This window comes from Caloenas nicobarica, chromosome Z, assembly GCF_036013445.1.
Source record: "Caloenas nicobarica isolate bCalNic1 chromosome Z, bCalNic1.hap1, whole genome shotgun sequence".
NCBI lineage: Eukaryota > Metazoa > Chordata > Aves > Columbiformes > Columbidae > Caloenas > Caloenas nicobarica.
The window spans coordinates 92,936,821-93,080,473 of record NC_088284.1 but is presented as its reverse complement, the minus strand read 5'-3'; the positions used below and the strand labels follow the sequence as shown (position 1 = coordinate 93,080,473).

The 143,653-nt window shown below is 42.8% G+C and overlaps 2 protein-coding genes across 5 annotated transcripts; both read left to right on the top strand.

The window, feature by feature from the left end:
* Positions 1-24,450: 24,450 nt before the first annotated feature.
* On the top strand, positions 24,451-76,730 carry LRRC8D (leucine rich repeat containing 8 VRAC subunit D). The gene is made up of 3 exons (XM_065655946.1): positions 24,451-24,563; positions 35,971-36,110; positions 73,949-76,730. The coding sequence occupies exon 3, from the start codon at positions 73,951-73,953 to the stop codon at positions 76,519-76,521; it is 2,571 nt and encodes an 856-aa protein (XP_065512018.1). The 5' UTR covers positions 24,451-24,563; positions 35,971-36,110; positions 73,949-73,950; the 3' UTR covers positions 76,522-76,730.
* Positions 76,731-98,707: 21,977 nt separating this feature from the next.
* Positions 98,708-126,616, top strand: ZNF326 (zinc finger protein 326). 4 transcript variants are annotated; one of them, XM_065656539.1, is made up of 13 exons: positions 98,708-98,838; positions 99,326-99,400; positions 106,352-106,478; positions 108,642-108,954; positions 111,619-111,817; positions 113,556-113,590; positions 114,514-114,601; positions 116,243-116,357; positions 117,695-117,842; positions 118,170-118,269; positions 119,640-119,770; positions 120,754-120,849; positions 125,900-126,616. In XM_065656539.1, exons 1-13 carry the CDS (start codon positions 98,823-98,825, stop codon positions 126,095-126,097), a joined length of 1,641 nt encoding a protein of 546 aa, XP_065512611.1. In that variant the 5' UTR covers positions 98,708-98,822; the 3' UTR covers positions 126,098-126,616. The 4 variants fall into 4 exon arrangements, with proteins under 4 accessions (XP_065512611.1, XP_065512609.1, XP_065512610.1 ...); XM_065656537.1 differs by having other exon boundaries at positions 108,549-108,954; XM_065656538.1 differs by lacking the exon at positions 99,326-99,400 and having other exon boundaries at positions 108,549-108,954.
* The last annotated feature ends 17,037 nt before the right edge of the window (positions 126,617-143,653 follow it).

Genomic DNA, 143,653 nt, shown 5'->3' with positions numbered 1-143,653 from the left:
TCTGCTTGGAGAAGGAGACATTTTCAGTTAACATTGACATTCATAGAAGCCTATGAACCATTTCCCAGTGTTTTTGAACAAGGCTGCAGAGGAGGATGCAGAGAATGGTGCGGGGGACCGGGCAGGCGTGTACATTCCTGTTGACATTTAATCTCCAAGGCCTTCTGTTATATTTTAAAAATGCAGCTGAGGTCATCTGAGAGGTCCAGCCAGGCTGGTGGCCTGGCAGCGTGAGACCCAAAGGACAGAGTCCCCCTTTGCAGGCAGTAGGTGAGCGGTGGGACAGTTACCACCGTTCACTTGTCCTTCAGCAGCCCCAGGTCCCCCCAGGCAGTGTGAGGGCAGCACGGGGGCAGTTGTGCCCACCCGAGTGCTTGCTGCAGAGTACAGCTCAGGGAAAACGGGACCTGGGAGAACAAGACATGCATTTATTTATTTGCATATATATATATTTGAAATGCATACATGGCTTTGAGCCTTAGAAACAAGAAGGGGGATGAGAAGGATTTGAAGACCTGTGTTTCTACTATGTATGTGTGTTGTACACACCTTTTCCTTCCTACATACTATAAAATAAAGCTTATAAAGAATGAGGAACTTTGCACCAAAGGTGCTTGGGGCCACAGTGTTGCTTACTGTGCACCGGAGCAAGCTGTAGGACCAGCTGTGTTGGTGCAGGTTAAATCAGATAGCCACAGTGGCAGGTGTAGGGCATTGGCCCAGGGTCACTGCTGGCCTCAAATGGCTTCACTGCAGCTGGGTCCCATTTGCATGGACAGCATTGTGCTGTGCAGGGAAGAGAGCTTGGGACCCTTTGTGCCTGGTGAGTGTCCTTGTGGAGGAGGTAGCTGTGCTCTCAGGATGAGCTCTGGGTCTCCATCCTGGTCTCCATCCTGCTCTGGAGCGGGGCACCCCTGCTGCTGGCCACCCTCTTCCCTGTGCATGGAGCCTGCCTCCCATTCACAGGCTCCTTCCCACAGCCCCGCATTGCTCCCTGCATTGCTCCCTGCAGCTCCTGGGTCCTTGCCACTGGCTGACTAGAACATAAGGGCTTTGACTTTCATTTGTTTTTCTGTAGGAAGCCAGAGCAGAAAATGGAGGATACAATTATAAGCTTGTGGTGCTGTTGATGGGGAGAGTTAATGCCTTCTGGCCACTGAATGCTTTGTGTGTGTGTGTGCGCTGCTGTGCCGATAGGCACTAACTAATGGAGGTGCCTATAACTGAGCATGAGCTGTCTCAAAGATGGGCAGAGTCTCCTACTGAGGAGGTGAAGGGAGAGACTGATGTGTGTGTGGGGGGGGCTGGTTGGGTTGTTGTTGTTGTCGTTGTTTTTTAATGTGCTGTGCTCCCTTAGGATGGTCTTTTCTGCTGGTCTTCCTTCAACCCTTGGTTCCCACACTATTCAAAATTTTTCTAATGCAAATGAGCTCCTTCTCAATGTCTTCCTTGAACTGCACAATACTGGGGAAGCTCAGAGAAATGTTGATGCCCTGAGGGCAGGGAATTTTCAAAACCCCTATGTAAGTAGCTGGCAAGCGGTTTGTCTATATCCTGCTTTCTCTCATTTACCTGACATTTACCCACACTCTCTATTGGTGTTACAGCAGCTGAAAGAGGCATCTGGTCTGTGTCAGCTTTTATCTGCCTTTTTTCCTTCCTACTGTGCCTCATTAGGTATGCTCGCTAATTCAATTCAGATTTGAAAGGAAATATATGGGAAATTAACTGGCAAGACATCAGCAGCTGCAGGAACTCCATGGGAGAAGAAATCCATGAAATAGTGGAGTTAGTGGCAATGTAAAACCTAGACATGACTGCAAATTACTTCAGCACAAATGAGTCTGAAAACAGAGAGAGGATCCAAGAAACTGGAAAGAAGTTGGGAGAAAAATATCCAACTGGCGAGTGTCATTTTGCTTGCTCCTCTCAAGGCTGCAGGTAGGCTCAGAGCAGAGTGAGGCATCTTGCAGAGCAGACACCAGCAGGAAGACATAACAGTTGCAATACTTAGTAATGTGATGGCAAAGCATGTCAGACTCACACTGGCATAGGAGCTGCCACCAGGACCCAGGACATGGTGCCAGCAATGTCCTCAATCCCTGGGAGTGCCCAGGCCTGTGTCCTGGGTGCCTGCACTCCCCAGGATCACCTGCCTGTGCCATGAATCAGAGATACAGCTGCGAGGAGCTCGCCATGGCTATCCTCCACTTGGCTCCTGTGCGACTGTTGAGTCCAAGTAATTACACACTTTAAGCAGCCTTACTACAGATATAGACAGCTCCAAAAGAGCACTCTGCCTAATTGCAGATTTGGGTGGTTGATGTCAGGGTTAAAACCACAGCCGCTTCCCCTGGAAGATCTGTGAGGTGGCTGCGATGCCTCCCACGCTCTGCAGGAGTCCAGCCCAGCCCTGGGGTACATGTATTGTAGCTGAGTGTTCCCCCTGCTTTTCTTCTTTTCTCATTTTGTGGGGTTTTTCTGTTGGTTTGGTTTGGTTTTGTTGGTTTTTTGCTTTGTTGGGGTTTTTTGGTTGTTTTTTTTTTGAGACAAGTGACATAAATATTCCATAGCACTATGGAGCCACATCTGTTTTTTAAGACCAGACATCTCCTACCTAGCTGCTGAGGGCAGTTTCCTAAGAGCTATGCTTGCACAGACCTCTTGCTGGTAGCTGCTGCTGCCAGCTGGGACTCCCAGGCTGCCCTCAAACCAGGGGACAAAGTGGGGACATCCCATGGAGGGGTGCCAGGGAAGGGGATGCCAGGCACAGTACAAGTGGCAACAGCCAGCACACGGAAAGCTCACGGCTTTATCATGCTGCTCAAGGTTACAGCTTCTGTGCTGCAGCTCTGCACAAAATGGGGAGAGTGCTTCAGTCGGGAGAGATGCTGCTGTCTTCCACTGAGGTTTGTGTTTGGCCAAAATGGAAAAACCAGGTACCTGCAGGCTGTTGGGATATGGATACACTGCCCAGAAACACCATACAAAGTACTGTCAGTGTGAGGTAAAGAGACTCTTTAAATAATCTGGCTGAAAGGTAGCCCTAGATGAGCAATTCTTACAGTAGCCCTGCACTGTAATACCATCGCAGATTGTTCTTTTTTTCATGCTGATTATAAAAGCAACAGCAAAGCTTTTCTTGGTGTGTTGCGTTTTTTATAATTAGAAGAAAAAAAGACAGACTACTGCCCTGCAGGCGCTGTGGAGACAAGTGGATGTCTTTGGCCACAAAATGAAATCTCTTCTGTTTTCTTTCTGGTCCCTTTTGCCAAGGCACTTGCCCAGTTCAGCCAGCGAGGCTCAGCATGACGAGCTCCAGTACCATGTGTCAGATGTGCTAGGAGGTGAGGCTGTGAGGGCTCAGTATGGGGCAACTTCTTTCCTGAGCAAAATTCTTCTGGACTGACAAACTGAAACAGGAGTCCTGTCACAGAAACTACCATGGCATGAGGATTACTTCTTCTGGAAACCAGCCGGCCTCCAGAGCTGGGTATAAAGCCGCTAGCCCCCACGGCACCTGTGTGGTGTACATGTGGTCTAGGACAGCCCTGCAGTTCCCACCTCTCCCTACGATTCCTGGTGAGTGCCTTGGGACCATGGCAAGCATGGAGGCAGCCAGGGCTCGGCCAGGGGATGTTTTATTGACCTGAGTGTCCAGGGCAATCCCAGACTACACCAGCTGCTCTCATTCTGGAAACCATGATCTAGGGAGCTGCAGAGATTTTTAGACTTCTGTTGCCATTCTCACCCTTCCCCTTACCCCATGTGCTGGATTTGCTCATGGGACAGTGAAAGCTGCCCAGGAACCCCCTGGCCATCGCCCTGCAGTGGCTTCATGCTGCGTAGAGACAATGTGCAACTCCAAAGCAATAGGTTGGCCCTGGGCTCTGGAAGGAGCTTATGGGACTTGGGTATCCACTGGGTAAGCGAAGATAACCAGGAATGGCCTGGCTCAAGGGGCTGGACTCCTGCAGGCAGGAGTGAAATAGGTTTGGTGACAGGAGCCAGATCAAATTACTTCAGTGAGTCACTCCATTTACAGGTTTGTTCTGCTTTGTGAATGTCGAATGTGGGTTTGTGTTGCGTTTTGTTTTGTTTCGTTTTTTCCTCTGCTTTGTTGCTGTTGGACGTTGCTTCTGAGAATTACTTTGTTCTAACCTGTTGAGATGCCCAGCTGTAAGGAGAGCAAGCACAGAAAATTCTTTATAATGAAATTTTCCAGGGTACTAAAAGATAAATCTACTTTTGCTTGCAGAATATGACCAAGCAGAAACTTATTTGTATGTAAGAGGAAAGGAGAGGCTAATAGGAATTGTCTGTAAATGCCAGGGAATAAGGTCTAGTGGGGAGTGTTGTGCTTTGTAGGTTTTTTGTTTGTTTTTTTCAGGTGCGCTGCTGCAAATCCTTAGTAGACAAAGCATAGGAAAAAGCGGTTGCTAGGACTTGCCAGCACTGTGCAGTTATCTACATCTGTAAAAAAAAAAAAAAAGTCAAATGCCTTTAATGTGATTAAAGAACACAGGTTAGACCTGTTTTATAGTGACTTCAAACTATCAAGAAAGACAGACAGACTGAGTTGGATTCTAGGCATCAGTAAGAGGATACAGATAACATAGCAGGAGTAGAAGAGAGATGTCTAGGAGTCTTTAAAGAATAGGAAAAGAAGAATTTAAAACAGACTCCTTGGAATGTAGCTTGAAAAACAGGCAAGTAGAAAAAAATGAAACAGAAATGCTAATATTTCCAGGTTTCCAGTTCTTTAAAAATGATGATGGTTCAGGTGTGTGATGAGCAGCTACTTCCTCTGAAAAGTAGGCAAAATATTAAATCAAAGAAAAAGGAGAATGTATGTACATATGTATGCACTTCGAAAGCCTCCTGCTGAATTATAAAAACCTTTGAATCATAAATATAGAGCCTGTCAGTGGTTTCTATCGAAGTTTGAACATGCAGTTTTGCTTGTTCACAGCACAGCCTGTGTGTGCTATCACATTAAAACCAGAGAGACGTAAGAAAGACACAGAAATATCCTGTAGGTAAAAAAACCCCACAAACCTGACTGACAGACTGAGTAATTATTAATGGGAATCTTAGCACAGATAGGCATGTGGAGCAGACTCCTCTAGGTCCTTCCTTCCCCTGGAAATGTGTGGAGATTAAAAATGTGAAGGCTCCTCTATAATGGCCAGCAGCTGCCAGGTGCAGTACAGCTGCTGCGATGGGACACTGCTGTGGTGTTGGCAGAAGCAGCAGCTCACAAAGCTCTCCTATGGGCACTGCCAAGAGGAGGACTGCTGGAAATACCTGAAGCTGTCATGGGGTGGGGAGGGCTTGACCCTGAGGAATGACATGCTGGGGACCAGCAAAGGATCCAAAAGCTGTGGGCTTGGGAGCAGGCAGCCCTTTCAGTGCTTCCTCCATGCCACGTGCCGGGATGGGCTGTCACAGGTATGAGGGGTCCTGTGTGGAACCAGAGAGGTCTGTGGGGCTGGAAGATGTGGGCTTGGTGAGCAGGCAGGGAGCCCCAGGCGCAAGGGCGAGCAGAGCTGAGGGTGCTGTGGTGCTGGCAGGGCTGGTGGCAGGAGCAGGCTCTGTCCTCCCTGGGCAGCTGGTCCTCACTGCACGTCAGCGAACCTGGACTAGAAGGGGACAAACTTGGACAAAGACCCACTTGCAGCAGGAGCAGGCCAGGCCTGGCCCCCGCCCCCGCCAATGGAGCTGCTGGGCCATGGGCAGAGGTGCAGGTCCTGGGGAAGGTGACAGGGCAATGAGGCCTCTGGGCGCACCCACAAGAATCAGAAGGGAGGTTGTAAAGTCTTGGTTCATCATATGCAACATGTGTGAACTAACATATTGGATAGTTTTTCCCACCTGGGCACGGAGTTTGTTGGTGGCTGTTGTTACTTTAGGGATCCAGGAAAGGTGTCGAGGCTGCTGAAGACCTCCTGACATGGTGGAGGATGCAGGATGGGGGGTGGTCGCATCAGTCTCCGAAGCCTGCCCTCATGGTTACAATGATAGCCCACCTGCAGGCTGATGTCCTGGCCCAGCCCCATCCCCAAGAAGGTGTCTGATGCTCAGTGCCTTCTGGTCTGCCCTGCTCCCTGGCTGGGGTGGTGGGATGGGTCCTGCTTGCTGGATCCTGCCTTGCCACCCCAGAGAGCTCCCATTGCTCCCAGTTCCCAGGCAGCCCCTGGCCTCAGTGACCTGGAGGGCCAGGGAACCATGGGCAAGAGCATCTCATGAACTGCAGTCAGCAAAGAAAAATTTCTGAGAGATATTGTACAACTGAACCTCACGTCATGACTGCTGTCTGTAATTCAGGGAGGAAAACTGATGGGAGCTGGAGTCAGGGTGTATAGAACAGGAGAGAGGTACCACATCTGCAGACACAGCCCAAGGAGCACAGAGGTCCGCCCAGGAAGGAAGAAGAGCCACAGCAGCTCAGTGAGGGTGGAGGAGGAAGCAGCTCTGACGGAAAACGTGACCTGGACTCTCAGATCAGTGAATTGCAGGAAGACTTGGAGTCTGAGTGAATGTCCAGAGGAGCTAAAAAACAAAAAAAAGTAAAACCACGAACTGGAGCCTGATGAGAAACTGTAAGCCCTTCACCCAGCAGCAAAGCTTTCTGGGAGCAGGGAAGGATGGCACTGTCTGAGGAAACAACTTTGAGGTCAAGTTGGACAACAGTAGAGGCTTTCCAAAGCACAGGGAAAGGGATCTGGTTAAATCAGCAGGAAGTTTCTCAGCTGGACAATATACAGGAACAGGTCCAGGAGGCAAACCTCGACACATGGCCAAGGCTGCACAATGGTTGCACTGCCCTGGCAATGCAAGGGACAAAACAATTGTCTACCGACTCTGTGGACACTCCTCCTACATCACTACGGCTGTGCAGCCTCAGCAAGTGGGAACTGGGTCATTGAGAAATTATGTGTCGTTATTACATGTAATGGTATCATATGGGAATCTCTTTGATTTTCTTCGCTGCTGAAAAGGAAGTAGTGTGAGATGAAGCCATTAATACTGGGAGATACATGGATTTCTTACAGAAACATGCAAATCTGAATAGAGATCTACAAAGGAAAACCTTCCTGCTCTGGAGGACACGTATGTTCATGATGCCTGGAAAGGTGCTGAGATAAGATGTCTGAATGACTAGAAGGTCCACAGGAGATGCTCATGCTGCAGCACACCTTCAGAGCTCTACAGTTTACTGGTGCAAAGCCACTCATGGATGCACTTGTGTCAGCTAGAGACATTTCTATCTGTTTAGCTTGTTTTCATGGATGTAAAGAGTAAGTTAAACCCAGTTAATACTGTCTGGATTCAAGATGTATCAGGTACAGTCAGCTGGTTTACAGCAGTACCTTGAGGCCAGACTTCTTGTGTCTCCTGCTAGCAGGATGCACTGCTCAGAGCAAAAGCCTTTGATGTAACTGTGCTGCCACCAGCCCTCAGCAGGGTAACCTGCAAGCTGCCTCTCTTGGCACTGCCTGTGTTTCCGGCATGAGGTAACTCCTGTTACCTCCCCCTGTGCCCAGGCCATTCTGTGCTTTCACAAACGCTGCAGCCTGCCCAGCACCTGCTGTGTGTGGTGGGCACCTTCCTGCTCCATCTCCACTCAGCATGGTCCCTTGCACACTTGTCTAGGCACAGTTGATAAGCTGGCAGGAATTTTGGGAGATGTGGGGTTAGTTTCCCCAGGCTGGGTGCCTGAGCAGCAGGCAGCAGCGCTGGGGGGAGGTGGAAGGGGACACTGGTCCAGTGGAGGCTGTTTGTGTTGTTCCCTTTACAGAAATCACCTGGAGAGACTGAAGCGGAAGCCTGGTGCAACCCCAAGGAAGAAGTCCAGAAGTACTGAGTGAACCATCAGCTAGTATCAAGAGACAGATCAAAGAATCATTTCAGTTGGAAGAGACCCTTGGGATCATTGAGTCCAACCATAACCTAACTGTAGCAATAAACCATGACCCTAAGACCCTCATATATGCACCTTTTAAACACCTCCAGAAATAGTGACTCCACCACTGCCCTGTGCAGCCTGTTTCAATGCTTGACAATTGGAACACTTGGGACATAGCTGAGGTGGGTGACAGGCACAGAGTAATGCACCTGGGGAAACCTGGCCAGCAGGGGAGAGTGCCATTAATAAAACACCACAGTCAAAACCCACAGGCTGGGAGCACTTCATCATGTAATGTTCTTGCTAAGCAGGTGAGTGTTGTCTCAGATCCCTCCCGCAGCACCAGAGGGGTTAATTCTGCTCTGTTCAGTCACAGCAAACCTGCATTTGATAGCATGGAGTAGCACCCGGTTTTCACTTGTCACTTTGGAAGGCATTGGTATGGAGATGTCCTAAAGAGAGAAAACAGAGGAGCTCTGAGCTGTAGCTCCCTCAAAGAGAATCCCAGCACTTGCTCGTGCTTTTTTTTCCCTCCCCTCCCTGCTGGCTCTCTGAATTAACTGCCTCATTCTCTACTCCCATGTCTAGAACTGCAGGTCTCCAGTACATCCTTAGATGGCCTCTCTGCTCTTCAGCTGTTGCTCCTGCACAGACTGGTCTCCTGAGGCCCTGCCCTGTGTCTGACAGCTCTATGTAGTCTCAGAAACCTTGGGGTGTCTGAAGCGGTGAGTAGGCAAATTGTGCCCTGCTGATCTGCAGCCATCCTGCCAGCCCCTCCTCCATTTCCTCTGGGCCCTTCCTGTCATCTTCTTTGGCTTCCACCCAGACCTCGGTGGCACATCAACAAGTTGCAAATGCCCTCCAAACTCTCAAGCGTTTTTCTAGAGTTGCGGCTGCTGGCAGCATCCGCGTTAAAGCCATGGCTACCTCAGCAGTGAAGCAAGCGGAGAGGGCTGGTGATGCTGGATCCATGCACTGCAGAGCTTGCTGTGACACTGAGAGAGCATCTCCTCCCTCTTCTTGAAAGGAAAGCGCTGGAAAGAGAATGATCAACTAGAAAAGCGTGTTCACAAAAGGAAGAATTTTGTTTGGTTGTGGATTCAGCTGCCCAGCACAAGCAATATTCATTAGCACTGGCAGGTAAGGGCATGACACAGTGTCTCTTTGCTTCCACTGGTTACCCAGCCCCCCAGAGGTGAGTGAGGGCAGGGGTCTGAATGGGATGGGTCCAGGGGAGGATCTCCTGTAAGGGAAGAACTTGGCATGAGATGAGAAATCCTTTTAACTTCCTTCATTCCTAATTTTAGGACAAATCCATTAACTGTATGCAGGTTTGCTTCTTTTTCTCTACCTTCTCCTTTCTCTCCCTGCTAGTCTCTTTAAATACTTAAGTGTGTAATGCTTTCCTGACCACAAAAGTCAACCAGAACGAAAACAGAAGTTAACCTAACTCTGAAGTTTGTCCATGGTGTGAGTGTAAACCAGACACAGCTTTAACAACAAAGCACATTTTCTCCCGAGGCTGCCTCTCTTATCGGTAATGGAAACAAGAAAATATTGCCTTTTTTCAGCGCATTATCACAAACCCTTGGAGTAGCTTTGATGGTCCTGGAGTGCAGTGCCGGGGTGACTTTTAAAGATCCAAAGCCTCGCCAGCCGCTGATGAAAGGGGCTCGCTACTGCACTCTGACTGGGACAGAGCTCCAGGCCCCCTTCAGTGGCCGTTTCCGTGGGGTCCATCCCCACGCGTGCGCTGGTGGCCGTGGCCTCCCAGCAGCCCTGCCCGGCCAGCGCAGCCCGCTGGGCGCCGAGCCCCGTCCGCCTGCCGGGCTGGCATCGGCCCCCGGAGCCGCTCAGGCCGGGGCTGCAGCCGCGGGGGCGACACCGCCCGCCCGGCCGCGGTCCGCAGTGGCACCTGCTGTCGGCGCCGGGCAGCGCCGCCGCTCGCTGCACTCGGAGTGCGTTTGTTTGTTTTTTAAACTCTGTTTGCCGGCGGCCAGGGACAGTTTGTTTCACTCGACCCAGCAAATGTTGGTAGGATTTAGGCTGGATTGCGAACCGAAATCCTTCGTTTCAGTGTGAGGTTTTTCCTGCCTGAGAACCTGACCCATTAATTGAAAGGTCAAATGACTGCAGAAATACCTTCCCACACATGCTCAGTGGATGGCTACACAACAACTCATTGGGATGATTTGCATGGAGGCCTGACCCGTATCAGGGAGCGGTTTTAGCTTGAGAAGAATTTACTTCCAAAGCCTAATCATCTTTAAAATATATTTACAGTAATAGATAAAGTAAACATTTCTCCTTTGCAACTTGTACTTATTCCAGTTGTGCTACAAGAATGGCCTCATGAAAAAAGAATGCTAGAATAAAGCAGTCATTTAATAACAATTATTGGAAGATACCAGTCAAAGGCTGCAGTCATCTCTGATTCATTTTGGAACGCTACAGAAAGGCTGTTATCTGGAAGAACAAAGGGAACCAGTAAGTTACAAATAACTGAGATTCCCACCATGCACAGCAGGTCCTGAGCCTGCTTAGGTTCCCAGCTCCCTCTGGCAGTGCCCAGCCCCAGCCGTTGTACAGCCATGTAGCCATGGCTGGGTTGTTTGATAATTTTGCTTTTGTATTCCTTCATAGGGCTTTTAAAACCAGCAGATGGTGTCAAGAGCAGAACAAGGCCACAAATGCTAAGCGTGGTGCACTCAGAAGTAAATGAGCAAAACTGTAAGGCACTTGCTTCTTCGCGCACCCTGGGAACAGCCCACTAGCAGAGGTGATGGATGAGAGGAGGGGGCGTGCAGGGCCAGGAGCTTGCTGGGGAGCCTGGGAAGGACCCTTGGCTGGGTGAGCTCCCTGCCACTGAGTGCTGCAGGGGTGGCCTCTGTCCTTCCCAAACTCCCGTGAGGGAAGGTGGGATGCTGGATAGGGGTATAAGAGAGGGGAAAGAACATGTTAGTGGGCACCTTCCAAAGACAAATGTCATTTGCTTTGAAGATGTGTTCTCTCTTTTCTATTAAAGCATATGGAAATTGCCTGCATCGTGTCCTGAAGCCATGTGGATGTTGGCTTTTCTGATGTAACTAAGGATTCAATAGTGTGTAGCTCCCCGTCATGTGGTCTGATAGGACATCTTCAGTTTGTCACTGTAAACAAGTTTCTTTCATTGCTTTGTGACTAGTGTAATTAGAAACACATTCTAAACACAATGATGAGAAGAAAGGCCTGCACTTCCCTTCAGAGCTCCCCATGTGATCTATATGGATCATGTACCCATGCAGTTTTCTGTGGTTCTTTTGCATATAGCTACCCACTGAGCAAAGTACGAGTCTCCCTGCTTTCCTGACACAAAAGGAGCATTTCTTTCAAAACATGAGGTTTTCCAGGTTAGTAAAAAAAGTCTCATGTTTCTTAAAGGCAGATCTTCTGCAAGTGCAGTTCATAAACAACAGTGTCATAGAATGTTTTCAGAGCAACTCAAGGTCTGCTCTACTTCCACAGAGATTGTGAAATTCTAGCTGTTGACTTATATCTTACTGTTGACAATATCCTGCCTCACCTCCAGTTGTTATTCCAGCAGAAGGAGGTCTCTTGTGGTCCTATGTCACACCTGCAGGCCCTTCTGGCTGTTGTCCCATGTCCTTTGTGAAGCTGTGCCAGGCACTGATTTATCAGAGGCACAGTAAAATGGTGCATCTTACCTTTAAATTCCTAGAGACAGAAAGCAAATTCATAAGCTTTGGTCTTCAGGTGTCAACACACAAACCTGCGTGTCCTGTTGGGAGATCTCAGCTCTCTCCCTCAGCTGCATTCAGGGTTTTCAAAGTCCTGCAGCAGCATTTTTCAAGCCTGTACACGCTTGAATCAGAACAGGAAGAAACCATCCATAAAATTCAAATGAATGGACTGGGGAAAAAATCTTGACAGAGCAAAGTGGAGATCCAGCAAATGCATGCACCTGATCCATTCTGGCTTTTCCATGCACTACTGACACTGTCTTGGAGTAGTTGTAAAAATGTTTGTACCACGTTGAGCTAAGACACAGCTGTGGCATCCAGACCACGTGAGATCTGGCAGGCTGGCATCCCAGAGGTCCGTGAGACAAACTGCAAATGATAATCCAGCTGTGGACTTGCTCCTGAGAACACAAGGAACTTGTCTATGGGTGTGGTGACTTGTAGCTCTTTTCCAAATGGTGCAGCTCTGGGAAAGGAAAATGTAAGGGTCTCACACAGATGTGAGCTTGGTGATTTGGGGATTTTGCTGTACTTTATGGCTCTACTAGTTGTGTTGTGTGGAAAGACCATCTCCCCTCTGCTGCTGCTCCTCCAAGCCCAAAAGGAGGAGGTGAGGGCACAGCCCACCTCCTGTGCGAAGGCAAGTGAAAAGGAGAGAAGAGCACTCTCTCCTGCTTGTGTTTCCCAGGGCCCTGGCACCAGCAGTGTGGAAACTCACCTTGTCCTTCCTCCTCCCCAAACCCAGCAAACCAGCCAATATTTCTGAGACACATTCTGCTCACTGAGATTTAGGAACTCCACACAGGAACAGAAACCACAAAAAGAGTGCAATGGGGCTGAATTTAAGAGATCTTCAGCACTTCTCCCCTCGGTTTCTCAGGCTGGAACTTCATCCCAGATGATTACATGCTTAGCCAGGCATGGCAGAGATCAGCTCTTCCTTCCTGTTCATGCAGTCCTGGGCAAACTGGTTGGACTTAGTTGAAAAGAATAAACAGCAACTAGCATCATGGTCAGCTTGTTTCTACCATCATCACTGATCTTGAACTGTCAACTGCTTTTGCTGCATCTGATTTGTTAGCAAAGGCGCTCAAGCCAAAGGTCCTTTGGGAGATGTAAAGACAATAGAAGGAAACATTTGCCTCATGTCTGATGTTACCGCAAAGGGCTGGCCAGTGCACATAAAAATATTTGACTTATTGTATAAGATTTCATGGGAAAATTGCAGAGAGAAAACCTGCAACTCTAAGGTGCATGTTCCAGTTTTGGCTGGAACCTGCCTTTCTCAGCAAACTCCCACCCGTAAAGCTGAAAGGCTTTTGGGCTCAGGTAGGGCAGGGTACCAGTCACAGCAGCTCCCTGAGTCAGTCCCTGTTTTTTGTTTCTCATCCAATTGTGTCATCCAGATTTCCAAAAAGGGACAGCTGTTCCCATCCAGCTAGTCCTGATGAGGAATACAATTTAAACCCAAGACACCGACTATCCAATCCCAGCCCTTCCTGGAGTTCGTCCTTCGGTGCATTTTGGCTCTTCCCTCTTGCACCAGAAACACCCTCATTTACACACAAGCCATGACTGTTCTGTGCAGCTGCTGCTGGTTATCGGGTCAGATCCTTTTGTACCAGAAGAGATCTTGTCTATGCAAGAAATGAAACCTAGTTATAAAAGAAGATAAAAATGTGGATTCCCTGGGGCTGAGGAGGAGGCTGTGGGACTGTCTTAAACCCTGGGAGGTTAATTTCTGATTCTGCAAACAAGGTCTGAGTGGGAAATGTTGCCTGCTGGAGCCAGCTCCTCCCGCTGCAACTAACACTGACACTCTGTGTATGTGAAGGTTGCATCTCTGGGACATATTGTGATGTACCAGTGTCAGGGCAGGAAACCTACAAAACATTGCGTGGTCAGCAGGCATAAATTGGAAAAGTCAGACTGTCTTCAGTGGATTTACTGTAGATTTGGTAACATTACATTGGTATTTTATATATATATTCAGATTTACTGATTAGTCATCCAAGCAAAAGTGTTTGCAATGGAAGCAACTGCAGATCATCAGGAGGACAATGTATGTGAGTACCTGCAGAGCTCACATCGCTGCAGCATGAAGCATAGGGTTACGCAATTTGGAAGTGTGGGTACCTGTCTCTCACCCTCTGTTGCACTAACTTGAATTTGTTTTGCAGAGGAACACATACAGTGAGGTTCTGCATGGCTGTTTTTGAAGAGAAAAGACAGAAGGATTTGTTGATAGCGCAAGAACAAAGGCACAAACATGCTAGAAAGGGTGTGCAAGGAGAGTTGAAAGATGAGTTCAACAACACATATTGACATGTAAAGAAGAAATTCTGCAGTAAGCTCAGGTAAGACAAGCTGGTCTATATAAGGAAAATCTAAATAAAAATGGGAGTTGAGACTAACAGCACGGAAAGAGACAGGGTTTTTTTCCAGAGATTTGGAACTAACAGAAATTTGATATAGGAAAACCCAGGAATAAAGAGCTGTCAGTCTCGTCCAGGCCAGCATCACCATAAAACAACATTTGGAGACTAGACAGCTACCAGAAGGTTTCTCTTATACTAGGAATCAGGAAAGAGATGGTCAGAAAGCTAATTTCAAATGTATTCAGAATGGTGTTCAGATGGTCAGTGAGGATACAGAGCTGCAAGTCTAGAGTCCAAATACGTGGATATTTGCAAAAAGCACCTAAAAGAACACTGCAAACAGGCTTGAAAAAGGCTTGGTAATGTACTGATCTTGGCGTCCTGAGGTGTCACCATGAAATAACGAAGTGCTGTCACACTTTTGCTGACTCGAGAACACACATGCAAATTACTCTAGGCTGTATCAACAAGCACATGTGAACCTGAGACTACAGCAATGTGTAACACATGCTAAACTAGCAGCCAAATGTGGGCACAAGAGTTGCAGGAGGTGGGGAAAGACTCTGGGGCATATTAAGCTATGAGACCTTCTTGCTGTAAAAAGATGAGAAAAATTGGGAAGCTCAAGACAACTGTTAGCATTTTGCTGAGTTCTCAGATCTGAGCCTGCTAAATTAGTATTTTAAGTAAAATAACAAGATTTTATAATATGTTTCCAACTAGTCATTTGACAGCTTTCCACAGATGGTCTGAAGTATGTATGAAAATACAATAAAAGTGGAAAATTCGTTGTCCAACTTTACAGCATCCTTATGCGCTCTCTCACATGCACATGTGCAGACCTTCTGCATGTCTTGCAGCAACAGTCTAGATGTAATGATTTCAGGACCACTGGCAGGGTGGGGACGATGAGAAGAGACTGGAGAAGTGCTAGCTGAAGCCCTCTAGGCAGATGAGATGGTCTCCAGAAGATGCCCTGGGAGGCATATGTGTTCTTCACATGGGAGGAAGGGCAGGGGTGCCAGAGACTCCCAGGTGAAGAGGGCAAGGCACAGGTGGTAGCAAGGAATGATGAGCAGTGTGCCTGGCATGGGGATGGAGGGAGGACACTGGGAATCTGGTCCAAGGGGCTATGTGGAAGGGGAGAAGGTGGCAGAGAGGAAAAAATACTGAGAAAGTCAGAAGGGAATATGACTTCAAAGGGAATTTGCAGTCAGGGGCACCAAAAGCAACAAGACAGCCTGGGGGGATGGGGGTGGAGGCGCTGGTGAAAGATGATGATGCAAGCACTGGAATAAAGGTGTGGACCAGGGCTGTTAGGCTGAGGGTGGAGTTGGCTGTAGTGCTGGCTGGAATTTCCCATTCAGAGGACAAGAAAGAAGAAAGGTGGGTTAGGGTGGGATTTGGGGACAGTGAGAGATTATAACGTGCTTACCTTGGAGGGCTCGATGAAGAAGCGTGGAAGAAAGTGAAGATTTGGCAAGGTGAAGGTTGCAGTAAGGCTATTAGGATGTGGGAAGAGGTGCAGTTTCTGGGATATTTGAATAGACAAGAGCAGGGAATGAGAAATGCTGTTGACTGTATAAGAGCCAGGGAGAGTGCAGGAGAGGAGCAAGTCTGACTCCATCCCAGGATAAGCTGGTAATGCCCTGCATGGGGGTGGCAGGAAGAGAAGGACTGTGTGGAGGAGCAGCCTGAGGTGGTGGGCAGGGGATCTAAGGGGAGGAAAACAGGAGGAGGACTGAGAGAGAGGGTGGAGTGAGAGGTGCTAGGGAAAGGCACAAAAGATGTGAGCAGTAGGGAGCCAAAGAGGAAGGAAAGGGTACAGCAGTGCAACAAGGCTTTGTGTGGCTGAAGAATGCAAGAGAAAAGGGGATGGGAGTCAGAGAGCAGAGCTAGTGTGAAGGTGGAAAGGATGGAGAGATGGAAATGTTCCCAGGTGGGAGGGAGGGGGAGAGACAAATGAATAGGCAAATTATAACTAATGCAATAATTAGCTGCTATAGCAGTAATCTGATTGTCACCCAAAAAAAGAGGCTAAGGCATGGAGTTGGTGAGTGAGGGCGAGGCATGATGGGGCTGGCAGAGCAGGCAGGCAGAGGAGCAGAGGTGGCTGAGCCTGCCTGGGTGCAGAGGCAGCGGTGGGAGCTGCAGGCAGCAGATGCTGGGGCTGCAGTTCCTATGGCAACATATGCAGGAGAATGCAACAAGTGTACAAACGTGGTGGCGTTAGCAGGAGACAGCTTGGTGTGTTTCCATGTCACGCTTTTCAGCATGGGAGCAGAGCCGTGCACTATCCCTGGGTACCAGGGCTGCGGGGTATTGTTCCTGCGGAAACTGGCACAGGTTACCAGCACTTGGTGAGGCTGAGTCCTCTCACTGCTGAGAAAATGATTTTTTGTGCTCTTTCTCCTCAATCCAAGGCATTCCAAAGCCCAGCAGAATGAGAGCTGCTGAACATCCCGTCAGCAGCGAGATGCGTGTGTGCTGCTGCATGGCAAGGAGGCAGCTCTGCAGCTCATGGCCTCTGGAGGGGGAGGCTGAGCACCCCTCCCTCTGCTTCCTCATGCCCATGCACCACAGCGCTGGGGGTTCAAATCTGCAGAGCCCCGGCTCAGCGTGGCCTGCTGCAGCTGGTGTGTTCCTCCAAGCACCTACAATGTCTTCCACTGAGGCTGTCATAGCATGAGGCCAGTCTGCTTACAGCAGACAGAAACAGCACATGTTTTTCACAGTCTGGGGCCTTATTCTTCACTCAGTAATTTTCAGCAGAATTTTCCTATTGTATGTCCTGTAATTAACCAGCACCTTGGGTGTGCAGCTACTCCGCAGTGTTATGCTAATGTCCTGCGCTAAACAGCTGGAGACAGAGCACAAAGGCCAATTTTTCTGTCCAAAACAGGCATTTCCCAACGCTCTGACGCCCACAGAAAGGGCCTCCCTGCTGGGTGCTGAGCAAGGATGCCGCTCTTTTCGCCTTTGAGAGGGTCCCTGGCAGAGGAGAGAGCTGGCAGGAGGAGGCAAACCCCGCCAGGCCATGGTGTCCAGGCTGCTCCCCAGCACCCCGGAGCAGCCTTGCTCCTGCCTGGGCTGCATCAGCCCTTCCCAAAGCCACGCTTGGGGTTCCGCTGGTTTCCAGCCGTATCGTGCAGCTGCATCCAACAGCAGAGGGAGCTCTGGGAGAGGAAGAGGAGCTGAGGCAGCCTGGCAGGAGCAGCCCTGCGGAAGGAGGGAGGCAGGCAGGGGTTTGGTAGAGGCAACTGCAGGCAGCTCTGCTGCATCAGGTAGGGAGCTCCTAAATAGCGTAAAGGGATCAGGAAAAAAGGGGCCCGGGAGGGGGAGAAGTGGTTGAAAAGCAACCACCATGGAAACGAAATGCCAGAAGAACGTTAGGTATAAAAAGACATGAAAGAGGCAAGCAAACGTAGTGTCTGCGTTCTCTTTCTCTTGTAAGATTTAAGACTTAAGCTAACGTCAGGGTGTCTGGTACTAAATAGTTCTAAGGGGTAAGAGGGTATCTTAGTTACTTGGGGAGTGTTTTCTGTGTATTTAAATGTTAAAAAGGTCAAGCTACATTTTTTTTCCTGAGGAGAATGGTCTGTGTTGAGCACTATTCTCAAGTCAAATTCATTCCAGAAAGTTTCAGTGATGTTTTGAGAAACTCTAGTGCCATGAATTCACACCAGGATCAGAGCAAAGCGGTGAATATGCTTTTCTGGCTGTGTAAATGCATCAATCGGAAGATGATGGCCATTTCTGCCACACGTGGGATGACAGCAATACCAACCAGCCACATCAGAGCAACCTACAAAGCCAAGAGCATGGCTGTGACTCTCTAGCCACAGAGATCTGAGGAGGAAAATCAATATCCTTGTCTTTCCACCCCACATTCCATGTGGTCCTGGGTGCAGCACAAGACCAGGCAAGATTTATTCTACGGTCTCTGGGCAACCCAAGGGAAAACTGCCTGCTAATTTCAGTTTCTGATGTCAGAGCGTATAATTAACGCAACAAAGCAAAAGGTTATTCTGGGTTAAGGTGTGATCAGACCTTCCTTCTTCTGCTACCTTTTTCTGTATGGTGATAAAATATAATAAGTTGGTGTTTGAGGCTGGGAGAGGTATATGTTCAGTTGTTTTGTGGTGGCAGTGAATTCACTGCTGTGTAATACATAAAAATACAGTGCTTTCTCCAATTAATACATTCAAGGTAAGCACAGAGAAGACAGAAAGATTTGGAGATTACAATAACGTGCTTCCCTGTCATTGTACATATGTGCAATACTCCTCCCTTGTATATGTCTTTGCAGTAGGAAATGAAGCAGGTTTTAAATGAATACGCTGACTGCCATGGCAGCTGTGGATAAGAATCACAGGAATACTTGTGATCCTTCTGGTATGTCATGTTAAAGTGGAGTGGATAGTGTGATGCTAAACTGACAGAGGGTATCTAATTGTAGAAGCTTTAGGAACTGAAATACTTTGGTTTATTGTCATTGTGTTTGAAAAAGTATTGGGAGGAGGATTTCAGAGGTGGAGTTACATCATGTTGTCGCTGTGTTTTCCCTTGGGTAGAGTCTCTAGAATGGAGCAATTGATTTTGTTTGATCTATAATATGTACATGTAACTAGCAGAAGCTGCTGCAGTCAAAGTGAAAAGATTAATCTAGCCATTTCAAGCAAAATCAACTTCTCTTAGGGCTGTGTTGGCAAGCTTGGGTTCCCCAGGCTCCCAGGCACAAACATAGCAGCCCTGTTGCAGTTGTTGAGGTGGGGAAAGAGCTCCAAGTACCTCTAGGTCTCTGATTAAGGATCCACATTTTAAAATAATCTTTCTCTACTCTCCTTCTACAGAGCGACTGGTGTTTTCTTTGCTCCATGGGAAAACAGGAAGACAGAGAGAAGATGCAGCATGTAAGAAACAAATTATATATTATTCCCTTACCCCTTTTTTTTCCTGCTGTTTTTGCCTGGTCTTCTTCATTTTTTTTTTTTTTTTAATGGTCCAGCTGGATGAGTCCTTAATCTTCAGCCATTTGAATGACTGGAGATCAGCCATTTGAATGACTGGAGATCAGTCATTTGCAGGCTCTGAGCAGTTTGGTCTCGCATATGTTCTTTCTTTTTCTCCTGCTGCTCAGAAAGCTCTGCCCAGCTGTGCACCTCATTATGCCCTTGTGGCTAGGCTATTTTAAGAAGACTTCTTCTGAAGGAATAACAAAATCAGAAAGCTCTAACCGTTGTAACTGTGAGATTGGGGAAGTGAAGGTTAAGTGCTAGCACAGATACAGCTAAGCACTTTGCAGATAACTGGCTTCCATTTCTTCAAAGACCACCATTTTCGTAGATGCAGGTAGGGCACTTGAGGTTCTGTGTCATGCCATTTGCACACAGAGGCACGGCCATTTCACTGAGAAAGCCAATCAAGATCTGAAGAGCGAAGAAGAGTTTTCAGGCATGATTTGAAGAAAGAAATAACAGATGAAATGTCCCGGGGGAGGCAGGGAAATTATTCCAGTGAGCTGGGCTGGACAAGCCATAACAGCTGAAAGCTGCTTTTGGTGTTACCCGGCTAATTCTGGTTATGACAGGTTTTAGATTTTAATTTCCCATTCAGCCTCCATGCTTAGCATTTAGTCTTTGTGGAAACAAGGGTGAGCAGAACAGGTAGAGATCATAGAAGTAGTGAAGTGCAAAATTAAGAAAATAGGAAGAGCCAAGTAGATGAAATGGACTAATTCAGTCACGGACTAATCGCCCCCCAGCCCTCTGGCTCTAAAGATCTGAAGGCACTCAACACCTCAGCAGTGGTACCTGGCGAGCTGCTGAGTTGGGATCTGAGTACGAAGATGCCATGTTACCAGGCACCACATTTGACTGACGCAGACTCTATCTTGGGTTGACCAAGCAACATGCAACCTTATTCCTACCTCTGCCAAATGAAAGCCCTGCTCAGGTGAGCAGCTGGGGCGAAGGGCAGGTGATGGTGTTTGTGAGCAGCACACCTTCCTGCCTTTTGCCATGTCTCCTGCCCATCTCAGATGATGCTCTGTCTTTTGTGAATTTACAGTCCTTTGTTGATAAGAACAGAATGAAACAGATTGGCCAGCTGTTGGTGCAGCCACTGGCTGAAAAGTGAAAACTCATGAAAACTAGATTGTCTGTGTATATTGGGAATAGTCAGCAGAAGTTTTGTCATTCCTGCTATCACTTGGAAAACTTTGCTGAGCTGCAGGGTGACAACATGCGCTGCTTACCATGCACAGCATCATGGCTGCTCCTCTTGTTTCAAAATACAGAGGTACTTGCTAAGAATGAGGTCTTATCCCTCAAATCTCCATTCCATTTTTAGATGGCCATATTGCACGTTGAGTGACTGACTTCGTGTTATAGCAAACAAAATAGAAGACCTGGTAAGCACATTGTGGGGTTCTGGATGTAATTAGAAGGGGAAGAAACTGCTTTTTTATCTAAAACAATGATTCTCATGTTGTAAGATAGAGGATCTTTTTTTTTCAGCAGAAGGACAATGTAAGGAGAGGTTGATGTTTTCTAACCAGGAAATTCAGAAGCTGGGAAAGAGTTGTGGCTCTGAAGCAGAACAGGCTGGCTTGCAAGGCCTCCGAAGGTCACCGTGCTTTTAACATAGAGAATGCTGTGCTAGCTGTTTGAAGACAAGCATAATAGTGAAGTGACTTCAGAAAAAGTGGTAACATGGCTCTGGATAATTTTTTAAGATGGAGTTATAAAATAGCAAAGAAAGTTGGTTGGCAGGAATTAACAGAAAAAGAAAAAAAAAGAGATTTAATTATAAAATAACCTAGCATGGCAGGGACAATGTTTTGCAATGCTTTTTATAATGGAAAAACATGCTGCTTTGGTTTTCCATGGTATCTTTGGGATTGTTGGTAAAACTGGAGCTAAAGGAGAATTGTCTGATGTGATTTAGTTAGACTTTCCAAAAGCTTTGCCACTGTGTTCTGGTCGGGGGCACACTTTGCTGCAGCAGCCACGCAGTGCAGAAGAACAACCCTCGGGCGAGGGGTTTGCTCTCCTCTCTGGAAGAGCGGAGCCCCTGAGCCCCTCGCCCGGGCTGACTGTCCCTGCAGCAGCCTCTCTGCAGCCAGCTGCGGGAGCCAGCACAGCAGGGCCTCGCCAGCATCCTCTGACTGCAGGGCAACGAAACAGCTGCCAAGACATGGCCTGACTGCCTGGAAAGTCAGCCTCACCGCCGCTGCGGGAGGTGCGGGCCGCAGAGGTGGCTCCGATGGCTGGGTGGGTGGCAAGTGCCAGCGCGGGGCTGATGAGTGTGACTGCATCCCAACCCCATCTTCCTGCCCATGTGTCCTGGATGAGCACCAGGGGCTGAGCTCTTCAGCACTTAAAAACCCCTTTTCTCAGGAATGGGTGGCCAGTATCCAAGTGAAATGACTCATATGCGTCCTCCTCCTCATTTAAACTGGAGCCTTCTCCTTCAAGCTTTGCCCATTCTTTGATGCCAAACTGGTGTGTTTCTGGAGAAAGGAAAGCCAGTTCCCTGCCCGTATCACTCTTCTATGTTGCTATCTGCACTTCTTCCCAAGTAACTACCTCATCTACCTCTTAATATTGCCCTTCGTCTTGAATTTCCTTGAGAGAAGAATTTGTCAGCCCACTCAAAGTCAGGACTGAACTATTTCCCAGTATAGATTTTCCTTACTGTTTTCTGAGGAACCACTTGCACTCGCTATTTTTGGCAACTTCTCTTCCTTATGTTCACCTTCTGCTGGTGTCTCTCCTGCACCTGGCTCCCTTGGACTGAGCTTGGACACCCACTGGACAATGGCAAGTGGAATATCTGACACACAGGATGGCCTTTAGAGTGAAACAGGGCAAGAACTGGAAAACATCTCGGAATAAATAGTCAGCTTTCAACCTGGCCAAAACTGTAACTCTATTGGATGACTGAGATTTTCTTAAAAATTTTTAATTATACGAGTATGGGGATAACACTAAGGCAGAAAAATCAGACATCTTTTGGCTGGTCAAGTATAGGGAATTTGAAAAAATTAAACTAAAATGCAGTTATAAAAACAAACAGGATTGATTTATCGTGTGAGGCATATGGCTGCATCTGTGTTGCTTGTTAATGTAATCACTAATTCAGTCCTCTGAGCCACAGATCGAAACAACAATATTATTTTAATTGTAAAGGGTCAATGTCAAAACTGTGCAAGTGGAAAGAAGCCATTTTCCCCCACTGTCTCTGTTTTTCTACCATCTCTTTTATCACACGGAGTAACTGGGAACTGGCTGACTTGTACTTCTGCTGAAACAACCCTGTGGACTGTAGCAGGATAACAGGACAGCTGGGATGTTTATCTGCCCAAAACAAACTTTCTCAGGTTTTTAACTCCCCATCTTTCCCTTCTGTCCCACAACAGCACGTCCCAGGTGGCAAGAGCCAGAAACAGCGATCTAGAGAGAGCTGCCCAAAAGCACTGAGACTTGAGCCCAGAGAAAACCAAACCTGGGACAGTGGGAGAGGTCTCTGCTAGAGAAGCTTGAAAGGAAGGAACATAAAGAGATTAAAATTAAAGACAATTTGAGTTACCTTTAAACACATATCACAATGGGGCAGGGGGGCGGGAAATGAAACCAAGCAACGCAGCATATGTTCTGTAGGAGGTAAGTCTTTCACACTCGCGTTTGCCCCATCAGAAGGGGATCTGACTGGATCTGGAAATACCCATTTCTAGGTGTCTTCTGCCTCTGGTCCCCAGAGCTATTTGGGTTTTTTTGCTGGTGTGCCTTAGTTTGGCAAGGTGTCTTGATTGCCAAATGAATGTGGATTCTGCTAGATCTGACCAGCTCTGGCATTTGAAAAAAATCCTTTTTCTTCCGCTCGAATTTCTCTGCCAGCTGCCTGCGAGTCACGATTTCCCAGCCAGCAGCTCTTGTTATTATCTGTTTTTACTTGCCTTGATGTTTACCAGATTGGACTGCTTTTATCTATATTAACCCTCAATTCCTGTGGAGCCCCAGTATTACGCAGCCTGTGTTACTTGGGCACTGGGTCAGAGCAAAAATAAAGAAATAGATAATAAATTCACCTTATTGAGGAAACAGTGAGGTATAAAATGCTGGCCAAAAATAACGCAAGCGTTGATGATCTCAAGGAAGAAAATAACTAAAAGGCCAAATGAAGGTATTAAAAATTAAAGCTTAAAATAAATGACAGCTCATTGACTAAATCTGAACTCCGCTAAAATTCTCCACCAGATGAAAATGCTGGTATGAAAATAGTGCTGAACAGCTGAGAGCAGGACAAGCTGGCCTGATTTTTTCTGATCTCAGAAGCCGTATTGCTGCTAAGAACTGCTTTCATTTGTAACCTGAGATACATCTTACAGTCATTTAGATGAGAAGGTCTGATTAAAAATGCATCTAAAAATATAAAGGGGAGATTCTCAATCTTTAAAGGGCCATAAAGCTATTTGGAACAAGCACCTAAGGATCGTTTCCCATCTCCTTCAGTTCCTAGAAATCATAAGGATGAAGAAAAATCTGGAACATGAGCCAGTATTTTTTTAAAAAATTCCGTTCTAGATCAAGTTGAATATAGTTTCAAAAGTAACAGGTCACACTCAGTTATAGCGAAAAAAACACAAGTCTAGTCACTTGTCAGGTCAGTGTCAAACAAAGACTTCAGGATATTGGCGCCCTTTCAGTTTAAGGAGGAAAACAATGTTGTAACGGAGGCTCAGGTTCAGTTCAGCTCCTTTCTCATCGCGCTGCGTTCAGCCCGGAGCCGCTGCTGCCCCCGCCCCGGCTGCTGCCGCCTCGGGCTTTCTGGTTCCCTCGAGGGCTCAAGACGGATGCAAAGCAACTGACGTTCTCCCCAGATATTTTAATGCTTAAAACACATAATTTGATCTTGTCGCTATTTTATTTACCTCACGCAGCACATCTCGCTTATCCGCACAACGAGAACAAGCCACGGGCTTTGCTACCGGACGCTTCACTTCTACCCCTGCCGCCCAAACGAGCGCCCTGCGGGCACCGCTGGGCGCCCCGGCACAGCCCCGCACGGGCAGCGCTTCTGGCTTCGCTCGCGTTACGCTTAACGGCCTCCCCGCCCCGGTCGTGCCGCTGCCCCCCAAAGCCGAGCCCCGCAGCAGCCGGCGGCCGCGGGCCCGGTGCGCGGCGCCCCGCGGGCACCTGAGCGCGGCGGCTGCGCGGGGGGCGAGCGGGCGGGGCCGACCCTGCCCTCACATGCGCGGCGCCGCGGGAGCCATTGGCCGCCGCTGGGCCGGCCCTCGCCGCCGGCGCTGTCCGTGTGCCGAGCCATGCGGGTGCGCGCCGCATGCGGAGAGCGCGCTGCAGGGCGCTGCTAGGAGCCGAGCCCGCCCGGCCCGGCCTCCCCCTCCCCGCCCGCCGCCGCCCGCATGGCAGCGTCGCGGGAGTGACCGCCCCGCAGAAGGTCTGCGTCCCCGCGGCACGCACGGTGCGGCCGGGCGGCTCTCGGGGCCCCCCAGCCCGCGGGGCCGTCCCTGAGGTGAGGCGGGCGCGGGGCTGGCGGGCGGGCGGGCGGTGGAGGGGCCGCGGGGGAAGGGGCGGCTTCGGCACCGGCACCCCCCGCCTCTCCTTCCCTGCGCTTGCTGTCGCGCTTGCCTCCTTTTTTTTTTTTTTTTTCCTTTTTTCTGCCCTCAAACCGGCCCGGAGCGGTTTGCTTTATTGCTGCCAGCGCCGGTGTGCCGCGGGGGCGCCCCAAAGCCTTGGCACAGCCGCCGGTGGGACCCCGCGGAGCCGCCGGGCCCCGCCGCGCTGTTTTGGCCGGGGGTGCGCGCCCACGCGGGACGCGCCCGCCGGTGCGGGGGGCGAGCGGCGCCCCGTGCGCTGCCGCGGCGGCGACAGCGGGGCCGGCCCCGGCGGCGGGTCTGGGAGCGCGGCCGGGAGAAAAGCGAGCCCCTTCCGAGAATGGTGGTTGGTGTTAAATCTGTGCGGGGACCGCCAGCCACGTCTCTTTTGTATGGGGTCAACTGTTCTCGGTGTTGCACCACATGCAGGTTAAAGGGGCCTAAACGGGTCTGTAAAACACATCTTCAGGACGAAAATGGCCCTCGTCAGAGAATAATCTGTGGTTTTTCGAGGTCCGTCTCCTCCCTTCCCCCTGCTCCCCAGTACGCGGTGATACCGATTCCTGCTCCTTGAGGATCCCTGAGCTTGGCACAGCAGCTCCTCTGTCTTGCAACCTCCATTTCCCCCCCGTCCCCGTTACAAGTGCTGCCACTGCTGTTAAAAAAACCACGAATCCAGGCACAGAAAGCTTGTGACTTGCCCAGCATCCTTCAGGGCAGCTGGTCTGCGGTCAGCGGGGGGATGCAGGCTGTGCATTTACAGCACGCCAGCAGCCTGTGGCGGTTTCTCCTCTGGATGCTCCCAGTGTGTAAGAGCCATGAGGTAGGTTTCTCAGACTTGAAAATGGAGGACGGTAGTGGTAACCAGCCTGTTGTTTGGTGGAATAAGTCTCAGCAGTACTTCCTGTAATGGTGGTGCTGAAAGTGGTGTTTTACTTGACTTAGCTGCTGGTGCAGAGTGTGAAACATCTTCAGTACTGGCTTTGGGGTACCTGCTACTCATAAGCATTGTCAGTTGAAGCTTTTTGTTTTAAGTATAGGGAAGTATTTTGGATTTTATTTCAGTATTATGTCTGTCAGCTGTGATAGGAAAGGATCATCTTTTCTGCCTCTAAAACAGAAGGTGAGGAATAGCTATCCCCCTTGTTTGGGAAAGAGTGCTTTAGGATGTGAGAAATTTGCAGAGACAGCACTGAGATTTTGATCCTGAAGCTCTGAGCTATCAAAAAAGCACTCTCATTCCGGATGGGGTAGCTAAGTCCCTTTCTCTGTGTTTTCCCCCGCCCCCCCGTTATTTTCCACCTCCCTATTCCTGGTGACAAAGGAAACCCTCTTTCTTCAAACTTAGGTTAAGGAATGGTAGTATAGAAGGTTAGGTTATTTGCTCTTGATTGCATCTTAAATCAATTGACCAAACCTTGCTGGGAGGCCAGGATCCTATTCGTTCTTTGTGATTTACAAAACCCCTATAAACCTTTTATTGTTAGTTGAAACTGATTTATGAGGTTCTGACCTAGGAATATGCTACTGTGGCTATATTTTCTGTGCTGTACACCATTTTCTCCTATGTTTCTGAGCGAGCGTTGCCTTTATAGTAAACTCATTTGGTGCTTTGCCTGTATCTTGCTTAGTGTGAAAAAACATTTCTCTGTTATGTCTGCTATATCTGTTTTCTTGAACATAATGAGCAAGGAATATTTAAATATATACTGTTATTTGCAATTGAGACTACTGTGATAAAGATCCAAAGTTTACAAAGGCTACATGAGGTAATGTGGGGAAGGGAGCAGCATTAAGCACTGATTTATGTGGAGGATCCAGATATGCACAATAGATATCTGTACCAGTCCTGGCATCCTTGGGGGAACAGTAATCTCTCCAGCGTGTTCAGACCTGGAGGAGGGATTCTAAAGCAGCAGCACCAGCAACGGAGAAAGTCTGCATGCTGCCCTCATAGCAAGGTAATTATTAATAGGCACAAACCTGTATAATAACAGTGCAAAGAGAGTGAAAGCACTTAAGTGCTTGCTGTGGAAAGATTAACTAGTGTACCTTGCACTAACACATAGCTGCACATGTGAAATATAGTTCTTGTATTCCAGTTCTTTCTTACCCCTGTGTTCCTGTCACCTCAGACAAGCCTTTTTCTCTTCTGTGGCAATAGGCAGGTGGTGGTATGGAGATGCAGCACCTGTGCATCCCATGCATGGACAGCTTTCTTGACTGCATGCCTGGAGAGTGAGAAAAAAGCTAATGCTGTTGGTGATATGCTTCCGATAGGTCCTGCCAGTGACAGGAGGATAAGAAAACAAAGGCTAGTGGAGAAAAGGGTGCGTACATCCATGTGGTCAAAGCGCTTGCAACCATGTGTGTTGTGGCTTGGTGCAGTTTTATAAGAAGTGACTGTACTGAAATTTCCTGCCTTGAAGTCAGTTCTTTTAATTTCTCCGGGTCTTCCAATTTATTCTGTGCGTTGAGGTCCCGTTCAAAGTCTGTTGAAGCCAGTGGGAGTAAGTGGATTTTGAACCGGGTCCTGTACCGCTGGCTGAGTTTCTTTCCCCCCTTGTGTTCTCCGATGGCACCGGCTGCTGTGCTGGTTTCTCCTTTTGCTGGATTCGGGTGTGCTGGCGTGGGCTGGCTTGCCGGCAGAGCGCTGACTGCAGAGTGCTGACTCAGCGCCTCGGCGCAGGGTCTCCCTTTGCCATCTCCTGCACCTCTAAGAGCCAGAGGGGAGTTTTGATACAGGTACAGGGACACTGTAGTGTCCTGAATTAGTGCCCTGGGGCTTAAAGCATTTAGTCAGCGCGGGGCTGGTGGTGGCTGTTTGAGTCACAAAGGATGTCGTGAGAGAACCCAATAAATTGGTTTCTCAACTTGATGCAAACAAAAGAGAGTTCCAGAGTTAGTGTTTTACCAAATAATGAGCTCTGAAGGGTTTTAATTTCCTTTTGAAAGAACAATCTGTATATTCCAATTAATTTATACAGTTGCTGTAGAACCCTAAATACTCGTAAAACACAATTAGTAGTATTTACCTTATACTCAAATGTTACTGTATAAAGTGGCAAAACCAAAATGTTATTTCAGTTTCTCCTGTTTAAATTTCTCCATTTTTTGCTACCATTGAAACTAGACTACACAGTTTTCCTTTTTTCCTTCCTTTCTGTTTTATTTGTTTATTGTCTCTCGGCAGTGGTAAGATTATCTCCTAGCAAAACCCAAGCTATTTATGTATTAAGAAAAATCGAGATAATTTTCTCCAGAAACCTTATATTTAGGTAAAGATGTGTCTGTGCTTTTGCATAACTGACATTTTAAACATTTTTTTTATAGAAGCAGTGAAAAGTCTGTGGACTTCACCATGCGAAGGCTTGTGCACATGACTGATTTTGCACGCATGTATAGTCTCGTGAACATGCACGCGTGCGTAAGGCCCTCTGGGGTCATGGTGTTTATTCTGGGCTGTGAAGCTGAGGTGCTGTGGGCCTGCACTTGTAAGTATCTGCCAGACAAGGGCTGAAATACGCAAAGGATGTTTGTGAAATACAGTTTTCTAGCAGCTACCAGCATAATATGTGTAAGAGCAGTTGTAATTAGTGTTTCAAAGCTGTTCTGTCCCTCTTACCTTGAGAACACTTTAAGCTGTGTTTTTTCAAAGTTTGGCTTGCTTGCGTTGGGATTGGGTTTGGCTCAAGATTTTCTGTTCTACGCAAACTGAGTGCAATTTTGTTTTAACCACGTAACAAAGAATAGGTACTGATTGCTTGCCAAACAATTTTTCCCTTCAGAGATTCCAAACAAATTTAGGAAAGAACAAAGCCAGTATTTCTAGTGTTTAACTTCTTGAGAATCATCTTGGTTTTTGGCATGTTGAAAAGGAAAGTGCGTCACAAGTCAAGTTGGCGCTTTCTAATACCATCAGTAATACTCATTTCCATGTCATTAACTGTAATTGACACTGCTTCAATCTTTTTCTCGCCACAGATTTCTTTAATTAAAAGAACTGAAGCTCTTTTCACTTATTTCTTCATTCTCTTCAGCTGTATTCTTCCAGTCCTGCAAGAACAGGTTCCTGTCCCCCATCAGGAAAAAGATAGGAAGAGAAGCTTAAAGACCTTCATGTAGCAGCTGCCAGAGTGTTCAGGGAGATGTCCTTGGAAGGCGAAAGCTTTTTTTGTTGGAATCAAACCAGCAAAATGCCACTTTCGCCCAACACTTGGAGGCAAGCAATAGTATGGGAAGAGAGTATGGCTGCACCAAGGACCCATTTATTGGTACTGTTTTAAAAGAAATACCTTCCCGTTTCTCCTTTCTCCACGTATAAATCAGGATATGAAAACACGTTGTTCATGTAGTCTCAAAGCTGCTGCTACCTATAATTTTCCTTCTTTCCACTTGAGCTCTTTCATCCAAAGTGATTTGTTCTAAGACTTAAGTAGTTGTGATATTCAAGACTTGAGAAGCAGTCATGGTGTAAAATACAGCCACAGAGGAGGAGGAAAGTTATTTGTTGTTCAGTTTTTTTTCTTTTTGGAGACCCTTTTCTTTGACGAAAGTAACTCTGATGAAGAAGCAGAAAACATAACCAGGCTGAAAGCATGTGGCAGCCAGCAGTGGATGAGGACAGCAGTCACCTTTGTTCACCATGGTCCTACATTTTGTGTTGTGTGATCAATAGAAAAGGAAATGGTCCGAGTTTTGTGACCTGCATTGTTCCCTGTTAGTGGTAAAAAAAGAACCCTCTCTGTATGTGTGTGTATATATATATATACACACTTTTTTTTTTTTTTTTTTTTTTTTTGGTTAGAAGTCAAGAGTCTCAGGTATTCTGTCTTATGAAGGTCTCCTTTAAAGACCAGGAAAATGCGGTGGAAGAATTCTCAGACCCAAGGGGTGGGCATAACTGATAATTAAATGCTGTTACTACCTTTTCCTGTCAAACATCTCTTCAAACTGCTTGCTGTGCATTTAAATTTGAAAAAGTTGCACAATTCCCAAACAGGAGTTTTAAAATCCCTCTTTATTCTCTTGCTCAGGAAGTTTCTGTCTGAGTCATGTCTCCTGATGATTTCCTCTGTATGTCAAGACCATGGGTGGGGCCACCTAAATACAGGTGTTTGTTGCTGTTTTAGATGTCTTATCTGTGACACTCACATGGAGCTGGTAAATATGATGAGACCTCCAGCAAACAATGTTTGGAGCATCTGCTGGAGACCAGTGATGCTCTGGATGGACCCCTTCCCTAGATTCATTGGGTAAAGATACACACAGAAAGGAAAAAACCAAACATGAAGGCTCTTTGTAGCCCTTGCAGTGAAGCAGCGAGGCAGGCTCCTACCCGCCTCACACAGCCTAATGGCTACAAAGCCACAGCCAAGATGCAGATTCTTTTTTTTCTTTTTCCTTCCTTGGACTTCATTCCTTGCAAGTCAGCACCAAGATAAGTTTCTCTATAAAAGATGTTCCTCATTGCCCTTGGGTTCTACAGAAGCCAGGGCTGCCGCACCTCTAGTTTTTTCAAGTCTGGCCAATGCCACAGATACCAACATGCCTGTTAAAAGCAGTTTTGTTTTTTTGAGTGGACTTTGAAGCACTTTATTCTTGCTGCAGTGATTTTTTTTTTAAATTTTAATTTTTTTTTCCCCTCCAACTTGGGATTATAGCTCTAAGGAGAAAATGAGTGCATAGGACGTGTATCTGAATATGGCGTCTGACTGTCACTCTGTTCTTCAGCCATCACAGAGTAGGAAGGAAAGGAAACGTGCACACCTTCACCTGGTGTGAGAACTTGTATAAAGAACAGCCATGCCTGGAGTAACCCTAGTGCAGGCTTGCTGAAGCTGCATGCGCTAGAGATTGAGGCAGTTCTACAATCTTGTAGTACCTTGACATCAAAAGAAAAGCTGGTAACCTTAGGGGGGAATCTTTTATATACCTGGATGTGTGCACATGCAAAGTTGATTTGTCATATTTTGTCAACAAAAAGTATCGTTTGTTGTCTATCTCAAATACACGGGTTAAAAAGCCAAGCTTATACAACACTGGTTTGCTAATAATTGAAAATAACCTTTCGCTTCAAAAGCTTCTTCTGTGAATATTAATATTTTATACAGAAGTATTATGTAATGGACATTTTGTTGCCTTTGCAGTCCTGCACAGAGGAACACATTGTTAAGCTGACGTCATTTGGATTGTTCAGGACAAATTTGTCCGCTAAACCAATGCAAATGTCAATGAATGATTTTTAAAAAGTCCGTATTGCATATTGGTACATACTGCTTTGTGTACAGATTGTGGAAAGAAAGGATAGGAATTATTTTGGTCTGACAGTCTCTGCATTAAAACTTGAGAGAGAAGTGTGAAAGGTAGTGCTCTAACTTGCTTCATTTTCAAGCACCACTATGGTTACAAACACTTCCACATGCATTAGCAATTACCTTCATCAAGGATGCATGGAGGAACCAGACTTCACGCTTAATCCGACTGGTGTTTAAAAATACAAACTGAGAAGTCTGCATACAGGGTTCCTCTCAATGGCTGCCATCCAGAAACTTTCATGCACTGGCTTTCTGTCTAATTAAATTAAGAAATAAGGCCTAGACTACCTAGCTTAGAAGAGGAACTGACAAAAGGGAAATGAAACTTCATGCACTTAGTTTTTTAAAGTAACATTTGCTGTTTCATAACCCGTACTAAATTTCTTCACCGTCTTACCTCGTTGGCATTGTTAGCAGAGAGTAAGAGAAGACTGGCTTCATAGTTTTACTCCTCTCCTTTCCTCTCCCTCTGACAGCAGATCTGTTGGCTCTTGTAACAAGGAAGTAGAGGAATGCAGATACACAAATGCTTGTCGGTGCTGCAGAAATGGATATTTTGGTCAGTGCTGGTGCCCCAATGGAAAGTGGGTAGGAAAGTGTCTAGCAGGAGAGTAACGAGAGAAGAGTGGTTCTTGGAAAAAAGAGTGGACTGAGAATGAGACAGAATTGTACTACTAATAAATCAGGAAAATGAAAAATGCAGTGGTTTGGACAAGACTCTATTTTCAGTGGTTAAAACTTGTGGTTACGCTTTGCTTATTTTTAGTGTAATTTGATTTAGGATGTACCTAGATTGAAAGGTGAATTTAGGAGTGTCCTTATTAGCATCCATCAGCTTAGCCGAAACAGATTTTAAAGATAGAAACTGCTGGGGCCAGAGTAACAGGAGAACAAAAATAGTAAAACATAGTAAAGCCAGAAAATAAAACCATGAGAGGCGTGCAAAAATACAAAAGAAAATAGTAACAGTGTGGCAAAGGAAAGGAGATAATGAAATTATTGAGGTAAGTGTGAGTAAATATAAAAGAATATCTTAAAGCATGAAGTTGTATGTGCTGTTCTGCACGTGGAAAGTGTATGAATTCTGTTTGTTTGCCTGAGGGAGTCTCACCTCCAGAAGCAGGCCTTTCATGCTCTCAGCTGAACGGGCAAGTTCTCTCTCACTTTATCATCAGCTTGAAAGCGTGCTGCAAAGTAACGTGGACCCCTGTGTGGACATCTGTATTCATTACAGCAAATTTAATGGGCACCTATAAATTGGTGCAAGCCTGGCTTTGGGCGAATAGTTCTGCAGCTGCGTGATTTGCGTTGTAAAATCAGTCTGTCCACGTGCACAGCAGCACAGAGCAGCCGGTCGCAACCAGCGCGCAGCTGGTCTGTGCAAGAAACGCAGAGTGCTGCTCCTCTGCTCGCTGGCTCGCGAATGAAGAGAGGATGACGGCCCTCTGCACTCCGATAGCCATGTTAAGGCTTCTTCAGTGTGTGGTTATTTACCTGCTTGCTGTCTGAACTTGTAAGATCTTAGGTCTGGCTTGCTAGCTGCTAAAGAACATAATATCAGCTACCAGCAGCAGCCCCGTCTCTTATTGCCTGTGGATCAGACAACAGGTTACCCATAGCACTGGGAAATGTTGGCTGCTTGCTCGGCAAGGTTTGATTTGTTAATGTCTTGGTTATATTCCTGCCTTCTGTGACAGGGAAGAGGAAGCAGGGAGAAGTTTTCGCGCAGCCTCTGGCTCATGGAGAAGGGAAGAAGAGCTGGCCACAAGGAGAAAGAATTACAGGGAGCTCCTGAAATAAAGGGGGTGTTGGGCAGCCTGTGAAAAGCTGCCGGGAGGCCCTGGTGGGACAATGATCTCTGCAGGGAGCAGCAGTGGGATCCTGTGGGCTCCCACAGAGTAGGAGCAGTGCCTAAGGTGCTTTCCAAAGGGAATGTGGTTTCAAGAGCAGCTGGAGCAAATTTGGGCTCGCTCTGCTGTTGAAAGGGGAAGCCCTGCCTGCCCCCCTGCCGCTGCCTCGCCGGGCACACACCAGGGGCGAGGGGGGAGCTGCTCTCCTCAGCAGCAGGGTAGCCACAAATCGGCTTAGGCTGATCGCAAAACCTCGCTCGGAGATAGCAACAAAATCTGGTATTTATCTGGCCAGGTTACATGCTGCTTTTGACAATACTTCTACAGTAGGTTACTGTGCTCGTTTGGGGTTTTTCTTCTATTGATGGCGTGACATTTTTCCTGTGTGGTGATTTGTTGTTTTTCTTATACAGCAACAAGGGAGAAACATAGCATTTTAACCAAAGTGATTTGTCAAATGTCTGCTGGTGTCTGGGTACTTGGAGATACATGTGGAACTGAGAATTATTCAGTTGTGCCAAAATTAAATGTCTAATGACTGGAACTGCTTCATTTACTTTACTAGCTGCTTTTTTTGATCTCTACTTCTTCCCCAAAATGTTGTCATTTCCCTCCTTCTCCTTTCTTTACAGAATTCATAATAATTTGCTCTGTAAGTGCACCATCTGATTTTTGTCACTCTGTTAGTAATGATTATTTCCCTGTTAAATGCAAACTCTGTTAAATGCAACAGAAATAATGTTTCCCTTAGTGGAAAAGATGCTCGATTTAGTGACTGTACAAATGAAGGCAGCCACATGTAAGCGACAGTATATAGGACGTGGCATTTGGAGGTTGCACGTGTTATGCCTGAAGTGCCAAATGCATGGTTGTGATTCAGATAAAATTGGCACTGGGTGATCCCAACACCTCAGTATAAATGGGGTGTAAATCTTTCCCTGTGCTGAAGGAGCCTGAAAGAAAAGAGAAGGGATTAAAGGGAATGAGCGCTAGAGGGGACTAGGTTATAAGAGAAGTGGTACATGTGCTCCTTACTTAATCTCCTTTGTACCCACTGTCCCACATATCGACTCTGTTACAGAGTGGGTATGTAGTCTCAGAGCAGATGTTTCTGTAAGTAAGGCGTTGCTTTGTTTTAATAAATTGAAGTTGTCATTTAGAAATGGGAGGGAGAGCTGAGGGAAGAAGTATAAAGACAGAATTCTTCAAATGGGATTTGGAACAAAATCCAGGAGAATTTCTGTGGCAAAAAATGCAGGGAAGATTCCTTCACTGGTCTTGGCTCTGCCCAGGTGTCTACTTACGTACTAGTATGATTTATATGAGAATTTCTGCTTTAGTGTCTTCTCAACAACAACAAAAAATCTTATGAGTGTGTTTTTTCATTTGTTTCCTTCTACCTCTCTGCTAGGTATGTTCCAAGTCCTTTGCTCAGTCCGTACTGGGAAGGGGAGGGTGGTGGTGATGGACCTCAGTAGTCTTCCAGATTGTGGTGGAGCTCTTGAAGACAAGCTGTCGTGTTCTTCCATGCCTTACCAAGTGTGGTGGTGATTGGCTTCTTGGCACCTTTCCTTTAAGGCTGATGCATTTTCAAAAAATGCAGCCCTCCTACTTTGGAGATGGGAACTGCCTTTGCCTTCTGTTTTCAAAAACTGTTTGCCTTTGGGGTGGCTGCTGAGGAGGGGTTGGAGGGCATGGCGAGCTCTGCTTAGGTCCTTCTTACGTAGGTCTCTGACCTCATGAAAAAAGGTTGCAGAAACAGCCAAGGTGATCAGCCCTGTGGCTATGAGAGTGTTTTCTGTCAGAGCTCACATACAATCCAAAGGTCTATTCTGAAACCTGCTTGCAACAGACCTTTGTCAGAGCATTTTTTTCTTCCATGTATTTAAAAAACATCTGTCCCTGAAATCTCCAATTCTGGTGATGTATGTTGCGAAGGATTTAGCTCTCCCGAGACCACCTGACCATCCCAAACCCTTTGAAGGAGGAAATTCTTTAAGATGCCTACTTTATTTTTGCATATTTGGCAGCGTGTTCCCCATCACCTTATCCTGGGTCTCTACCGCTAAGAAGAAATCTGGAACAGCAGGTTCATGCTGACCTTTAAAATGCTGTCAGTGGAAAGCATGACACAGGGCGTGTTCCTGTGGCCTTCTGAGTGCCAGTGGGTGCCCAACCTGAGAAGACTTCAGAAAATACATGAATAGGGAAGTGTGTATGTGGTTTGCGCCCCGGCAGCAGCGCGTGGTGGTCGGCAGGGCTTGGGCACGCAGCAGGGCTGCTTGGGGGCAGGAGAAGGGCAGCACGGCCGGCCTGCGGCACACACAGCCCCGTGGAGTCATGCCTGTTGCTGGGGGACTTGGTTAGGAAGCAGCATTGGTCTTACATAGCGGCTTTCTCGGTGTTTGTTGATTGGAGCCAATTACTGTAAAATACTTGATTTATAATGAGGCATACTTAATAAGCACCAAACTAAAATAAATACTTGTGAATTACCTGCTGGAGTCTGGCTGCTCATTTTGCTGAGTTATTGCTTTGCATCTGTGGGCTCTGCTCTGCCCTGAAGCCTCTGAGTTGCTGGAGGCAAAGGCAGCTGTGCTGGGGTCTTGGCTGGTGGAAGTGTGGGGCTAAAGAAAAAAGAGGGGAAATCCTGTTTCTTCTCCATTTTGTTCATCCTGGGGATAGAGCTGTTTTCCAGGCATGTCATTGACTCAAGGTAGGCTGCTTGCCTGGCATACTTCTGTAACGCAGCGGTTCAGGTGCGATCGAGGTGGTCATGTGGAGCACAGGCGGTGTTTTCAGCTGCCTTGTCATTGGGCTCGAGCCTGACTTTCGCTGTGGTGTGGGAAAGCAGCAGCGCAGGAACAGCGGCATGCTTGCTTAAGTTGCAGTGAGCTAATATAATTAAGAAAATGTGGAAAAAGGCACATCACTAGTTTGAGGGGTGTCTGCCTTTCAGGAATAGGACAGCTCATTTAGAGTATTTAAAAAATTATTAAAATAAGGGTGTGCTCAACCTTCCTCAGAGATCAGGTGCTGGTGGCAAAAGGACAACTAACATTCCGCTTGTGTGTCGCAGAGTGGCATTTCTCTGACACCCCGCTAACATCAACACTTTATTTGGCCACTTTGATTCACAGCAGTTTGTTTTTACACAGGAAGTGTCCGTCGTGCTTGTCAAAATGAGAAAGTGACCGTCAGAGCCTGGCTTGGTGTCATTGTCACCGGAGCCTCCTGGAACCAGCGCTCAGCCCAGCTGCAGCCGGAGGAGGAGAGAGGAGAAGCACAGCCTGATCAGGTACCGAGCTGGGAATGGGAAGAGTTGTCTGATGCCGAGTTGAAGTGAAGCTGTGGATGATCTTTAGTTATAAAAATAGAGTTCTGTTCATTAAAAAGTCTTGCTAACATGTGTGATATGATGATGGCCCGCTAACGACAACCACATCATCTGTGTGCCTGGCATGGGTGCATGTTATATGCTTGTGTTTTGTACTACATCCGAGGTAAACATAAACAAATGCGACTTTGTGTTTTCTGGGTATTTGATTTACACGTCTAATTTGCAGTACAGCTTAGTATGTGTTTGCCAATACCTGTATCCAGGCTCCATGTAAGTTGGAAAGAATGGACGAGGAATACTCCTAGTGAATGTTTGAATGTTGGAGAGTAATTTGATGTCTTGAAGGACAGTTTTTCCTCAGTTTTGTTCTTTGTTCTAATAGGGATATAAGTGCCAGCTTTCGAGGAGCAGAATGTTATGCAGCAGCATAGAGCACAGAAAGGTAGCAGACTGATGGGTTTTGAGATAAAACCAACTGTCAGCTTGCTAGCTGTGTTTTTATTTGCTGAGATTCCCATAACTGTTCCTGGAAACTAGTATTTAGTCTTGCGTTCACATCTTTCAAACTGTCATATTTAGGAAGACTTAGTTCGTCTCGTTGTATGAAGAGTCAGAGAAGTTCAAGATTTTGCTTTACTGCATTCAATTTTTTTTTCTTACATAACTAATTTTCAGCTTATGTGGAACTCCTGCTCCAAGGACTATGTTCTGAAAAGACTTTGCATATTTTTATGCACCTTAGAGATTCCTTAAGAGCCAGGCTAATACTTGATATGTGCTCGTGCAATGCTTGGGGTGGCAGTGGCTTGCAATTCACTTTCAGAGGGAAGCGTTCTTTGAAGAGGCACAGTGTTTTTCACCTCAAGGGATGCTTTCTCTCCAGAAATACCAGCATCTGTCCCTTAGACTGTCTCAATTTATTAGTTACATTTTGATGTTATTTTGAATTTATTGACCCACACGGAAACAGTGAGGTTTTGTTTAGATGGTCTATTAAGGAAATTATTCCTAATGTTCTAGGGGTAATTTCCAGCTCTGTCTGATTATATCTTTCCTTGTGTGGTTAAATAAAAGGAAGTCCTTTTCTAGCAGGCATTGGGAATTCTTCACTTTTTTTGTCTTGGGAAATAAGAATCAGCATTTATTTGATTCAATAACCAGCTTCCTGCTTCCCAAGGAAGAGATTGTGGCTCAGTGGCCAGCGAACATCCCTCCTGTGGAGATTTGTTCTTAGGGGGTTAGAGGAAAGCTAGCAGCTACTAGTAAAATAGCTGCATAGCAGGATGAAGAGGGATTATTGAAGCATTACTAGGAAATTCATGGCTGTGTGCAAGACCTTATGTACTCCACAGACAAGCTGACCTAAATTCTGCCGCCAGGCCTTACTGGTTTCTGCGTTGATGTGATGTGGCAGGCTGGATAACATGCAGCAGATCTGGGTTTAAAAAAAGGGGGACAGCGAAGATTTATATTTGAGCAGAAACAGACAAAGCAGTCTTTGTACTGAATCTGTCTTAACTTTTTTTGTTGTTTTCTAACCCACACTTCTCTACTCTTAATAGTCAGGACTTCTCATGTAATCAGGATAAGTCTGCATTATAAGGATGCGCATTAGGAAGAGTGGAGAGGTTGTTTACTCCTGGATGGAGAATTACCTGGAAGATTTTACCCGTAAGAGGCTTTTACACTTGGTTTGGAGTTGTGAGGTAGGTTTTGGCAAAGAAATGGTGGTCTGTATTTTAGTTGTGAAACAGTTAACCCAACTGACACTTAATCATCTCTTGGGGGACAAATAGGGTTAGTATCTACCTGACATAAATTGAATTGCTTGCACTTACGTTTTCAGGCAGCCTGTTTGTGAAGATTATACATTATACAGAAAACATGACACAAAAGTCCAAATAGAAAACAAAATGCCATGTCTGTCAAAGCAAAGTTGGTCAGTCTGACCTGTGTGCAGAATTTTACTGCTGTTACTTCTTGTAGTAGGATTATGACTTTGCAGTTTAGTTTCTGCTGGCACAAACCCGGTGTGATGGCAGTTACTGTTTCCTCCCTTTTTCTGCAGACCTAAGCTAGACTGATGCAATGCTCTCCTTTGCCTTACCCCTCCTGCCTGCACGCTTCCATTAGCTGGCCTCGCCGCGTCCTCCCGACCTGCCCCTATGGCTACCAAAGGAATTTTTCTGCTGGTGCTGCTTAAACCAGGTCCTATGAAAGGAACAGTTTATGCAGGGAGAAAAATTTTGCAGCTACCAGAAGGGCTTCTGCAGTAAGGGTTTTGCTGGCATAGTTGGGAAGCAAGGAAAAAAAGTATCTCAGCTGATACAGCTAAATCAGCAAAATGTTCAGGTGTGGCTAGGGGCTTTTCTGTGCTAGTGTTCTGGTCTGGTTACTGTGATGGAGTGTGTGTGTGTGTGTATATATATATATATATAAAAAATACATTTGTGTCTGGAAACCTCTTTTGTGGAAGCTTTAAGCTGTTTTGAATTTTTTTCAGAGAAATTTCTGCAGCTGCAGAATCCTGAAGTGCCAGGGGAAACAGTGAAATCCTCAAACATAGCTGGTTTATTTTGGATCACGTTTCACTGGTGTGCTTTTGATTTGTTTTAAGAACAACTTGTCTGTATAACCTATTTGTTTACTATATGCACATAATAAGTGGCAGTGCTGACCTTCTGGAAGTAGGAATGAAGGGACCCAAGGAAGGGTGTTTTGCCTGGTTAATTTCTTTCATTTCATGTGTCCTGCTTTACCAGCATTTTGGAGTGTAACTCCTCTGTGCGGTGTAAGACAGCATTCATGCTCCAGAGCTAGGCAAATCTGAACAGATGTATTTGCTACGCATCAGCTCCCTCCGTGAGTTAATTACAAAAATGTATTGATAACAAACTTAATGTTTGGAGGTAACCTGAGTCAGCTTGCTCTGGTCTGCTCATGGAGTGAGTGCCAGGTGTAGCTTGTAACGATTGTCACTTGCATTTCGTGTTTTTGAGCTGTGTGAGCCCGTTGCAGAGGGTGAGAGCGTGAGTAGTTTGCTTATGAAACTAAAATCAATTTTGGACAAAATAAAAATCGCTTTTTGGCAACGGTTACCAAAGGGCGGACAAAAGACAGATGTCCTGAGGAGCTGCGTGTTTCGAAGTGTCCCTCAGCTCTCTGTGGGAGAGCGTGCTGGTCCCACACATATTGCAAATGGCAGATTATCCTGGATGTTTTCCTGCAGATCAACTTCTAACTAAATACTGAGTTAGGCTCCCGCCATGTCGTAGGGGCTCCCTGCGGGTCTGCCCTCTCACATGCGGAGTTACCTGGATGCTGGTAGCGGCCCTGCCTGGCATGGTGCTGGCAGCGAGGGCCTGGGGGGAGGACAGGGCCACCCTGTGCCGGTCATGGCCGGTTCCAGCTGGCCCCAGCCGACACGAAGGACTGGCTATGTGCCCGGCGGCGGCCGGGACACCCTGCAGGGACCCTGACTGCCCGGGCGGCACCGCGGGCCGGGACCAGGTACGGCCAGGGGGCTGGAGGACAAGGGCTGTTTCCCCCACCTGTGTATGTGTTTCAATACCAGAAGCAGTAACTATAAGTTTCTTAATTGACAAATGAAGTAAATTGATTTCAATTCCTCCCTAAACCGATCAACTGGATTTTGCTTGCAACAGTATTATTGCCAAGGCTGCCTCAAGGCAGAAGTAAATGTTTTCCTAGCTATAGATGTCATTTTGATGACGTCTTTGCAATGAAACGGACTTCTGTGTAACTGACTCCCATGTTACAATTTTCATGTCAGGTTATCTTTTCTTTCTTCCTGTCCTCCCAGCAGGATTTTCAGCGTTAACGTTAGATACAGAAGCTGGAAAACAGCCGTACTTCCCCCCCGCCCCCTGTTTTTTCCCCCACGTTTCTTTGCCTGGGTGCGGGCTGTCGCTGTCTCTGTCTCTGAGAGCAGAAGCCGGTCCCCGCAGCCACGTCTGTGAGCGGAGCTGCTCGGAGCCCGGCGGGTGGCCGTACCAGCCGCAGCGCCGGGTAGAAGGAGACAGGGCTCAGGTGTTTGTCAGCACACCTGCTGTAACAGAGAAAAACCTGAGCTGGGTCAAAACACAGCACTGCTCTCTTCGGTGAAGTAATGTCATGTTGCGTGTTTTCGTGTGGGTAGACCTGTTTCCTACTGGTTGTGTACCAAACTCAGTAGGTTGCAGTAATCTTAGCTATTTGTTTTGGTACAGTGTGGTGGTGTTTTGAAATTTTTACCTGTTCTCCATTCTTGACTGGAATCTCAGGAGGTGTGTTTTGGATAGATCAGAAGAGATTCTCAACAGGTAGTCACTCCCTCAGGTTTCATCCCTGTCTTCAGTAAGTGGTGCCCTTTTGAGTAAGGGAACACCATCACAGTGTGCTTGTTCCCTTGGAGGCTGGCTGTGAACACTGGAGCAGGAAATCAGAATGGGGACGTTCAGCATCAAAGGGTAAGGTATGTCCATCCTTGTCCGTACCTGATTTAGTTTCACAGGGAGGTGAAACACTTTTGACAACTGAGAAACCACAGAAGGGATTGGGCTAGGATGGGAAAAAGTTAGCCTTTCCAGGACCTGGTTTACCTTGCATAGATGGGCCTAACATGTTGTCTAGTAATGCTATATTTGCACCTCTTAGGGTATGTTCTTTTTCACCATCAAGAAGTTGATGACATTATTGCCTGGTGCCACTGACAGTAAAGATGGAGGGGTAGAGAAAGATTTGCAAGGGAAGACTGAACAAACAGCTCTTTGTTGCTCCATTATTTTAGTGCTGCTGTGGTTTAGCTGTAATATTGTGTTACTCTGTCCACAGATTTTTACAGGCCTCTTTTAGAAAAAAAAATAAATAAATAATGCAATTCTCTAGTTTTTATTATTTCAAGTGCTAGAGATTGCTTGCAATTATAACATTCCGCTGCCTCTGGTGACTGAGTATATAAAATCCTGGATTTTGTTGCTGAGCAATAAACTCCCAAACTTTTCACTTATCTGACTTTGCATTTAATGAAATAGCTCTTGCTCAGTGTATTGGAAGCTGTGGAAAAGTTTTCTATGCATAATTAGAGTTGATTGAATGAATAAAGCATCAATCTCTTTCCCATTCCCTTAACTCTTATGTTCTGCAGGAGCTGGGAGAAAAAAATGTGATATTTTTTCTGCTCATAAACTGAGTCTGCTACATTTTGAAATAAAATGTTTTTCCAAGCAGTCTGCAAAACCATTTTTATAGGCAGTTCAAAGAATTACGTAAGGAACTTAATGGTTGTTAACATTACTGTTGTTTGAAACATTAGGGGAAAAAATAAAATTCCATGAAAAGAAATTGTGTGAAAAAGGAAAAACCCAGACAGTCCCCCCTCCGTCGCCTTGTTTTGCTTTGAAGTCCTGCAGTAGTTAAGGAGAACACTGCCCAGGTTTGTTTTGTGGGGGTTTTTTTGTGGTTTTTTGGTGTGTTTGGGGGGGCGGGGAGCGTGGAAGGTGTGGTGTGTGTGTTGCTTTTTTTTTTTTCAATCTTTTCTATGGAGGAAGCACTGTGGTTTGGGGCTTTAGAGCTCAACCATCACCACCACCTCCTCCCCCCCAGAAAAAAAACCCAGATTGTTGCTTGCACAGGCACTACGGTCTGGGATCTGTCTGCAGTTTGCAGCTGGACCTGGCAGTCCCTATGCCTTGCCTTTTGGGCAGGTTGTGCTGTGTGGTGACCCCGACTCGCTGCCGCCCGTGACACTGGGGTGGGATGTTGGTGGTGCTGCTGGGGCAGTGGACATTCCTGTGGTATGGGGAGGGCAGTGGAAATAGGGATGTTGCATGATACCAAGCTGGGTGGAAGGGTTGACACACCAGAATGCTGTGCTGCCATTCAGTGAGACCTGGACAGGCTGCATGACTGGGCAGACAAGAACCTGATGAAGTTCAACAAGGACAAGTGTAGGGTCCTGCACCTGAGGAGGAGTAACCCCAGGCACCAGTGCAGGTTAGGGATGGACCTGCTGGAAAGTGTTGCAGAGAAGGACCTGGGAGTTCTGGTCAACAACAGGTTGACTATGAGTCAACAATGTGCCCTTTTGGCCAAGAAGGCCAATGGTATCCTGGTGTGCATTAAGAAGAGTGTGACCAGCAGGTCGAGGGAGGTTCTCTTCCCCCTCTGCCCTGCTGAGGCCACATCTGGAGTACTGTGTCCAGTTCTGGGCTCCCCAGTTTAAAAAGTATAAGGAATTACTGGAGGGAGTCCAGTGGTGGGCTACGAAAATGATTAGGGGCCTAGAGCACCTTTCTTGTGAGGAGAGACTGAGAGAGATGGGTCTGTTCAGCCTGGAGAGAAGACGACTGAGAGGTGATCTCAGTGTTTGTAAATATCTCAAGGATGGGTGTCAAGAGGATGGGACCAGACTCTTTTCAGTGGTGCACAATGATAGGATGAGGGGCAATGGGCATCGACTGAAACACAGGAGATTCTGTCTAAACATGAGGAGAAACTCCTTTACTTTGAGGGTGCCAGAGCACTGGAACAGGCTGCCCAGAGAGGTTGTGGAATCTCCTTCTCCGGAGACATTCAAAACCCACCTGGACACATTCCTGTGCAATCTACTCTAGGTGAACCTGCTTCAGCAGATGTGTTGGACTAGATGATCTCCAGAGGTCCCTTCCAACCGCAACCATTCTGTGATTTTCTTTAGATGCAAGAGGCAATGGCCTGTGATAGAGCTAAACAACCCCATGTCAAGTTACCACCTTTTGGTTGATGAGTAATGCCTGTTTTTTCCCAAGTCTGTGAACTCGCTAGTCCCTGGACAGCAGCGGATTAGTGGTAACCTGCTGTCAAGATCCACAGCAATGCCAGTATTTCCTTTTCAGCTGAGGGAATGGTATGGAAAGCTGCGGGGAAGCTCTGCAGGATGGGGATGAGTGTTTGGGAAGGCAGAAGTGGGTGGTGGTGGAGCAGGGGAGCATCAGAAGGGACAGCAGCACAGAGCAAAAAGCATGGGTAATGGTATGGGAATGTATCAGTCTGCTTGTCCTCTGGATTGTGCCATCCTGGTATGTGTATTTAGACTGAGACCATCTGGGATAACTGGCTATCAGCTTGGTAAAATAATCAGTTTACCATGAACTCCATCATCTTGTTAAGCATAATTTCAGACTTATGGCATATTTGTCCATCTTTAATGCAACTAATTTAAGATATGCAAATGTGGTTTTTAGCACTCCGTCTGTAGTTTCTCTCCCTACAGCTCATGCAAATTTTTTTGTTTGTTTTGGTTTTGCACTCTTGCTCTGTCTCCACCAGGGTTCAGTCTGAAGATAACAACTGAGAAACTTTCTTTCACTAAAAAGGTATGTCTAGGTTGTAGCGGGTGGGAAGATGAGAATTGGAGCTCTCATCCATAAACATTTACCAAAGCTTATTTCAACAGCCACTTCTGTCTTTGTTATAATAGCTGGAGCTATGCCAACCTAAAAAGCCCAAAACCTGCTTTGCTTTGACATTTAGCTAGATCCTTATACGTAAGCTCCTAATGAGGGATAGAGTTACTTCTATTTTCCTTGTATGTTGGATAGCACTTATAAACATTGTTGGTAGAACTAAGGTTGGTATTTTGCAGTGTCACTGAGTTTCTTCTGCTTGTGTGGGTTGCTCACATAGCTGTATTAGTGGGAAGACAAACACTTGAAATAGAAAAATATGATAAGGCAAGGGCTGTTGAGTATTATGTATATATTCTGTACCTTGCATGCTGAGGCCCTGGCCTGCTTGAGGCCTCTAGGTACTTCTGCAGTGTATGCGTTTAGCAATGCTAAACTGCAATGTCTGGCAGAGGGATCCAATGTGCAAGAGCAACACCTGAAAAAACAACCTCTAATCCGTTCCCTGAAATGAGCCTGTTTCAAGGTTTATGTTGTTTTGGGAGGGGTTGGACAGGGTCCTTCCATTCAGTGTATGCTGGCATGATATTCAGTGGCCACCACCTTGTTTTAATACGTCAGCAAAGTAATGTTGATAGAGCTGACTTATTTGACCTACTTTTTTATCTTGCATGTGTGCTGCAGTAGTTCTTTGAGTATATCTGTTTTCTTTCAGAAATAGTCAATATACCAGGAAAATCCCTAGTCACCAATAAGATCTGAAAACAACAAAAAAGAGAGGACCAGGAAGCCCCCAGATAGTCCTAAACAACAAAATGAGCTGTAATGTGGTCAAGGAGGGAGCTGCTTGCAGTCAAGGGCACTTGCTAAGCAAGGGACAGGTTATCAAAACCCAACAGCTATCTTTGATTTTTGAATGAGGACAAATGTAGTTGTGTTCTCCAAATAAATGCTTAGAGTAGCCGTGTTACTTAGTGTTACTTGTAATATTAAATGGCTGTTTCACAGCTTGTCACACAAGGCCTTGGAGCTTATTCATGGTTTTCTGGATAGTCTGATCACAGATGATAGAACTAGGCAGGTTAAAGGGTCATGGCATTTTAGAAAGAGATTATCTTAAAAATAACTCTGTGACCTTTTAGAGTTGGAGGTATCCCCAAGATAAGCTGTTTCTGATTGATCTGAGGCCAGGGATATGAGTGTTTCTTGCTTATTAAATGCACCAAACGTGGACAGATGTGTATAGGGTTAAAAGGCTATGTGGATCAGCGCTGGTTGAAAGTGTTTTCTGAAGTGTGAATGGTTTAAGCAGTCTCACTGATGTTTCTTGACACCTTTTTTGGAATATCATCTACCATATTAAGAGTGTGTTTAGGGGATGAACTTGTTTTCATTCTGTACAACTGGAGGGCACATGAGGAATGTGCGTCTTGTTTTCAGAGCAGTCACAGACCAGTTCTCAGGAGCTGACTCACTGCTATTTTGTAAGCAGGGCTTGCCTTCCTTTCATGTGGTTCTGCATTGTTCCGTTCCCTAGTCCATGGTAATTTAATCTAAAGTCTGTTGGTGTCAGAAAGGCTGCTTCTGGGAGTGGTATCTTATCCCCATGTGCGTGGTGGGTGCTCGGCCTGATTTGTTACTAGCAAATGTAATGTTTGATTGTTTCCTTTCTTTCTAGTAGGGTCTTCATCAAATTATGGTACAGAGGCACTTTCCATGCAGCTGTTTAATATGATCATTAATAAACAATTATTTATCATTTGGCGGGGTGCTGTATTTAGTCTGTTATACTGGCTCACTTGTATGGGCTTGTTCTCAATTTTTCCTACACAATATTTCAGACTTTCCAGAGTTTCAGATTAATTGACTCGTGCTACTTGCATTTTAACAGCTTTGCTCTTGGTAGGGTGGGATTGGGAAAAGTGGGCTGCTGGAATCAGAGGAAAGGCCGTGGCTCTGTAGAACTAGAGCATTCAAGGTACAAGTTCTAGTATGTAGCACACCTTGAATTATGACACTGGATTCCACTATTGGCTTTCAAAATCACTTCAGCTTACTCTCGCACCTTAGTAACACTTTATTGACGGCAGGTCAGGTATTGCTCTGTGATTGATAGTAATCTTTTATTACTTGGATCAGTTCATTTAGGTTTGTGTGTGGTTTTTTGTTGTTACTTTTTTTTTTCCTGACAGTTTAGGAGGAGGTAAGATGCCAGAAATCTTCAGCACTGTTGTAATTTTTAATCAAAAGCTTTTTTGAAAATAGCTGTGCACCAATGTGTCAATCAAACTCTTCCAGTAGGTCTGCTACCTGTAATTAATTCTTCTATAGCTTTGCTAGGTTAAAGTTGGAAGGTCTGGTTGTTTTAACTGATGTTTTTGCAAAACTTGTGTGGCTGGAAGACCGACGAGAGTCATGTGAATTTCACGTTGCTTTGGTGTGATTAAAATCAAGGACAGCAGTGTGGGCTGCCACTAGAAATATTCCCAGGAAAACCGTAGGGGAGAGAGAACCCAGCAGAGATTTTCTTTCTGTTCCACTGTAGGTCCAAGGCTGAACGTAGTAAAAGGGAAAAATGGAAACCATTCTCGTGGAAGGGTGGAGTGATACCACTTTTCCTGATAGCAGCCAGGAGGCTGTGGAGAGGGGAGAAACAATAGGAAGCTTTTTGTTTCCCAGGTGGAGTTTCGCATTTGACACTGATAAGTGGGCGCCTGATAGAAGGCCCAGGCATGGGGCTGGTGGAGAGCAGCACCTTTCCTGGGAGCTGCTGGACTTCAGCCTGGGTGTTCCTGCAGAAAACCTCACCCTCCCCTTCTATCTCTGTCTGGTATGTTTTCCAAGCCTTGATGTGATCGTCTTGTTACTGCTGGCAAGAAGTCTCATGTGTGGGAGATATGCAAATGTGTTGTAATGTTCTGATATAATTTTAGTGCAGGAAAAGAGCAAGCTCTATATGTAGGTATCGCCAACTAAGCTCCAGTCTTGCAGCTTAGTTTATTTAATAGACCTGTTAACTCTGAAAAGAGGTTTACATGGATGTGAGGTATAGGATCAAGTTCTTAATTTTGTGAGTTTAAAAAGCAACTCCTATCAAGCTATGCTTCCATAAAACTAAATTCCTTTACAGACAGTAGAAACTGTCTGTTTGAGTGTAAGAGAATTGGATTGTTTAATGGCATGATTATTGAGGATTTCTTATGATGTGAATTCTCTCGTTGGCTTGCAGTGCATACCATCACCAGAAGAATGCTGGCTTTACTATGGATAACTGAGGTGGACTTTATCTTCTCTCATTTCTCTCAGTGTAAAAATTCTAAATATTGTTTTGCCTTACGTTTTTCATTTGGTTGGGGTTTTGGGGGGGGGGGAGGTTGGTGGTTTTTCTCAGATTCAATGAGAACATAACTTTTTTGTGGGAGAGAGGAGTGAACCTACTAAAATCCTTTCTCTTCTGCGGGGTTAAGTGTTCCACTCAGGAGTGTTGTGTTCCAGTGGCATTGCAGCCTTCTCGTAACAATTTAGACTTTGGTAAAGAAAGTGGATGAGTCATTGCAGGGGTTTGATGGCTTAAAAGATTGATTAATAATTAATTTAAAAACAATAAACCCTTTCCTTTTGGTCCCAGCTTTCAGCCATTTGAAAGATCATCAGATTCCTACACGTAGTTTAGCATTTGAGTACTATGAACATGTTTGTTTTGATGTCTTTCCCTGAATTGCAAATATTGCTTTTTCTTTGCTTACATGTTATTTATAGAGATATAAATGTCAGATTTGGTTGGAGTCTTTTGAGGAGGTTACAGCACCTTGAAGGAGCCAAATGTTCTCATTATTTTGGTGTGTTAGGGTTAATTATACTTGCTTCATAACCTTTTTGAGTTGCACTGGTACACTAGGTGCTTCATGGGTAAACGTATGCCAGTTTTCTAGTGTTTGTATGCTCTTGCATACAGGTGCATTTGCTTTTCCTCAGTAGGCGTTTGTCAATCATTATATTTCTATGGCTTTGTGTTTGAGCTGGGTGTCTAGTAGGCAACTGTAGGGCCGTGGCGCCTTTTTGCCTTTATGCTGGCGTAGCGGTAAAAGTGGAGAATGCTGCAGACTGTAGTGTGACCCTGAAGGGATAACTCAAAACTGGCCCTTGAATTCAGTTAAATTAGCATAAATAATCTCTATTTGAGAAGGTTTTTCAACTGCAGAAGGCCAGAGACAGGGGGTCAATCAAAACCAATTCATGAAAGGCATGGAAGCTTCAGCAACCTTTCAAAATCCTCTAAGATATAAATTGATACCCTCCGAGTGCTCCTGTCCAAGGCAGATCTTTTATACAAGGTAGGTCTTGTGGCTCTGATCCTAGAAGAAGTAATAAATTAAGGGTTGGCTTTTTATTGATTAAAACCATGCGATGTGCAGCCCTGTGCATTTTTTGGTACTGAATCTTGAATGTTTACTGTTTGGTGAATATAGGTCAAGGCGTTTGTTTGCTGGCAGTGTACAAAAAGCCACTCTCCAACCTTACTTTCGTTTTTATTTATTTATAAGCATGAAGGGTGAATGAAAATTTGTAATAATTTTAACCTGGGCTGTCGCTATCATTCATAACTTAAACCTGAAATGCTTCAGATTTTTAGTTCAATGGTCCCCATAGTCATTAAATCCTGAATAACGGCTAGTTTATAGTATTCTATTCAGGCTTCTCCTAAAAGGAGATGGCTGTCAGATATTTGGTACTGAGATGTAGCTACAACGTTCTGGTGTTGGTGTTTGTGACGTTGCATTTTGTCAGATGTGTAGGGTGCAGCAGCTGAACCTTGTACTTCTCAAGGCCTGAGTCTGTGAGGAGTTGTCTAAATTTTCCAGCTTGCAGATAATGATACACTTTGGCCTACTTTAACCGTGAACTTTCAGAAGTTAAGATTTAGTTGCACTGCTGCATAAATTCTTTATAATGTTTATCGTGTGGTGCAGAGTTACCGTGAGTAGTGGTTTTAGAGTGGAAAATGAGAGCGTGCAGGATGGCTTTGCAAGGATAGCATTGAAGTTAGACTCCAGATAGTTTTGTAAAAAGGGGTTGTTTGACCTTTGTAATAAAACAACTATTTGCTTTGGCATAAAATGTTGAAGGGGAAGGCTTTTTTTTCCCTTTAGTTGGTGTTAAAAAGATTGAAAATGGGAAATGTGGGGTTGATGAAGAAATTTTAGCTGCAGGGAAGGATATGCAATTTTATTTGTAGAACCAGACCCCCTTGAATGCTTGTTTTGCTTCTGTAAAACCTCCTTGGGTGTCACGTGCGGGGTTGAGTGGGTGTTCACCTGCTGGGCTGCAGGGAGAGGAGGACAGGGAAACAGTTCACTCTTGAGGGGTGCAGGGGAGAAGTGGATGAGGTCGTGGCTTCAAGGAGATAAACCTGGTTTGGTGGCCATATGGGCAGTGGAATTTGACAGGAAGTGGTGGGGGAGAAGGACACATGTGACTAGGGGGATACTTTGCATCATGGAAGGAAGCAGCAGGGTCTGGAATTTGTGGTCTGACATTTTTGAATGTGTGAAGTAAGCCAAAGGAAGCTCGTGGGTGTTGGGACATGACCGATTTGCTCCAGTTTGTAGAGTAGGTGTGGACAGAAGGACAGCAAGAAATTGCTGGGCTCTGTTTTAACCTAAGAGGCAAAAAATTGTGCAACTGCCTGGGTCAGAAGGAAATGTCTCAAGGCACCCTGGCCTGCTCTAGGTCCTGGTATTTTGAGCCTGGCAGTGCAACTGTGTTCAGTTCACAACCCCAGTGCTGCTTCGCTTTGGATTCCTGCCATTGGAAACCTCCTAATGCAGAGAAGACCCTAAACAGAAGTAGTTGAAGCTACATTTGCTTTTCCTGTGGGATCACTGCAGAACCCGTGGATGGATGAGATAGGGGTCAGAGGTGACCTGTGTTTCCTCCAGACCTTCGTTCTTCCAGCTTGCAGACATGCCTGCGGAGAGAGATCTGTGGGATGAGCAACGGTGCCGTACGGGGATTCCGTGGCAGAGTGGGTGGATCTTGCTGTTGAAACTTGCCCCAAGGAGCCGGGCTCTCCAGGGCCGCTCGCCTGCTGCTCTTGGTCCAGAGCCTGTAAAATAAGAGTTAGCATGCACAATGCTGGTGCATTAAACTTTGGTAACCCTTGTAACAGTGTATCTCCTGCTAATTACTTCACTGCTGAATAGGTGAGGTTGGTTTGTTTGTGATGTTTTTGTTTTGTTTCTAAGCTGAACTGGAAATAGTCCCTGTAGGTTTTCAGGCTTGGCCACAAGAACATTATTTGTCATGTGGTATCACATCAACTGAGAAATCCTCAGACAGAAAGCCTGCTTGAATTTTCTGACACTTGCCTTTGTCCTAGGCTTGTGACAGTTCTTCCGTCTTTCAGATTGACATCTCTTGTATGTTCGGGTTATGCGAGGAGCAAAGCCTGTGAAACATGACCATCCATGAAAAGTAATGCTCCGTAACGTTCTTTCAGCTTTTCTAATGGGATAATTTTTCACCTGTATGTTGCATTAATAGCAGTTGGCTACTAGTTAATAAATACAGTGCCCTGTGAAAATAATGGGTTATTAGGATTGGATGGGCTCCTATGGTGTGCTTAGTGCTGCAGCTTTCACCAGCTAGCTGTGCCTTTGCTTGTGTGCACAGCAGAGTTGTTTACATGTCAGGAATATGCTAGAGGCAAGGAGAAAGGAACAGCTTTAATGTGATGCAGCTTAGATGCTCTGTGGGGGAGGCCTCAGAATTGTTCATAACAGGATCAAATGACGATCAATGTTTCAGGAAGAATAAAGTTACTGTTTATGAGAAAATTGAAGAATAATATATTACATGCTTTCCAGCCATCTTGAAGCCATCTATTTTTGATCCTGTCTAGGAAAATGTCCTTCTCCTGTGGTCCTTTTGAAGCTCGTAGAATATCAGTGGTGCTTAGTTAGAAGCATCTATCCGGGCCACTCCTGTTTGGCTCCAGCTGCTTCTCTGGGCTCCTTCTGTAAGGAAACAAGTGAGATGCCAGCTTCTTTCCGCTCTTCCAGGAAAACCCCAGTGATCATGTTGTTGAGGGTGCTGCTGGAACATTGTGACTGCTATTAAATTTGTTTTAAAGGCAGATCTGGGGATTTACTGGCTCCATAGTGTAAAAAAAAAAAATAAGAAGAGAGAGAGAGTTATTCTGACATCAAGCCGTGAACAGGAGAAAATGGCTTCTCTCTTATAGCAAGGTATAAAAGGAGAGGACAAAGAGGAAACAGCCAGAGAGGACTGGTGAAGAACACAGCTGAAAACCTCCTCCTCTCCCTCCAGAGCTATTTTTTGTCAGTGACAGAGAACTGTGGGATGAGCAAAGCTGATCTGTATCTGCAACAGGCCGCAGCTCTGATCTGAAAATGTATCCCCAGGAAAGAATGATGAGAACCTAGCTGGGGGTGGGGGGAGCATTTGAAGTCACCTCCCTGCCGGACCTGAACCTGCAATTCCTGTTCCAGGCTGCTTTGCCTTGTATTCAGGTGATGCTTGAAATCTTACAACATGGGGCTGTCACGTTTTGTGTTGCATTGTGCCCCGTGTGACAGCTGCCAGGGCGGCAGGCTGGGATGTGGGAAAGAGCAGCTGGGGGATGCAGCTTGCGGAGAAAGGGTAGGGATGGGGATGGGGTTGATTCTTGGAAAATTGTGTTAGAATAAGAGGCTTTTCAAACTAAGGCTAGGTGCCTCTTGGAACTGCTACTCTAAAACAAACCAGACAAATACACAATCGTAATTTTATTTACCAGAACTCAAGCTGTTCTGATTGCGTGGTTTCTTGCATTCTTCTTGGAATGGTTTGGTGCTGAACCAGCATCCTGATGTGTTGTGTTGTCTGGGCCTGTCTCCCAAGGGAGGCACTTGGGACAGTTACTCCCGAATAAATCCTGTGTGTGGTTCTGGAGTTAGTCTTGTCTTCACATGCTGTTGAGAGATTATTCGAGTCAGCTGAAGGTATGACTTTGAAGTGAATTGCTTCAACTGCCCTGCATCTCTGAGGCAGAATAATAGTCGCTCTGATTCTGGAAAAGAGCATCCGAAGAAGGTGTCAGGCAGTTTAATCAATTTTTTAATTTGTATGATTTTTGTCTCTTAAGAAGTAATCCAAAGAGCCTGATGCAGACAAAGCCTCAAACTGGATTATGTTATTTAGGCAGGCTGTTCTTAAGGATTTGGGAGGGTTTATGTGCAGGCAGATATATTACTAGTCAGGAATAGCACTTGTGTTTTAAAGTCACTCTGTACTTTTACATGAATTTAATACTCAAGCAACTCCTTCAGACTCTGCGAACCTTAAGCAGAAATTATGAGAGGAATCTGAACTGACTTTAGTCTTTGCAATAGACCTTTGAAACACTGTCATGGTGTCTGAAAGTTCTCATTAACTGTGTGATGACTGAGTGTTTCAGTAGAAACTTCTAGTTCACATATTTAATCTTCTATAATGAATGAATGGAATGGGCTTCTAAGGTTGGTAAAGCTGCTGATTTCTTGTGAGATTTTTCTAAGCTGATGGGGAGGAGGATGAAGGAAGCTAAAGAGGAGTATGAGCCCTCTCAGTGAATCCTGGGCTTCCAGCCCAAAATGAGATTTTTTTCCCTCCCCCCACCCCCCCCATCCCATGCAAAGCTTTTTTAGGTATGTATATGAAGCAGAGAACTTTTGCAAAATCTGGATAGTAGCAAAAGGATGAATGTTTTAGTATTTGAGGCTTTGGACAACCTGCATAGTTATGTTTACCTCAGACCTGAGGGGAGGGGACAGAGGAATCCAGCACAGGGAGTATACGCTGGAGGCAGAACTGTCTGTGCAGACTAGTGGTTTGGAATATTTGCTGCCTAATTCAGGGGAAATTTGTTGCGGAAGGTATGGGTAGGGCTCTCCATTTTGCTTTTTAATGTACTGCTACAGTCTTTTTCCCCCGCTCTTTCACTTTCCTTGCCATTTTGCTGTTTTAATAAGAGGAAGAAAGACTGAACTACTGTATGTATTTTTCCTTAGTCATGTTCGGTTGTGCAAAATAAGTCGTGGTGGCTGATGTGCAGCAGGAACTCAGGTTAGTTCCTTTTTGGCTACTGAATTTAAACTCGTGTTAGCCATCTTAAGGAATTTCTACTCTAACTGAATGCATGCAAATATGTGCTTCGGAAGCCATGCTGGACTCCTGATTATGTGCAAAAGTCTGATATTAAACTGCAGAATCACATCTGCAGGCTGCTACTCCATGCTTCTAGGATACTTAAAAGATCACTGTTTATGAATAGTTAGCATATTTATTGAAATAAACTTGTGAAACTGGAAGGTTCTGAATGTTTTTCCTACAATTGTGGCAGTCACAAAAACAAATGTTGTGGTTTTCTTGCTGAATACATCAAGTTTTATTGCCTTGTGAAAGACTTGGTGCTAGAGGCTAAGGAGTGATTCTGTAGTAAAGTTTAATCGACTGCATTTGCAAATCCAGGTAGATGATTCTAGATAAGGAATGTTGTATCTACAGATAAGGAATGTTGTATCTACACTGAGAGTGCCTGTGCTTTGTGCTGCCTTTTTTCTCTGTCAAGACTGCTGAGCAGCACTGCAGTTTCTGTGCTGGTGCCACACTGGGGTAGGATGGAGGTTGGTTTGTTTAGCCGTGTTCTTCAAACAAACAAGCAGCAGACAGCTGGTGGTATGCAGAAGCTGTGAACCCGAATGAGGGTCAGGCTGGTGAGGAGGAGCCTGAATGTGCTCCTTGTCCCTTCTGGTTGATTCACCAAATTGGTGACTTGATAAAAGCCTTATCTTTACAGTCAAGGAACAGGAGAAATTAATATAGATTTTTTTTTTTAATGCTTTTTGGACATGTCCAAAATGGTTAATCGGCAAACATACAGGTTTGCTTCCCTTTATGCACTCTTGTCTGTTTTGTTTTGTTGCTCCTGAGGTGCTAGACATCCTGTTGGCATCATGGGAAGGTGTTCAGTGCCTTGGAAATTCAGCCCATTGCAGGTCAGCTCTTATTTCAGCTCTTCAGCTGAGGCAGCTACTGTGGACTTTGATATCACACAACTGGAAGATGGTGGTTGCCATGGGACCATCGAGTGTGATCCAGTTACATAAGGATGGACAAACAGAGCAGCCCCAAATAAATTCTATTTAATGCTTCAAAAGACTGTATTTGTCATCACAGAGAACTTGATGTTATTGTAGGAAGAAAAATGTGAATGGAAACAGATCTCTGTAAGAAGATGCTAAGTAGCCCAAAATAGGAAATTCTGCTTTTAAACAAAAAAGACACCTACTACACTAACAGCCCTCTGGCTTCAGGACATATATAGAAATTTCAAAGGAAAATACAGTATTTAAGGGGACAATGGATACGTGAGAATTACCACACACTAGAAGTTAGAAAGTAAGTTAGAGAATTAACTCTGCATATTTTCTACTGCTGAAGTGTGTTAGGAAACAAATAATTCCAGTTACTTAATGGAGATAATAAAATAGTTCATGCAAGAAAAGTAGAAATATTTGTTAATACTGTTCCATATTTCAGAAGGTGCAGAATGTGATACCATGAGTGCCATTCCAACAGAGAATTAAATCCATCTTAATGAACAGGATTTATTACCTTCTAGGGATAGACATATGTAAATCAGCAGCGCTATGACCCGATTGTTGTAAAGAGCTTGCTGAAAGGTCTGCAGGCCTGCAGATAGCTTTTTCTAACTGTTGGTATTGAGTATCTTAAAACGAACTTCGATGGAGTAGACATGGAAAAAGGGTAGGTGACTGATCTAACCACATTCCAGCTATCTTGACATTAATCCTCATCAAAGTGTTGGAAAAGCTAATGCAACACTCAATGGATAGAACATCAGACAGACTAATATCTGTCGGTCCCGCTTCAAGGGAAACATGTCTTAGCAAATATGGTGACGCGCTGGATACTGAAGCTTTACTTGAGAGGGGGAGCTGCTTGAGATGTAGTAAAACTGTCTTCAAAAGGCACCTGATGCAGGGGCAGGGAGACAGTCCAGCCCTGTGGTCCCCTGCTGCTCCCTGGCTCCGTCCAGGTGCCACCTGTAGTTCCCTTTCTCCGCAACAGCAGAGGCAGCTGGTCAGGACTTGGACATACCCCTTTGGGACTCCTGTCCTGACATGTTAGTGATATGTGATATTGCACAAGTAAACTAATTAAGAACTGAGTAACTGATGTTTAAAAGTTAGTCATTGACGGTGAATCATTATCAAATGAGAATGCTTCTAGAAATGTGTTTTAAGGATTGAGGTGAGGCCAGATTCCATTGAACGTTTTCATCAAGTACCCAGAGACGGGCAGGATCTGTACTGGTAGAGCTGGCAGGCCATGTCATGCTAGGCAGCATGGTAGGCAAGGACAAGGCAGCTTCTACGGAGAAATCTGGGTATCCTGGGGAGCTGCATCAATCATAAGTGTATTTAACATAGTCTGATGCAAGATCATGGGGCCTGCAGGTGTTGTATTTCAACATAGCAACAGAACGGGAGCTTGAGGAGAAGACTGCTTGGGGATACAGTGAGTAACCAACTGGACATGACAGCCCTGGCAGGGCAGCAAAGCTGGATAAGTTTGGGAGTGTAAGTAGGAGGGGCAATGGGCAAAAGAAGGTGAATTGTGTATGGTTCTGTGGTCCTGAGCAGCCTGCTGAAAACGTGAGTTTGAAGGAGAGTCAGAGGAGATACTTGAAAACTGAGTGGTGTTTAGGTACCACAAGGAGAGCCTGAAAAAGCTCATTCTTTTGCTGCATCTGTTATTTCTTGATAGATAAATGGGAGTGACTCGAGAACTGGTGGGAAGCACCTTCTGAGGGAGAGGATGGTGGAGGCTAAAAGGCCAAGAGAAACAGGTGTAACAGAACCAGTGGCTGGGAGCTGAAATCAGACAATTAGAAGTAAGGCATGCATTCGTAATAGTGAGAAAGCGTAAGCGCTAGAACAAATAAATGACAAAGGAAAGTGGTGGATTCCACCCAAAATGTTCCCAGGGCTGACAGCTTTTCTGGAAGCGTTGTATTAGGCAAACAAAGGTTTGGCTTGCAATTACATATAGTCCTCTGGGCTAAATACAGGAATAATTGAGTATAGTGGTCTGTGGTGTCCCTCTGGCTTCATTAATTCATAAACGGAACTTTATAAACCTGCAAAACAAAATGTTCTTCATATGCTGAATAAGTAAGCACCAGCTGGCCTCTCTGTTAGAAAGTAGGTATTGGATATGTATGCACATATACATACATATGTACACGTGAGACATACGTGGATGGTGCCTCTTGGCATGAGATAGGTAGTTCCTCTGTTATATCTTTTGAGAGCAACAGAAGGAATTGGAGACCAGAAGTGGTTGCCAAGTTTCTTAACCTTGCAATAGGGTTCCTCATGGACTCAAACTGGGAAACACGGGTACATTGTCACTCTTATGCTAGGAAGCAATTCCCCTCTGCAGAGTGGATTTACTTGTGTGTAGCACTGTCTGAACTCTCTCTTCTCTCTCTGGAACTCATCTTTCCTGCATATAACCAGTTTTGGAGTCCGTGCTGCTCTTATGTTGCAAAGTAGTAGCTTAGATCTTTCTGTTCCTCTTCTTGAAGGCGCATCTGAAGAAATGACAAGGAAAAGTAGAATGGAATAAGTGCAATGGGAGGCTCACAAGCAATGAGTTTATAAGCAACATTTTTTTGTGTGGTTTTATTTTTTTTTTAATGCGTGTCGTGGTGGTGTTTTTTCTTGTTATAGTGGACAGTTAACCTCCGGAACTTGCTGCTGCTTGATACCATTACGGGTAAGAATTAACATGACTTTAGGAAGGATTAGTCACCTCAGGGAATGAAATTATGTGGTTTCATATAAATCTATAAAACCTCTTGTTCTAGGGTTTGAAAACATTTTGTGACAATGAGGTCTAATATAGTGGGCAGGTTATTCTATAATCATTTACTAGGAAACTTTTGCTGTAACATCTGTTTCTAGCCACTTTCAACAACAGGAACTGGTGATTCAGAAGTCTGTTTCTAAATTTAATATGAGAAGGAGCGTGGTGCTTGCTGAAGGAACACTGGGGGTGTGTGTAAGCAGGGGAGGTGGTGATAAAGGCAGAACGCACCCTGCGCGCTACAATGTGCTTCTGATTGCAGGGCATACGTGCTGATACACAAACAGAATATACATGGATCAGAGTAACAAACTGGTTTTCAGCATTCAGCTTTTCAGTCATCATACTTGTACAGTGTCCATCCATTGTACTTAAAGTAATTGCTCTGCAGAGAAAATGCACAGTCTTTACTTGAGGATTGATGTCTTCAGAAGTGGAGAGAGGAATGGAATAGAGCAAGGAGACTTAAGATGTAGAAGGAAGAAGGCCTAGCTGTGATTTTTGGTAAGCAAAAGTCTCCAATGTCCTTTATTACGTACCTCCTGACACTTGCTTTGGAGAAAGCTTCTCTCTGTTCTTAAATTAGGACTTACAAATGTTTTGATCTTCATTACTTCATCTTTTTTTCTTTTTATTTTTTTTTCTTTCCCTTTTTTTCCCTCCTAAGGTTACACGCAGGCACACAGGGGCACACCTACAACTTTATTTATGTGTGACAATTGCATCTGGTAGATGGTAATGGCCAGAAACTGTTGACGAGGAGGTAGAGGTACAGGCATAATGAGTGCGAGGGCTGTTTCACTGCTGCTTCCCTTTCATGGTCTCCAGGCACCAGGAGTAGCTGCTCAGCCTTGTTGTCATTGTCTACTTAAGTATGTTCCTGAGATGTTACTTGGACAGCAGAGAGCTCTTCTGTCTGTGTCCACACAGAAGCACATGTACATGGTCAAAGACAACCAGTCAGCTCCTGGATGTATCTTGTGACCCACGTCTTTGCACTGTCCAAGAGCCTTGGTGGCAAGGAATCCTCAAAAGTGCAGAGAGAAGGAGGGAAGTCTTAAAACAAGGATATCAGAGGAATGGTAATTCAATGGAAGTTTTAAAACTTGAGCAAATGCAAAAGATCAAACATCTTAGCATCTCTGTAGGTGGGAATGGTTATGTTAGGGTCATGCCATTCATGGTCCAGGAATGAGACCAGTGAGTGGACTTCCTTTGAAGCTCTGTGCAAGGGTAAAAGGAACAGCTCTGTCCTGCCTCCCTCTGCTGCCTGTCTAGCTTCATACAGCACTGATCTGGCAAAGCATCAGGTATGGATACTGGACTTTTGAACAGAGGAAAAATTATGTTAAAGTCATAGATGCTATGAATTAGCTCTTAAGAGCTGCATCCAGAAGTACAGTTTGTAAGTGTGATATTTTGTGGCTTTTGTATGAATGCCATGTTTTTCCCTGCATGCAGTCATTCCAACACAAGTTAAAGTCTTTGTAGAAAAAGCTAAATGTTTTAGAATCTTGAGTCTGAAATACAGATGATATACTGAGGCAAAAGACTCCCATGGGATTTTTTTTTTTTAATGAGATGGATTTTATTTGTTAAATGAGTTTTCAGTAGTTCTTCAGTACATGCCATTGTGTTGCTTCTGTGTTGCCTTACAGTGTCACTGGTCTGATGTGGACTGTGATGACTGAATAAATTGCATCGTTTGCTAACTGTGGAAAGATGGTTGATCTGTAAGATGCATTTGTGTGCATGTGCATTTTGTAATGTAATTGTAAGTCATAAATTAAAGATATTCAGTTAATGCCAAATATGAGCTGCAGTCACAGCTCTTGGTGTTCTTGTCTGCTTGCAGGAGTTGCAAGAGTTAAAGGGGATCATAGAGGAAACTGAAGCTGCTTTTGTACTTTGGAGAGGGGGGAAAGTAATGAAATAAGTTATGTAGTCTAAGACATCTTGAAAATTGAGACTTTTAAGTGGTCTTTGGGCTTCTACCAAGGACTGTGCTGCTGGCATTTTGGTTTTGTGCATTAGAGGAAAGAAAACACAAGAAATCTCTTGGTTTTCATCTATAGATAAAAAACTGCACTTTGCTGCTATGTTTTGGCCATATTGAGTTTTGGCATGGCTGTGGTAATTTATAGTTTTATATCCTGTGGGTTTTCAGTGACTTAAATTACTAAGAAGAGAGAGTTTGTCCCGTTGTGATTGGAGAGATGGTGTTATAGTTGACAGGGGACCCTGTCTAGGAGGTGGAGGATCTGACCTGTGGTCTGTTGTGGCTTTGACAGTGACAGCTGTCTCCAAGGAGGACTGGAGAAAACTATAGTAGCTGGCTGTGGTGACATAACCTGGTCAGCTGTTGCTTGCTGACCTTTGCCTTGGGCTATAGAGGTGTAGAACTCTAACCTGGAAAGTTTTAACATTTTGTGTTAATCTGCTTATGCTTTTGCTCATTTTTAATAAACTTTCAATTTAAACCTGTGTTATAGTGAGGAGGTAGAAGGATCTATATTCAGATCTCTGTTCAAATTGCAACTATTCACAAACAGCAGCTCAGAAGCAAGAAATCATTTTCTGTAACTGGATAATTTCAAGTGTGCCATCATCACACAATTTATTTTATTTTCTACCTGAAGGCAGTAAAGATTCCCTAATAAATGAGTCATAATATCACTATTGCTCTTATTTATGTAACCTGAGATGCTCTTATTTATATAACTTGAGATCTTGTAGTCTAAGCCTGTTGGCCTTTACCTCCATCAGTGCTTTAGTTTTTTTTGTGGTGGTTTTGTTTCTATTTTAAAGCCGATTCATGATTACTCATTTTGTTTGGTGGGGGTTTTTTTTACATATACAGCCCTTTGTATCTTCTCCCTTTAGGGATGGAAGTAAAGCTTCGCTAAAGCTCACTTCCCTTGACAAAACAAGTATTGATGAATATGGCCAGCTTCAGCAAGCAAGTCTATGTAGAGCACTAAGAAGCGTTATCCCCAGAGTAACTGTATGTGGAAACCTTGGCTACATTCCCTGAGGAAGAGCTCCGATAACTGGAGAGAAATAGTTTTATTTGTGAATTGTACACCCACGTGGAAACAGCAAAATTTCTTGCTAACTTTTATCCTTCAATGGTATCTTTGTTAAATCATATTTCAGAATAGAGTCACACTGAGGAATAATTCCAACACACTGCTAATGCTTGCAGACTTTTTAGGATGTCTTTACTTTGTGACTTTTCCTGTGGTTGAAGCGTTGCTAATGTAAAAGATAAAACGAGATTTATTCCTGTTTCTAGCCTACGGCATAGACCTAAAAGTTCTTCCTTTTATATCTGGTCAGGCTTGAAACTTTGCCTCCCTCAAACACTCTGCCATGTTGTACAATATGAAATCTGATGCAATTCAACTGAATTTTTGGGCGGTAGTCTTTTTGAGACAGGGTTACACAATGCATAATGCAGTAAGGCTTTGATATAAAGTAGGAAATTGAACCTTTTATGCAATATGAATATAAAGTGCTAGCAGGGTTGAGCTCTTTGTCCAAAAATCACTTTGAATACGAAGGAACTCTGACCAAGACCCAGGAGCTGAGCACTACACAAGGAGCATATAGGGCATACAATGCAAGTATTGTGAAAGGTAGTGGCATCCGATGCATGGCATGATGAGACAGAGGATGGCTGTAATGAGTCAGGAGCAGGATTGCCATTGTGGTCTGTCATACAAAGGCTGTTTTAACCCAACAGTAGCTCTGCCACTCGTAGCAGAGCAAGCAGCACAATAAGCGTTTAGCCCCATTTTGGGGCAAGGCTGCAACTTCCCATCAAGTCTAAAGAACACTGTCTGTCTGCTATTGTACTGGCTCTTCCTTTTCTCAGCTTCAAACCCCAAAATAACAGCCATATCGCGCGTGCTTGTGTGTGGTGAGCAAGGATCCAACTTTGATATTTCTGCAAACCCGTTGTGATCCAGGGCTGCTTCACTGTCAACATGGACGTGGCTGTGTCCATGTGCCAGAACTTGCAGCTGACAGCAGTAGCACATCACCTGCCTTCTTCAAGTCACCATTTCGGGTCTGTCCCACAAGGTCCATTGGTGCTATATGTGGATATCCCAAGCTTTGCAATGGAGATGGAGAACGGTCCTTCACTTTGGCTTCCTAAAGCAATAGACTATTCTTGGGAAACTGAAACCAGTGAAGGCTTAAAGGAATAATTTTTGTTAATCCAAAGGCACTCAGTGGTTTTATATCTAAGAGAAAGGGTTTTTATTCTTAGCCTTTGAGAAACTTGAAATGGAGATTAGAATTGCTGTTTAGCGTAAAAGGGAACAAAAACTATCATAGAGTTCTGGACCTTGGTAACACTTTTCTCATCTAAAAAAAAATGTACTCGAGGCATAACTTGGCACACAAAATTCCTGGTCAAAGGCTGTTACAAAGCTTTGCAATAAATGAAATGGATGGTTTCATTCATGTTTTGGTCTGGCTATGACAAATCTTGAACTCTTTTAACTGATGGTTTATGGGAATGTAGTCATATGTATATTATTGCTGTACACCCACAGGCAGAGGCAGTAGTCCAAGTGTGCAGATGAGATAACAGCAACATATAAATAAAGCGTTTGGCCAGTTGTGCTAATGTTCTTGCCTAGATCCTTGTTAAAATAGTGCCAGTCAAACTTATGAACAGATCTGGTGTATCAAAGTTTACTCGTATTCGGCTGTGACAGGATATGGGTCACCGTGTGGGCAGTTTGTGGCCATTTTGTGTTTTTGTTTTTTGTTGAGTCAACAACTTGAAATGTAAACTGAGAGCCGGAGTAATCCCCGCTGTCCCCTGATAGCTGCAGGTTGCTCTGGGCTTTGCTGTTCCAGAGAGGGGTGTCTGCAGGCCCATGGGCTGTGCCACCTGATCCCTCAGGAGTGTGAACAGGTCTCTGCATGCCTGGGGGGAGCAACACTGGTTGTCCAGCCTCCCACCACCACCACTGCACCGGACTTGGTGTTTTCTGGTGCCGCTACAAGATAAAAGCAACATTTGCTCCATTGTTCCTGCTTCGTGTAAGTAAGTAGGTGATGCCATGTCCATCACACGTGCTTATAGAAATACTGCTGGAAATTACGTTTAAAGAACAATTTGCCTTAGGACAAGTCCTGAGTCTCCACCTTGTTCTACACAGGACACCAGGGCAGCAAGGAGGGCTGGATTGCACCTCTTTCTGAAGGCCATGTGTTCTGCTCGATGGAAGGTGCAATGAGAGCCGGGACTGTGAGATCAGTGGTGAGGTACTTGCACAAGCTCAGACTTTCGATTTCCCCTGGGTTTTTTAAGTCTTAGCATGCTGGTAGAAGGGCTAGAAGAAGATTTAGAGGGAAGGGACCCCTCTCCCTGGTCAGTATGATGCTAATGCTGCGTTCTGAACTTGCCGTTCTCCCGCCTTTGCCCAGACCCTCCTGGGGACCTCCCTGGGGCCTGCTGGAGGATGTGAAAATCACCTGCTTTGGCTCTCTGTTGAAACAATGGCAACAACAAAACCTGACTGTTTTCCTCCACTTAGAGGGCAGCTCTCCTTTTACTTCCATAGCAGCCAGGGAGCGGCTATTATGCTGCTTTAAGCGATGAGTAACTTGCTGAAACAAGTTCAAATGGTGAGCACCCTGGGTAAGGGCGAGTGTTGCCTGCAGAATAAGAAAAGCTGCCTCTGGACTGACTTCCCCATTTGGCCATCGAGGCAGATGGCACGTTGGCTGTAAAAGTCAGACAGTGACACGGTGCATGTCTGCATGTCTGTGACGTGGCTGCCAAAAACATTATCGTGAGAGTGGGGAAGGCCGTAGTAATTATGGCAAGGCTGTAAGTGCTGGAGTGGGGGTGACATCTACCTGTAGATGAGATTGAATAAAACATCTTTCTATATTTTTGTTTATTGGAGTTGAAGTGACGCACATACTCAGAAAGCTTCATTGTTTGTTTTAAAACAGATTTGACTGGAAAGGAAAGCCTAACTGTCTTTTTTACTGGAAAGGGAGGTTTCGAGAGCTGTTATGTTTAGTGCCTTATTTTTGAGATAGAATCATCCTCAAACCAGTGGGAAAGAGTACAGCTAACTATATAGGAATGCTTTAACTGTAAACTGATTTATCTGGACGTAATGTTAAGCTTTTTCAAAGATAGTAGTGCATTAAAGTGTTAAAATTGATTATACTTTTAATCATGCCGCTATCCCACTTTTTCTGTCTTTTCTGGAAGCCTGATGGTTTTTGTTTTCTTGCTTTGAATTTTACAGCCACAAACATGCTTGTCATTGCCTAACAAATAATCACTTTTAAATTGTAAGCCTTCAGGGGCAAGGGTTGTCTGCCTGCTCGCTGCTGGAGAGCCCTCAGTGCAGAGGTTACAATTCCAGCTGGAGCGTTTGGGTCAAATCATAATATAAATTTAGCAATAGTAAATATTTAAATTGGAGGCTCTATGGATCTCTTGGTGCTGGTGGATGGCAGCAAGTAGTACAATTGAACCGTACTGAACCTTTTTGCAGGGCTGAAAGCTCGCTTGGTTAGAGCAGGAATGCTGCAGTCTTAGGGAACATAGCAAGTCTTTTGGAACATTCTTTCTGCTCTTAAGGCAACATTTTGAATGGGGTTTTGAGAAAATAAAGCATAAAAAGGAAGGAGGTGACCTGAACTCATCAGCAAAATTTCAAAACAACAGCCTCCAAAATACATGTTGTAGTGTAATTCCTTTTTGTGCTTAAGGACTGAGATTGAAGTACGCACCAAACAATTATGGGGCTAGATGGGCTAAGTAAATAGCTTACCTCTTACAGAAAGCAGCTTAAGTGTAGAAGAGGAAAAAGAACTACAGTAAACTTAAATCTCTTTGAGGATAAATGCTTCAGCTGCAGGCATTTTTCCTGGTATGACACCGCTGGAGATTCAGCTGTTGGAAGCTTGGCAGGAACGTTAATAAGTCATCCTGTATTGCCGATTGGAGTTCGTATGAGAAGTCATCGTTGTTGCCCATCTGGCAGGATGTCTGAAGCACAGGAGATCTCTTTGCTTGCTGAGGAGCAGGTGGGGTTGGGAGCAGGCTGGCTCTTGTGGGGCGTCTGTCTCCCAAGCGTGGGGGCCGACAGGAGGGCAGGAGGGGTATTGGAGGCTGCTTCACAGTTATCTCAAGTAGCTTCTGTGATACGGCTTTGCAGCTGGTTCTCGGCTTGAGCAAGCAAGTCTCCCCTCCTCCCTGGGGAGGAGAAAAGCTGTGTGACATTTAAGTAGGAGCGTAGTTTGACTGTTGTCCCATGAAGAGTTGGAGAGACTGTGTATTTGAAAACTGAGGGCACAGCCTATTTATTGAGTTGTAAAACTTGCCTCCTCCCCCCCCCCCTTTTTTTTAGATCAGGGCAGCTCTATGTTGGCATAGTGGGTAAAAGGAAAGGTGGAATTCAAGTGTGCTTTTTGATATCCTGATTCTCTGCTGCACTTGATGCACCTTCCTGCTGCTCTTGCCACGGAAGAGATCTTGGCAGAGATAGAGGAACTCCGATGTGTGAGTAGGAGGCTGGTGTTTACATGTAGATTCTTGTATTGCTGGGTGCTTTTTGGTGAGTTTTTGTGTGTTTGTGTCTAATTTGCTTTTGTTGTTTTAAGTTTTTAATTTAAGTATGACCTTTCCTAGATTGCTTTTAGCTAATGGATGTAATGGAAGTGTTGCTACAGGTACTTGAAAATACAGTAGCTCATATGTGCGCAAATCTTACGCATGAAACTTCTGTTTAATGTGTAACCCAGTGAGAGTCACTTGTGTTTGCTGTTCTGTCTGAAGAGATGAGCCAGCTCAGGTAGGGAACAATGGAGCTTGTTCTTTAGTTAAAGGAACTTTTTGTCTGCTCTTGGCTCTAGATCTCCATGAGGATGCTGTAAATGTTCCAGCGCAAGGTCACTGGCATGTCCATTAAAAATAAAGAAGTGTTCACTGAAAATAACTTACTTGAATTACTCAGTAAACCCGCTTCCATTCTGATGGGAATACAATTTAGAAATAAAGTAAACCTAGACTTTGGTACCATGACTTAGGGTGGAGAGGTCATTTTGCCCTTAGGAGGGGCTATTAAACCTACAGCAATATGAACTTCAGCGACGCTTTCTTTAGAAAGCACTGCTTCCTAGTCTTTAGGTATGTTTAGGGTGTGTAGCTAAAGGTACTAATATATCCTGTAATAAGATTTGTATCTTTACATTCTGTGGCTTAAAATCATCAAGCCAGCAGCTCTGTGCCAAGTTCAATTTCTTACTGCTTTTGAAGCTGCCCCAGTTCCAAGTGAATCCAGAACTAGATGAGACAGAGACTGGTGGCGTGTGTGGCTGTGGATCAGAAAGGAGTATTTTTCAGAGGAATCGCATGAATTGCTGCGTGCCACCTGAACCTGAGATCAAGCTATTTCAAATAACAAGCTTTGTAGCCATGTGGACTCATTTATGTAAAAGCAAATTTCAATAACATCTCAGAGTCTAAACCATTGTTCTGTTTTCAGATTCCTAAACGAAAAAAGAAATTTACTTTTGTTATTTTTTTTGTCTTTTTATCTTCCCAGGCTTTTAATTACTTTTTTTAAAAAAGTATCACTGGAGGTTTTTAGTGATAAAAAGCAGCCTCTAGGGAATAGAGTTACCAGATGTGCTTTTATTTTGGTCTAGTTTGCTTTTGTATCTTGATAAATTCCCAAAGTGCTCTGGTCAGTAGAAGGGCCAAATGTTTACTGTGTGCTGTGTACTTCTGATAGCAGCCGTGAAAACACTGCAGAAACATCACTGGCTAACAGATAGGGGAACAGCAGATTTTGAAATAGCAAAGGGATTAAATGTTGAACACCTGAGTGCAAACAGCTGTTTAGAGTTTCTTGGATGGTGTTAAGTTTTAATTCTTATGTCCATGTCAGCGCAGGTTAAATCAACCGCAGTAACTTTCAGCTATGTCTGTACTTGAGTAGAAGTGCTTGGTGTTAAACTGGGGTCTTGCACACCAAGTTAGGCTGACTTTTCAGGGTTACCAGTTTGGGTATGTTTTAGGAGTTCTGTGAAATGAGATATGAAGTGTTTGCTCGCTGTTTTTTGCTAGTCTGGCTAAGTAAAACAGAAAATGCTGTTGGAAATGTGATCACTCAGCCTTGGTGTCACTACTTCAATGACTGGTAATGTGCTGCCTCGGCTAGAAGGGGGTGTAACAGCAATGTCAGGTTTGGGGTGCATGTGCAGGGGTACACTGGAGCATGGCCTTTGTCTTCATCTGCAAGGGCTTTGTTACTCCGCTGCAGGATTTCTGTTGAGGCAGTTGTGCTTTGCAATATTCATGCTCTTCCTAAGAGAAATTGCCTGTCAAATGCCTGTGCATTCACGGACTATTACTTACAGATATGAAAAGTGTATGTTCAGTGTTTACCCCTGCTGGGGTCTAGCCTCACTACTCATGACTCTTAGTTTCTTGCCTCCTGCCTTGCTAGGTGGTTTGTTTTATAGTGGTAAAATCACCTGTGGCTAACAGACTTGAACTGTAACACATTTAGTTGTAATACTGAGCCCTACCAGCTACAAAGACCTGTGAAGAGGGGTGCTCAAGGACCACTGTCCTCTTCACTCTTGTTTCCTTCTCCTGTCTCTTCTGTCACGCCCTTCGTGGTCTCTGATGCCACCAACCTGCGTGAAGTGAGGACGGAGCACAGTGATGCTGAACATTCAGCTTAGGATCTCACTGAGTTTTTCAAGGTCAAAAACTGGCAGGTCACTTTCTGAGAGATACTGAGTGCCTGCGCTGCACCCTGAAGCCTGGGGATAAGTGTGAACAAAACCTGCAGCACGTACTCTTGGGCAAAGCAGCCATCCCTCTCCCAAGGGCATGGCTCGGGAGTACTGCAGGAACCAAAGGGACAAGTTGTTTATTTTCTATGCTCTGTGGACACAGAACTCGTATGTGGCAAACACAGACCTAATTGTGTTCATAATTTTCGGGTGCTTTGGGGAGCCAATAGAAATACAACATTGGGCTCCTGTCTTGAGTATCATCCTTACCCAGACCTCTCTGGTCACTTACAGCAAGGCAAGAATAAGGTATGATTCCAGAGTTTATTGTTAGGGAAGTTATGGCCACTAGTATGCTTTTAAAATACCACATTGATTATAAAACCATCTGTGTAGGAGTGGTGTATAGCACTAGACCTTCAAAGAGCTGGTATACAAGGAAGATTCAGTGTAAAAACTTCAATAGCAGGATCCAGAAGTAGGTTAGAGTGTTTATACAATCTGGAAAAGACCAGTTTTGAAGGGCAGAAATTTTTAAGATTTAAAAAAAGAAAAAAGTTTGTTATAGATTTAATTTTTGTAAATGGGTACTGATTTGACATTGATTATAGAAAGCAATAATCTTATTTTTGTCTCCAACTTACTGAAGCCTAATAATTCCGTATGCAGTCTGAGAGAAACTAGATTTTTATACTTTTTTTGTTTACTGAATTACTGTCAGGTTAATGTTCTTCATAAAAATGATGATTGCCTCGTTGGGGAATTTATTTACAGTCTATATCAGAGATTATATATTCCCTTTAAGGGAAAGTCCAAAATTATAGCTGTGCAGTTTGGGCAGTGAAGCAAGCGAGTTGAGGAGATGGGTTAGTTGTGGGGTCTTTTGGTTGGTGGGGTTTTTTTGTGGTGTTTTGGGGTTTTTCCCCCCCCTCAAATAATGAATGTATGAGTGGTTCTAATCAATACTCCTTAATCATGTAAGCATGTTATCAAATAACAGCATATTTTTCCATATATATTTATGTGATGAGATTTAGTTATAATTAAAAGCTATTGTGGAACTCCTGTTCCTTAGTTGGAATGTTGTTTTCTCTGTAGAAAATCTCCTTCAGCTTTGTGTTTGTTGCTTTCTCTTACTCAGTTATCATCCATTATGCCCACAGAACATCTTGTGCACACAGTCTCTAAAATACTATCTTCAGGGTGACATGCAATTAATTTTAAGAAAGTCAAATCATACAGGTAAATATTTCATCCTATAGAAATTTGCTTAGCCTGGAATACCAAATAGGCTGAACCAATAACAATTTGCTCAGTCAAGGGGTAGGCAAACAAAAATAAAGCAAATCAGATCTCGCAGATTGATCTAAAACTGGTAGGTTTGGTCACAGTCAGATGTTTAGAAAAGAAATAGTGCGTGGGAATGCTTGTCATTCTAATTTGGTGGAAAAATTAATGGAAATATTTTTCCATGCAGGTTCTTATGTTAAATCTGTTTTTGATCTTCCTGAGACATAAGAACTAATCAGGGTGTATTCGATACCGGAAGCCATAACGTAGTCCTTGTGTTCTGGTCTAAGTTCTGCAGTACCTTCCATCGCTGAAGAAGCAGCAAATCATTTCACGTAGTAGAGAAACACTATAAAACCACGCATTTAAAAATACCAATGTTTTATTTTGTTGTGGAATGCTTCCTGGGCTTTTCAGGCAATAGGGGCACTCAGTGCACAAATCCATGTTTAGCTGAATTTGGGGGTTTGATTTGCGAGATGCTTGAGAAGTTGTAGTCACTGTTGTACCTAAAACTGGTTTTGTAACTTGAGTCAGGTCAGGTAAAGCAAAGCACAATAAACCCCCATGGAATGAAGCAGCAGAGAGTTAATTCCTCTCTTTCCAACAGGCTGCTGCAGCTGCCCAGAGGCAGCGCCTCAGCCAACACACTAGGAGCTGCAAACTAGGCTAGGAACAGTTGTAATATTCCAAGCTCCAGTAGCAGGGACAGTTTATCTCTGTTACCAGATCCCAAAGCCTACTGGTGTTTTGGTTAAACCTCCTTCAGTTTGTTTTAAATTTCTCTTAATCTCAGAAACTGAATAACCAATGCAGGTTATGACTGTGTCTGTATACTCAGAATGCATAAATGCATTCATAGGCTCTTTTCTGAATGTCTTTATGCATTATTTTACAAGGGCTCTGGGGCTCCTTACACTTGGTTCTGTGGGGAGGAAAAAAAGAAAAAAAAGGATGGTACCATATTTTGATCTTTGCAGATTATCTGTGGAACAACCAATAGTCACAGCATCCTAGCTAAGGGGAATCTCATGATCCTTTCTTATCACATTAAGGTCTAATTGCCTGCCTTAATAGGACATTGCAGAAGTAGAAAAACAAAGGAAGTAGAAATGGTTGGTAGAAAGAGAGAGTAAAATATACAGCGGAAATAAATGTAAACCTATGATCTCTTGATCAAAAGCAAGCTAGAAAAGCCTTTTAGTTATGGGAAATATTTTCTTCTCCTCAATTTCCTGTGGGAAGGGAGAAAACAATTTTGTTCATGGTAGCACTCTTTCTTTTCAAACTAGAAATGTTGTTTGGTTTGTTGTGTGTGGAGTGGTGGTGGTGGTGTTTAATTCCTGACCAGTTGTAGTGACAAGGCTAACTCAGGAATCATTTTGTTTCCTGAAACAAAGTGGCTTTGTTCGAAGTCTTGAGAACGTGGAAGTAAAACAAGAGGTTCATGTGCTACAGTTCTGGTTTTATTTGTTTGTTCTAATTTTGAATTTGCTTTAACTTTAAATATGCTTTTAAAACAGGAGGGCCAGTGAATTACAGGGGCAGACAGATGAAGTTTTTATCAGTAAGTACAGGAAGAAGTAGGATGTAAATAAACATCAGTGACATACTGATCTGCTGCTTCCTTTTCCTCTAACTTCTGTATTTAAGCTAGAACGGTTTCTTAAGAAATAACTCAAATATGTCCACTTTGTATTTCAGCATTTATCCTGAAATATGTCAGAAAAATTCACCAGGTTAATTACATTCTGATCTATTTCTATTATAGCTTTCCGTTAAGACTAATGAAAGGATTATCATTGGGTAGGAAGTATGATCTATGAAATCACTTGTTACCCTTGCTGAGTTCATGTGGGCCTGTAGCTTAGAACAATTGTAGTGTCATTGTCAGGGTTTTTTTCTTTTTATATTCTGGTTTTATTCACTGGAACTTATATAGCTGCAAAATTTAAAAGAAAAAAAAGATTTGCTTTAGTTCTAGAGCTCCATATCACATTAGCAATGAAAAGGGAGGTAGTACTACGCTGCTTTCAGAACTCTTAAGTTTTCCCACCTAAAATCTTAGGAAATAGCAAGAAACAGTTGTGCTTAGAACAGTTGCATTTGTTCAGGATAAAGTTGTGGGGTTTTTTGGGGGTTTTTTTTGGTTTTTTTCCCCAGGAGAAAGAATGCAGCCAGTAGGTATCTGGAGGTAACGGGTAGAGCTGGGAGAGGTTAATGTTATCCTGGAGAGTCATCCGAATTACATAGCTGGAGACAAAGGGTTTGGGAGAAAAAAGGATTATTTGATAAAACTTAAAGGTCTTTGTTGTTTTGTGTAGCTGCGCAGCCCTAAATAGGCTGTAATAAGCAAGCTTTAATTAAAATCTAGGCTTATTAAAACTGGGCTATAATATGCTGTTTTAAAAAGGAGACTGTCCTGAAATTCCGTATTGGAAATTAAATATTATTTCTCTTCAAGAACCGCAGTTTTCTAGTTTGGGTCTAGATCTTGGTGTGTCAAAACCCCATGTTCTGCTGGCGCTCAAGGTCCATTTGGCGCCTTGCAAACCCTGAGAAGGGCTGAAAGAAATGCATGTTTTCACCATGAGAAATCTGATATTTTGGCTTTTCAGCTGCATAATACTTTGTTCTTTAGTTTGAGCTACCTAGTTGCAGACTTGTTTTGCATGGGGGTTGTGAGCAGAGCTTGCACTGGCCTTGAGGGGAGAAGAGCTGTGGTGGGGACTGCAGGCTCTGCCTGCCGGGCACAGACTGGCACTTACCTCTTCTTCTTGTTGGGTTTTTGCTACCGTGTCATCACAGCAGTTTATCGTGAAATCCAGTCTGGCAGCCTGAAAAGCAGATGAAAATACTGTCTGCTCCGAGGAATGTACTGGAGAGTAAGCTTTAAGGAGTTTAAATTTAACCTTGGAATAAAGAAAACCCCAAAATGTTACAACGTGGTAGTAGACCTCTTAATAGTTTCGCTAGCATCTGATTAGCATCTGCAAAAAGAAAATAAAAGTTAACTTTTATGGTTATTAGTTTAGTAAACTCAAACACCAATGCACGTAATGGTAGATTTAAGAGAGAAAGTATCACATTTATTTGCAGCTTGTCAGAATGTGCCCTATACTGTGTGTAGGTTTATAGTTTTTCTTTTTGGTTTTTAGAACTCAGAGCATTTAAATATTTTAGACATGTGAGGACAGAAACTTGTTTTCAGCTCCTGGAATTGATTTTTGCTATCTAGAAAAGGTCTGCCTCTCTTTTATGAGACACAGTGTTAGACAGTAATGCCACAGAGGGGTTTTTTGTGTTTTATAACTACTAATCTCTGCCAAAATAGTAGCTCTTCTGTGAGTATCAGTAACTTGAAAGAAAAGACATGTTCAGAGCAGTGAATGTAGTGCTTCTTGGTGTAAAAGCTCCTGTTACACCAGGCTGTCTACAGCCTCACAAAGAGGATTACACAGGCTCTGTTGTGTCTCCTAACCTTTTTTGAAACCATTTTGTGTGTCTGAGAGGGGTGATGTTCAGCTTTAGCTTTTTTTTATTGTTTATTCTAAGTCTCTAGCTGGAACCACTTTGTGCTCTCTCTTTTCCATTATTTCAGTTGCTTAGAGCAGCCATGTCCGCAGCACTTGGGTTTCAGTGCTTTATCCATGTGTTTTCACAGCAGATGCAGAAAAATCACCTTCATTCTGTGAAAGGAGTTCTGCAGGTTGTGCCGCAAACTGTGATGAAGTAACTTCCCACGTAATTAGCCAGGTCAGAGCTGAGGGAAAGGCCAGCCCCAGAGGAACAAGAGCAGCAGCGACCTGTGTGTGTTACAGCCGATATCTCATTCCTCCTTCCCACCCTGCCTGACGCTTCGCCCTGTACATGGCACAGCCCTGGAGTAAGCACGTGTGGCTTGTCCTTGCTACACATTCAGCTCCACGTTCTCCTGTTGGACTATTGCACTAGTAACCCAGCGGAGGACAATTTCTTGTGGCTGCCAAGGTGGGTGTCTCACAGTGAAAACAGCCTGGAGATCTGTGAGAGCATCCCTTCCAAATAGCTTCCAAGAAAGGAAAAAAAAAAAAAAAATCCATGCAGGGAAAAAAAAACCAACCAAACCTCTGCTGCTGTTTTGTGGTTCTCCTGTCCTGGGCAGGTGGCAGTTGTGCCTTAGGAGTTAGGAGGGTCCTTTTCTATCTGTCTGTTCACATTTGTACAAATGACTAATGCTCTTCTTTTGCACATGGTTGTTATTGAAATGTCAAAGGTAGCAATTCTAGGGCGAGCAGTCATGCTGTGACTCAGGCTAGGTAAGCACTGGGAGACGTTAAAGAAAGTGGGAGTTGGTGGCTAACTGCAAGTACGGCACTGGGAGGTTTGATAGCTGTGGGCCGTGTTACTGGTCTGTGTCCCCCAGCAGTTCTGTGGCAGCTGCAGCCCTGGCGAAGGGCTGAGGGACCAGGCTGCTGGGAGGAGGCTCTTGTGCAAGAACCCAACAACTGGTGCTGCTGATGAGGGAAGAGTATTTGACATTCATTTGCCCACAGAAAAATAAAGAGTGAGCAGGCTGGAAGTTCCTTCTCCTATTCCCTGAGGAACTGAGCCTTAACTTTTACATTTTGGTGACTGTGCAAAGAGCACCGAGGGAGATGAGTGCTGCAGTGAGATAAAGCCCTGTCCTCTCTGGCTGTCTTCACCCCATCCCAGGCTCAGAACAGTACTGGTACAATCTCCTGGGAGGAGAGCGTGGGAGGCCAGGGGCCGGATCCCTCCCTGTGGTGCAGGAGATGCTTTCATCGTGAGCTCCACGCTCTGTATCGCGACCGCTGGCCTTCCCCTCAGCCTGGGATCGCGGGGGCTGCTCGTGCTGGCGCGGGGAAGGAGAGGGGCTAATGTGTGCCTCTGACCATATAGGCAGTAGCTGATATTTGAGTTCTGCGTATAGAAATGTCTGATATTTTCTTCAGGGGAATGTGGACTAGAAATAATCAAATTATTGTGTTGTATATTCATTGCCTGTGACACTGTCTGTTACGGTTTGTAAGGTGCAGGTCTGTACGAATTGGTATGCTACAAGTTAATAAATCAGATGCATCTCTATACTGTATGCTTTGATCTACTTGTGCTCTGCTGAGCCGTTCTCTCCCAGCCAAAGGGAGCCAGACCCTGTGTGATCATGTACATCCTGTCTCCTTCCCTGCTCCGTGTGTGCACACCAGCTGCATATTTTACTTTAGAAATGGCAAATTTGGGTCAGAAGTTCAGCAGTTAAAATGATGATTTTACCACATCCTGCTTGCACAGGAAGCTTATTTTTTAAAAAGCTGATAAGTCGATTCCCCTAGATTTTGTCAAAACAAAAAACAAAGCAAGCTATTCAAAGCTGCAAAGAGATTTGGACTCTCGCACTATCAGTTTGCCACTTTGTCTCACAGTGCACGTATTTAATTTAAAGTGAAGGCTTGCAGGCTGCTCCTGTGCTACCTGAACTAACCAGCTTCCTGGGATGACCAGGCTGTGGTGATAATCTGAAAAAATACTTTCACCATTATGTTAAGAAAGAATTATGGGGTATTTTTTCTTGGTTAGCTGGGTTGGATTTTTCTGAGGAAGGATTATTTCTTCATTAATTGGGGGGAAAAAATTATACAGTACCGTTAATAGGTGTAACTATTTCTTCACTGTAAAACATCCAAACACATTAAAACAGTTGTGCCAAATATTCACACAGTAACTGCAAACTTTCCCATGTGCCGTGGTACTTAAGGGAAAGAAGCCAATCAATCTGGTAAGCAATGTGGATGCTCAATAACAAGGAGTGGGAGACATTGACTCTTACAGTGTTAAATGAAAAGAAATAAGAGACATTGTTCATAATGTAACAAGAGGCATAAAATGTGCTATGCAAGTCATGAGCAAGGTGCAAAGAATTTAACAGATGCTATTTTATTTAAATGCAAGGTACTGCAAAATAATGTTAATGCTGGATTTCAGGCGTTTAGACTCAAGCAGTCATTTTTACAGAATCTGATTTTTATGCAGTGTAATCAATTGTTGCTATTCATGTTATTAATACATGTAAGCTACAGCACTTTGCCTTTCAGATATTTCAGTTGCACAGAGCAGGCTTTGGTGCTTATACTAGGAAGTCGCAAAGATACGTAAATGTCATTTGACCTGAAGTGAGAAGACTTCTGTTTTGTTACTAAAGTAATGTACCATTTCAGCACGTATCCTTTGAGAAAACTGTGAGTGGAATGATGGGCAGTGTGTGACAGGCAACAAAACAATGAAAATTGGAACCTTCTGAGGTTCTGTATATCATGGTGTGATTGTTATTAAATGGTGAAATAACCTGCTCATGAGTCAACAATACTGATTTTTGTCTTTGTTCTCTTGTAGGAATGTTTACCCTTGCAGAAGTTGCATCGCTTAATGACATCCAGCCAACTTATCGGATCTTGAAACCATGGTGGGATGTATTTATGGATTATCTAGCCGTTGTCATGCTAATGGTTGCTATTTTTGCTGGAACCATGCAGCTGACCAAAGACCAGGTGGTCTGTTTGCCAGTTTTGCAGTCTACTGTAAATTCAAAAGCACAACCCGGCACATCAGGGAAGGCTGACTTCACCACTGTTGAAACAACCACTGGTCAAGGAGAAGAAACGTCAATGAGAACGGTTTCCTTCGGAAGTGCCCCTACTGTAACACCTGATGTACCTCTGAGCAGAGCTACCTCTTCTCAGTACCAACCCACTGAATCAGGCCAGGAGCTGAAGAAGGAGCAAAAAGATTCTTTGGGCCGTAAAACAAATTTGGATTTTCAGCAATACGTGTTTATTAACCAGATGTGCTATCATTTGGCTCTTCCTTGGTATTCAAAGTATTTTCCCTATCTTGTTCTCATCCATACTATCATTCTAATAGTCAGTAGCAATTTTTGGTTCAAGTATCCCAAGACTTGCTCAAAAATTGAGCATTTTGTGTCTATATTAGGGAAGTGCTTTGAGTCCCCTTGGACTACAAAAGCATTGTCTGAAACGGCATGTGAGGACTCTGAGGAGAACAAACAGCGGTTAACTGGCGCCCAGTCCCTGCCCAAGTATGTTTCCACTAGCAGTGACGAAGGAAGCCCGAGTGCCAGCACTCCCATGATAACAAAGTCTGGCTTCAAATTTTCAGCTGACAAACCGATGATCGAGGTTCCCAGCGTTACTATTTTAGATAAGAAAGACGGTGAACAAGCCAAAGCGCTGTTTGAGAAAGTCCGTAAGTTCCGGGCTCACGTGGAGGACAGTGATCTGATTTACAAGCTCTATGTTGGCCAGACTGTCATCAAGACTGTCAAGTTCATATTTATTCTCTGCTATACTGCAAACTTTGTCAACACCATTAGTTTTGAACACATCTGCAACCCGAAAGTGGAACACCTGATTGGCTACACACAGTTTGAATGTACGCACAACATGGCTTACATGTTGAAGAAGCTGCTTATCAGCTATATTTCCCTTATCTGTGTCTATGGTTTTATCTGCCTCTACACACTTTTCTGGCTGTTCCGAATACCTTTAAAAGAGTATTCCTTTGAAAAGGTCAGAGAAGAGAGTAGCTTCAGTGATATACCCGATGTCAAAAATGATTTTGCTTTTCTCTTGCATATGGTAGATCAGTATGACCAGCTGTATTCTAAGCGATTTGGTGTCTTTTTGTCGGAGGTAAGTGAGAACAAACTACGGGAAATTAGTTTAAACCATGAATGGACTTTTGAAAAGCTGCGGCAACATGTTTCCCGCAATGCCCAGGACAAGCAAGAGTTGCACCTCTTCATGCTGTCGGGAGTCCCCGATGCAGTGTTTGATCTGACGGATCTGGATGTGTTGAAACTGGAGCTAATTCCTGAAGCGAAAATCCCACCGAAAATTTCCCAGATGACCAATCTTCAGGAGCTTCATCTGTGCCACTGCCCTGCGAAGGTTGAGCAGACTGCCTTCAGCTTCCTCCGGGACCACTTGAGATGCCTTCATGTGAAATTCACAGATGTTGCAGAAATTCCTGCATGGGTGTATTTGCTCAAAAACCTCCGTGAATTGTACTTGATAGGCAACTTGAACTCTGAAAACAATAAAATGATAGGGCTTGAATCTCTCAGAGAATTGAGACACCTTAAAATTCTCCATGTGAAGAGCAATTTGACCAAAATTCCCCCCAATATCACAGATGTGGCACCACATCTGACAAAACTAGTCATTCATAATGACGGCACTAAGCTTGTGGTACTCAATAGCCTTAAGAAAATGACTAATGTTGCGGAGTTGGAACTGCAGAACTGTGAACTGGAGAGAATTCCCCACGCCATCTTCAGCCTCTCTAACTTACAGGAACTGGATTTAAAGTCAAATAGCATACGCACAATTGAAGAAATCATCAGTTTCCAGCACTTAAAAAGATTGACTTGTTTAAAGCTGTGGCACAATAAAATAGTCAACATTCCTTCCTCCATTACCCACATAAAGAATTTGGAGTCTCTTTATCTTTCCAATAACAAACTCGAATCCTTACCAGCCGCAGTGTTCAGTTTACAGAAACTTAGGTGTTTAGATGTAAGCTACAACTCCATCGCATTGATTCCAGTGGAAATAGGTTTGCTTCAAAATCTGCAGCATTTTCACATCACAGGAAACAAAGTCGATGTTTTGCCAAAACAGTTGTTTAAATGTGTTAAATTGAGGACTTTGAGTCTGGGACAAAACTGCATTACCTCAATCCCAGATAAAGTTAGTCAACTGGTGCAGCTGACTCATCTGGAACTGAAGGGAAACTGCTTGGACCGTCTGCCAGCCACGCTGGGGCAGTGCCAGCTTCTCAGGAAAAGCGGGCTCGTGGTGGAAGATCACCTCTTTGATGCTTTGCCCTCGGAAGTTAAAGAGGTGTTGAATCAAGACACCAGCATTCCCTTTGCTAACGGGATTTAGGCTGAGGTGAAATGCTCCGGTAGCTGACTTCCGAACGGCAAATGCTGAAAAGTATGGCAACTGTGAAACCATGTGTTTTTAGAAAGCAGAATTCCTTGGAAAGCAGGACTATTAGCAGGATTAGAAGAGGTGTAACCGAGTGTTCAATGTTTGCAGTGTTTTAAAAGATTATTTCCAAAATTTTTGAGAGGATAAAAAAAACCTTAATCTCAATTCTTTTTTCCTTAAATTGTTTGTAACTTGGATGCTGCCGCTTTTGAATGTTTACAAATTCGCTTGCCTGCTTAAAGTAAATGATTAAATTGATGACCTTTTCTTACTATGCAAGTTATTCTTTAAGGTCTGGATTTACTTTAGTGCATTATAGGGGGGAAAAACCAAGGATAAGTGTTGTATGCGGTATGGTTCTAACAGCACTTGAAACACACGTTGGTGTGTTGTTAGTGTGCAGCCATCCTCAGCAAATGAAACCAGTTTGGCTGTGCTTTGAACTGCATCAGAACCACCATTTTCCTGCATCATGGTATGTGGTTTCCATCCGGCCAAGTGTGTTTGCCTTCATTCTTCATCCTCAAGGCCCCATGCTGTTGGGTGAGGTTTCTTCTGTGGTCCAGTGTGCTGCTGCTCCTCACCAGCAAAGACTGGTCCCATTCCCCCAGCTCGTCTCCCGCCCAGCTTCCGCAGCACTCCTCTGTCTCACGCAGCAGTGGGTGGTAGAAGGGAGAATACTGCCACTTGGCTTTCTAGTTGGGGATAGTTTTGATATTTGAACTGTTTTGCAAGGTGACTTCGAAAGCCATTAAACACCAAGTGACTTTACTGCTCATGTTTTGTTCCTCTTCGGAGTTTTCATCTGGGAAACTCAAGGCGTTTTATGAGTTGGTGATGGTTTTGTTTCACAGCCCTTACTTAGGAACTGGGATGTCTGCTCAGTTTTCTAGACTAATGACAGAGACATAAGAGTTACGATTTACCCAAATGTGATTTAGCTTTATTACCTATTGTGGTATATCTTCTACACCTGGACTTTAACCATAGGACCACCCTTCTCCCTCACCCCAGCCCAAGTAACTGGATGTTTTTGAACACTTCTGCACTGTTAGAAAACCCTAACTGTGTGCCAGATAAATCATCAAATGAAGGAAACGCAGACAGCAGTGAGCGTGGGATTTTTTTTTTGGTTGTTTTTTTTCGGTGGTGTTTTTTAACTGAGTTTGCATTGCCAGAACCATTAAAGAAATATAATCCATTAAATCTGCAAAATCATCAGTTGTAAATCTTGGCCATTTACATTCCATGTGTGCAGAAAAGAAGTACTATGCTGGGAGATGATTACATGATTACTCATGGTTTAAACACAATTCCCTATTGTAGTGTGGTCAGGACTGAACTAGTCTGTAGTTCAAGGGACTGTTCTTCTCACACAGAAATCCTCATGCACAGCAATTTCTACTGTAACTTCACCAGAGCTGCCCTGACTTACACCACTATGAACGAGGGGATAGTTTGGGCCTAGGGGCATTGAGCAGTCGGGAACATTTCAAATACTGCTCTTACAAATCTTGCACATTTTATTGTTAATCATTTACTGTTAGTCATGCTGGGAGGACTGTTCTCAGCTGTAGGTAGCAGTCTCTGAATACATACCTGCACCGTATGTTTATGTATGTCAGAAGACCAGTTTATGAATTGTGGTTTTCCCACTTCTTTTGGGGATACAGTCTGTTTTCCACTTGGTAGCAGGTAGTAAACTTGGGATGTTGACAGTTCTGCAACACCAAGTCGCAGGTTTGGCAGAATACTTGCAGTTACTGACCTGTCCTCCATTGGGAAGTTTAGCGCTAATCCTTAGAATATTTTTCTTAAGTAGAAGTTAAGGTTGCAGTGGATTTTTTTTTTTTTTAAGAAACTCTTTCATGTGTTTATTTTTAGCACATAGATCACTTTAAAATTGCTGGACTAGTGACTCTTTAGAAAAACAGTGGAAAATACTGTTCGTGTATGCTTCATATTTGCTCTTGAGTGTCACTTCAGCTTCCAAGAAATTGTGTGTAGGAGGAAGGAAGTGTTGGAGAATGAAAAAGTAATCAAAATATTTAGAAAATTAGTTCTATTTTTTTTTTCTTATTTTAGTAGTGGAGTTGTACAGAATGCGGCCGTGGATAGATCCAGCTTTTAAAAGCTTTTTTAGTGTTCCCAATTCTCCTACTGTCCCTATTGATGTTCAAAAAAATAAACCCATGTGCACTTCATATGAGTGTGGTATACATAAATTAGACCACTGTTTTGACTAGTTATTAGCCAATTGTACTTCTTTAGACAACTTCCTCAGAAATAGGTATTGTTAAAGTTAATTTCAGGCTTGTGATACTTGCTCAGCATAGACTCCATTCTTGTTTTCAGGAGAGCTTTCTCCAAGTGGGGAGGCACTGCCCATCATCCCCATGTCACCTCCCCTCAGTCCTTCCTCCTCTTCATGACTCTCTATAATGTTCCTGTTTCCTGCGCGTCAACTGACAGAGTCTTGCTTTAAAGTCTTGAAAGTTCATCTCTTTTCCATGTAAGGCATGTGAAATATATTTTGCATTTCTATTTGATTTAATAAATAAGATGTTTATATCTTCCTCTAATCTATTTTTTTAATGGGGGAAAAAGTGTGTTTGCATAGTAAAATCTCTGATTTCAAGTACCTTATGCTGTACTTGTCCTGTGGGGCCTATAATCTAAGAAGGAAGAGGTGTAAGTTGCTGGTCCTAGTAAGTCCTGTAGGTATGTTTTCTAACTAGAACACAGGACTTCATGATAGCTTTTTTTTGGTTGTGTGGTTTTGTGTTGTTTTTTTGTTGGTTTTGGTTTTGTGTGTCGTGCGTTTTTTTGTTTTGTTGGGTTTTTGGGGGGGGAGGTGGTGTTTTCGTTGTTTCGTTGTTTGTTTTCCATTTACATAATCTAAATGACCTACCACTGGTTTTATTTGGCTAATGAAATAGAGTTTTGCAGAATATATGTATAGCCCCGAAGAAAAATTACTGTGTTCATTCAAATGAGAGGAAGTAGGAAATTGCCCATTCTGTTTTTTCCTGCCACTGTAACACATTTCTTTGAAGACCCTTTAGTTTTCCAATAAATTGTCCTTTTGGAAGATGCTTCCTGTGATGCCAACAGAGCTGTGGCTGTCCTGAGCACACATCAGGCCTCTTGGCGTAAGGGAGGATGCTGACACTTGGGAAACGCTCTCTGCTGCTAAATAAATGGCTTTGCAGTCCTGAGCTGCCCTCTCTGGTAGCAAAGGGGGAAGCCCAGACCCTTTAAGTTGTGTCTGGTTATGGTGGTTCCATTTTGCGTCCTATATTTTTAATAAAAATCTTTTAGAAATAGCTGTTCTGTATATTGTGTCTCCATGGATGTGCACAGAATCAGTGGTGTGTGGTTATGTGAAGGCAATGGGCTAGACCGTGATTCCTTGAAGTCAGATCAAACAAATAAGGTGTTGCTACAGCTGTGGTGTTGATCATCATCCTTTTTTCTTGTAGGAGCAGATTTTTGCTTCCAGACTTCTTGGTTCTCAAGACAGGGAGCTGTGCAGGAACCTGACAGTCCCAAATGTAGCTCTTCTGCAGCTTGTGAAGAGAAAAAATGAGGCTTCTGTGGGATGTGAACCTGTGAGGGTGCTAAAGATGAGAACCAAAGCCTTGAATTTGCTGAGGCATCCAGTGCTGATGGCAGAGCCACAGGGCACAGTGGCAGCTTCTCTGGGCCACTGACCCCACTGTGGTGGGATTATTGCCTGTGCAACAACTGGCTCCTAACATGGAGCACAGCACTGCTTTTTGCTCCGAAGCGAGGAGGCAGGCTGAACCCAAAAGAGCGCCAGACCCATGACTTGAGAGCTACTAGTGGTTTTGGCACAACTTTCTCTTCTACTGGGAAAGAGGAGATTAAAAAAAAATTTACATTTCCTGTTGATAAGTTGAGGATTCTTTAATGAAGGTAAAACACATGAATGATTGTGAAGAACACAAATCCTGTAGAAATGAGGTCATTTAGGAAGATTCAGGAGACTGGCAGTCTCCTCATTAGCTCCATGGCAGAGCCCTATCAATGCGTTTTAATGTGTGATCCCAGAACAATTTGATTTAGACAGCAAACTGTCATAGACAGGACTCGAAGGTATCTCAAGATGCTTTGAAGCCCACCACCCTGCCTCATGCAGAAATAAGGTTCCCTAACTCCTTCATGATGTTTGGCAAGGTGTAGGAATGGGTTTGACAGTGATGGAGATTCCAGCCTCCATAGGCAAGCTGTTCCCTTGTCTTCCACCTTGAAGAAACACAGACAGCAGCTGCTGATGGTCCATTTAGACCAAACCAAATGATTAGAAATGTATTACGTATTTGCTTGCAGACATACAGACAGACACCGGCTTCTGTGGGGATGTATTGCATCTGAAGCAGCTTGGGATGACTTAAGTTTGGGATTCCCTTGAAAATAGCCCTGAGGGACAGCTAGTATCAGTTTGGTTATAGATGTAGGGCAAAAAGTTGCATTCTGCAATGTCAGCAAGGCCATCCACAACCACGGTGCGCTGCCTTGATGGCTGATCTGCCTCATCTTGGGCTGGTGGTTGACATCCTTGCCCTTGTAAAGCTGAGCAAAGCCTGGGTGGTCTGTTCGTTCAGAAGGACATTCTGTGAAGGCATTTAAATAAAATGTTTCTCAAGCAAGATTGCTATAGGAACATGCGAACTGATCTTTTAGATTACTACAACTGAAAGAATTGAGACAAACTCTCTAGTGTGTTTAACCTTGGCATTAACCCCTTGCCTCCTACTATGAATTAATAAAATTGCTGCATGAACTGCTGATTAGCTTACAGGGTTCCCTGAATAATTGGCACTTTTAGCACTACAGCTGAGTTCCCAGTTCACGCTGTCCACTTGTGCTTGTACAGTGTGTTCAGCACTTAAACCGAAGGCATCAAACACTGATGTTGCAAAACCCTGCGGGCTTATGCTGTGACCAGTTTCCCAGGAGAGCAAATCATTCCCCATGCTGCTGAAGGGAGGGAAAGCTGTGCGACTGAGTACAGTTGTTCCTGTAGCAAAGACGAGGCTTTAGAATTAAGCTCAGAAACAGATTTTCCAAGCTGATTACAAACACACACCCATTCCACGATAAAAGTCATGAGAGATGTCGTTTCTGGCAGGGAGATGCTGAAAATAGTGCCTGTAACTCAGCCAGGCATGGGTACAGAAGTGGCAGCTCTTTAACGCTGCACATCAGCACAATACAACTCAAGTGAGGATCTTTAAAACCACACGCACTGGAGTTTGGCCAGGCTGCATCTCTGTCCCTTCCCTGAAGAGAACAGCCCCGAAGCCCTTTTGCAATTACTACAGCCAGGACCTTTGTTCTGTCTTGCCTCTAACAGCACATTGCCCCCTTGATGCTGGAGGTAATGTAGGGTTATTGGTTTAATAATGACTGTTTGGGAAGAATGCCATCTTCTAAATTAACACCACAGTTGCTTGCAGGAAGTCTTCCAGCACAGAGCAGGTCTGTTCCCATAAAATGAACACCATGTGCCCATAAACAACAAAATCTTGAATTGGGATTGGGTTGTGTAGACCATTAGGAATAAATGCATGAACATGTTGCTGTTCTGCTAACCAGATCTGGATAGTTTTTCTGCTTCAGGTGGTTTGTAAAAGTAGATTTTAAGACCTTTTCCCTGACGCCATCGTGCAGTGTCTCTGTAGCCAATGTTGCTGGCCTGGGGTGGGCTGGCTGGTCCCAGAGGGTGCTGCTGGAGCTGCCCAGCAGAGCTGGGGTGGGCAAAGGTCTGGGTGCCATGGCCACTGCCAGCACCCTGCAGAGGCTCCCCTCTGCAGAGGCAGCCAGATTTATCTTGCTCCTTCTGAGGCGTCATGTGTAGAAGATGCCACGTGAGATTGTGTCCTTAGCTACAAAATAAAGGGCACACTGTTGAATGCAATCTGTTGCCAAGCGATATGTCTGAAAGATGGGGATCATGATAATAGGAGGAAATGCAGAATAAGGAAAAAAAATAAAGCAATAAACAGTCTTGAGAGGACGTAGAGCCTCCACCCCGAGATTTCAGAAGTTTTAGAAAGGTGGTGTAAAATCTGGAGTGCAACTTAGAGCTGCTCCTGCCTAGAGCCAAGCTCAAACCCTTGAGGCACCCTAGGACTTTTTTTTTTTTTCTTCTCTCTTTTTCCTTCTGTCCACCCTGTCTCTCAGACAGGGCCTTAGGGTGCCTGTGCAATTGCTGGTGCTGTGCTCCCGCTCCTACTCCTGCACATGTATCTTTGATAAGCTCGTCCCTGCAGAATGGTTAGTGCTTATCCCAGCCAGCACAGCTGTACCCAGGCTACCCCCCTGCCCTGGCTGTGTGCTCGGCTGCACTCTGTGAGGACACCCTGGGCGCTGTTGGGGGACAGAGCTTAATCTTGGGGCTGCAGCTTCCCCCTGTGAAAGGATTCTCCCTCCGGCTGGCGGGCAGTACCCCGGCGGGGCAGAGCCCTGCCAGCACGGGGAGGCTGATGCTCCCTCCCGGCTCCCAGCCTCCTGCTCCAGGGCTGCTGCGTGGGAGCGCTGCAGGGGGTGACACTGGGGCTGGTGGGGCCCTGTCCACCGCCAGCTCTCACGCAGCCCTGGGGAGCTGCACTCTTCCTGCAGCCCTCCAAGGAAAGGGCTTCCCTAACATCTTTAAGTTGTGATTTCCATAGGCATCCCCGTGGCTCCTGCTGTTATGTGTCCTAACAGGCTTCCCTATCTTTGTTGGAAATAGGGTTGTGTGTTTCTTAGCCCATTTGTAAAGGATGCAGAGAGCACCTGATGATTCTCACAGCTTCCTCTGCAGTCTGTGCTTCTTCATCACCCTTTCCGTTTTTTTTCTCTGCATTAGATTAAACCTCTTCCTTCAGCCTCTCCTCATGAGGTGTTTGAGTGTGTGTGTTTTGCAACTCCTGTTGCTCCCCAGTTCTCTCCATGTTACCAAGTTTGGTAAGATCAGTGATGCCTGTAATGGGCTGTGGGACGGGGGCTGAGGCCTCCCAGCACAGGCCTGTTGACCCTGGGGACATCCAGCCAGAAACAGACTCCCCAGGAGCAACGTCTTCACGCTGAGCCTGGGTTGCCTAGCCTGCTCTCCCCTGAGCGGGTGGCCCTGCAGAAAGCCTGGCCATCCCGATGTCTTCCATGGGAAAGGGATTCGCGTGCAGTTCTGCAAGGTGACTTGGTCTGATGGCTGAGCAGGGGTGAGTGGCAGGGCGTCACACGGCCGCAGAGTGCCTCTGCTCAGGGGCAGGTGACTGCTGCTCTCATTTGCTGTTCGACTTCTCTGAGGTCTAGGGGATATATCTGAAGGTGGTGGTTGGTCTCAAAGCCCTCCAGACTCTTCTCTATCATGAGAGTTTTATTGTGGACTTCTTCCCATGCTGTAGCTGCAAGGATAATGCTATGGATGCAAAATGCTGGGCAAGTGGAGACTCTGGGAACAGACCCAGGTCTGTGGGGCTGTAATGCACAACAGCTGGAAAACAGATGCTACACAGGACCTATTAACATTGGGAAATGTGCTTAACACAAATCAAAGTCCAGCTGGGTTGTAAACTGAGCCCTGTCAGTATCAATATTTACATGTATTTGAGACCTAACAAAATGCCAACATGATCTGACACAGGAAAATCAGATATGTTTCTAGGCCATCTTTGTGCTAAAATATAGTTAAGTACATTTGCTTCAAAAATGAGTGTGTTAAATGGGTGTGAGGTGGCAGAGTCCCTACAAGCCAGCACTAGTGTGGATGAGTAATTCACACACTTAGTACTTGGTAAAGTTCTTCACACCTTCAAAGCTATTTTTGCTTATGTGATGGCTGAATCTGTGTGCCCCTCTCACCGCAGATTTCAGCCTTCACACAGAGCGTGGGTGTTTTCCCCAGGTGCTGGTGGTCTGAAACCACAGTGTTCCCCGGCTATTGCTGCAGGACAGAGGTGAGCTCCAGGAGGCCACACGGGCATCCTGTAAGAAGCCTTTAGTGCATCCTCTCTCAGGGGCCATTCAGTTTAGGACCAGTAAAGCTGACAGGCTGCAGTTTTGAACTAGAAATGTACGGAAGAGGCCTTAATTAAACCATTTTTCTGAATTAATTAAAAGACTGCAAAATGATCATGTAGACAGCAGTGCTGCATCATGGTTTGAAACCTGCCTTTCTCCTCCCCACCTCTTCCCCAGCAGAGCAGGTACACTGCCAGCTGGGGTGTCTCTGTAGGAGTTACCCCACAGAAGAAGTTCATCCACAACAAAAGGTTAAGTGCATCTTCAGAGGAAGGCATTCCAGGTTACCATCCCATGTAGACAAGGTTCTTGTGCCCATGGGGCTTTGTTTATCTTTATGCTTGTGTTGATCAGCCTTAGCAACATGTTTAACTCTGAATATATTCGTTTAATTAAATGCTTTAAATGTTCATTACAGTGCTGCTAATTACTGACTCCCTCCAGAGGAGCTCAGCAGCAGACGGTGTGGGGTGTGAAACACCAGTGAACAGCCTGGGTGGGACCACTCAGTGGGTCCCAAAATGCATGTTTTGTCCTTACAGTCTGCTGCTTTCACCTCACCAGCTAAGAAAGGGCTGGCTTGGAGGAGACCTCAGAGATCCAGCATTGCTGCAGTTTTGTTAGGCTGCAATCAGTGCTCCTGAAAGCCTGAAGGGCTGCTGCTATTCTTAGCAAAATGTTGGCAGTGTGATAAGCTCTGTGCAAGACTTAAGTTCAAAGAAGCTTAAAGGATGAACAGACAGATGCAGACTGGACCTAGGGACTGTGCATTATAAAACTATGGCAGTGCTATGGGATGTGGAAAAAGGTGTGTAGGTGCTGGTTCTCCACTTGTTATCCTGCCGGCCACAGCACTTCCAGTGCTTAGCAGCTATCTGGCCTCGGCGCGAGCTGCTGCTCCTTGGTGTATGAGACTGGAGTGGGCTGGGGCAGCTGGGAGGGACTCCCCGTGCTGGGACGTACAGGTTTATGAGGACTTGGGGTAAAAATGCCCTAAGCCCCAAGGCTGTCGACCCTCAACAGCCCCACTGCCTGCAGGGCTGGCTCAGTTGGTAGCTGCGAATTACACATCTTGGGAAAGAAAAACAACCCTAAACACTCGGTTTAATACAAAAGTATTTTGGTGTGGTGCTGTTTCGGAGGTTTGCAGCTGTGAAGCTCCTTGCTACAGGATACTGGAGATGCTGTAAGTTTTTGTAGTCTCAAGAAGATGCAAAGGAAGTTCATGGGAGAGAATTCCAGGGAGAATTAGTGAATGCATGGAAACCACCTCTGCTGTGGCATGGCCCTGGCTTTTGCCCTGATTTTCTTTTTATCTGCAGCACCTCCTTCGGCTGCTGTCAGAAGGGGAGGCTCTCTGACAAAATGCCCTGGGGAAGAGCAAACAGCCACTGTGTGCTGTGCAAGCCCCCTTCCTCCCCTCCCAGTGCACCAGGGCTATGGCATCTGCTCGTGCCCTGGAGCACAGCAGCGCAGCTGCTAGCCATGGGCACAGCTTCAATTCCTCCATCCTGACAGCTTTATTACAGGCTGCTTGGGGTAACTTTCTCTGAGAGAAAAACTAATTTATCTGTCCTTCTCTGCCTCGCTTTTGTCCATCGTGCACAGCAAATACCCGTTTTGCTTTTTCCAGACCAGGCTGTGGTGGTGTCTGGGTGCAGAGACACCACCTGCTTGAAGGGAAGACGCATTACTCCTTGGTGTAAGCTACAGCCTTTGATAGATACTTTCTTGGTTGTGTCACACCAACAGGCCCAGACCTCAGTATGTGCCCCAGCTGCCTGGGGGGCTCTTTGCTGGCGGCAGCCCCTCTCCCTCCTGCCCTGCACAAGATGCCCCGTTGTTGCTAGTTCCTGAGTGATCTAGGTTGTACAGCCCCCAGAGGCTGGCCTGCAGCGTGGGGTCCTGTGCCGGAGAGAGGGGAGGAGTATCGGGCACTGCTGGCAGAGGATACTTGAGTCTTGCACGTGCTCCCACAGCAGGATGAGGGACTGCCAGGTATCCCCCATCCTCCCTGATCTGCGCCAAGGACAGGGGCATGTCCCGGTCCGACACCCAGAGGAGAGGAAGGGACAAATGGATGGTGCTTGGTTTTTGCTGATTTTGTGTCTCTCCAGAGCAATGTGGACAAAAGGATGGGGCTCCTCCACCTGGCCTGCGTGCTGGGGGTTGCTGGGGATGTGCTGCATTTTCAGGCAGAGAAAACTGAGCTCTTTGGAGCTGACTTTTAGATGCAAATGTGTTTCCAGCCTGAGACTGCTCTCCTGGAGCAGCTGCCATGTTTGGAGACACAGCTCTTGGTTCCCTCTATGAGTTCTCGGACAAAGGCAGTGGCTAAATGGCCGTCAAAGGCCAGGCTGGGGGAAATCTCCTGTTTCTAACATTGTAGGGTTGAAGTCAGGCACAGCTTGTGTGATTAATGTGACGATTACAAGAAGTTTGGAACTGGTCCTAACACATCACAAGAAGCAAAGAAATCCTGGAGCCACGCTGACTGTTCGCAGGGCTGTTCTGCCTCTGCACTGCTCAGTATCCCAAGCTCTGTCATACAAAGGGTAAGTGAGCTCCAGTGAAACCATCCTCCAAGAAACCTGGGATGCTTCTCAGAGCTTGAACATTAGCTGGGACAGAGGTGAATTCCTTCTGCCCTGCCCCCTCTTAATGGACCTATTTCTGTTCCCAAAATGTGTATTCTCAATTCCTTTGGCTTCACATCCAAAACAATTCTAAGCTTGTTTCTTCCAGATGCCTCTTTTGAAAACTGCACACTTGAGCCATTGTGCATGGCAGTTCAGATTCCAACCTGCTAAAAGTTTGACAACAATCTCTGCAGTCTTTATTTTCTCTTCCCTGTGGCTTGGGTTTTGTTTGGTTTTTGAGCTTTTTTTTTTTTCCTGGTAGATTTTTTTTTTCCACAGTCAGGCTGACAGGGGCCTACAACAGCATTATTGGATTAAAGGACATATGGCATTTGGAGTGGTCTTTTATATGTTTCTGAATCACAATTATTTCCCTGTAAGAAACTACAGGCTGTCCCGGAGCTGCTGAAATTAATCACTCAAGTGAACGCTTTTTCTTCTTTTTTTGCTGCCAATTTGAAACAGTAAAAAGCCTGGCTAAATTCTTCCTCCCTAATAAAATCTGATGCAAAACTTCCACTGGTTTGGAGGAATCGTTCTACCACAGCACCCTATCAGTATGTGGGGATGTGCTGGTTTGGCTGAAATGAATTTTCTTCATGCATTTAGAAACTTTTCTTCTTAGTAGCTAGCTTTTGCTTTGGATTTAGTTTGAGAATAATACGATAGCACCCTGGAGTAAAGTTAATGTTTTCTTCCAGTAACTTTCTAGTGTTTGACATTTGGTACAAAAAGAATGTAAGAACTCACTGATATCTTCACAGTTGCCAGGGGATGAAGGACTTTTCAACTGTCTTTGCAGGTGCAAAACAACCTCCAGGAGGGACCATAACGAGAGAGCACCTTAGACTGTCATCCAGGCTGATCAGTGAACTATTCCACACCATGAAGTTCACGCTCCATATACGAGCAGGAAGTTGCCAGGGACTGCTTTTCTTTGATGGCCGCCATCCATGAGGGGTCCTGCTCCTGCTCCCAGTGCCTGATCCGTGACCCCTGTGCCCACTGTGATCACTCTGTTCTGCTGGAGTCGCTGTGCTTACAGTGTCCACCCTCTGGCCTTCATTGCTGGGAGCACGTGTCCCAGTAGCTAAGTATTGCTTTGTATCACTCTTTTAAAATTATTATTCTATTAAATCTGTTTCAATTTCAACTTGTGAGTCTTTCCTCCTTTTCCCTTCCCCTCGGAGAAGGAAAGGCAAGAGAGAGTGGCTGTTTCCTTTTTAGCCACCGGCTCAGCACTAAACGGTAACGGGACCATTTTCTTCCTGAAAGGATTTTACTGGACATCTATGTTAAATTTGTCAGAAAAAGGCACCCTCTAAAATTCAGGTCTGAGACCTCAGCCATTTTGGAGATGCTGCTGTCCTTCATTAACTAATTTGCTGGTTTACTGCAACCACGGACTTGCGGGGAACATTTCTGTGCCAGACTTTCTCAATGGGCTGGTTGTGCAGGTAAGTGCTGAGTGCTGTAGGGGTTGCACAATCCAGCCCTTCAGCTTCTGTAAGAATATCCTTTTACAAGCTCTAAGATCAGAAGTACCTGCGATATTTTTACTTCAGTGCAGTTCTCTTTGGCGACGAAGGACTGTGTGTATGGGATGATTATTGGGCAAACACCACAGCTTTAAACTTCTGCAAGTGAAACTGCCTCTATTGATTTTCACTGTCTGAGGCATGTCAAGAGCAAATACAGATACAGTATAGAATGTAGATCTTCAAATGCCATTGGGGGATAAATGTTCACATGGACACGAGTAACAGGCAAAGAAATGTGCTTGTAGCTGAAAAATTTCCAAGCTTTATGTTGTCCCTGTCTTTGCCAATCTGGTTCAGCCAGGGAAACAGCAGTGAGCGCCTGGCCGGTCAGCCCTGCCCTGGTGCCCGGATCCAGAACTAGGCAGGACGCAGGCATTAGGCTGAGAAGTCACTCCTTGTATCTGCTCTGTGTGTTCTGCTGAAGCCTCAAGAAGGGAGCCAGCCAGTGCTATTTGTCCTGGTCATGTTGACAAGTGGACACCAGCCTGCTGGGAAAAGATCCAAGACCATTGATTAATTTTCATTTCCCATGCATCAATTAGATGGTGGGAGTATCGATTTAATCTGAGAGCAAGAATTGACAAAGCCATATCCATGCTGATATATAGCTCTGTTTTTCTTGAGACTTAATGCATCTGGGAAGTGGCTTTAAATAGACAGCTTGTGTGTCTTCTTCAAGGAGGAAAGGTCCATGGAGAGACAGTTGCTCTGGCACAGCCCTCACTAGGCTGGATGGATCCCGGAGAAGTGGGACATGATCTTGGTTGTTGTGGTCAGTTTACAAATTTAATTTGCTGAAGGAATCAGGCCTGATAGGGCTATAGGACTTCATAAACAACTTCATTTTCTTTTTTCCCTATCCTTACTCAGATCCTCAGGTGAACATAATCTGAGAAGATGTGAAGCTCTGATTCAAAACCCCACATCCTACAGCTGATGTCCTGGGCAACCCTGTCCTACATTTAACAGCAGTCTGGGTTCTGTTTTAAATAAACACATTGGGATCTCTGACCTTTTTACTTGAGGTGAACGTATATGCCAAGGGAATTTATGATCATAGCGCAGAGCGATGTTCCAGTGCTACCTTTAATTTCACTGCTTTGCATAGCAGTGGCAGGGATGTCAGCAAGGGGTGTTGAGACTGCTTCAGGTGACTGTAAAAATACCTTCCCTAATGTTTCTGGCACAGTCCTGACTGTGCGCACAGGAACCCCACTTTCACTTGCTAGTAGGTGGCTCTGATTCCCCATGCTTCTGGTACCAAGGAATTTTGCAACTTTTTTGTGTAACTTGGATGGAAAGTATGGAAAGTGGCGGTGTTTTGGTTGGATTTTTTTCCCTGTGATTACTGCTTTCACTTTCCTTCCTCTGGTATGTATCTTGGAAAGTTTATACATCTTAATGAAATTATGCAAAGGGGAGGTGTTGCCCAGAGGAAAGGAGAAAGTGGAAAAAAAAATTATATAAGCTTCCAGAAATAACATAGAAAGCATTTCTTTTCTGTAGTACTGAAAGCTTGTTCTAGATGAGTAAATTAAAATTGCAATAATACACTGAAAAAGACAATATGAGTGTATGAGTGTCTGCTAGGAACGCCCAGCTGAGTGGAACCCCACCTGTACAAGCGCTGCCACCAGAGAGCTCCGCAGGCGTAGCCGGGGGTTTTCCAGGGGACAAGCACCGGGATGGCCCCTTGCAAATGCCATCTGATGAATCACGCTTTTCTGAGGCAGTTGTGGAGCAATCTTTGGCTCCGCATCTGAATTCCACTGAACAAGCACAGCACTGGAAAAATTCCTTACACATAACATGAGGAGAAAGCTAGAGCCAGTCGAGCCCGCGTCCGGTCCTGGGGCACACAGAGCTGGAGCCGCCCTTTGTTTGTGGGGCTGAGCTGGGCAACTAGGGTGCTCGGGGCCAGTTTCAGGTTTTACACATGGTGTATCCATATCCAAACCCCGGTATTTTGCGTGCAGGAATGCAGCAGGCGGCCAGGCAGACCGGGTGCTTTGTGGAGCACTAATCCTGGTGCTCTGAAGTTGGCCCTGGGTACGTGGGCCTAATGTTATGCTAGACCTGTATGTTTGCATTTGATTTTTGCCTCTCATGGAGAAATACATAAACACACATACCTCATGCTGTAGCTCTCTGCTAGCTTGCTTGTAGTTGTTGCAGCCAGAACTGGGAAAGCAGAGAGAAAAAGGAAGAGAGACCTATCTCAGCCACAGGGGAGTTGTGGGTCAGAGCCCATAACAAAGCCAGTTCACCAGTGCCCATGACTGAAAGAGACTGGGCTGGGTGGTAGATGTCGACAGGAAGGGGGAATGCATGCATTTCTTTTTTGTTTGCATCTTGATTTGACCTTTCTGTCCCAGAATGCTTAACATATGCCACTTAGAAGGGAAAAATACAGATCTTCACAGCTACCTAAGATACTTCTAGGCTTTGTATAGGGGAGTCTCAGCAGTGAATGGGGTGAATCCATTAACCTGGTGGGAGTTGAGTTTACATGTCCCTTGGTAGCAAAAATAGGTGAGAAAAAAACTGCCCTTGAAGGCTCCGTCACCCCCCAGTGCTCACTTCTGCCCTTCCTCAGAAGGTCATTTCAGGACAGCTGACTCAGCTGTTTGTTTGGCTGCACATAAACTGGATGAAAGGATGAGATTTTTAAAAGCCCTGAAAAAGGGAGCTTGTGCACCTGTGCAGAAAATCCATGTTGTGCATCTGGAGTAAGATCTATAATGGTAGTTAGATGAGGTTATCTGCACTTAAAGTGTTCCTGGATTGGGACCACAGATGAAGCTGGCTGGAACTGCCTGCCTGGGGGGTAAACAAGCCTGAGGCACAGTGTTGAGTTAAATCCACGTTTCACTGGGATTTTTGAAAGGCAGCTAGTGCTAGTTTCAGAGTGCTCTCAAGTATTGTTGAGGAAATGTTGACAGACACTGCGATCCTCACACTGATGAATATGCTGAGGCAGCGGAGAGCATCTCTACATTCATGCCAAGACTTGAGAGCCAGAGTAGCAAGTGCAGTGGAAGAAAAGGATGAGGAGGAAGCAAAAGCTGATGCTGACCAGGTGCTTTCTATCATTTTCTGGACGAGCTGCTTTGGGCTCAGCAGGAGCAGCTGACACCTGGCAAAGCAGAGCTGCAGAGCAGGCAGAGTTACCGGGGCAGAAGCCATTTTTCAGACCTTGGAGCGAAGCTTCCCAGGGCAGAGCTGGGGGGACGTGCCAACCCACTCATCTCCCTGACACCCCAGGAGCTGCTACCCTGGCTGCTGAATTGTGTGGGGAGCGGCACAGCACCCACCTTTTGCAGTGAATCAGCCTACCCTCTGTCTTCAGACCAAGGCTCCAAAGCAGGTTTAACAGTGCAATTGTTGAGCTAACAGAGTGTGTAATCATCAGATGTTTCCCGACAAAGGGAAAGCACAGAGAAGCGTTATTTTCAGCATTAAATTTTCAGATTGCACTAAACACACGCTACACGCACAAACATGATCCAGAAACATGTGCAGCATATGCGGGTTTTATGCGCCTTGAATAGTAATGTGTTTGCTGAAATTCCTGTCATCTATGAAGTGCATGGGAAGTAGCATGCACACAGTGTGAGAAAGAGGATACAGCTATTTTCTTCTCTTTGTGAGGGATTGCCGGGAGTACGTCCTTTCCTATCTCGGACTCTCCACTTCAGGCTTCTCTTTTTTGTTCTGTAGCAAGCCCATGGATTTGCCTATACAAACCACAGTCACAAGAAGGACTAGAGACCATCATCTTCGGCCTTAAAAGGCCTCAGCCACTTGAGCCGTATGAAAAGAATATCACCCAATTGTTATTTTTTTCCCTAGAAGATGATGTGCTTTTTCACATCTCTCTTGTTTGGCATTCTTGTCTTCAGTCACAGCAAGAGTATCCTAGCGAATGGTGACTTTTATTTTAAAGGAGCATACACATAAACATGCCTTTATACTCTGAGATAAGTTATCTGACTGCTGCTGTGTGCTGTGTTATTTATCTTCACGTTTTTTATCTTGGAACCTCACAGTTTCTCGTACATGCTGCTTCCATCTAAGAGGTGTTTTAAATGTATATGCACTGGCCAAACTTTCTCGGAAAACAGTGTGAATAAACCCTTGCTGTGAATGGCACACTGCTATTTCAGCTACACTGTATGCGTGTGAGAGGGCATGTGCATAAAATGTACTTAAATGCAAAGTTTCTTGTGAGGAAACTGGGTTTGTGGCCTTTCTGATACATAAGCACCTATACGGAAGGATTAAAAAATATTGGCAATGAATATGTGTGTTTGTGTTAGTTATATGTCTTGTTTGGCTTTTTTTTTGTTTGTCTTGTTTGGCTTTTTTAACAGGAGGGTTAGGTGGGGGGTCTGCCACCGGCATCTGTAACATGGGAGCAATTGGGCACATAACAGGCAGCTGAAGAAAGTGCTCCAGGGTATAGGGTGAGCTGGCTGATGGTGAAAGGGCACCGAGCAATGACAAGCCCAGTTCTGCCCTTGCTCAGGGCACCTCCACAGCTCCGACTTGCTCCGTGTGGGGGCTGCAGGGCAAACAGCCCAGATGGAGTCCTACACACCTCCAGCGGCACTTTCCTGCAAGATTAGATATTAACTGGAGCTGGCCTCCAAGGAGTATAAAGTAAAACTAAGTTGTAAATCTAAAATGCAATAAGCATAATTGCTCATAAGTATTTGCATGCAAGAAAAGTAAGGCACTTCACTGATAATTTGCCAATTACTAATAAGTTGCTCTGCAAAGATCTTTTTTCCTCTAGGGATGAGTGATAATGAAGCTGACATCCTCTCTTTATTCCCAACCAACCAGCAGCTGGAAATCATGTCAAAACCAAACCTAAGCCTGAAATGGGTTCTGCTGCCACACACTGTGGCACTGCCACACAAGTTACAGCAATTACTCTTTCTGGTGAGTGCCCACTGCCACGTGTGGGATGCTCATGGGGCTGCAGCATGGCTGCAGCAGCACATGAGCTCCAGCAGGTCCCTGCTATGGCACATCTGGAAACTTCTACTGTTTTTTTGTTGTTGGTGGTTTTTGTTTGTTTGTTTGTTTGTTTTTGTCATTGTTGTTTTTTTCCTGTAGGAAAGGATGACCTGATTAGTATGTTTCTGCATTACGATTTTTACACTCCCTTCTGCTGAATTTTAGGGCATTTTTTATGCTTGTGGTGTACCAGATGTACATACAGAGGCCATAATATTTTGGCTTTGGAAATACCGTATTATGGATCTGATTTATGCTGTGATGACAGATTTAAAAGCCCACTGAAATCAGCGTGGCTCTGGATGGTTACCATGGTTCTTCTGCAAGGCTCAGATGGAAAGATCTGCTTCTATGTTAATATCTCAGAAGGAATAAAGGGAAGTAGATTTCATGTTATAGAAAAAATCAATGCAATTTTCATGTTCCTGCCCCAGTCTTCATAATCCTAAAATGCAAAGAAGTAATCTCCTCAAAATGTCAAGTGTCAGTGGAGATGTATGTTAAAAAATAAGTAAAGAAAATATATCCCACTGCTGTGAATGCTGTTTTAACAGCACTGGAGAGATGTGTTCCTGTAGATTGAAACATTATGCCAAACATACCTGCTCTAAACAGCATTAAGAGACAGAAAGCTTTCATCAAAGGCCAGAAGAAATCCCCCCTTATTGTTGATAAGCTTTAGATCAACACCACGGCAATGAAATATGGATGATTTGTTAGTGTTAGGCCTCCACAATTGCTGGTACCTGGTTGCTAACCACTGTTAGCAGCAATCGATAGTAATTTTACAGAATTTCTTCAGGTTTTAGACAATGCTTTAAAGGAAACGGTAGAAGAAAACACAGCACTTGGAAAGAGGAGGAGAGGGTGTGGGCAGTTACCGTACCGAACTACGAAAGAGCTGTATTTCACAATAACCGTGCTGCTGTGTGTGCTTGGAGAAATCACTCATTGTTCCTTTATCCTCATACTGCTCTGAAGAATTTACAAAAAAAAAAAAACAAAAAACAAACCCACAGAAGCAGCAGAACATGAATTCAAGAGCAGAACAGGATTGCACAGGGAGCTTCTACACGGAACTAAAACATTCATGTTTTAGATCATTGAGAATGAATGTACAATGCTAGTCTGTTCTCTTTCTCTCCCTATGTCTCCATTTTGTTTTGCTTTGCTTAGATCTTTTCCTTTTTGGAGTCCTTCAGGGAGGAAACAAGGAGCCGTTGTTTTAAAAAGCCTGAAACTAACAGTGGCCCATTGATCATAATTAGGTCTAAAATAATACGCTTTTGCTGACCTGTTTGCATTTAATCCAAAAAATGGTATGTTATACCTGCTGTAGCCTTGGTCTGCCCCCAGATCCAGTTTCTTCTCCCTGAGCTTCTGGTTCTGAGACAATAACTTTAAAAGCCCAAATCTATCTGTATTGTCTGCAGGGCTGCATGTGAAAGCACCTCCTCTTCTGTCTACTGCCTGAAGTGCTTGTTGGGATGAAAACAAATTTTTCACAATTGGATGTTCCCTTTGTCACATACCCTCTTTTCTTTGACAGAGTGCTGTCCCCATAACAACTACCTCTGTTGTCAATAACTTCCTCAGATGGTGAAACAACACACAGGATAGCAGTAATTCTCACAATAACACTGGGAGGTTGCGTACAGATTATAAGTAACCTTGCCATGATGTGCATGGGGCCAATTCAGAGCTTCCTGAAGTCTCTGTGAATCTCTGCTGATTTCAACAATTGGTTTCTTCAGGGGATGCTTCTAACCTTTTGAAGTCAGATTTTTAATATGACAAAATATAGAGGCTTAACCTGGTGACTCTTGGTGGTCCAGTATGCTCTAATGAGTAAATATGCTGATGGATTAGTGACAGAACATATGTGCCTTAGGAGAATAATGGAGAGACTCACTAATAAGATGGCTTTTTTTTGGCATCAAGTCCTTAATCCTACAAATGGGGAGTGTTAGGTGCCCTGGTCCTGCTTCTGCCTGCTCTGAGCCTGGGTCTGCACAGAGACCCACGGCACACAGGAGGCAGGGCAGTGCTCAGGGAAACCCCCTTCAAGGGTCCCCTAGTACCCATCTCCCAGACTGGTCTGGCTTGGAGTTCATGAGCTGATCACGTGCACAGACACAGAACATGATCACATGGAAAGTAGTTAAAAACGGAATTTAAAAAGAAGATAGGACAGACAGTGCCAATCAGTCACACAAACATATTGACCAGCAGCCTGCTTACATGAAAACGGTCCTTTTTATTCCCCTTCTCCAATCCACCTCAATCTTTTCTGTTCTTCCCTGATCTACCATTGTTCCTGCCTTCCCCCAAACACCTCATAATAATCCTGTATCATTTTAACAGTCTCCTGTTTAATCCCAGTGTTTCCCTCCCAGGCACCTCACTGTAAATCCTGTTCTCCTTTACGCAATAGTCCCCTCAGGTTGCATTGACTACCAGAGAGTTTTCATTTGTTGAATCCCTCAGTAGGTTTTGCATCAGGGAAACAGCTAAATCATTCACCTTTGATAGTCTTAGGAGTAGCTGATTCAGATGTTTTGCACCAGGGCAACAGCTAAAACATTCACCTTTGATAGTCTCAGGGGCAGCTGATTCAGATGAATCAGGGTTTCTGGATCTTTGTATTTATTTTGAATAACCATTAGCCAAATATTCTTACAGTGATCACAAATCTATCTATTCTGCATGACTTCCTCCCTTCAGAGCTGCTTATTCAATAGCATTTTCATTAGCCATCTCATTTGGCCCAGTCAGATGCATTGGAAAGGGGTGAGAATCCACTTAGTGCATTCCTCAGCAACTCATCCTGCAGCATGTATTGAATTCCTCAAGTAGAGATGGCACTTTACAATTTTGACCGCTGCATGTTTCAGGCCACCTGGGAAAATCAGTTTATTCCCACCACGTTTTTATTGCATTGTTACCTGGGACAGCCTTTGGACCCTCTGCACATATATGCTATTTTTTAATTCCTCGCATTTTTTATTTTGCATACAGCAAAATGCGTAGAGCTGTGCCCATGCATTTTCTTACACGGGAAAAAGTCTTCGATTTTTTTTTTTTTTCTTGAGAAGACACAACTTGTGTTGTGGTGAAGTGGCGGGTAGGCCCTTGGCTGGTTGGTGCCTTCCAGCAGGAGCCCCTTGGACTGAGCAGCCCCCACGCAGGTCTGCTCCCATCTGCAGGGCTGCGTGATGCTGTGTGATTCAGCGTGATGCTGCGTGATGCTGCGCCTTGTTGCTGCTCACAAGCACAAGACTATGATCACGTTGGGCAGTGCTGCACCCAGCAGTGCAAAAAAGGCTGCAGAAAAGAGGCTGCCATGTTGCAAACACGAGGCACACAGCTTTGAGCATATAGGAAAATGCCTATTGTATGAATCTCATGTTCAATGCGAGAAACTTGTCTGGTCCACACAAGGGTGTATGTGTAAAGGGATGGGTGCATAAACAAGTCTGTGCGTGGACTATTTGGACCTTGAAATCCCCGCTCTGCCCAAGCATAACACATCTTTGGCTGAGAAGTCAGTGGTGAAGCCGAAGGACAGATTCCCTTTGGTGGGGAATAACCCTGTTCTCTGCGTGTGTTCCTCCCATGACACTGGGGCGAGCAGCGAGCTGGGAGCTGGCAGCGGAGCTCCTGAGGGAACGCTGCGCTGAGCTGCTCTGCCTGCTGCAGCCCAAGTACCTTCGCAACTGCTGCCATCCAGAGCTTGGAGAGGGAAACTGTGACTGCCCTGCCAGACTTTGCTTTCTCTTTAATACAAAACCCAGACTCTGGACCTGGCTGAGTCAAATCTTCCTTTCTCGCAATGGGGCTTTTATTACTGTTCAGATGGGGAGATAGCGCGAGTTTTTGATGCCATCCTGTCAGCCACCCAAGAATGAAATCAGCCCTGTTTCCCCAACAAAATCAAACTAGGACATAGCGGCTTTGCCCACCCTTTCGACCTCAAAGTTCACCCACGGCTTGACCTCATAGACCTATTCCTTGGTTTTCTGTACCAGATCTGCTCCTCGCTATCTCCTTCACACGCCTTTTAATTTTTTTTCTTCTCTTTTTTGTTTCTCCCTTTCTTTCAGGGTCGTATAAAACATTAAACTGTAAGGAAGGAAATACTTCTCTGCATCTGATCTTCACACAGGACTTTGGAGTTTTTTTGTATGATGATTTGTCTGGGGCAGTGTTTTTTCCTTAAATCTTTGGCTGCATAGACAAGCAGGTGGCATCTCGGAACTAACTTAAAATGCAAGCCTGTGTTTACTGTTAGCGTGCTTCAGTGCAGCCAGTTATAGACACTAAAGTTCTTTGTCTTGGGACTGACAGATAAACTGGTGTTAATGCACCTTAGGGTGATTGAAATGGAGCATTACAGGGGTGGCACTGCTCAAGCAAGGGGTTTATTTTGCAGAACCATTTTGTTTGCCCAACAGAGCAGCAGTGTCCACAGGAGCTGGCAGGGCCACACGATGGGGCCCTCACGCCCGGGGCTGTGGGGCTGCAGGGAAGCTGCCCAGGCCTCGCTCCTGCCAGGCACTGCTAGCGTCTCCCCCTGCATAAGGGCAGATTTTGGTACTTGTGCGCCCAGGGACCACTTCACCAGGGCGCCGGGGTGTGTGTGGAGGAGGGTAAAAGTGTGGCTGTTTCGCCACTGCCAATGCTGGAGCAGCTCCAACGACGGCAGGGCCCGACGCCAGAACGCAAAATGGCGTCTGCCAGGACCCAACATGGCCGCCGCGCAGCCTTCCTCGTGACGCGGCCGATCCGGGCACCCTGCGCCAGTGCTTCACGCGGCACCTCCGCCAGTCCCGGGCCGCGTCTCCGTGCAGGCCGGCCTGCCCACGTGACGCGGCGCCCGGGCCAATCGCCGCACGCCGTGGCCGCACGGCCGCGCACAGGTCCCGCCTCGCCTCGTTGTGGTGGAAGGCGCCATTGAGAGGAACCGGAGCCGCCTCCGCGTTGCCAGCCGTCCGGGGGAGCAGGGCCCGCCGCCGCCATGGATTACGGGGAAGGTGAGGGCGCACCCCCTGAGCAAGGGTCGGGCCCGGCCACCGCTGCCGCCGCGGGGCCCGGCCGCGTCTCAAAATGGCAGCGCGGCCGCTTTGTTCCGCACAGGACGGAGCTCCCCTCATCCACCTCCTCGTCCTCCTCTTCGCCGCCTCTCCCGGGCCGGGGGAGCCGCGGCCGGCGGCGGGAGGGCTGCGCGGGAGGAGGGCCCTCCCGGGGGGCGGCGCGGGCGGGCGGGCGGCGCGGGCGGGGCCGGCCCTCGGCGGGGCGAGGCGCCCGGGGGCGCGGGGCGAGCGGGGGGCGAGCGGGAGGCGGCGGGCGGGGGCGGCGCGGGCAGAGCCGGGGGGAGCTCGGGGCGAGCTCCGTGAGGGGGTCGTGTCAGGAGCCTGGAGATCCGGCAGGAGAGAGAGCCGCCTCGTGTGGCGGCTCCCTGCCTCTCCCCTCCAGCTCTCGCCAAGCACTAAGTCATTCTCACTGACCCATCCTCTCCAGCTGAAGACAGAGATTGGAGATTCCCAGATACCCCCATGCATTGTGGTGTGAACATGCCCAGTGGGTCAGTCTCAGGTATGAGCTATAAATACGTCTAACCTGTAAAAAGCGTTGGGGCTGAACAGTCAGTGTTGGCAAAAGCAAAAAAACAAATGGGTTATTAAAAGTGCGTAATGCGGGTTGACTGCACGTGTTGTTTTCTGGAGCAGTTATAAGTAGCTGGGAGCGAGACTCGATTTTCATCTTGGGCATGTCAACATGAACTCCTGCACGTTCCAAATCGAAATTGTGAGATCAAGGAGTGGGGATTGGGGGTTGCATAAACTTTTCATATGATGATGTTTTTTGCATAAATCAGTATTTTGTTTTCTTATGGACTGCTGTATTTGATTCTACCGCTTCTTTCAAAAAGAAAGAGGATGTTTCCCCCTCTTATATAGACATGGGAAGAACAGAATCTGAAACTGCTCGATTTTAATTTCTGTTATTTTTAAAATACCTTTACTTTTAAGAGTTTGGGAAGGAATATAGAAAGGATATAAAGTAAATGCGAAGGCTGACTCTTGTTTTTACACTATCAAAAATATCACGTAGACACAACAAAAAGGAATGCACGTATTTTTGTAAGAAGATGAAGAGTTCAGTAAGACTCAAGAAATGATTTGACATCTACTGCCAGCATGTAAGCAAGTACTAAAAGGATGTTAATATAAGAACTTTACCATAAACTGTACCCAAGCTTCATTTACAGATGTCACCTAATTAACAGTTAGCTTTTGGATCACTTGATAGTCTTGCTGGCTGTTATACAAAAGCGATGTGTTGAATTACAGGCGCATCTTTGATTTCAGTATAATTTTTGTGATATGTTCGTTGAGTCTTAGCTTTTTTTTGCCAATGGTGCTATTTTGCATTTATCTTTATTAATAGTAAAATAATTAAATTTAAGCTATGGCCCTCTTTTTTGATCTTCTATATTGATTCCTAATTAAATGTCCTTTAGATGTTTATTAGATAAGGTGGTTCTTGAGTAGCAGTTTAAATATCTTATTGTAACGTTCACTGTAGCCATTAACAGAACCTGCTTTTCTGAGGTTTGATGACAGTAGTATTAAAGTGAATCCAGGCTCATCCTATGGGAAGTAACCAATCGAATGTATGTTGTACAAATTAGATTGTTCCTTTCATGTACCTCTCAAATAATAATTTTCGTTGTGAAAATTAAGCTTTCTATTATTCATATTTATTAAACAAGTTTAATTATGATGTATGCAGCTTAAAACATTTAACATTAATGTTTATGCACTGTATGTACATTAGTAAGGCATGAATAGAGCTTTGTCTTACCCTGATTCTGCACAGTAGGCTAAAGGCTGTTTTGTAGGGGTCCAGCAGATGGCAACAGAGGATGGATGTTGAGAGTTTTCATCTTTCCGTGGTTTTCACTTGAGTTCTTGGCAGGGTTCTTCCTGTTGGAAACTTTTAGCCAATGTGAAGCACTTTTCACTGGATGGCTAGCGGCCACTGTAATTCCATCATTATCCCTTGCTCGTGACTTGGTTTGAGACAGAGGTGACATGGCCTGTAGAATAAATTATGTTAATAGTATTAACAGGATTATTAACAGAAGTATTAACTATTCATGTTAATATTTTATTTACTTCAACTGTTGTCCTTTTAATCTGGAAGAGGAAATGGCTTTTGCTGCAGTTTCTAAAATTTGTCTACTTTGTTGGATTGTTTCCTTGTTTTGCATGGAAGTCTGTGCTAAAACTTCTGCATCTAATGACAAGATTGTGATCTTACAGAAGGCATGGTGTTGTGAAAAATGTAATGTGCCTGGAAGAGTGTTGCTTACTCTTGCATAATGGATCCTTAAGCTTGTTGTAGTCATTGTGGATTCAGAATTTAAAATATAGGGATATTTAGCTTGTTGGAAGCTGTTACTTCTGTTTCTCTGTTGTTTAAAGGTTATTTTTATTTTACTGAAGGTTTTTTCATTTATTATTTATTACTGCACGATCTTTCTCTCATCTTCCTAGCCTTTTCATATCTTCCACTTAGAGAACACTATTGAAAATGATTTCGGTTTTTTTTGTGCTGCGAATATGATTTCAGTGTTCTCTGATCTTAAGCATTTTAATTTAAATTGAGTCCTTCGCACCAAGGGATTCCAAGTCTTACCTAGTACATGTTTAACTTCCTACTTCTCTTCCTAAGGAAAACTTGATTTTTCTTTATTTTGGAGCTATTTTAAATGGTGTCTCCACCAGATATCACTTTTTTCTTTTTCTTTTGTGTTTTTTTTTTTTTTTTAATAGTCTGAAGGAATACATACATAATAACATTTTAATTTGTAAGTTAGACTTGTGTCTTTTAGTGTCCCATTCTTTTTTATTTTGGAGGCAATACATTTTTTTCCCCTTTGAGATAACTTTTCTGCCTTTTCCCCTACCCCAATAGGCTCAAAGTGTAATCTAGAAATGAAAAGTGAGATGTTCTTTGCTATTCTATTTAGGTACTTTAGTTCAGCAGCTTATTTGTCCACACTGTAGTTATTCAAGAAGCTGCAGATATCAAATCCTGATTTATTCCTTCAACAAACTCTTTGTTTCAGATACTTTGTCAGTACCTTCATCACTTCAGAGATTTACTCTTTCATTTTTAAACTTCAGGAGCAAATATGAACCACTTATTTTTTTTCTACTGTTTTTCATTCTGTAGTGTTCATGGACACACAAATATAATATTTCTTCAAAGGTTTCTTTGATAAACAGTTACTATTTAAAGTTAAATGAAGCAGAAGTACTACACTTTGATTTTTCAGTTTGGGACGTGGCAGTACAATTCCTAGTGGTTTTTCTTTAGTGCTTAAGCACATGTTCTCTTAGCATGTGAAAGAATTTCAGATGTAGTTGGAATAGTTAGCATAGACAGGCAACTCCACAGGTATCTCCACCAATGGTGACAGCCAGAGCTAACACAACGGGCAACGCCCGGTATCAAAACAGGCTGGAGGATGAAGGGATTGAGAGCAGCCCTGCCAAGAAGGACTTGGGGGTACTGGTGGATCAAAGACTGGACATGAGCCGGCAATGTGCACTCGCAGCCCAGAAGGCCAGTCGTATCCTGGACTGCATGAAAAGGAGCGTGACCAGCAGGTCGAGGGATGTGATGCTGCCCCTCAGCTCTGCTCTGGTGAGACCCCACCTGGAATCCTGTGTCCAGCTCTGGAGCCCTCAGTACAGGAAAGACAAGGACCTGTTGGAGAGGGGCCAGAGGAGGCCACCAAGATGATCAGAGGGGCTGGAACAGCTCTGCTGTGAGGACAGGCTGAGAGAGTTGGGGTTGTTCAGCCTGGAGAAGAGAAGGCTCTGGGGAGACCTTATTGTGGCCTTTCAGTACTTAAAAGGGGCCTATAAGAAAGATGGGGACAGACTTTTTAGCAGGGCATGTTACAATATGACAAGGGGCGATGGTTTTAAACTAAAGGAGGGGAGATTCAGACTAGACACGAGGAAAGAATTTTCTACAATGAGGGTGGTGAAACACTGGCCCAGCTTGCCCAGAGTGTTGGTGGATGCCCCATCCCTGGAGACATTGAGGGCCGGGCTGGACGGGGCTCTGGGCAACCTGATCTGGGTGAAGATGTCCCTGATCATTGCAGGGGGGTTGGACTGGATGAGCTTTGAAAGTCCCTTCCAACCCAAACTATTCTATGAGCAGTGAATGGGGAGCAGGCTACAGGCAGATGCAGCTTTTTTTATGTTCTGTGTCCCTCTGTCTTGCTTTAGTTAGTAGAAGAAGAATTGAAAGTGTGAAAGAGGCCAGTACGAATGGATTTTGTTGTCTGTGATTGTGAGGTTTGCCAACTAATAAGTTATTTATCTTGAGACAGTAGTAATTAAAGCTGTGCAAGTGATTATTATTCAACTACTACATTCAGAAACTGAAATATTTTTATTTTAGTTCACCTGAATGAATATTTACTGGCTTTTTGTATGTTTTCCCCCTTTTTAGGATAAAGCTTACTTTGAAAACAGACTTTCGAAGAAAAGGTTAATGCCCAAAGAAATATTGCACTTATTATTTGACTGCAGTATCTTTGTCAAGCTTGGGGCATGAAGTGTAAAATCTGTAAATCTTCAGTAAAGTTTGCAGCTGACAAAACGACTGAACCAGGAGGCTAGTGACTGGAATGATAGGTTAACTGCTTGGCAATCTGGAACAGTTAATGAAATAGTTGGAAGGAGATCATAAGATCACTTTCATTAGGTCAGGTCAAAGACATGTTTGTCCTACCTCACCAATATCCTGTAGGTCACTGTCTGGTGATGTGGAAGGAGCAGTATAAGTACTCTGTCGATATCTTCATAGACCTTTGCTGGTTTGCTGCTTGCAAACTTTCTGAACCAGAGACGTAGTCATTGTGTTCAACATCCTTGAAATTTCTTGTCAGTGGATTTATCCAATTTCTTTCTTAAATCCGTGTAAGTTTCTAGTAACTTCATGTCACAGAGTAGTTCCAGGATTTAAGTATCTGCTCTGTGGAAAAGGATGCAATTAATTTTTTAGCTTGTTATTTTTAAGTTTCAATTCCTACCTCCAGTTTATTGTAGTAGAAAATTATGCAAGTGATCATCCCTCTTCACTTCTTTGTACCTTTTACATTCTCTGTTAAAGTTTTTCAAACATGAGTGTATTGTAACGTAGGTAAGTTCAGTGCAGAGAGTCTGAAAAGGATGAGTAAGTTGTTTACTGTAAGGGAGGAGGTGGTGATGCCCTCAAGTCAGTGATTTGAAGATTTAGGGACTGGCATAGCTCTACAGCAAATCTCCTGATGTTAGATAACATGAACTGTGGATAAGTAAGGAGAGTATTGAGCAGAAGTGGGTGTCAGAAGTTATCCTGTGATTGTAGAACTTATTTTAGTATTTACTTTCATACTAAAAACTTTAGACTAAAAATTTATTTCAAAACTATGTTTCAAACTATTTTTAGAAGAGTTAATTTGCATGTGAATGTGTTTGTTTTTCCCACTAGTGAACTTCTGGCATATGGACAACACTGGTCACTACTTACTACACTGTAACAGAATGGGGTTGCAGTGTCAGGAATCTCGACAGTATGTTGTGTTCTTCCTTGTTGAGTTATTTGATTCACTTCTTCAAGTCTTGAGCTAATTACCTTTGTGCCATCTCAGGGTCTGTAGATAATAGGGAGCAGGTGAAACTAAAGTAAATTATTGGATGCTTTCAGGTCAGATATTTCCGTTTTCAGAATGTCAGTGTCTTTCGATTAGATATACTGTATTTAAAAAAAATACCTTGGATCTGAGGTTGACCATGGGATCGTCTAACCTTCATTTCTGTGAAAGTGAGATTATTTTATTGACTACTTTACTCTTTTTACTGACCTGCATCTTTATGTAGGCAGTCTTGAGGGTTTTCCACAGGATTAGGTGGTAGATCATTCAGTCACACCAGAGAGGAATATTAGATGCTTCAATTAGAAGGCTCAGCCATTTCTAGAAAGAGTAACTTTTTGCAGTTTAAGTTGATGCTGTGTGGTGCTATGCAATTAGTATTTTGAAAAGCTTTTTTTCAGCTTTGCTGCCGAGTCTTTATTGTGTGTTCAGAATATGGAAAGGTGCAGTGTGAATTCCCTGTCCAAAGTGTTTTTTTTTTTCAGAAATATCCTCTTTAATTTTTTAGAAAGTACCTGTGATCATTAAAAGAAAAAAAAATCAGCAGGAGATATTAATTTGTTGGAGTGTATTCAGGCATGCAAAGAACATCTGTATAAAAGTGATATAGTCAGCTCAATACCATTTGCAGAATTCTTATTGACAGATGTAAGAAAGTAAGTTACAATGGCTGCCTGGTTCTAACAAAGAAACAGGTACAAACAGGAAATAATATATATGCTTATTTTCATCACCAGAGCTATTTTCATTAATTGATATGCACACGGAATTACTATTTAAACCGAAAAGTTTCTTAGAACTTCAAGTGAGCTTATTGTCCTGTTATCCTTCTGCAAAGTAAATGGTTTACACTTGAAGATTTTGAAATGAGTAAAATACTCCCTCCTGTCAGAGTGGACAAGTCTTTGAGTGGTTATGGTTTTATTTTTCTTGTGTTCACTGTGTTTTCCTTCTCTATGTTAACCTTTTCTGTGAGTCTTGACTTGCCAAGCTTCCTTTGTATGACCCAAAAGTTACTGTTGGTTGGTACCCAGAAGCAGTTTTGGTCACTAGGATGCCAGTGAAGTGCAAGTGGTCTGCTATAGGAACACAGGGGATCACGCTCCCTATGCAGATCTATGACACTGTTTTACTGCTTTGACTTTGACTAGTTATTTAACCAGAACTCTTGCATAGGAGTTCCAATGTTGAGGAAGAAGTTGGTTCTTTTGCCAGGCTTCATTACAAGATATAAAGATGTCATGAAGTGACATCAGTTCAGCTATAAAATACCAGCATCTTAATGCAGTTGGTGAACTGCTGCAACTTCAGTGATTTGGGTGGATTTTGGCTTGTGCTAGATTGGAGAAAATTCTGATGTTTGACTGTGGCCTACATACAGAGTCTGCACTGCAGCATGACAGCCCGTAACCCTGACCCAAGGTCTGTGTCAGTGTGAATGGAGGTTTCTTGTGGTGTTGGATAGAGAAAGCAGATGCTTGTGAGTTGTGTGTATTATTAAAGGGAGGGAAGTGGTCTTAATTCTCCACTAACTTCTGACATATTCTACATTGGGCTTCTCCATTTAATTCTGTTAATCTAACTTGCGTCTGAATTCCAGCTGATGAAACAAATAATCCACTACTGGGAAAAAAATATGAACTTGATTTCAGTTAAGAGGTGCTTGGGTGATGACAAAGGCACTGGTTTGCAACTGACAGTTTTGTATTTTGTTTGTAAGCGCTGTGGCAAGGAGGAAACTTTTTACTTAAGAATTTAAGCTAGATTACTTAATAAGGCTTCTTGTTTGCTTTATAAACATTTTTCTGCTCTTTTTTTAGACATGGACCGTGATTATGGGCATGGAGGCTATGGTGGCCCACGATCCATGGACTCTTACCTTAACCAATCCTATGGGATGGAGAGCCATGGAGGTGGAGGCGGAGGAGGTGGTGGTGGTGGTAACAGGTAAAATAATCCTTCAGTTGTCCCAAGAATTGATCAAATCTGATTTAAGTTTAAATCGTTCTGTCTTCTAACTTAAGTGTTCCTGAGGCATGTTGTTATGATTTTGTATGAACGCTTTCGTTCTGAGTCTTCGTGTTTGATAAATACTGGCAAATACTAAACCGTAAGAGCTAGATTCTTGTAATAATCAGCATTTTAGTGGAAAAGTTTGACAGTGAAACAATGCGTCTTTGAAGGAAAATGGGAAGTTTTATTTTTTGGTAATGGTTTGCAATTTGTAGCTGATTGGCCTGACATACCATTTCTGACATAGGAGACTAGACCTAACTGGTTTGGTGCCTTAGACTGAATCTATCAACATTCCGTTTTCAAGGAACATTTAGGGTATGTGTTCTTTGGTTTGAATGTGCAGTGCTCAAATGCTCTTGGTATCGAATCTGAAAGTCATGTCCAGATTATTTCATTGGCAGGTACTGATTACACTCATAACTGTGTGCATGTTCTGGGCTGCTTTGTAAGATGGATTGGTCTAAAAATAAAAATACTGATGCAGTGGTCTTAAAGTTGTGTATTTAATGCTGGGATACTATTACTGTTGCTCTTTCAGATAAAAACAGTAGCGAGCAGCTGATTTGATTTAGGTCTTAATATCGTATTCAAAGAAGCATGCTTTTCAGAGTAGTGATTCTATCTTGGAGGAAATAAAACGTGAAGAAAACTTAAATAATCTGATGGTTTTCTTGTGTGCGCCCTTGAATTCTTATCTGGCTGCAGCCAGAGTTTTGTATGATTCTTGTCTGTAGTCACTGTGGTGCCACTGGGCAAAGGACAGTACTAAGTAGGGAGACAGGAGAAGCGTTGTGTTTTGCTGTTCTGTTAAACAGTTAAGTATACTTTGTTTAAAGATGATGGTTAAGATTGACTTAAAAGTCTCAGTAGAGAATCAGGAATGAGCTGTACCTACCATATAGTAATCTGCATATGATTGAGGTTGAATGACTACTTGAACACCGAAATGTCTCTTGCCATATAACGTTAATATTGTGCATGGGTTCTTTCTGTAGATTATGTAATTTTCTGTGTAGCTTTGGGTCTTCTGAGACTTAAATTTTAAAAAGAAGCCATTCAGTTTAGTACAGATACAGTTAGTTAGTAATTTGAGTCTGTTCTAGTTTATATTTTATCAGTCAAGGAGTTGTCTTTCCCAGCTCCTGCTGAATCACCCTGTTATAACTCTGCAGGGACACTAATGTGTTTCCTTTCCAAGTGGTCACAAATATTGATGATTTCTATCCTGACACCCTCTTCCTTCCCTTATCACCCCCCTCCCTCCCCCAAGCAAACTCTTGATAGATAAGTAAAGATTCCAGCTCCTTGTTACTCTACTCTGAAATTCCAAGGACTGTTTTTGTGTCCACTGTGCATGCGTTGGGATAGACTTACAAAATCCTGAATTGCTAGACTTAATGGTCTGCAAGTGAAAGATGGATACACTGAAGACCATGAACTCTTTTGATTGGGAGACTGAATTTTGCAGGGAAGAAAATTTCCAAAAAGTACAAGTATAAATGGAAGAGCACGTGTATTTTTTGTTTAAAATTAGAACTGTGGGGTGTTTAATATTCGCAACTGTACCACTAAAAAAATTTTTCTTCATAGTTCACAACTAAGTCACCTTTTAACTGCTGTTTAAGTGTTAGAATATGAGGGCATGATTTTGAAGAAAGGAGAGTTTGACTAGCCTATAAATGTCTGCAGGTGATTATTTTTGTGAGACTAGGGCTGGGCTCTAGTAATGTTTTAGTAAATGTTGCTGAAAATTTAAGTAAACAAAGTTCAGGCATACTGAACTTTAGAATTGTTTGTAGCAAAAATGGCTCAGATAGCTTTCTATCTGGTCATGGCGTGTTTGCCCAGCCCTAATCAAGACGAAACGATAACACAACTGTACGGACCAGTATAGTAATAAATTGATTTTTAGTTGATAAATGTCAACTGATAACTTGTCTTTTGAAATGTATAACATTAGTAAGCTTACTTTTTTTTCTCCTCACTGTGCAACTTTTCCAGGTTTGGACCTTATGAGTCTTACGACTCCGGGTCTTCTCTGGGTGGGCGAGATCTGTACAGATCTGGCTATGGTTATAATGAACCCGAACAAAGCCGCTTCGGAGGTAGTTATGGTGGTCGATTTGACAACTCCTACCGGAATAGCCTTGACTCTTTCGGAGGTAGAAACCAGGGCGGGTCTAGCTGGGAAGCACCTTACTCCCGTTCAAAATTGAGGCCTGGGTTTATGGAGGACAGAGGAAGAGAGAGTTACTCTTCCTACAGCAGTTTTTCTTCACCCCATATGAAGCCTGCACCTGTAGGCTCTCGGGGGAGAGGAACGCCTGCTTATCCTGAAAGTGGATTTGGAAGCAGAAACTATGATGCTTTTGGAGGACCATCAACAGGCAGAGGCCGAGGCCGAGGAGTAAGTACAGAATCTTTTCAGATTCTTTTCACTAGACACTCTTTTAAACCCTTTCAAGACCACTGCTTTAAAATGAATGCACTGTGCAGTACAGTGTGGGGTTTTTTGTCCAAGCAAGCTATCATGTTTGACAATGTTGTTTGCCCCCTTGAAGCTGTCTTCAAGCAGAACCCTGTTCCCCCCTTCTGTTGAAAGTAATGAGTAATAGACTAGTTGATAAGGTTTGTTAAATCTCTCCTTTTGTTTGAAAGGTGAAGATAAAAGTAATAGGTTTGGTCTAAAAGGGATTAAAAGGACTTGCATTTTTCCTTGTAAACACTAGCATCTTTGCTGCTGGTGGGGAAATTCTTGACTATTGCGAAAGTTTAATTCAAAGCCTTTTGAAGTTTTGAGTAGGTTAAAGGTGCAATGTATAAGCAAAAAATAAAACGCAGGTTGTGAATACTGGAGTAGTTCTTGCTTCCTGTAAAGGTTTAGCTAATTTGTTAATATATTGAACACATGCTTTATCAAACATCAAGTCTTTTGAACTTAATTCTTACTCTGACTTGGGTATTGGAAGGGTGATGTGGAGGAATTGGCAAAGGTGGGTGGTTAGCAGTTACAGTGACTTTTTCAAAATTAAAGCATGATTAAAGGGGCATCATCAACTTGAAATCAGTTCCTTTCACAGAACTGAGATTAATTTCCAGATAGTGTGCCTAGTCCTGTTACTTGTATTAATTTTGTTTTGAAGACTTAACGTTCTAACTCCTTTTCAGTGGATTTGTTTCCAGTGTAGGATGCAAAAACTTATGTCCAAGAAGCAGCAAGATTAACTGCATAAGAAATAGTGGATCACAGTTGGGAGAAGTGATGCTTGATGTTAGATGAGCTAGGGGAAAAAAAATACAACAGAAGAGAATAAAAAAAAAAGTCCTGACAGAAGTATTAAGTTTAAGTTGATGGTGTCCCTTTATCTTGCTTTTGTAATCCCAATTCTGGTTGTTTTTTTTAAGCACAAAGAGTTCAGTGAACACTTTTCTGCCTGTGCCTCTAGGTGTAGCTTTTAAAATTCTTAAGCGTGCCATATTTCTTTGGGAAGCAATTCTTTAATATTAAAGCATACAACTTGTTTGTAACTTGAAGTGTAGAGAGATTATTTTTAACTAGGTCTTTTAAATGCCTAATTGTGTGGTCGTTTTGTCTCAGCTTTCTTGAGTACTGTAGTTGCCATATTCAAATTTTAGCTCAGATTTGCACATGGCTGCTAGCTAGCATGTAGCATGGTATGAGAAATAGATTCTAATCTTTGTTTCTCTGCTTGTGAAGCTGAAAGTGTGAGGTTCTTAAGCTTGGATGCCATCCTTTCAGAAGTCATTTAGATCTGAAAGTTTCGTGCAGAGTTACAACCAAGTAGCCTTATTTCTTTTTTTGTTTTGCTTTTGAAATTTATCTTTTTAGTCTTTTATATAATAAAGGAGAATGTGAACGCTAACTACTTACCATATGTAAAATGCATTGCACCTTTAATAGATAGACTATCTGTTTAAAAAAAAAAAGTACTTGAAGTTGTCCAAATGCATACTTCATGTCAAATTTGTATGTGTAGAGTATAAATGTACATGTTAGGTAGTTCTGTAACTATCTCAACTAAATAAATTAACATGGAGATCTTGTGCATGGACTTCTGATTAGGAAAAGTGCCTGTTTTGGTACATCCTGACTGTCATTTAAAATTTGCTTTAAAAAAAGAGAAGTCATACTTTTCGCAAAGTATATTGAAGTTATTTTTATGTTCTTCTAACTTTGATAGCATAATACTAATTCTCTTCTCATGGCAATACAAATATTTCTGCTTATCCAAGTCACCCATCCAGTCAGTGGGCTCTCTTCTGCCCTTTATAAATCAAATAGTTGAGTTAATATTAAGAAGTATGTTAGCACTTTTGAAAATATTGCAGCTACCTAAATTCTCCCTCTTCAGATTACTCATTTATTCCGTGCCTTCAGAGAGGTAACTTTCATAAACAAGCGTCCACAAGTGACTTTATAGTATTTTAGAAATAATGGAAAGGTTTAGTCTTTCAACTGAAGTTTCATTCCTATTGCTGCCATGTTTTTGTATCACGTCCTCCAGACCCACCTTTTTAATTCTGAATTTATTGAATTCAGTGGAGAGAAAAGTACAAGAAAGAATGAGTTTCCTTCAATTAATTGCTGTTCCAGGCTGGACAACCTTCTGTATTCAGTTTTCAAATCACTGCTAATCATTTGGCATAAAGAAACTGCCATTTTTTAAATGACTGCTGGCTAAAGTGTCAAAAGCTGGGTTGGTTATCTCTGTGTTTTTCCCAGAGGGAGAAGTCCTTCATTATCTAGAGAATCTGAAGAGAGGAGCCAGGATGTTAGGCTGAGATGTGAGCTCTCATAGACATGTTAATTATCTGGACAATGGTTCTGAATAAGCAGAAACATAGCTTATATATATGTATTCATTCCACTGGACAAACGCCCACAAAGCCATTGCAAAACACAACATCAAACTGAGAGCTTAAATTTCCCCTGCATTTTGCTATAGAATGCAGATTTTACTTAATTCTTCGTTTTATTGTACCAAGTAATGTTTTTATTTCTACTGATTTCATATATTAATACCTTTCTATTGATTTCACAAATTTTCAGCATATGGGAGACTTTGGAGGAATGCACAGACCTGGAATTGTTGTTGACTATCATAACAAACCCAGTCCTGCAGCAGCAGCTGCAAGAGGAATAAAAAGAAAAATGATACCACAGCCGTATAACAAACCTGGTGGAACATTTATCAAGAAACCCAAAATGACAAAACCTATTTTGAAGCTGACCCAGAAAAAATCACCTAGTAAGTAACAAGTGCCAAAATTCTTAAAGGTAAAATTACTTTTTTTTCCAATTCATTAGGAATTATTTAGTCTTAATATTAAGAAAGAGAGCTATATGTGCTGATTTGGAATTCATTTTCTACCTTTGGAGTACTCCACAACAGGTTTAAGGAATTTATTCTTCTAGCTCTTCTACTGCAAAGATAATTTGCTGAATGAAATAGAACATTTTGATGTGTTTAAATATGTCTGTTGAAGACTATTGCATTCAGGCTTTATAATGATACTTCCTGGAGGCAAATTTTCACCACTGAAAATAATTTCAGATCTCAGGTTGTCTTAAGTGATGATGCCTCACCAGTATTAAAATGTGCCATTGCATGAGCTGGGCCCTGCTGTCCACATACTTGGATGGGTATAAACAGTAGTGCATCAACTGCAGTGAAGCTAAAATAAAGGCATAGGGTGTGGTTGAAGAGGAGAGGGAAAGGGAGGCAAACTGAGAAAACAGTGGAAACTGTTACAGAATAATTTATGAAAGGCAGAGAGAGATTGTTTCTTCTTGTAAGTAAAATTCTATAATAAAGAGAAGAACTGGAAATATAAATTGCAAAATATTAGTGGTGCTTGGTTTGTCTTGGCTTCCCTAAAGATGCCCTACAATTCTAATAATTTTGATACTACAGGCAAAGCTGGAGAAGAAGTTCACTAATGAGGTTTGAGTAAATCCCTTGCTTTGAGGGATGTAAATTTGAGTATTAAATATTATGAACAGGGTGTACAGCAGTCATACTTTAGGGTTTCTTTGTGCTTGTATTTTCCTCAGTAATTTGCCTCTGCAGTGTTTTATATTGTTTTTTTATGTTGTTTGTTTTCAAATCACACCTGAAAAAAGTTGGCAAGGTAAATAGACAGGCTTGGCAAAAACTTCCACGTGAAAATTTTATTTTTTATTTTGTGATTCTAGTTAAAAGGAACAGTTTTATAATACACAGTAGTTTAACTTCAAGAGTACTCTAAAAAAAATCAGACTCTGGGTGTATAGAACACTTTCCTCTGCCTTTTGTATAGGGAACATTATTGCTGGACTTGCCAACTGTGGTGTGATGAAATGGTCTGTAAAATACACATCCAGGTGTATCAAAGCTGCTGCTCTTTCAGTACTTTCTGCAGGTTCCTCTTTTCTACACTGCTTTCAGACAGAGCACTTCTTGTTTGTTATCTGTTCCCCCTCACTGATTTCCACAATTTAAGGACCAGTGTACTATATAATACTGAAGTTACTTTAAGAAGTGGAGTAGATGGTGCCTACTAGAATGCAATTTTAACCAGCCTGTCCTGTGGCTCTGAGATTGGGGAGGCAGAAACTGTTGGGTGGCTTAAAACAATTTTCTGCTCTAAGCAATATCATGTAGTTGAAAAGTAAAAAGTGGGTAACAACTAAGAGAAAATGGGATGCAATCGGTGTATATATAATATATTATATAATATATAATATATGTATGAAAAGATATCTCAAAATGAGATTGTCCTTCAGTCTTGACGTTTTTGTTTTGTGGAGTTAGACATAGGTGATCATATGCTCAAGAGTAACTGATTTTACATTTAGTATTATTACTAAAGTACAATAAATTGTAGATTTATACTGTCCTAGCCTCATAACAAGCTGAATTTTTCCTAAATTCTTTTTGCCTTAAAATGAATTGTCAGTGACAGCATTTTTGCATTATTTATTTCTTTCTCATTTTATGTTTACAGACATGAAGTCATCTTTCCAGGATTCTACTATAGAGGTAAAGATTCCCAGAACTGGAAAATGTTTGTGATTCTTTCAGAAGTTTGTACAGTATACCATAAGATGAATAATTGTTAAGCTAGAGTTGTAAAAATTAAACACTTAACTATATATGTTTTTCTAAACTTTTTTTTCCTTCACCTTATCTGAATCTGTCTTATTTTGGTGTCAGTCTGGTTTTGAGTGAAAGATATGTCATGCAGATAGCCTGGAAAATGAATTTTAAAGTGTATTTCTAGGCCCTACCTATTATTGTAATACACAGAGAGCTGTCCTATGGACACTGTTCATGTTGTCATAGGTAGTCAGCTTGAATTCATACACCTGCCACCTGCTTGGGTGGCTTGAGAAATTTAGTAATCCCCGTGCCATTTTGCACTTAACAGCAGTGAAGAAGAATGGATAAGACATAGGACACACCTAGGAGAGAGGGTAAATAGAAAAAGAACCTCTGTTAACAGGTGTTCTCTGATAGGGTACAAAGATTAGTTCCTACCTACAGAAAGATCAGTTGCAACTGTATTTAAGAATGTGGTTAGTGAGCTAAGCCTGTATATATGTCTTGGTTCTGTGTTGAAAGACTGGAATGTTATTTTTCTTCTTTTTGAGTGGAGGTGTTAGTATAACATATTCTCAACTAAGTACTTAAAAGTCTGAATTAGAAGTCAGAATATTTATGTAGAAGACAATGAGAATTTTGTGAACTAACTCACGAAGACTTCAAGGCATTAAGGCGTGCTTGAAGTGTTTGTACACAGAGTCTAACTAGACTCAATTTGCTTTCCTCAATTGTCATATCTGGTAAAAATAGCAAGGAACAGATTATTGGAAATAATTGTCAGTCTTTTTTTTTTAGGTTTAGAATGGCATTGTTTTGTGGGGGTTTTTTTCTTACAAAATTTATGGATTTGACTTTATTAGGAAATTGAAGTGGACACAAGTGGTGCAGTTGTCATATATGAAGACTTTACTAGAGATGCTTACGATCTTGGATATCAGACTTTTGGAGGTAAGTTGGTTTCCTTTGTCAGATAGGGTATTGTAGGTATTGTTTTTGTGTGACTGTGGGTGAATAGATTTAGTAAGCCTGTATGTATGACCTCTAATTGTTATTGAGTAGCATGACTTTTTTTAAGGAGTTTGTAAGACCATGGAGGACATGATAATTTGTAGCATCCATCCATCACTTGTTTTATTCTTTACATGCTTATTGTCTCTGCCTTTCTGATCATGGTTCTATATTGTTGTTGTTGACTTATTTTAATTTCGTGAAATTAATGCAAGTGGTCTTCTCTACTTACTGACATTTGATTGCTTAAATTATGTTTATCCCACCAGTTCCTCACCTATATCCTGTTATTTATACCACTAGCTGATCAACCTCACCCTTAAATCCTAGGTGGGTCACTTTTTAAAAGTGGATTTAGTTAACTCAGAGAGCTGCTCTCAAGAACACAGGATCTACTTCATGTGCAGGCTTAATGAAACAGGTTAATGATTAGTTTACACAAAATCAGTTAAAGTGTATGTTAACTATAGTGATTTCAAGCACATACACAAAGAAATCCACTGTTAAGGCTGAAACTATCTTTAGTCCTCTTTCCCTTGTGTGCTGCCCTGTTGCATAATATGTTGGTAAGGAGAGCTGGAAATTTTGCAGCCAGCTGATTAGAGTTGCAGAGGAAAACTAAGTGTTTCTCTTTTTCCTGCTCTAAAACTACTCATTGAATAATATTCTAGTTGTTTGCCTTTGTAGGCTTTTAAAGCAGACATAGGAAAGGCAAACATAAGTACACTTAATCAAAAAGTCAGTGTCCTTAGAAGTCTTTAATTGTTGCAAGACAAATTTCTAGTCATTTATTTATTTGCATTCTTTCTTACATGCCAGGTGATAATTAAATGAAGTTATTATTTGAAGGTTTGGTTGGATTTTTTGGGAGGGGTGGGCAAGGGGGTTTGGTTTTAGTTTGTGGTTTTTTCTCTCTTCTTTTTTTTTCTCGGGGGGTGTGTGTGTAGTGTCCCTCCAGCTGGCTTTTTCTTCACTGTTTTAATTCTTCAGCTGAAAATATTTGAAACATTTTTCTGTGAAATCAGGCGGAGTCTAGTGGGGAAAAATAAGTTTCTGAAGTTCAGGTTGGGTACCATACCTTAATGAAACACTGCTGTGTGTCCTTTATGAGAACTTTTGCTTTTGGAAACTGCCTTCTGAGCAGAAGAGAATGGCTTTAGGTGATTTCTTCTTATCTAAGAAGATTATAGCAGTGGCGCTCTAAAACCATGGAGAGTTATAAATAATGTGTTTCTCCTCATGACCCCCAAATAGCCTTTCCTGGTCACTTACTTGAAGAGGCCTTTAATAACTAGGCAGAACAAGGCGGAGTTTGGTTTAACTCTGAATATCCTTACTTTTATGAGTGGAATCTAAAGTGTAATGCCTGAACTACTAAGTTTGCATTGTTGGAAGCAGGTGTTTGAATTAGTTGACTTTAGAGGAAAAACAAAGCAAAACTCCTATGGCATTTTAAATCAAGCTTTTGAAACACTTTGGTATAGGGTCTTTCTATGCATTTTGAGGACAAATACCTTCTTTGTTGTTGTTTTGTTTTTGTTTTGAACATAACATTTCAAAAAACCTCTTCTGTATGTTAAGATGGCAAAGGAGAAGTTAAAAGTGAGGAAGAAGAAAAGCGGCGAATTGAGGCCAGAAGAGAGAAGCAAAGGCGTAGAAGGGAAAAAAACAGTGAAAAATATGGTGATGGATACAGGTTTGTGCTGTAACTTTTATCTTGTGCGCAATGTTTTTTTTCCCTTTATCCTGCTGTAAGATTGTCTTCTTTCCTGAAAAGACCCCTGAGGACTAATTTTTAGGTAAATAAAAAATGAGCAAAAAGCCCACCCTCTGCCACCCACCAAACCCCTCACCTCCAAAACAAAACCGAAAAACTAACCCAAACAAACAGAAAACCAAACCACCACCACCAAACCCGAAAACAAAACCCCTAAACCCAGCCCCAAAATCCTGTGGCTTAGAAGATGTTTCACTGGACCTCTGCAGTATCAGAAAATACACAATTTTCTAACACCTAACAGCCAGTCCCAGCAAGTAGCATCTGGTCCCACAGCTGATCCTGGAGAGAGAAAAGAGAGGAAAAAGGCAGAGAGGAAAGCCCAAAGGCCTCTGCAGGATGGCAAAAGGCCGGGCTAAATGTCCCGACCAAACTCCCCTGGCTCGATAGCAAGAGAAAGTGGAAGAGCAAACCAGAAGGCCCCACTCTTAAATCTGGAGGATGACACTAATGGGATGGAATACTCTCATTGATCAGTCTGGGTGTGAGTCAAGCTCTGCCCCATCCATGCCCCGCTTCCTCGATGCCTCACACCTGTAAGCAGGGAGCTCAGACTGTCCTTGGCTCTCAGACCAGAGCAATTAAAAACATTAGCTCTGTGCTAGGGTGTTATCTGCTTGTTCTCAAACTAAGTCCAAATAATGAGCATGCTAGCTATGAAAAAGAAAGATTTCATGAAGAAAATTAACCCATTTTTAGTCAAACCAGCACACACAGCCAAGCAGGCTACTGGCTGGCACTGTACAAAACTGTTCTATGTCAGTGCAGTATATGGTGACAGCATCAGTGCCTTTTCCTCCTCATACTGAGGGAGCCATATTTCCTTACAAAAAGTTATATAGTTTTATATGGAAAATGAGCTTTAAATGAATGCTTTTGACTATTTGTAGTTTGGTAATCATGGACTGGGTTGGCTATGAGAAGTACTACACACAGTGACAACAGATGGCTGTGATAAATACACTCACAGAATAATGTGGCTTTTAAATGGCTGGCTTCTGATTTCAGCGGTTTTCATCTTCTGCATTGATAATTCATTACTCTGAGACTGGCCTGGTTTATATTTGGTTCTTGCAGCAGTTACCCTTCATAATGGTAAAATACTGGATTTTTTTTTTCTTTTTCACTTAGGCTTTTTTGAAAAGCACTTTTGCCATTCCTTTGCTGATTAAGTTTGTCATGTCCTCATAGCTTTGAGGAGAGAGGGAAGAATGGTTCTTTAATAGTAATATTATTTGATGTATTTCTCTTGACAGAATGGCCTTTACTTGCTCATTTTGCAAATTTCGAACATTTGAAGAAAAAGAAATTGAGGCACATCTGGAGAGTGCAGCTCACCAGGAAACATTGGATCATATCCAGAAACAAACCAAATTTGACAAAGTAGTGATGGAATTTCTTCATGTGAGACAACTTTTTTGATTTATATAATATTTCTACATAAGAATGTAGTTACAATTTACCACTTATCTTCAAAATATACTTAATTTATCATTATTCGTTTTGCAGATGACATTTGGCACAGCACATTACTAAAAATTGAAGCAAATTCAGTCTGTGAAATAGTGTTACTTTTATAATTAAAAGTAATATCCTAAAAAGGAACAGCAATTAATTGCTATTTATTACAGAGCTAGTCTGAGTAGTATTTTAAGTGTAGGTTACTACTGGATTATAAATGATTGTATATCAGGTGTGTTTCATTTTTTTTTTTTTTCTGATGCTCTGTAGGAGTGTATGGTGAATAAATTCAAGAAGACAGCTATGCGTAAGCAACAGACAAATAACCAAGCAGAAAATGCTCAAGCTGCTGAAAAAGATATAATGGAAGGTGAGTAATGCTTTTAGTGTGAAAGTGCATACTGTGGAGCTCTGCTTGTCCTTTTCTCCTTTCATTCTTCTTTGAAATCAATAAAATGTTTGGATTAAAATGATTAGTTTTCACATGTTTTCTGTACCTAGTTGGGATTCCTTGCTTTATTTCTGATATAATGTGGAATGTAGGCACAGTGGGAGATAGGAAAACTTACTTATATTTGCTATCCAGGTAGCCTTGTCAGAAAATAAGATGACATTGTGCTAGGTACTTGTCAAACAGAAGTATGTGGGTTTTGTCACAGTCTTATTCAGTATAATGCATGAGTAGTGGCCACAGGTGGATGCAGATAGATGGAAAGAGAGCACGTAATAAGGGAGTAAGGTGATAATGGTCAAATATGATGTCAAGGAGCTGGTTAATATAAGTGAGATAGTTGCTGTGGTTTTGAGGGACACTGACAAAAGGAGGAATTTGAGTGCTTCCTTGGCTACACAAGTTACCTCTTGGCCCGATGATTTTTTTTTTTTTTTTTTTTTTTTTTGGCTGCTCTACAGGCAGTTTTCTGCAGCAGTTTGTGTGTCCCTGCCTTGTTGTGTCATGTCCTTCCCCTTTATCCTTTGCTTGAGGGCTTTCAAAAGATGCGCTAGAGCCAGAGGGGAGATCTTTCGAATACCTTTATTTAGGGCAATAACTATTTTAATATTACCTTAATTCAAATTTAAATGCTAAAAGCTACTTAAAGACAGTTATAGTCAACATCTTAACAATCTTGCAAATTCTTTTTGTGTATTATACTTTCCTTAAGTACTGGAGGGCGTGTTTGCCTTTACAATCAGAATGTTCTGTTGGCAAGCTAATAGTTAAAATTGCAAGAGGGATTGGATCCTGCGCTGCTTCCTGGTGGTGAGGGCAGGCAAGGAAATAAACAGTTGTTCTTATGAAGGGTAAAGTAAAGCCGACTGCTTTGGTGAAGCTTTGTTTGCTTGTTGTATCAAATGTACATTAAGCATATTAGTTACTGTTTACTTTAAATAGGTCACATTTTTGTACATTAAATGGTTCAATTTGATTTTTTTAAAATCATTTTTATTTCCCTCTATTTAGGCAGGAAGGTGTTAATATGTTACGACCTCAGACAGCAAAACATAATTACCTGGGTCTCATAGTGTGTGGAAAGGAATATCCAAGTGAAAAGCTTCCTCCAACATTGCCTTCAGCCTAGTTTTGATGTCTGAATTTCAGTGAATATGCCCCTCTGGTTCAGTATGACGTGTTTAACAACTGAGAGCCCTAATTTTCTGTTATGAAATAACCAATCCCCTCTTTTACTTCCCTGGAGTAACACATTTTGTGTGAATGAGTTGTTGCATCTTCTTTGGCAGGGGTTACTGCTGATGACCATATGATGAAAGTTGAGACTGTTCACTGCAGTGCTTGCAGTGTCTATGTTCCAGCCTTACACAGTTCTGTTCAGCAGCACTTAAAGTCTCCTGATCACGCAAAAGGAAAACAAGTAAGATATTGCATATTAATTTAAAAATAACAAAGGGTAAGCATAGTCAATAGTAGGTGGGAAGTGTTGCGGTACATGGTGCAGGTAATTTCTAAGGTTTTTTTGGTATTGCTTGTTCTCTATAAAGCTAGAATGTCCTTGTTACACTTTGTAGACATATGTCGCATGAAGCAGCCAGTGCTTAAGCACTCCCAGTTAATGAAATGTTAGTGTGCTTAATAGCTGACAGTACTAAGTCCTGAGAAGGTTACTAGCAATGACTGTTTTATGGGAATTTTTATTACTGCCATGAAGTGGTGAAAAGATTTTGTTATTCAGATTGCAAAATGGAGTACATACGTTTCCAGCATGTTTTTGCTTGGCTGTCGTATTTTTAATTTGATGAAAAGTGAGAGCAGTTTAGAATCAGCAGTAGCATGGTATTGGTCCCTGTTACAATTTATAATGATACATTTTAAGGTTGGTAGAAAGATTGAAAGAGTAGCATGAGTGGAAAAAAAAATCACAGTTGCCACAAGTAAGCAAGATTGCCAAAGTAATGTTTTGTTTAGGTATATAGCTCCTGTGATTATAGAATATCATAGAATGGTTTGGGCTGGGAGGGACCTTTTAAAGGTCGTCTAGTCCAACCCCTCTGCCATGAGCAGGGACATCTTCAACAATATTTTCGGCTGGGATGGAAAAGCATGCATGTTATCTCTATATGAGAACAGGTAGCTGTGGTTGTAGACAGATGCGTAGTTGTAGTTCATTATATAAGCAAGATGTGAATATACCTTTTCATCACGCTAAAGCAACAAACTCACAAACATTCCCAGACTTAATTGAGCTTACTATGTGGTTTAGACTTAAATGCCAAGAATGAGCATTTCATGCTGCAGTATGTTCATTATTTTCTTTACAGGAACTGATGATGAGTTCAAATTTGTGTGACAGTTGTAATAGGTATATGATAGTTATTCAGTGTAAAATTTGTTTTCTAGGCCTACAGAGAACAAATAAAAAGGGAGAGTGTTCTTACTGCCACCAGTATCTTGAATAATCCTATAGTCAAGGCACGGTATGAGCTCTATGTGAAGGTAAGATGCAAATGGAAAAAAAAAAGTAATTGCAATGTTTGCTATGTCACTATTTCCTCCATGCTGATGGAGGTAAACTTCAGTGCGTTATCATCTGTTTCTGCCTCCTAGGTACTCATAGATTGAATATACTTTTAATGTATTTTGCCAGTCTCACATAACTTTGACTGCAGAAAAAATTACCACCTTCAAATTTACCAGCTTTTGGTTTACCATTTTATATTGAGTCAATTTTAAATTAGATGCTCTTATTAAAAAAAAAAAATATCCAGCTTTAGGAAAGCATCAGCAGTGTCTTTATATGTCATACTAACTGCAGAGCACAAAACACTTAAAAGAATGTCTTTACATTTAGAAGCAAAGGCTCCAGCGCGTGGCTTTGTACTAAAGTACAGTACACACACTGCTTAGCTCCTTTATTCCATAGAATTTCTAGCATTCATGGCAACATACAAAAAAATGAAAGCTTACAACAGTTGTTGTCATGATTAGAGAATTTAAAAGTTATGGCAGCCTATGTTGCAAATATGTGGCCTGAGAAATATATGTGAATTCATTTTAGCAAAACGTGCTTTTTTTTTTGCTTTTTTTTTTTCTTTTGGGCCAGTGAGGTGACTTTTTCTCTAGTACCATTGTTAGCTGTTTCTGGTAGTTGCTTTTAATGGGTTTATAATATTGCCTGTGCCCAAACAATATACTTTTTCAGACAAAGCAAGATTGCGTTGCAGAAATATGACAAGGTGTGAGCCAATGCAGAAGTTAATTGTGATTTTTAAAATGTCAGATTAGTAATGTCCTGCAAAATTACACATGGTTGGGTGTGTGACTCAGATTCAGACAACTGTTCTGTAGATGTTAAGAAAAGGTACCACAGCCTGGAGTATCTATGTGTATTTCAAGCCGTCTCCTCTGGTGTTTCTTATGTCCGGGTGTGCGTTGTCCCGTACAGCCACCTAGTGGGGGACTGGTAAAAGGGGGAATAGAAATGTGCCATTCATCAGCTGCAAAACTGAGAAGGATAAAATTTGCAAGATTGTCTTCAGAAGGAGATCACTGACATTTTCAGACTACCTAGCACTAGTATTTCCTGGGCTGGATTGAACTTAATGCACTTTCAGCAGCATCTGCTCAGTGAGATATATCTGGCTTCTGGTTTTACAGATCCCTCTTGTCCTTATCCAGATGTATAACCAACTGCAGACTGAAGGAGTCCCGTTTTTTCATACTACATGTGATGAATCAGAGCCTGTGATGCATGCATTTGGTGCCTGCAGTCTTCCAGGAGATAAGGAAATCCTTGTTCCAACCAAAAGTGGCTTGCTTGGAGATGCAGGGCATGCTGGCTTGGGGAAACACCCCTGAACACCCCACAATCACAAAACCCAAAACCCCAAACAAACCAACAAAAACCCAAAACCCAACATTGTTTTGGAAAGTGTTGTCTGTCCTGCATATATGGCATGGAAGAATGAAATTTGGAGCAGGGAAGACCTGTGAGGATGTTGCGTAGATTTGTATGAAGTCGCAAAGGCAGGTCATCAACATCACAGATGCCTTTGACAAAAGGAGAACAAAATTGCAGGTCGGCAACTCATGTGGTGTGGGTTTTTTTTTTTTTTAATGCATCCCTGTTGATACAGTTTGACGTGAGCAAAAAAGATTTTTTTTTTTTTTCTTTTCTATTACACTGCTGGATTCCTCTGTGCATATTGGGGAGTTTGTTCTTTTAATGTGTGGCCTAGAAGAGGTGCATATCCCAAATGAATTAGGGAAGTTCTTTTTCTGTTGAGGCCAGTACTTTCCTTTTAATCTCTTGTTTGATATCTTCATCATAGATATTTTAATCAAAGAACCTTGAAAGTATTGTTACTTACCTTGGCCATTCTTTTAAAGAGCCCTCTGTTTCCCCAGTGTTGGTCTTGTGTAGTAGGACCCTTTTATGTTTCCAATATGCTCTTCATATGATTTTTTTATAGTTCTTCCTTTCTCCTTATTCTCCTATGTCCACATTGTAAAGAGGGGGAGAAGGGGAGAAATCCACCACAATCTACCTGCTGGCCACTCTGAAACAATAATCTTGGAAGTTTTGTGAACCTGTAGCAAGTTCCTTTATAATAAGGAGGAAAAAAAGACCATCTTGTTTCTCAACAAGTAATCAACTTTTCGTCTGAAGTTATGACTAGCTCTAATTTTGGACTGCTTAGAATGATGTCTTTGATTAAAACCTGCTTGGATATTGCTCAGGAGCAGTGTCATAGAGGTTGACATTTTCTGTCACTGTGTCCCAGGACTTCTTGATCATGTATATTAGTGAAGGCATTCTAAAGTTTACTAGTTAGGTAGGCAGACTTTGTCATCTTTTGGGTCAGGTTTGTGAGACCTGTTATAAATAGAGTGGTTTCTGGGGACATCCTATTCCCGAAGCTTGGGTTATAAATACCAATTCACAGTCTTAAACTTTCTCTGCAGTTTAAATATTCTAGAGACAAGGAACCCAAAGAATGCATCTCTTGGGAATAAACTACTTATCTGCTGGTGTTTTTATGCTCTGAAGTCATCATAGAGTCTTTCTGCAGCAGCTCAGTGGTGTGCCTATGTGCTTGTTTTCTGGGTTTTTTTGTTTTGTTTTGTTTTTAAAGCCATCTGGGAACATGGGACCAGTGTGGCTGTCAAAATCAACTAGCATCAAAAGTGGCTCTGCATGCTGTGCTGGATGCCTCTGATGCTACAACACTGGGAAAGAGTACAGTCGTTAGGATCTTCCCCTTGAGGGCAGTAACTTTTTCCTTAGTTTCAGAACCTGAAAAGTGCATTTTATTCTGAAAAAACAGTTGGGGGAAGCAACTTCTTTTTCTTCTTATTGTATAGAGATTTCAGCCAGAAGTAGTGTGCTGAATCCAGTTCTGCTAGGTTGGCCAAGAGCGACGTGCTGTCTGCACAGGAGTGAAGTGTAACAATTTTCTGTAGCTTGTCCCCAAGTCAGGAACAGTCAGGAGTTGCCTACAGGAGGGTGAAGGTAGTCCTTGTAGACAGACATTCTTTAGTGACCATTCATCATTACGCCTAGCCTAGACTTGGAAGGATTTTAATCTTTCCTTTTGTTTCAGACGCATAAAAAGGGTTTCTGATATCCTTGTGAATCATTTACAGAGAAAGGCCACCTTTTGTTTTCTTTTGTGGGGAAACAATGCTCACTATTAGGCCATATGAAATTCTTAGTATACCTGTCTTCCCTCTGTAATGTCTACTGATGAGCATGTATTTGAAGCGAACCAGGTGGAGTATTCTTAACTCGGTAATTAACTTATTTCTGTCTGTCTTTGGAAATCCTTGCTCCTATACCCAAATGTGATTGAAAAGATTTGGCTGAACCTAAGGAAAATGGCACTAGAATCTTTGCAGTCAGGAGGTCTTTCACACTGCTGTCCAAAAAGATGAGTAGAATTTTGGGGAAGTTGTACTAATCCTTGTTTGGTTAAGGTTTGGAAGCTCAGTCTTTTTATTTCACAATGCTTTCCATTGATGTTGTAATTGAATTGGTTTGGGCACTTGCTTTTCTGTATGTTTTTTCCATGAAACAGTTTACTGAGATTGAAATACCAAGATATTTACTATGCTGGACACTTACCTGTTCAGTGAAATACTCCCTGGTGTTCTGTAGCCCTGTGGTACCTAACAGTAATAGTAGATCCTCTAAAAGTGGCCTGAGTTTTATCTGAGATGGGAGAAGTTAGATACCAGCTTTCTATGTACTTCACCCTTGTGTATGAGAATCTACTTCTAAAACAGACAAAGCTTAATATCTTAAAGAAGCTTACATACTACTTTATTAAAGGAGTTGATATGTGGCAGCATATGATATGTGGCAGAGTTGATTGGGCTCAACAGAGGTGAGGTGGTAAGTGCTATAGGCTGACCGTTGCAAACTATGTGCATAAAATTATCCTGGGACTTGGAATAACATGGTCTCAAAGAACTCTACTTTCTTTGGGTTACTCTTTAAATCTGAATTTATGATTTTTCTTGATTCTAGTATAACAAGGAAGCCAAATTTTTGATAAGTGGTATTTGCTAAATGTTCTTAGAGCTTTCTATTTTTTCAGTGATTTGTGGACCACTTGGAAAACCCTACCAGAAAAATGTAACTGAAGTAAAAATATTTAAGCAAAAAAGGACAAGGGACCACGTACTCAATTTTTCTTTTGGATCGTCTTTTAAATAATATTCTTGAAATTCGAATCCTAGTGTAGTTAATGATTGGTGTCATATGTTCAGATCAGTCTAGTTCTGTCAGATGTTTGAATGTCAAAGGAGCTTTAGCAAAAAAACTCCTAATACTTCATGTAGTTATTCTTCATTGTTTATTGACTGTTCATAGTTCTTAAATAGCTGAAACAAGTGAAAGCTGAGGTATGTCTTGTACTGAGTTATTGTATGAAATAGAGAAAATGTGAAACTAGAATGCCAACAAAATACTGTTGAGAAATCTACTTAATCTTTCTGGATCAGCAAAGGAATTAATTTCAAGCTGGTCAATGTAATTAATTCTAGATTTCTTTTTAATTTACTGAAGAGTTTACCTTTTTGATAGAATTTTTCAGAGTAAATAAAGACTGCAAATAAGGAAAAGCAGAATGAAACTGTTCAGATTTGGTTTTAATTGGGAAGAAAGAAGCAGCAGCTGTCTTTTTAAATAAAAACATGTTGAAACTTAAACATGTAATTTAATTTACTGAATGTTGAACTGAAGTTTGGATGTAGCATCATTTGGCTTTTTTCTCAGTGCCTTTTCTCCTTTCATTGAATGAAACAGTTTATTTGGATCCCAGTTTCCGGTGTGCATAAAAACAAAGTGTAGCTAATTTTAAGTCTGTTTTGATTTTCTTAAAGAAAAGATAGAAGGGCAACAAACCCAAACTATTAAAAAGCTGTATAAAATACCATAGCATTTTTTAGTGGCTGCCATTTTCATGCACTGAAATTAGGAGTATTATTTTATTTTATGTTTGAAATAAATATCAAAATGTTTGTTTGCCATCTTCTGCTTCAGGGTGAAAATCCTTTTGAAATTAATGATCAGGCTCAGGAGCAGCAGACGGAAGAAGAGGACAAAGCCGATGAGCCAGTTGAGGGTGAGGAAGAAGAGGAGGAGGAGGAGGAAGAAGAAGCAGCAGCAGCAGCAGCAGAAGAAGCAGAAGAAACTGAAGAACAAACTGACTTCACTTTAGACCACACTGAAGATAACTAAGTGCAAGAAAATGAAAATATGTTGAGGGGGCAAAACAGCTTTTTATTTCTGCTCTAAAGCGGCTAAGACTTCTTAATAGTCTGAAATGAAGTTGTTGAAGATTCCCCACCGTATGCATGCATTCCATTCCGTGGAGACCTTGTTTATATAATTCCTCCGTGTTTCTGATTTTGTTTAAAATGAAATTAAGACTATTTTAGTTGAGCTTTTTATAGCAAAGTGACTGTTAAAGCTGATTAAAACATTGTGTTGTATATTTTTTTAAGCATCCTATTTTTCTGGTGTGTGTATTGAAAGTTGAATATAATAATTTTTGGTCTAATCAGTTGAAAAGAGGTGGGACTGTGGGGTAAATATATTAAATGCTGTATGGCATAAGCTTATATTTACCTCTTAGTACAGAATGAATTTCAAAAATTGTGCTGTTGAGTGTGGCTGTTTTGGGGACTGCATTGCACTCTGTATAATAGAGTATGTGTTATTATATGCCTTGTAGCTTTTTGTGATAAGATGTACCAGTTTGTAGCAATAAAACACTTAAGAAATGTTCCTGTTTAAAGTGTTAAGTATTTCAAGTATTTCCCCATGCTGACTACTGAATTGGTTTCAACTCAAATCTTGGTTGACATTATGAGTGAAATTATTTAAAACTTGTGGTTGCGTCTTAGTGACCCATTCGATGTATTCAGATCCTACCTACTGGGACAGGTGAGCAGTTCAGCCCTCATAGCGTGTCCAGGGGAAGCACGTTCTCACTGTATTGATATGCTGCGCGCTGTTGTCTATCTTAGAAATTACATATAAGTGCACTTTTTCCTTCCACAGTTCCTTCTAATCTAGCTTTTGGCTAATGAGAACTGGAATTGTAATGCCCAATTTAACTATTTCTAAATACAGCTAAGTATTTTGCATCATTTTAACCTAAATTGGGTAACTTAACAGAAGTAACTGTACAATCTCTTGTGGTCGTTATGGGGAATTTTTTTCAAAATCTCATCATAGATGAAATTTATACACCTTTCTGCTGGAGAACCTTTGTGTTACTTTGTAGCCATGGCTGTATACAGGTGGTATAAGCAAAGAGTGGACAGAGGTTAGATAGAATTAAAATACTTTTAAATGTGAAGCAATTTACTTTTTCAGTGATCTGTTGTAGAATTGGCAAAGTGTGCAAGTATTATGGGGGGAATACTTGATTTAGATACTGGACCACCGGAAAGTCTAGACGCAGTCAACTCCAAATAATGCTGTGTATTGTAGTCATTTAGCTGTTGCCTTTTAGAGTAGGAAACATAACATTGTGAGGAAAGAGAGAGGAAATGCAGAGTTTGGTGTCTTGACCTCTTGTTTTCTATATGGCTTGTATTTTTCCATGAAAAAAGAAATCAACCTGATGTAGACTTGATTGTCGTTGCAGCTGTAAAAGAGTTAGCTTGGAACTACAAGTTAGCATGGGTTGGTTGAAAGATGTCTTAAGCCTGCAGCTGGTTCAACAGCAAATCTTTTGGATCTGTAACCTTAAATTAACAAAGTACTCCCTAGATCTCTAAACACTGATTCTCCTGTTTTCCATCTTAAGGCTGGGATTAAGATTCATATTTGCATTACTTTTAAGGTGTAATCTCCCCTTCTGTTTTACAAGCTGATCACTCTACTATTTATGTGTTCTATTTGTAGATCTCTTGCCCTGCAAGAGGAAGATGCTGATTTCTTCCCAGCAAGTTAACAGAAACTGTATCAGTGTTCTGGAAACTGGCGAGAGCTTTAGCATGAGAACTTGTTTGCAGTAAAGAGAACTGAGATGCTGCCCAAATTTCTGCAGGTAGTGAGTTGTTTTTTTTTATGGTTCCTTTACTAGTTGGAAAGAATTAAGTTGCTTCTAATCAGCTAAAATAAGCCCTTCTACCTAAGATATCAGTACTTCATTTCTATTGCTGTGGTCATTTTGTCCACTGACCTCAGGATCTTTGAACTCTAAGCATTCTTGACTTCACTGGTAATCTAAAATAGATCACTGACTTCTGTATACCGGTGGTTCTCACCTGTGAAGTGTGTGAAGCAATACCTTGAACTTAGATGACAGATGGGGGAGGACTAGGGGGGAACAATTTATTATTCTAATGGACAAAAATATGCTTTTCTGTAGGCTTAAGAGGAACTTCTAATGGAATCTCTGGGTCCTTTTTGTAGCTAATGTTTCATCAAACTAATTTAATTTCCTAAATCAGTAACCAAGTGTGGAAATAATTTCAGAGGGAGTGATGGCTGCCTGTTCCAGATGATATGGATTCCTGGTAAGCTCTGCCTCCCACCAGTTGTTCCAAACTGAGTGGAGATTGCATCTGTTTGTTTCAGAATCTCAGAAATAAAGTGCATAGTTCTAGGCAATTCAGGATGAAGGTGCCTGCTGGAATATACAGGTATATTTATTTACACATCCCTGCTAAAGAGACCTTTCCAGTTTCCGTCGCATTCACCGAAGGCCAGTCTCTCCTAGGTGCTTCCTTCTAACTTAAAGCAAGGAAAGCTTTGGTAAGTCCCACATTCTCTTGGGTTTAAAGCCTGCAATGAAGTCCCTCAAATCATGTGAGTGGAGTGAAATTTTACATCAGGTTTGTTAGCAATGAAGGTTTGTTCGGAGTTAAGTATAAAAATGAATAACATACCATCTGTTTAATTTGGTTTTAAGTTAATGTCTAAAATTGTCCTAAGTTTCTAGGCTTACAGTATTGTCCTTGCTTTTAAAAGTAACTATAACTGTACTAAGTCATGCAGCTCCATTGAGATGTATTTAAACAGATTTGACTGATTTTTAAATAGAGCTAGCCAATGAATAAGCCTGTCTGTATAAATAAAAGTATGTATAAGCTGAAGTCCAACATCTAAAACAAAGGAGCTTCTGATCTTATTCTACAAATCTAAGCTTTCCTTATCCCATCCTTTGGTACTTCAAAGCTGATGCCCACAGGAAAAGGAATAAATACCTAGAGTGTGAACTGGAGCATCACAATCAGCTGAGGCAAAAACATAAAAGAGAAAGCTGTTTAACAAGACCTAAAGACCCCCTACTATCCTGTGATTCCTTCTGATTTAAAACAAGTTCTGCCTGTATGCAGAAGTGTGGTTGGTGTTTTTCAGGATTGAAGAATATCAAGTGTTATGGGAGAACAAGGAATAAATAACCCGCCTGCCTTTGTGCTCCCCTGCAGGTCAAACATTTGAGTCTTCAAACCAGATGCGCCTGTTCTTTTATGAAGACTTGCCGTCTTCACTCCACTTTACCCCATGCATCTTCCTAGTGGACTCTAGAACATGTGTATTCCGAACTGTTTATGTGCTTGTAGGGTTCTCTATATACCCAGAGTTCTGAAGGTAAGTCAAGAATGTTGGGAGCTTTTGTGGGGTACCAAAACCACTAAGAATGAATAATATGGTGGGAGAACAAATGCATATATTGTCAATAAGCACAACCTACTGCATATTTAAGTGACTGTCAGAGATTGTTGAGAGCAGAACAGCTGTATGGACTTAGGAAAAGAGCTTCAAGTGTCTATGTGCTCTATTTAAAAAAGAGCATCTTGATCAATGTACAGTTGTATTTAATCTTCTCACTTAAGTAAGGTCGTAAGGTAGATGTCGTTCATCACCAACTAATAACATTGTGGTCCACATACTTTTGTTATGAGTCTGTAAGGTTGCTGTACCATTAAACCATCAATTAGTAATGTTCCTTCAAGAGTTCCTGTAAATCAGTCTTCCTCTTTTCACACCGAGATGACTGAAACATGTTGGAGCCTGTTTGAATTTCCCAGGACATAGCTAAGATAAGTGTGCAGCTACTACACATGTGGCAGTGGACAATTTACCATTGCATTAAGATCTAAATGTGCTTTATATTGTTTGAATATTTTACTCTGTGTTGCAGGCATCTATCTGGAAACTAATCACTCAGAGGGAGGAGAATGCGATGGCAGATGTTGAGCATGCACTCACTGTTTACCTGGAGTACAGTGGTGTACGCCATTAAGGCCATAGATTTATAAGGCTGGAGAGGACAACTTTTGTGTAGTTGTCCTAGCTGATGTCAGCTGTGTTTTGCTTGCTGATTTTTCATTGGGCTAAAATACATATTCTAGAAAGCTAACTTATTTTAACCGTTATTATTCAGACAAGGGTGAATCTCTACCATTTTTTTTTTCAAAGCCTAAAACTGGTATCATTGGTATAGTGTGGGGCTCCATAAGATATTGCCCTGTTTTTCAGCCTTTGTGTCTATCGCTATAACCTTATGTTTCTGTTAGTGGTGAATAACACACTTGTTAAATGCCATCATAAACAACTTTAAAAAGAGGAGGAGGTGGAAGGAACAATCCAATTGACTACTGAGCAATCTGTGACGCTACATGGGCATCTCCTTCCTCAAAAGACTGGCAAAACTGTAAACAGTTATGAGAGCTGAGCTCTCTGCCAGACTCAGCCATATGTGTCTCATATGTTTTCCTTTGGAAGAAGTGAATAGTCAGTTCAAGTGTTGTGAGGCCAAGTCAGTGTTCAAGCAGTGGAGTTGACCCTGCAGAGGGGAAGAGCTTTCCAATGTAAGTACTGGTAGTATTGATTACAGTAGTGTTCAGCACTGGACAAATGTAGTTGCCTTCCTTAACTGTGAAGTTTTGTCTGGTAATGAGTATGGTGCCTTTCACAGAAGGACGGATACTTCATATTGTGTTGTGCCAGTTCTCGATGTGGAAATGTGCAGAATCTGTGGCAGGGTCTAGCAGGGCTGAAGATCTTGCTGTATTACTCCTTAGAGCTTCTTGTCCAGTCCTGCTCCCCATAGGTGTCATAGACTCACTAGGATGGAGTAACCTCTGTGGCCTTAACCTTCTTCTCGCCCTGCAGGCTGCTGCTGAGTGTCTAGAATGTATGGGCAGATTTTGCATTTCTGTGGGTTTCCTTAGGACAGTGTGTAGGAGTGAGGGTCATGTCAGATTGCAGGCCAATGTTGTAGCAGTTCCTATGAAAAGACTACATAGGATCTCTAGAGTGTCTCAGTTCTGAATCTGGCTGAACACTCTATTGGTAAAACATGATTGTCATGTTAAATGGGTGTATATATAAAAGATGTTGGCCTTCCTAATTATGTGCCCGGTCCTTAAATGCTATGTTATAAGTGTTTTTGAGTGAAGGGTTTATTTCTGTCACTGAAATTCCTTTACACCTTTTGAAGACAGTCAGTAGCATGATGTTACATAATGTCATAAGTGGTTTTTATGTACAGCAATTATAATTTTAAAAATACATCTCATTCGCCTGCTGCTTGTCTGAAGCTAAAACCTTCTGTAGGCTGTACTGTTACAGTGTGCAGCAGTCCTAGTGCTGGAGTTCTCAACCCACTGTGTACCAAGGAGTTAATTTGTTTCCATCACTGGGGATTTGAATTGCTCGTCAGTGCTGAGGTCACTGTCACTGTTAAATGACAGATGTCTTTCTGAAAATCCCTTGCATCTTTCCTTGTGATGTAAAGTTCAGTGACTGCAATAACAGGGTGTTGTTCTTTAATAACTGTTAAATTTATTCTTTAGAGAATTTACAAAGATGTCCTATTGCTCTGGGGGAGCTCCCTTGTTGCCAAACTCTGCATTTTCTTTTTGCATAATGCCTACAGATTTAGAGCCACTGTACTCCCAGTTGTATAGCTTCTGTATCCCTGGTTCAGTGCTGCTGAAATACTCGTAAATCTCCTTTCTTCTAGTGGCTTTGTGCAGCAGCTGGGGTATGACAATAAGGTCCCTGATCTATAATTCCAGACAGCCCCTGAGGGTGAACAGATCGACCAATCCTCAGCCCCAACGTAAGCCCGGGGAACTCGCTGTCCCTGGGAGGTAGTCGTCTAATGCTTTCTATTTGTATTCTGCATGAAACTCCTCTTGATACTGGACTGTTGTTCACTTAGAGAATTATCCAGTGCACGGTATATAAACTCCCACTAGAGATTGAATGCATGTAAATAAAGCATGCCTTAAGTCTAGCATAATGTAACTTTAAGTGAGAAGAAATAGACTCAATCTAAGCACCTTGTAAGGCTGCATTCACTGCTCAGATCTGCACAATGCAGTCACAATCTGCATTTCTATGTCACATGGATAAGAGATAAGGAGGACAGCTGTATAGGTTTTCTAATTCCAGGGATTTCCTGGCTTTTTATTGAATTTGATAAGAATACAACACTGACTTTTAAAAATAACAGCTGTTTTTGAAATACTCTAGTGAAATAGCAACATTCATGTTGTAACAGAAAGAGACATATTTTTAAAAATGTGATTGGTTGCTTGACCTTTATGCTACACATGCCTCATGAAAATGTTACTTTATACTTGGTGTTTTCACACCACCAAAAGCCTGGCAGGCATTTCAGAGAACAGACAGAAGATGATCCCTGCCCTACAGACTTTGCAGTCTCCTTGTAATCTCCAGCTATATTCACTTGTGCTGTATTATTTTTGCAACTTTCATGTCTATAGAGCAGCATTGACATGTATTTTAACTATAAATTATTTAGAAAGAATCTGCTTGAAAGCTAGTACTCATTTTCTCATAAACCTCCATCATCTGTTTTAAACCTTGAGATTAATGAAGTGTAGAGGGCTATTTTTAAATGTAAGTTGTTACACATATGCTATCAGCCTTTGATTATGCTGGGCTTATCCAAGCAGTTTTAATGCTGACACAATTGTCAGACTGATTTTTATTTTCTGCAGCAGCTTTAAAGGAGATTAAACTGCTTCGGTTTAGTGATTTTCTATTTGCCAGAAAAATATATTCAGTATGTGGAAAACAACAGTTCTATGTTTGATAGAAGTAGCATGCTCTGTGCAGAGTCTCCAGTGCATCAAGGCCAGTGGCAAAGTTTGCACTGACAGTAACGCAGCCCAGGTGGCACCCAGCCCATTTCGGTAAGATCGAGTGCTGGACACTTCATCCACACTACTCTTACAAAACTGATAGTTGTTCTGATATTATAGAAATATAATTCCAATTTCCTTTGTGAAAGCTGATTCATAAAGAAAAGATGGAACTTTAATGGAACAAAACTACTTTAATTTTAATCTATAATTTTGCATTAGTTTCTTGTGCGTATTTTTAAGAACTGATAGTCTTCTGTCCAACTCCTCTAGAAAGGTAACGGGACACTGGTCTGTCAGAAGAAACAGGAGTAGCTTACTTACAGAGGACAAACCAATGGAAATTAGAAGTCATATTTGACTTGTATTTCAGTCTCCTTTGTAAAGTTGTCTACATTCATCACCTTTATCCTGGTGGGGATTCAAGAAGACAGGGAGAAAATCCCACTTAAAGCTTACATGTGTGTCATTAGAAATTCTTTTTTTTTAAAAAAAACAAGGATTCAGTTATCCAAATTTAATATGGAAGCATATAAATTCATCCCTAATAAACTTGGATTTGTACTGAAAGAATTAAAGATTATTAAACTGTAGTAGGCTGTTTGAATTAAGGTGGATTTTGTTATCAGATGATCTAAATAAGGGATATTTCAAGCGCTGTAAGTAAATATATTCTTCGGCACCTCAAACTTTTCTAAAACTTTTTTCTAGTATTTTTAATGTAGAAACTATATTTAAATCCAGATGCAATTATAGTGCTGAACGCTTAAGTCCAGACCTAACTTCAGTGTACCTTTCATGTTACAGAAACTAAAGTGCCTGAAATTTTAAGTGACTAAGACACTTAACGTAAAACAATACAAGGTTGCATGAGCACTTTTGTTTTATCTCAGGCCTCTAATCCCTGTAAGAGATTTTTAACTGTTTCGCTCCTGGGACCCATATTGTCTTTCCAAATGGAGCTTGGCCATATTTATTTTTTCGAAGATTATTGTGGAGATCTTCCTAACTTAAAAATAATCATAAGGGGCTTTATTTCCACACCCCCCCGCCCCAAGTTTAAGTGAATGTCCATCTTTTGTAAAGTTCTTTTGGACTTTATTTGCAGTCTGTCATAAAACTAAGCTGATTAGCCTCTCTTAACATTACAATTAAAAGTATACATATGCAGAATGTTTCTAAGATGTTTCTCTAGTGATATTCCCTAACAATATTACATTTCTATTTTTAGTTTTGTTAATCTTGGCATGATGGAGTACAGTTGTTGTTCTACTACTATGAAATCCTTAACTGTGCTCGTAACATTTCTTTAATCGGTTTCCATTCCTCTGAGTGGGTCAGAAAACATCGTAAGCCCTTCACAGGAGAACAGACTGCATATTGCTCCGATTCTATCAGTGAAGATAAAATACTTTCTTAAAATCGTAGGGGTTAGGGTCCTTCACGTCGCTCTCCCAGTTTGGAGAGCTTCTGTGGGTTGGGAAATGATTTTTTCAAAGAGTTTTTGTTGTGTTACTTCTGGTTTCATATTTGTTTGAATGCTATTTAGGAGCATGGGTAGTAAACAAAAAACCAAAAAACCAAGAAAAAACAAAAAAAAAGAAAAGGAAAAAAGAAAAAGCCCCACCATAACAACAAAACAAAAAACCACAAAAAACCTCAAACCAAAATAAAAAACATCAGCAACAAAAAACCCAAACACACGTGCGCACACACACAAACCACAAAACCAAAACCAACAAAACCTAAAAGACCCCAAACCAAAACCCAAAAAACCTCCTTGAATATATGGCAGTGTGAGAGGGAAGTATTGCTTTAGATGTAACTGGTTCTCTACTTGTATTTAGCTCTTCTGAATACTTCTGATGTTTTGCAGAAGTTAATTTAGTAATGGTTAAACTTCTCACTTGGATAAGGGAATTATGAAAGTTTCTAAAGAAGCTGCAAGTATTTTAGGATTCCAAGAGAGAAGGCATACAACAGAATCGTATATTTTGTCGCTACTATGACTTAATAACCACAGGACTTGTGTTTAAATAAAACGCCTACTTTGTACCTTTGTGTTACTTCATTGAAGATGCTTTTCTTAAACTCCTTTTCTGTGAGCGGAAGAGGTACTCATTCGGTGTTTCAGTCCCTCTGTTTTCAAAGTGGCTTTCCATGGTTTGCATTCAAAATTGTTATTTTGTGGCATGTGAAACGCATCTGGTTTTCAGTTCCTCTTGAAAGCCTTGGTTGGTTTTGTGTTTGTGTGTTGTTTTTTGTTTTGTGTTTGGTTCCCCTCCCGCCCCCCGGGAGGTTCACAAAAAAGGTGGAGGTTTTTTGTTCTTTAAAAAAAGCTCAAGATTTTAAAAAAAGCTCAAGATTTAAAAAAAAAAAAAAACAAACCAAAACACAAACAAACCCCAAAGAACAAAGTCAGAATCGCTGAGTCTGTCTGGCTTTCTGTCATAAGGCTTTATAAGGGAGCCCACTGGTGTAGTTTCTGTGCAGCAGTGTGGTTAATAAAATGAGATCCCAAGTGAACTTGTTGGAGGCTTTTTATCCTGTGTGGTGGCGCAGAGCCCTGTGTAATCCTGAGGTGATCGGTGGTGTTCGGCTTTGCCGGGAGCAGAACCCAGCGCGGGACTGAGGCGCGGCCTCCTCGCTCCTCCCGCTCTCACATCCAGTCAGCTGTCCAGAGCGGGAGCTCGCTCTCTTCCCGCCAAGCTTCCCAGAAGTTTTTCTGCTAGACCTAGTGAAAGATAACGTGTTCTGTCACATTCCTTGATTTTAGTAACAGTTGGATCTGAAGGGCTGTTCATGTTACTGGAATAAAACACGTTGGAACAGCCATCGGTGTGTTCTCCTGTGTGGAGGACGGCTTTCCTCAGAAGAGAGTGCTAAATCAAGGGCATATCTAGAAAGGTAAACTTGCCCTGTTTTCCTTCATACTGACTTTCAAAATCAGAGTAGAATAAACAAAGTGGATCTTGCTTATGTGTTTATATTCCCTAGATGCAAACACTTCATAATGTTTTAAAGTTAATGGCTTGCTCTGGGTGTTTGCCCTACTGTGCTATAGTGCACGGTACAAGTAGCCCAAGTAATCTGTCTTACTTCAGGAGTTTGTTTCCGTGCAACAGACCTTCCCTGTGTGCCTGCTTTTGGCCGATGGCTTCAGCTACCGAAAGGTGAGGTGCTGTTGGGGTGGAAAGTGTCTCCCTAGCTTTTAATTTCATGTAAGCGAAAGCTGGTTTATCCTACTTGTTTTTAACCGTCATGATATGAAGGACATTGTCTCAGTCTCCCTCTTTTGTAAAACTGACTGAGGACATGGGAAGTATTCCTTGGAAGCTCTTACCACTGTTCAGTGAGAGGCTAAGATGGGTAGGATAGTGGGGATTCAAAGAGGGTGTTTTTTCCCCTCTGATGTTTTAATTAAGTGGGCTTTTAAGACGAACCAATGAACAAGTTACAGGTTTAAAAAGGAGGGGTAAAACTCTGTTGCCGTATAAATAACAGTGTTTGACTTGAGTGCTGTAATGATTGTGCCGATCCAGTAGTCACCAAGTGTTTAGCCCAAATGCAACTTGAATTTCTGATGGAAGAAGGAAAGGAAGGAAGAGAGGTTTTCTTCCTTTGTTTCAGTGATTGCAGTCATGGATGTTCAGCACTATTTAGTGCAACACAAATAAAATCAACTGAAGTAGGGGCTCAGACTGATTTCTTCTGACTGATTTTGCAAATCTTGCCTTTTATAACAGAGCAAAACAAACCTAGAGTGTTTGAATAATACAGCCTGTGAAAGGACAGAGTATGCTCTCTCCCTGTGAGAGAAAGCAGAGGTAGAACAGGTCTGCTGTCTCGTCCTGCGTGCACTGAACACAGTACTTAACAGAAAAGAAACAAGGTGGCTTTGGCCTGAGGGAAGCCATGCAGGTAGCCCCAGTGATAGATGATTAAATGCGAGTGATTTGGCGGCAGTGACTTCCAGCTGAATATAGTTTAAAATCTTTAGAAATCATTCTTGCCATGTTGGTTGTGCACTCCATATTTCATCATAAGCGAAAGAGCTGGGTGGCTTTTTTTTTTTAAAATTTTACAAGTAGTTTTATAGCATTTCCTCATTGAAACTCAATAAATGGGGACAATAATTGTGACTTTGATTTTCTGATTGGTCAAGACAGATCATGTAATTGTAGCTGAATTCTGGGCTCTTTTTAGTGTTTTGTGAAAAGTCTGGGACGGTGGTCATAGTTCTGATTGTTCTGTCTTCTCCCACAGTCTGGAAATTGACAGGTAGAGGGCAGCAAAGTTCTATTTATTTAAGTAAAGATCAAACACGGTTTTTTATGGAATTGTTTTTTATCATGCTAAATAATGATTGTGTCGGTTTGATGCATTGGTTGATGCTCTTTCTCAGTGATTCAAAATCAATATAAAATTTTCAATTAAGAAAAAATATTTACTAAAATACAAATAAATTTAAATAAACCTTGCCTGCAGTACAGTTTAACTGGTTGTGAGAGAGCTGCAATACAGGAAAAAAAAATCATTTACAAAACCAATTGAAGGACAGCTTTTCAACATCTATAGTGAGAAACTTGTACTGTTTTGTGCCAAAATCTATAATTACAGACTGCATACTTCATCATATAAATGGAAACAGAATGAAATCACACACAGGTCTCTCCCACTCCACTTAAGGAAGAAAAAATGAAAGGGAGTCTTGCTGTGGCTCTGGATTGATTTTTGGATAAATGCCCTATTTTCACGTCATTTATCTCACAATGTGAAATTATTCATATTACTCAGTGGTGACACTCTATTCCCCTGTGATTCCTGAAGTGTGGTTATGAAATGATGACATTGAGTTTGAAATCAGTTACTCCTTCAGCATCAGTGCGTGAGCTGTAAACATTTCACAAAAGGAACACAAAAAGCATTGAAGCAAATAGGCAAGTGTAAGTGGAAGTTAATTCTTATTAATTCATCCAAAAGGGAATACCCTGTGCAGTACTTCAGCCATTAATAATGAATGTTGATCATTAATGCAGAAAGTAGAATTTACTTCGTTAAATATGTTGGAACATATATTTTATCTTTTAGGATGGTTATAATGTTGCTAGTGCTGTCGCTTGGTACTAGTATTGCCTATTAATGTACAATGAATATGGAGTTTAGGGGAGAGTTTGAGCTCAAAGCCCTGGACTGATAATGCAACTCAGAGTCTGAAGCTGGCAACTGTTGTGCTTTACTATGACATTGTGTTCTAAAACATATCTGCCAAAAAAACAAAATCAAAAAACCCCAGCAAACCAAACCCAAAAACCTCTACTCAAATGTTCTGGCCCATTTTCAGAGTTAACTTTTGTATCATAGATTCACTGAAGATGGGGAATTGAGCAGGTATGCAAGGACTTGTAGTGGCTCACCAGCTCTGGAATAATGGGATTTTGTACAGCCTGATTGAAGCTATCAGATCAGGGCTAGTTCCTCGGTATTGTCCTCTTTGTTCTCTACATCCATGCTTGAAACCCACACTTTCAGTCCTATGCAAGTTTCTTTCAGTTACATGTCAGCTACCTATTAATTCGGCTTCTTTGTTCATAGTGAATTGATAAAATATTGGGCAAAGGTTTACAAAATGGAAAAATCAGGTGCAAGTTTGAAGGCAGTAAACACAAGGATGCTGTCTGTCCTTTGACCGCTTATTTCAGAGGTAGAAAATATTTTGGATGTTTAAACTAGGAAACAATATTAAGATTGCTCATAAGTTTTACTATTCTTTTTGTTATTTTTGTAGGTTTCTGTCAAAGTACTAATATTGTTTTAAACCTATTGTATTAATTTTATGTCGTGTACAGGGGTGTTCACTGCTGTCAACAGGTGCCCTTCCTGAATGCCATGCCACAATTTGGCTTCCCCATTCTTAGTATTACTGTGCTTTAGTGTTTGGATTGTATTTTGTTTTCCCTCAGTTGTTTGTTCATTCATTACATTGGATTTTCATTGTCCTTCCTTTTATACCATTCCTTGTGCATCTCTCGCAGACAAAATCTTGAAATGCTTAGTCTGGCTGAAACTGTGACCTCAAATTATTGAAGACATTTTGAAATATCTTCTGCTTAATCTAAACCAAGTTTTCAGGCATATTACTTTGAACCATCACATCTGGATGAGTCTGAAGGTAGGCCCAGATAATGTTATTATTTTAGGTTTTAGAGTCTCATTGTTTATGTATGGGAACAATTTCCTATAAGTTTTTAGCATTATCAAAAATGAATATACATTTGTAGATGCTGTATTGTAACCTGATGATTTAAGTGTTGGAGTATTAAGTATTTAAGTATTGGAATAGGAATAGTGAGTATTTAAGTATTAAAGTATTTATTTATGGAATGTTAATTTTTCATGTAAGCGACAAATACTTGGATTTGCAAAAGAAATCATAAGAATTGTAGTGATTTTGTACATAATGTTGTCACTAAAGAACAACAATCCATAAATCAGAAAAATAACAGTACCTAATGGGTTGTATTGTTGTGTAAAATCACGGAAATCTAAAAGTTGAGCCTTTATGTTGTAACAGCATAGATCAGCTCTAAGCCAAATTGGCTGTTTTAATTTCTGCATGGCTAACATTTAGGAAATATGATTAATGAGTTTTTAAATGCATGTGGTTTTGGTTTTGGGTTTTTGTGTGTGTGTGTGTTCATTTTTTTAAATTATTTAAAAATTTTTTTTCAGAAGAGAGCGAGGAGGTTAAAGCAAGACTTTCAGCATTGCTGCTTTGAATCCAAGGTAGGTCTGAGACACATTTTTGTGATCAAATTGTATCATCTAAAAATAAGCTCAATTGAAAGACTGAAACACCCTTTACTACCTAGCATCACAAAAGCATAGCTACTATAATGTGCAAAATATTGCATTTTTCATTGGCGAGCTAAGTCTGTAGTGCTGCTGGTAAAAAACAGATTGACATTTGGTCATTATTTCTTATCAAGGGTGTTTTACTTGTAATGCTATTTGACAGCTATATTCTGGGTCTGACAGCATTGAACCAGCTTAATTCCCACTGAACTGCTCTAAATACGTGGTATTGCAATCAGTTTAACAACCCCTGGAGGCAATAAAATCTCTCCTTTGAACACACACAAGGGGAAGAAATCTAAGATTTATAAAGGGCAGCCAGTATTCAAGATAGGGGCAAAGTTTATGTGTGAGCCTATAATTGATGTTTCCTTTGTTGGAAAAGAAAGCTTGAGGATGCTTTAAGAATTAATCTTTAACAAGTTCTAATCTGCACTAACAAGATCTGCTCAAGATGAGTGAGGGGGAGATATGATACCGAGAGTTTTGTCAGGTTCAGCCAACGATGAAAATTCAAAGGTACTGTGTAGTTCAGGAACATTTTTGAGCAGATAAGGAAACTTTACAATTAGATGTGAAATCTGTTAAAGCTCTGCGGCAGGTGGGTGAGTGCAGAACTTGTAACCTCGGCTGCTTGTTCTCTACTATATATCCACGTGAGCGTTCCTATGGCTGTAAGCACTTCCCGTCATCTGCCGAACATACAGGATAGGTGGGAAGGTACTTTAAGTTCGTCTGCTCCTGTTCTTGCAACATGTAATTTGGCAGATCAGGCAGTGACAAAACAAGGGTAGATGCTGATGAGCTTATTTAAATAGTATCTTACTGCCAAAGGATACCCAGCGCTTTAAAAAATTTTGTACTGGGTGTCACCCATCAATAAAATGTAGCTGCCTCTAGGATGAAAGATGGTATCCTTGTAAGAGGATGCACTGACAGTCAGGAATAGTAATATAAAAACATTTTATTCAATCATAATTGGGAAATAGTCTTTATGTTCTGCTTCACGTCCAAAAGACATTGTGAGAAAATTCTTAAAAGAGGAGTTGCAGCTTTGTTGCAGAAAGATGATGGCCTTCTCTGGATTAACCAATACTACTTTCACTATTCCCTGGGACACAGATGTCTCTCATATGAACATTGCTCCCCTTGCTTTGCCTGATTTGTAAGATCTGAAGCAGAGTGTCGGAGTGAAGGCCTGATTGTGGTCCTTACCCAAAGGGAAGGAGAGATTAGGCCAGCGGAGGACACTGATAGGGCAAGAATGGGGATTACTGTGCTTCAGTAACTCTCACAGTGCATCCAAAGAACTAAGAGTATTATGCAAAAGTATAAACCCTGCTGTTGTTGTGTAATTTAATAAGGTACTATCTATGCCATAGGAACACGACATTAAAACGTATACAAAAATCTTTTCCTTCATATGTAGACAGAGGATTATGGGAAAAGGTTTTCAGAGCCTTCCTGGCTTTCCTTTGCAGAACGACGCTGGAAAGGGTATGTCAGACATTCCAGGCAAAGCCTCAAGCAGTGTGATGGTAGGATGGACAGTGTTCCAGCAGGAACAGCTGGTTCCTGAATGTGCTGGTTTCCTTGTTCAGAGCTGTTGTAGCTGGATGCAGACAAGATGAGGTTTTAGTAATTTTCCTTTTTTTTTTTTTTTTTTTTTTTTTCCTTCCCCAGAGGTTACAGAAAACTTATCTGAAGTAATTTATCTATCAAAAGTATTTCCTTCTTGCTCTGGTGTAGAGATCATCTCATTTAAGTAATCATGTCCGGTAGCATTTTCGTTGCTATATTTGAGATTCGGGGCTGTCAGTCTGCCTCAGTACTGATGTATTTTCCTCCAGAAATGAAGGTAACCCTTTTTTTAAGGGTTATATCAGTTGGCATTTGAATTCCTATACAAATTTGATAAAGTATTTGTAATGGCATGATAGATGGTTGCAAGTCTGATGCTGTAATTGTTTGCATTTAATTTTTCTTAATCAACTATAAATCTGATAGTCCACAGAAAGGGACCTTACACTATTACAGAAAGAGGCCACTCGCTATCTGAGCAATAGCTTCTGTTTTAATATGGAAAAGAAGGAGAAGCAAAATCCCTTTTGCCTGTGGTGAGTAGGTAATTACAAGGCAGCATCTCTCTACAATTAAACCCCTAATGTAACAAAGTACTAGTAAGGTGCTACAAACAGCTGGGCGAATCTTCTTGGAATATGAAAATTATCTTTGTCGCAACTAATGTCAATAGAACTCTGAGAGTTTTCATCAGATGAGAAACTATCGCATGTTGACATCTTTTCATGTTCCGTTACATTGAGCAGGTATTGTAAAAAAAAATATTGTATTCAAAGGTTTGACTGCGTTCTGACGTGCCTTTAGCCCACTGTACTGCTTCCACCTGAAAATCTTCTTTTCCTCTACTGTCATTTTTCGTTTTGCAGACCTTTAGGTTCGTTAATTAGGGGATTGTTTTCATATAGTTCATATGCCTGTTGCTGAGTGTAGGGCTCCCATGTAGGCCCGAGTGTAGAATGGTCTGGATCAAGTCATTACCATGACTATTAAATACACTCTGTAACACGGTTGATATCATTTGGCAAAACAGGCTATCTATTTGCTCTTCTGACTCCTCTTTTAGTGCTTGTATTCTACTTTCTGTGAATAATTTAGCGGTATAGTTTTATTCTTAAGCCCTTTCATTGTTATAAAATTTGGTAGATTTTCTTCTCTTTCTCATTATGAAGCATTGCAGATAGTAAATAATTAAGACCTGGGTGAGTCTGTCTTCAGTCAAGTGCAGTGCCTTTGCTTTTCAAGTTGTTGCTCTGGTCAAAAGACAAGGATCTTTTCAAATTGGTTGATTCAGTGTTTATTGCCAATAGAGACAAACTTTAAAACTCCTGCCAATACAGGCTAATTTTAAAGAAACAAACTTCTCTGCCCCCTTCTCTAATATTATAGTAGAAGTTCAGTTATCCCTTTCATGCCTGGTAGTTTTGCTTTATCTATACGCACTCTACAGGAACAGACTGTCCCTTTCTGCTTGGCAGTAAATTATATTAGCAAAGAGCAGCTGTGGTACTGACGTAAAATTTACTGTAAGGTACTTATTTTTATAATGCAACACTCGTGCTGTTCCAAAATATTTTGTAATCTTTTACTTCTTACTACTTACTTAGTCAAAAAGAGGAAGAAGGAAAAAAAAGGCAGATTTTGAACAGGTCTCTACTCATAACTGTGAATAAGAAAGGTGCTATCCTAAGTAATTAAAACCAAATTAAGTAGAGGCACTAAATCTTAGTCTCATAAATGAAGGTTTCAGTAGGGTGAAATTGCATCTCATTGGTCATAGAATGAATTATAAATGAGCTGGTGAATCTAGTGGATCATTTCAAATGACTAATCTTACTCAACCAGGTAAGTGAAGATGGCTATAAATTGGGTTAATTACTGTAGCTTGAGTTTCAGCTCAACAGCTCTTAATTTCAACTTTCAAAGGCTACACAAACCAATTTTGTACTCTTAGATTATAATGAGCAGCCTTTATTCTTTAATCAGTTCATCCAGTATCTGGCTGTCTACTGTAACATTCCTTTGAAGTCTAGAAAGATCTAACATAATTGAAGAAATGTCGAACTACTTGACTCTCTCTTTTTTAATATAAAGGAATTAAACATTAATCAGACTTGTGCATCTCAATTAAGCCAATTAAAATTATCACAGAATGTAGTGCACAGAGCAATAGGTAGCTTTAATGTTTGAATACATTATCAACTTTTACCTAATGTTCCTT

Bases quoted from the DNA above. Each gene is read 5' to 3' on its own strand.
- LRRC8D (XM_065655946.1), top strand. From the start codon at position 73,951: ATGTTTACCCTTGCAGAAGTTGCATCGCTTAATGACATCCAGCCAACT.
- ZNF326 (XM_065656537.1), top strand. The intron at 99,401-106,351 runs GTATGAGCTATA...CTCTTTTTTTAG, and splicing joins GCCCAGTGGGTCAGTCTCAG to ACATGGACCGTGATTATGGG. The intron at 117,843-118,169 runs GTGAGACAACTT...GATGCTCTGTAG, and splicing joins TAGTGATGGAATTTCTTCAT to GAGTGTATGGTGAATAAATT.